Source organism: Mastigoproctus giganteus, chromosome 5 (genome assembly GCF_048544385.1).
Source record: "Mastigoproctus giganteus isolate SK-2022 chromosome 5, ASM4854438v1, whole genome shotgun sequence".
Classification (NCBI taxonomy): domain Eukaryota; kingdom Metazoa; phylum Arthropoda; class Arachnida; order Uropygi; family Thelyphonidae; genus Mastigoproctus; species Mastigoproctus giganteus.
Genome location: NC_143579.1, coordinates 62,404,270 through 62,518,965, shown reverse-complemented (window position 1 = coordinate 62,518,965; position 114,696 = coordinate 62,404,270). Strand labels below are relative to the sequence as shown.

General features: G+C 37.2%; 1 protein-coding gene across 1 annotated transcript; it reads left to right on the top strand.

The window, feature by feature from the left end:
• Positions 1-415: 415 nt before the first annotated feature.
• Positions 416-108,874, top strand: LOC150085451 (guanine nucleotide-exchange factor SEC12). The gene is made up of 9 exons (XM_090373257.1): positions 416-698; positions 15,323-15,545; positions 32,341-32,660; positions 32,947-33,030; positions 42,088-42,212; positions 69,203-69,376; positions 77,395-77,467; positions 105,661-105,820; positions 108,789-108,874. The coding sequence occupies exons 1-9, from the start codon at positions 564-566 to the stop codon at positions 108,872-108,874; spliced, it is 1,380 nt and encodes a 459-aa protein (XP_090229383.1). The 5' UTR covers positions 416-563.
• Positions 108,875-114,696: the final 5,822 nt, after the last annotated feature.

The window sequence follows — 114,696 nt, the reverse complement described above, 5'->3', positions numbered from 1 at the left end:
TGATATTGTAGTTATTCGCTATTAGTGCTTGAATCGTCATGCCAGTATTTTCATATTACAACTTAAATTTGAATTTCATTATATTATATACCTAACCAAACTAGTATATGATAACTATATTTCATGCCTATGTTAATAGTTTTGCATCAATAAAAAGACTTCGAAGGTATATTTATGTAAAAATAAAGTAGCTAAAAATTGTAATTAATGACAGTTACAATTTCAATAGCTAAAAATCGTAATTAATTATGATTTTTAACTAGTTTATTTGCAATTGCAATTTTTAGCTTCAGCTAATGAATTTTGTTTGCGAGAAATTGCGCATAGGAGATACCACGTGAGTGTGACGTTGTTTATTTTAAGATGTAGCGGTTTAGGAGATGTGGGTTTTATTTTATGTTGTTTGTGGGTACCATGAGATAGCATTTATCGCTTTGTCGTATTTTTCATACGTTTATGTCTAAACTGTTAATACTACTAACTGTTGGTAGTGCTTACTTATTTTAACGTATTAAACAAAAAAGTGAGCCGAAATAAGCACTGTATGCGTATTAAATTCTATAATGGCTCCACAGAGAAGCACGCAGCTGTTAGCTAGAGTCAACTTTCCACTCTACACCGTAAATGTAATAACAGAAAGACACGTACTTGTGGCCGGAGGAGGGGGACAAGCAAAGACTGGAATTCGTAATGTTATTGTAAGTGAAATTCTACACTGTCAGATGATGCTCATGTATGCGAATAATAACTGATTTTCAAATGATACCTTAACAAGATGCCAGTAATGTATGCATTAACTTTAGTTTCTTAGAAGTGTAGTTAATTGTACTGCGTTTTTGACAGCGCAGAATTTTCTGGCCTTATATAGAGGCGCATTTTTACCCCCTGGATTTTATCATTTAATTTTTTCTTCCGTTCCCCCAACAAGGATTTTCCATTCTACAGACACACAAATTAACAGTATAATACATTGATCATATTATGTTACTTGGATACCAACTTAAAACAACTTATTCCAGTTTAACGTTTTTGTGTATAATTTATGTTTTGATGAGAGTCAGGCACCTTGGATAATATTTATCATGGCAGGGTGATCATGTGATTTGTGAGTATGGTAGCTTCTTAGCCTAAAAACATGAAAACATGTTCATCACCTAATCATTTTCCACCTGATGGTAACTTGAAATTTGTAAAGCCGTACATGTGCATACTATATGATTTTATAACAGAGAAGCTGTTGATGCATGTTAGATTACAGATAGCTTGCTATGGAGGAAATATTTAAACCCTAATTTCTTTCATCATTATACAACTGGCTATACTCCAGCATGTTATAATGGCTGATCACTATACACAATTTAGTTTCCTTGTCTAACATGTAACTGCAACAAACAATATGTGGTGATCAGCCTTTATAACATATAATTTTAATGATATGTTTAGTTATTTAGTGTTTTTTTTTTTAAATTCAAGTACAAGTTCTTTTAATATATCACTGGTTGCACCCTCTAACAACAAAAATAATTACCCGCCATCTGCTGGCATGATTTAAATTTAGTAGTATAACATTATTTTGTGATTTTTTGATTAATTTGGTGTATTTATTCTTTACTCGGCCTTGTAAAAGTATCGGTAAGGGTTTCCACGTGTTCGTAACTACCGCTACCGTTATTAACTTTCCCGCCATTGTGATACCGTACTAGATATACCGTAGGTTATATACCGTACTAGATAGCGTTAGTTGAACTTCGTTAGCAGTTAAATTGTACGTTTAAATAAATACATATAACGACTTAGATTACAAACGTAATATAATTAATTAATAGAATCATGACTCAGACCAGAGCAGCAAAGCAAAAGGCTCAAGCTAATGGAAGTGCTGTGGCTCAGAGCAGAACTGAGGGGGGCAGTTGTCCTCTGACTCCCAGCCTTATAAAATGCACTGTTTGCTTGATGTTTGCAGAGCAATCGGGTACAGGACATGATACTGCCAAGGGGGATGTCTTTGTGTGTGCGCGATGCAAGGAGTGTATCGATATCAGGCAACAACTCGGCGTTCTTATAGGCCTATATGAGAGCTTGAAGGACAGGGTGGATGCCCTCGAAGAAACTAAATTAAGCTCTCAGCTGCCCACATCAACGCCAGAGCTTGCACTTGAGCATCGCGTGACACAGAGACAACCCCCAAGGCAGAATGCGCTGGTCCCGAAGGAACTAGTAGTTGTTGGTGACTCTATTGTCAGGGAAACGGGGAACATGCTTTGTAAAAAAGATAGGTGGAACAGGACCAGGGTATGTCTGCCAGGGGCAAAGGCTGATGACGTTGTAGAGCGAATATCATCTTTTAAGGGCACAAAAGGTGATATAGTTGTACACGTTGGCACTAATAATATTAAGAATAGGAGACCGGCAGAATTACTTAACAAGTACAGGTCACTGTTGAACAAAAGCCGAGAATTAGGGTTGAATTTGAAAGTGTCTGCAATTCTGCCCAGACACGATAGGAGGGAGTATATGATGAGAGCCTTGTCGATCAATTCGGCCCTGGAAAGGTTGTGCAAGGCTCAAGGGGTAGAATTTTTTTCAGCCTGGACTGTACTTGTTAACAGGAGAGATTGCTTCTACAGGGATGGGATACACTTAAATAGAAAGGGTGCAAGAATATTTGCTGATGCTATCGAGGCAGTGTTAGGTGGGTCGGAAAACTGCTAGCTTGGGGGGGAGACAAAGACCAATAGATTGACAGTAGCCACTGGCAGAGGTGAAAGAGATTCTTGCACTGCTTCTATTAGAATGGGCAGAAGCCTGAAAAACAAGATGCATGGTATTTCAGAGACTGCTGGGAGCCATTGCGGTACAAGTAAACACATGGGTTGTGTTAGGGTAGCTAAGAATAGAAACAGGTGCAGGTATACTTGCGTGTACACCAATGCTAGGAGTTTAGTAAACAAATTTGATGAATTTGAGGTATTGCTCAAAACATCAAAGGCAGATATTGTTGGGATATCAGAGACGTGGTGTCACACAGATATAAGGAATGCAGAACTGCAATTTGGGGAGTACAACGTCTACAGAAAGGATAGACAGGATAGGAAGGGAGGAGGTGTTATGCTATTAGTTAAGAAACACATAAAAACCAAGGAAGTGAAGCCAGTCGACATCGCTAGACAGTGCTGTGTGGAGTCAGTTCGGTGTGACATAAACATTGGGAGATCAAAATTGAGAGTAGGAGTGTGCTATAGGCCTAATGACTCTGATGAGTATAATAAGGAACTGTACAGGGAAATAGAGTGGGCCAGTAAATCAGAGTGTCTTATAATGGGAGATTTTAATTTCCCAGATATTGACTGGATTTTGGGGGCTGGTTACTCACACTAGCGGGGCTTTTGTGGATTTATTGGATGATTGTTTTCTACATCAGCATGTTCGGGAGGCAACTAGAGGGAGTAATACTCTTGATTTGATTATCAGCAGTGATTCTTCATGCATTAAGAATCTGCAGATAAATGAACCACTAGGTGGCAGTGATCACAGTGTGCTGAAGTGGGATTTACTCAAAGAGGTAACTACCATTAGGGGTAAAGGGAAGGGTTATTGCTTCCGTAAAGGCGACTACGATGGACTGAGACAGTATTTAAATTCTATACAGTGGGACCAACTGATGATGTTACCAACAGCAAATTCAAAATGGGAAGCATTCACAGAACTTATCTTGGAAGCTACTAGGCTTTACATACCAACTAAGAAATATTGTTCAAGGTTTAGGCCAAAATGGATGTCAGATGAACTAATGAGGCATATGGCAGAGAAGAAAAATGCATGGGATACATACAAATTAACACATGACACAGAAGCCTATGGTAGATACAAGTTGATATGCAACCAAGTTACAAAGGAGGTTAGGCAGGCGAAGGCAGATTACGAGAAATCCTTGGCAAGGGATGCAAAGAAAAACAGCAAAGAGTTCTTTACTTATGTAAACTCTAGAAGGAAGGGGATGAATCAGATTGGTCCACTTGATATTGATGGGTCAAGTGTTGATGATCCTGCTCAGGTAGCAAACAAACTAAATGAATATTTTGCATCGACATTCACACATGAGGAGGTATTCAGCGAGGGGAATGCCAGAGGTGTATTCAACTCTAGCAGTAAGCTACAGAATCTTGAAATAACTGGGAGTAAAGTGGAGGAGAAACTGTTGAAGATAAACACAAGAAAGGCACCCGGGGTGGATGGGATCTATCCGGTTATATTAAAGGAGGCAGCAAAGGAAGTAAGCAAACCCTTAGCCATAATTATGAGAGCCTCCTTGGACTCAGGGGAGGTACCCATAGACTGGAAATGTGCAAATGTGACCCCAATTCACAAAGGAGGATCAAAGGCTGACACAAGTAATTATAGACCTGCGAGCTTAACTGCTGTTCCAGGAAAATTAATGGAGGCACTGGTTAAAGAAGCACTGCAGGATCATTTAGACAAGACTTCAGTTATAGCTCAGACACAGCATGGTTTTGTTAAGGGGAAGTCTTGCCTGACCAACTTGATTGGATACTATGATGCAGTCACAAAAGAACTGGATGCAGGGAATAACTTTGATATTATATACTTGGATCTTAGAAAGGCTTTTGATACTGTTGCACATGGAAGACTGCTACACAAATTGGAGCAGTGTGACATTGGAGGCAAATTACTGCTATGGATAAAGGGGTGGTTGAGGGGGAGAAGACAGAGAGTGGTAATCAATGGACACTGCTCATCGTGGACTGATGTTATTAGTGGAGTCCCTCAGGGCTCAGTGTTGGGTCCATTATTGTTTTCTGTATTTATAAATGATATTGATGATGGTATATCGGGCTTAATGTCCAAGTTTGCAGACGATACAAAGGTTGGCAGGGTTGTCAAGGACACTACTGACACTATGCTGCTGCAACAGGATCTGGAAAGGTTGAGCAGATGGGCTGAGAGGTGGCAAATGAAGTTTAACATTGACAAATGTAAAGTACTACACATGGGAAACAGCAACCCCAGAGCAACGTATCAACTCTGTGGTACAACACTGACAGTGGTAGAGAATGAAAGGGACTTGGGGGTGGTTGTGCAGGCAGATATGAAGTTCTCTGAGCAGTGCAGACGGGCTGCAAGAGTAGCTCATGGAGTATTGTCAATGATATACAGGAATTTTTCCAGCAGGGATAAGGAGGTGATTATTCCATTGTATAAGGCAATGGTCAGGCCACACCTAGAGTACTGTATACAGGTCTGGAGGCCTCATTTCAAGAAGGATGTAGAGCTGCTGGAACGAGTACAGAGAAGGGCAACAAGATTAGTGAATGGAACAAAGGGGTGCTCTTACAAAGAAAGGCTTAAGTTTTGCAAATTACAGTGTCTGGAGACTAGGCACCAGCGAGGTGATCTGATAGAGGTGTATAAAGCCTTGAATGGTTTAAGCATGCTCAATGCTGATGGGATTCTTCCTCTAGCTCAGAAAAATCACCTGAGAGGGCATAAATTCAAATTGAGGAAAGACAGATGTAGGATAGACGTGCGGAAATTTGCCTTTAGCCAGCGGGTGGTTGGTTGGTGGAACAGACTTCCATCCCTTGTGGTGGAGGTTGATAGCCTAAATAAGTTTAAGGCTCAGCTGGACAGGTATTTTGAACGAACAGAGGGGTGAAGTGGAAGTGTTTTTTTTTTTTTTTTTTTTTTTTGGCTGATGCTGCATAAGCTTGCTTTCTTGCATCAAATGCCTCTACTAATGCTAATGCTAATGTGATTTGTGAGTATGGTAGCTTCTTAGCCTAAAAACATGAAAACATGTTCATCACCTAATCATTTTCCACCTGATGGTAACTTGAAATTTGTAAAGCCGTACATGTGCATACTTCATGATTTTATAACAGAGAAGCTGTTGATGCATGTTAGATTACAGATAGCTTGCTATGGAGGAAATATTTAAACCCTAATTTCTTTCATCATTATACAACTGGCTATACTCCAGCATGTTATAATGGCTGATCACTATACACAATTTAGTTTCCTTGTACTACCATGTAACTGCAACAAACAATATGTGGTGATCAGCCTTTATAACATATAATTTTAATGATATGTTTAGTTATTTAGTGTTTTTTTTTTTTAAATTCAAGTACAAGTTCTTTTAATATATCACTGGTTGCACCCTCTTACAACAACAAAAATAATTACCCGCCATCTGCTGGCACTGAACTTTCATTAGCATTAAGAGAGGCATATGATGCAAGAAAGCAAGCTTATTTAGCATCAGCCAAAAAAAAAAAAAAACCCTTCCCGTTTCTCCCATCTATTCACTCCAAAAGTTTACTAGTTCAGCCTTGAATTTATATAAGCTGTCAACTTCCACAACAACAGACGGAAGCTTGTTCCAGTAATCAACCACCTGCTGGCTAAAGGCAAATTTCCACACATGTATTCTACAACTTTCTTTCCTCAATTTGAATTTATGCCCCCTCAATAGCCTTAGACACTAATGTACCAATAAATCAAATCAAGTCCCCTCAGGTGCAGAATCTGAACAAGAGGAAAAATCCCATCAGCACTAGTTTGCTCGAAACATTCAAGATCTTATACATTCAATCAAATCACCTCACAGCTGCCTAGTCTCCAGATGTTGCAATTTGCAGAACTTAAGCCTATCTTTGTAACAGAAACCCTTTGTTCCACTCACTAATCTCATTGCCCTGTTCTGTACTTGTTCCAGCAGCTCTTCACCCTAAAATGAGGCCTCCCGTCCTGTATGCAGTACTCAAGGTGCGGCCTGACCATTGCCTTATACAGGGAGATAATCATTTCCTTATCCATGCTAGCAAAATTCCTGTATATCATTGACAAGACACCATGTCCTACTCTTGCATCCTGCCTGCACTGCTCAGAAAACTTCATATCCTGCCTGCACTGCTCAGTAACTTCATATCCGACTGCACTGCTCAGAAAACTTCATATCTTACTGCACAATTAACCCCCCAGGTATTTTCATTCTCCAATGCCCTGCGTGTAGTACCACACAGTTGGTGCATTACTTGGGGTTACTGCTACCCATATGCAGTATTTTCATTTATCAATGTTAAACTTCAGTTGCCACCTTTCAGCATATCTGCTCAACTTTTCTAGATCCTGTTGCAGTAGCATTCCATCCTTACTGTCATTAAAAACCCTACCAACCTTTGCTTCATCTGCAAACTTGGACATTGAGCCTGATATACCCACATCAATATCATTGAAAAATACAGAAAACAACAATGGGCCCAACATGGACTCCTGGTGAACTGCACTAATAACATTAGTCCATGAAGAGCAGTGTCCATTGCTTAACACTCTGTCATCTCCCACTCAACCATTCTTTTATTCATTGTGGCAATTTGCCCTTAATGCCATACTGCTCCAACTTGTACAGTTGTCTTCCATGTGCAACAGTATCAAAAGCTTTCCTAAAATACAAGTATATGATATCAAAATTTTTTGCATCCAGTTCCTTTCTGACCACATCATAGAATCCAATCAAATTGGCCAGACAAGACTTCCCCTTTACAAACCCATGCTGTCTGAACTATAACTGCAGTTTTGTCTAGATGATCCAGCATTGCTTCTTTAACCAGTGACTCCATTATTAAGGGCCTGCTTACTTCCTTTACTGCCTCCTTTAATATAATTAGATAGATCCCCTCCACCCCAGGTGCCTTCCTTATGTTTGACTTCAGCAATTTCTGCTCCACTTTGCTCTCAGTTATTACAAAATCATTTAACTTTCTGCCAGAGTGTGATAAACTTCTGGTATTCCCCTCTGAATAACTCCTCAATGTAGATGCAAAATAACTATTCAGTTTGTCAGATATCTGAGCAGAATCATCAACAATCGAACCATCAGTATCAAGTGGACCAAACTGTTTATCTCCTTCCTTCTATAGTTTACATAAGTAAAGAAGTCTTTAGTGTTTTTCTTTGCATCCTTTGCCAAAGATTTCTCATAATCTGCCTTTGTCATTTTATTACAACCTATCTTATATCTACCATAGGCATCTGTGTCTCCTAATAATTTATATGCCTCCAGTGCATTTTTCTTCTCTGCCACGAGTCTCATTAGTTCATCTGAAATCCATTTAGGTCTAAACCTTGAACAATATTTCTTAGTAGCTTCCAAAATTAATTCCTTGAATGCTTCCCATTTAGAATTTGCTGTTGGTAACATCATCAGTAGGCCCCCACTATGTAGAATTTAAAAACTGTCTGAGACAACTGTAGTCGCCTTTACAGAAGCAAAAACCCTTCCCTTTACTCCTGATAGTTATATCTTCAAGTAAATCTCGCATCAGTAGACTTTGATTACTGTCACCTAGTGGTTCCTTTATCTGTAGATTCTTAATTCATGAATAATCACTGCTGATAATCAGATCAAGAGTATTACTCTCTCTGGTTGCCTCTCAAACATGCTGCTATAGAAAACAGTCATCCAATAAATCCACAGTCTTGCTAGTGTGTGTGTGTGACCAACCCACAAGTTTCAGTCTATATCTGGAAAGTTAAAATCCCTCATTATAAGGCATTCTGATTTACTTTCTCATTTTATTTCTCTGTAACGGTGTTCGTTGTACTCGTCAGAGTCAGTAGGCCTATAACACACTCCTACTCTCAACTTTGCTTTCCCAGTGCTTGTGTCACACCAAACTGACTCACCATTGCACTGTCCACCCATGTCAACTGGATGAACTTCTTAGATTTTGTTTCTTAACTAACAGCTTTACTCCTCCTCCTCCCTTTCTGTACGCATTGTACTCCCCAAATTCGAGTTCTGCATTCCTTATCTTTGCATGACACCATGTCTCTGATATCCCAACAATATCCTTTGTGTCTCCATCAGCACCTCAAATTCAAATTTATTTACTATACTCCTAGCATTGGTGTACATGCAAGTATACATGAACCTATTCTTGCTCTTAGTTACTCTAACACAACCCATGTATTCACTTGTTCCATGATGACTCCCAGCAGTCCTTGATATCCCCAGCACCTTGCTTTCCAGGCTGCTGCTCAATTCCAATAGAAGCTGTGCAAGAATCACTTTCACCTCTGCCTGTGGCCACTGGTAATGTATTAGTCTGTGAATCCCTCCAAGCTAGCAGTTTTCTGACCTGCCTAACACTGCATCCATAGCATCAGCAAATATTCTTGCACCCTTTCTGTTTAAGTGTATTCCATCCCTGTAGAAGCAGTCTCTCCTGTTAGCAAGCACAGACCACGCTGAGAAGAATTCTACCCCATGAGCCTTGCACAATCTCTCCAGGGCCGAATTGATTGACAAGGCTCTCGTCTTTTTCTGTCCCGTGTCGTGGTTGGCCATTTATCTTCTGCAAACTCCAACTCGTCACATCTCCTTTTTTGTCGACCTCTGTTTCTGTTCTTCCAGTGTTATCCATTCAATTGCAGCTTTATTCTATCTGCTATCTTTTCTCATAATATGACCTGCCCATTTCCACTTTAGATGTTTTGCTTCCATAATAACATCCTTTATATCAGTTCTTTTACGTAATTCCTCATTTCTGACTCTCGTCTTTGCGTGACAATATGCTTCTTTCCATTGCTCTTTTTCTTACTTGTAATTTTCTTTCTTGCACCTTAGTAAGGGACCAGGTTTGTGCTCCGTAGGTAAGTATAGGATTTATTCATGTATTTAAGAGCTTTATTTTTAGAGAAACCGACAATTATCCCTTCATATAGTCACCAAGCATCCAGTATTTTTTCCAGCTGTTTTTCAACCTCATATTGGTGCTGCCATCCTGCAGTCCATAAAATGGATTTTCTCTCTGATTCCTTCTTGTACAGTAACTGCTCATGCAGGACTGAGTTAAATGCTTTGCTGAAGTGCTTAACATGTTGATTCAAATACTAGTCACCTATATGATTTAAAACTTTGTTCTCCATGGCGAGTTCCCCTACCACTTGCTCCACTCAATTAGAGGCAAATTGAAATCATCCCTAACAAGACATTAAACTGGTTAACTACACTGCCTCTTTTAAAGTCAAGTAGCTTGAGAGAAGCTTTGGGGGCACCACCCCAGATGCAGGAAAAATTTTCTCTTAGGGCAGATTTGAAATTTTGTGCAGCTGTTTAGCTAAATAGTTCTTTATAAGAAAAGTAATGTAACAGTGAAAAAGAAAATCAAGTTTTTTGATGCAGAGGAGGCAATATATGTTACATTTATGGCAAGAGAGATGAAAAGTTAGGGTGGTCTTCAGTAGAGATATGTGATCTTGTCTAGAAATCAGTGTCATTAAAGATGAATATAGGAGTTTTAGACTCTTCTGCAAGAAATAAGACAGGGCTTAGTTATAGAAAGAATGAAGTTAACTAAGTTTCCTTTTTTCCTCATTGGAAAATTACCTGGAGATCAGCATTTATGGAACTGGTGATGGATATTTTAGAAGGTTATGCAGGGCAATATTTCTCAAACTGGAAGGTAGAATATAGTGTTTTTTCCTGTTATTAACAAAACTATAGATAGCATTTACAATAAGTGGAAGAAGGTTGTTAACATACAAGAGAAAAGAGTAGAAAAAAACTGAACCTTGGGGATACCAGCATTAATTGGAAAGGTAGAAGACATGGAACCATCTACAATCATATACAGCAAATGGTCAGAGAAAAAACTGGTTATCCAATTGCAAAAATCGCATGGTGATCCCTAAAGATGGAAGCTTATTTAGAAGACCTTTATGCCAAACATGATCCAAATCCTTGAAAATTTCAAAATCAGTTGTGTCATTTTTGCACTCTTGTTGTCTTCATTTCACTAAACATTTCCATTAAATTTGTCCAAAGATGAGTAACATAAGGCAGTATATCACCAGTGGATTGACACTGATGGAAATAATGTTGGAGATTGTCAAACAGTTCAAGGGTTTTCAGATAGTTTGAGTTGGTAGTTGCTGGATTTCTCTGTTACTTTGGAAAGAAAAGAGCTAACTGCAATGGGACAGTGTTTTGAACATAAGCATTTTTCACCTTTTTTTTTTAGAAATTGGCTAGGCGTGAGTAAATTTCCATGCTGAAGGAAAATCTCCAATGCCTCAAGTCTTCTAAAACTCCTAGAGAAGATACTTCTCCCTATTTTAACTAAACAACTTCTTCCACATCAGCCTCATCAAATCCACTACTCTCTTCCTCATAGATCCACTGTGACTAATCTCTTAGCCACCACCAGCTCTATCCTCTCTGCGTTTGAATCTCATGCAGAGCTTGCAGTCACTTATGTAGACCTCGAAGCAGCATTTGACTCAAATCTTCCTGCAATGCTGAAGCTACTTTCAGACCATTATCAAATCAAGGGAGACACTCTACAGTTCCTCACTTCACTCCTTCAAAATAGAATAATCCGGCTTACTGTCCACGGCCAAACATACGAGCGATGTGTCTCTTCAGGCGTGCCACAGGGTGGTGTCTTATCCGGCCTCTTATTTACAGCGCTCATCTCGCCGCTTGTTGAGTCCAGGCATGATACTCTATGCTATGCTGATGATATGAAACTGATTTCTCCACATGATGATCTTATCGTGATAACAGCATCAATTAACAATCTACTCCTGGAATTTGCAAACTACCTCAACCAGTTTGGACTAAAAATAAATCCAGAAAAGTCTGAATTTATGATATTCTCGTTAAAGAAAACGCCTTCCTATATTCAGCTAACACTATGCAATTCCCCTATTCCCATCGTCAAGAAACATACTGATTTGGGGGTTGTTTTTGATCCTAAGCTCTGCTTTGGTAACCACATGGAAAAGCTGCTCACCCAGGCAGCTCGACTCCGAGGGATGGCCAAACAGCATTTGCATTATATTAATGAAGTAACGACCACCGGAAGATATATAAAAAGCACGGTATACTCTCCGCTTCTATATGTTGCAAAAGTATGGCCATCTGCCGCCTCTAGCACAATTCGACCACTCTTTTCTACTGAGTTTTGGCTCTTAAAATGGGTCATAAACAAACATAAACTTCCTCCACAGTTAAGGACAACTGAAATGGCCAGTTTGATAAAAATTCACAGGCTTCCCACGCTGATTAGGGTGAAATGCCTTACCACAACTGTAAAAATGATCACTGAAAAGATCTCGGCACCATCATTCTGGGACCTGTGCTCTTGGAGAGTCCCTCAGCCTTCCCTCAGAGCGACTCCAACTCTATGCCCACATCTCAGCTGTCTCCACCTATCCGATAGGTTTCTGCCATATCAGTTACTTTCATGTGCCCAGTCTTTGGATGCTGACCTTAATAAGTTTTCTAGTGATAAGGAGTATAGATGCCACATCCTTAAATTGTACTTCCCCGTCCCTGATTCTGCTCCTTGAAGCTCGCCTTAATGCCGCAATCCAGCAATGCAACATGAAGATGGCTTACAACCAACCTTGTAGTTTTCCACCTGTATATTCTTTGTACATTGTGATGTTTATAATTGTGTTATACTTTGAGTGTTGAGCTCTATTTACTCTTGATTCGTTCATATATGTATGTTATATTTAATTTATTAATTTCCTTTCTTACATATTGTAATATCACTGTTAACCCCTGGCCTTGTGGCCATGAAGGGCTTATTGCAATGTATCCATTGTATTATTATTGCAATAAAGATTTCTACAATAAGAGAGTGCAAAAATGACACAAACAGGAACAAGTTTGAGGGTACAAGATTTGATAACAAGTAGAGATATTTCAACAGGACCTGGTGCTTTCTTGTCATCAAGGTCATTCAGTTATTCTAACATCCTTCTGTGGTCTTCCCACAGAAGGATGTTAGAATGATAGTGGATTTAATGGAGTATATTGGGAATGGTTGGAGGTGATTTACAAAGGTTGATATAAGAATTAGAGGAAAACTAGAATGAAAGTAAAAGTTGGCTTTATATTTAGTTGAGGATGCATTAGAACCATCAGGTTGTAACAGAGGTAGGAGTGTAGATGGACAAAAGTTGCAGCCAATAGTTTTGGCAAGAAACAAGAATGCTAGGCTAGCATTTAGATAAGAATCAATCTTTTTGCTCTTAGCCTCTTCAAAACTGAGTTTTGACCGATTAAGAAATTTTTACAATTGTTGCAAGATTTGACATGGGCAGAAAATATAGCTGGACGTTTAGATAAAACCCAATTGTAACATGTTACATTATTATCTTGTATAGCCTGATAAAAGTAATGAGAGTTTAGGGCAAAATTAGTTTAGGGTAAAAAAAAATGCAGGTTAAAGGATTTCACTGTGATGAAAAAATTTTACTGACACAATCTGAGCAAACAGTAGAATGGAAGATATAATCCAGCCAAGGAAATAAGGGTTAGAAATCATCCAGATCATCTCATTACATAATGCCAAATGACAAGGCTGAGAATGATCGTGGAGGGAGGGAGAGAGGTGGGGGGCTTCATTGAAAGACAGTCACCAAAGCATGATTTGAGGATCATTAACTGTACTTTAAAAGATAATTGGTGAAGAAAAGATCAAGAGTGTTGAGTGTGTAGTTAGAATTGTCTTGTATTCCCCTAGGTAAATGCATAAGTTGCATAAGGTCATTAGTAATCACAACAGCCTCAATATCTTAACCAACTGGGTCTATGTAACTAGAAAATCTGAAGCCAAATCAAGTTGTGAACATTAAGATCACCAAGAAAAATTAGGTTAGAGAAAGGAGTTTCAGAGGAACCCAAAAAAATTCTGGCTGATTCATAGAGTTGGGAGGCAACAGATATGTTTGACAGAATGGGGCAGGTAAAGAGAAAGGATACAAAAAAAAAAAAAAAAATAGCAAAGATTTCTTTTCTTATGTAAACCCTAGAAAGAAGGGGATGAGTTCCACTTGATGTTGATTGTTCAACTGGTGTTATCCTGCTCAATAAGCTAAATAAGTACTTTGCATCTACATTCACACATGAGGAATTCTTTAGAGGAGTTTGTGCCAGAAGTCAAACTGTAAGAGGAAGCTAACTGGTTTTGTAATAAGTGGAAGAAAAATTGCTGGACTTAAATGTAAGAAAGACACATGGAGTGGATGGGATCCATCCAGTTATATTAAGGGAGGCAGCAAAGGAGGTAAGCAAAACCTTAGCCATAATTATGTGACAGCATCCTTAGATTCAGAGAAAGTCCCTGTGAACTGGAGATGTGCAAATGTTTTCCCAATTCACAAAGGGGGGGGGGAAATCAAAGTGTTACATGTGTAATTACAGACCTGTTAGCTTCACTTCTGTTCCAGGGAAAATAATGGAGTCACTGGTTAAAGAAGTAATGCAGGGCCATATAGAGAGGAGTGCAGTTATTCTTCAGTCACAGCATGGGTTTGTTAAGGGGTGATCTTGTCTGGCTAATCTGATTGGATACATGATGCAGTAACAAAGGAACTTGATGCAAAAACTAATTTTGATATCATATATTTGGATTTCAATAAAGCTTTTGATACTGCTGCACAAAAAGACTGCTGTGCAAATTGGAGCAGTGTGGCATTAAGGGCAAGTTACTGCTGTGGATAAATCTATTTTTGATTGGTAGAAGATGTAGGTTCGAATCCCGCCTCTGGCTTGGATCAAAGTACTGCAAAAACCTTGGGAGGTGCACTATGGCCCCCAACAACTAAAAAAAAAAAAAAAAAAAAAATGACATAACACCACCTTTTTGTTGATTTTCCGTAACGTTTTGAGTCTATATGGCTTGAAGGATAAAAATTTCCTTAACGTTCGCACACCGTTATCTGTGGTATTCCAAATTCTCATCTAGCATGATTTATAAACTTTAGATAAAAAAGTTTCCCTAAAAGTTCTAGTAATTGTTAATGCTTACTGTGGCACTTTTCCTCATGTGACTGAAACAATAGACATTTTTAACTTAGTTTTTTTTTGGGGGGGGGGATTCTCACGAACAGTACTTAGTGGAAATTGCTGGTTCTTGACTTTCTCATCCCCCCCCCCCCTCCACACACACACACACACACAGACTTTTCTGTTCTTGTGATCTTCACTTTACTACCATCATAGTCAAGAAACTTAATTTATAGTACTTTTATTTTATAACAATCACCTTGACCCTTTTCCCATTAGTAAACTCCCAAGGGGCCAGCAATGCTCACTTTGAGACCCACTGATCCATAGTAAAAGATATAAAAATTGATCATTGCAAAGAATACTTTAGTTCTGTGGTGTAATACTGTTTATGGTTAGATAACTTATTAGTGGTAATATTTTTCTCTTGTATTTTTGAAGATATATAATTTAGTATGTGCTAATCATGCATGTGCTTTTTTATTTTGTATTTAGGAAATATATGAACTCATCAACAATGGATCCACATGTCGAGCTGAATCTGTTACACATTATGAAACAGGTAGACAGGCCATTATGAATTCAACTGTTTTTCATAATGGAAAACATTTTGTCCTTGCAGCTGGTATGGAAGGAATGTGCCAGATTTATCAAATGAAATACAAACTTTTTAATCAAAATAAGTGTGATGAAACAAGCAGGAGTGAAACCAAAAAAGGTGTGTAGCAGTGAAATATTTTTGATCATTATATCCTAAATTATTAAAAAAGTAGATAACTATAGTTTATTCTCAGTTATACATTGTAATGGAGGAAATAGGTATCACCAACCATATAGAATAATGGACAGTCAAATTCCTAAAAATTTAGTTACTGGAGAAAGAGCCACATCTGACATTATTGCTTTCCACAGTACTTATACAAGCGAATGAATATAATCTGGGGCTTCTTTCCATGGGAAATAATTTCTACATAAAAAATATGGCAGCAAAAACAAAATGCAACTAACATTATTAAACACGAAGAAATATGTGGTTGAATTTTAAGCATTGTATTGATCTAGTTCTGGTTTGTCAGTTGAATTCATTCCATCCAAGAGAAGTCTGGCAGAGGAAAGGCATGAGAGAGACTGTACTTTTATGTTATTCAGATCACACAACCTAAGCATGAATAAGTTCGGAGTTTATTTTGACACAGACAGGCTGTTTTAATTAAAAGGCACTCGGGGTCTATCTCACTTAGGTTTAAAGCTGTTTGCCATCTGAACTTATGTTATATCTAGGCACTGATTTCAGATTTCTTTACATTCAATTCAGCAATACACTAATGACATTTTTAGACTGAACCAAGCTAAGAACAGCTTTCCCATTGAGAAAAAACCAGTTGATTGGGCAAAATTTAAATTTATGAATTGTAAAATATAAATAGTAATACTTAATCCATTGAACAGTTCATTCAAAAATTTAGGTCTGAATACAACAACAACAAAAAAAAAAAAAGACTGGACAATGATGAAAAACCTAAAAATAAATATAATAAGTCTAGTGCACTACGCACACTCTGCATACATCGTTCAGTTATTCCAAAATACACTTTTTTTTTAATCTAAATTGAGTTAAATAATTGTTTATATTAAACAGCTGTGTTAAAATCAAACTATAAATCCCTTCTATTTATTTCTTCTATCTCATAATCACCTGCATATTGTACTCAATATGCAGGTGAATCAGCAATGAACAAGGCTATAAACTATTTTTATATGAGATGCTATCCAGGCACCTCCATAGCCACGTGGGCAGGAGCAGCCATGTGTAGCACACGCTTCTTGATTAGACCAGGGTTTAAGCCCGTGCTCACCAAATATGGAGGATGCGGAAAGGTCAGAGAATGACCACTGCATTTTCCGGAGCAATATGGCCTTAGTTGCTAATGCTCCTAAAAAACCAAATAACAACAGATGCTATCCAAAAAAGTTATGAGAAATACTGTTGATTATACTATAATGTTTTACTTTCACATTAGTTTACCTTATCATAACCATTCTATGTTATGTTGTGTTAGATGTAGTAAGCAAACTTATATAGCAGCATCCAAAAAAAAAAATTGCCACATCAGCTGTCCATCCCCTCTACTATGTTTAATTCCTCCATAAATTTATTCAAACTACTAACTTCCACAATGCCAGATGGAAGTTTGTTCCAACAATGAAATACTGTCTGGCTGAAACTAAATTTCTACACATGTCCTGCAAATATCCATCATCAGTACGTAGCTAAGTCAATCCATTCAAAGCCTTAAACACCTCACTCAGATCTCCTAACAGGTGCCTAGTTTTCAGACATTTCAGTTTGCAAAACTGAAGTCTCTCTTCTTAAGAGTATCCTTTCGTTCCCCTCGCTAATTTCCTTTTTCTTCTCTGCACCCATTCCAACAGAACCATGTCATTTTTAAAATGAGGCTTTCAGACCTGTATTCAGTAATCAGGATGTGGACTAACTATTACCATATACAATAGGGTAATCACCTCCTTATCCCTCATAAAAATATGAGGAGAAATCATTGAGAAATCCCCATGAGTTGTTCTAGTAGCCTGTCTGCACACTCTCAGGGAACTTCATACCTGACTGCACAATTACCTTCAGGTCTTTTTCATTCTACGCTACCTTAAGTAAAGTGTATTTAGTGTCTGATGGCACCAGGGGTTCTCCCCATCTGTGCATATGTGTGACAGTTTACTGCAAAGGCTAGAGATTTAAGTGTGTGGATATTGTATATGTGTAGTGGTGTGTATTGTTGTTCTTCTGGCCATTTAGTTGCTAAGTGTGGTACCACACAGTTGGTTCATTAATCTAGGATTACTGCTACCAATATGAAGCACCTTGCATTTGTCACTATTAAACTTAAATTGCCACTGCTCAGCCCATCTGCCAATTTTTCAAGATCTTGTTACAGTAGTCATACCTTGAATACTGTCTCATTAACCACTCTGCCAACCATCATGTTATATGCAAACTTAGACATTAAGCCTGATATGCCTTCATAGTATCATTAACCCGGTCTAAGTCCGCCCTGTTTTTGTCTAATTTTTAACCCTAACTCAAAAGTTGCTCCCCCCGAAGAAAACTAATAATTTTCATAATTTCTACTCAATTTACAAAATTGAAACTCTCAATATACATAAACAGAAGTATATTCTTTGATTTCCTACCTTTATCGCTCAGCAAAAACTATTAATTCACTCTAAAACAGCAAAAATGTACGATCACATTTCAATTTACTAAATTTTGATGTCGGCAAAACAAGATCCAAGCTTTGAAAATAAAACGCGTTACAGCATTAGTTCAAAAATTCGCGCGTCAGCTCGGCGCCTCTGGCTAAAACGAATCAACGCACGCAGAGAGATAATTGACTGGTCAAGCTTACGTCATTAGCGTTACCAAGGTGATCCAAGGAGAAAATGAAACTGTAAACAACTTTCGTGGAAAAGAAACAGTTGAGCATCATTACTTGCGAACACTAATTTGCATGGCTCTCTCACAACAGTAGCTTTATTGCTTTTCGTAATTGTTGTACGAAAGAATTGCAACGAATTGGTTTTGAAAAACTAAAATATTGCATTTCCTTTCTTCAATATGTATTATCTACTAAAAAAAATCAAGGAAATTCATATACTGGAAGCTATACTGGAAACGGAAAGAAAAAAACTGATCACTACAATGCGCATTTCATAAAAAAAAAGTTCGCTTTATTGTAATTGTTTCTAGATGACTAAATCGGAACAGCAGTTTCATGGATGTATATTTGATCTTCTTACGAAATTTCAAGAAAATATTTCTATTCATAGCTGCGTTATAAACTTCGAAAACTGATATCGAAGGAACTTCACATGCATCTCACCTGGTGTACAAACGAAAAAAAAAAAAAAAAATGCGCAGCTAGTAACAGATTGTGAGAACAATCCATTACTCGTAGTGAGGGATTGGGAAATTGTAAGTAATTGTTATTGAATACTTCAATATTTCCTTGATATGCATTTGATATCATCAAAAAATTTCCAGAGAAAAATTGAATTTTCATTATCACACAACACCTGAAAAATTCACCATAAAATGTCATGTGTTTCAATGTTTGAATTCCATTCTGAGCTGCAAATGTAATTTCACTTCTCTTGCGCTGACAGAGTAGCCGTTCACCGAATGAAGAAAAACAGGGTTCATTTTCATGAAATTTCCAATTCCCTTCTTTCACTTGAGGGAAAAAAAATTCCTTAGGGGAGGGAGTCCACCCTTTCTAGTCCGACCCTGGAGGGAGAGAGAGAGAGAGAGAAATAAAAAATACCCTTTTGGTGGGGAGAAGGCCAAGAGATTGTCAAAGGTCCAGAGTGCTAACTTTCATTTATTTTATTTATTATTATTTATTTTATTTTATTATATTATTATTATTTTTTTTTTTTTCTTGTGTTGTTCTAGCAATCCATCCTGGATTGGGGCTTCCCTGGCCCGGGATAGTGCTTCTCCTCTTTTCTCCTTCCCTCTCTTCATCTTATACAAGTTTTTCTTTCCTCCCTGGGAAACTTTTTTTTTTGGCTGATGCTGCATAAGCTGATACACTTGCTTTCTTGCATCACATGCCACTACTACTACTACTAGTAGTTCCCCAGGGAGAAGGGCGTGCAGTTAGTAGGGGAGATCTTGCCCTCCTGCTAGGGACGAGTACCTGGAGGCAGTCGTCCAGGTGATCGCTGCTTCCAGGTAGCCAGAATGCCCAAATACAACATCACAATACAGAACACACACATAAGCTCACAAAGTTTTTCTTTCCTGTCACTTTCTCCCGTGCGGGATGAAAAATTTTTTTCTCTCTCTCTTGCCTTCCTTTTCATCTGTCGTCATCCAACATGGGATATTCCTAAGCGGGATGATTTTTTTTTTTTTTCACGACACACACTGGCCTTACCCTGACAATGCGTAAAAACTGAACAGAGCAACGAGGCCGAGATGAACTTTTGTTCTAGGAGCCGCCCATACAAAAACAAAAAATAAATGAAGAAAATAAATAATAATAATAAAAAAAAAAAAAAAAAAAAAAACAGCATTGCAGCTCTAAGTCAGCTTCATCCTAGGATGCCGAAACTGCAATTGTTTTAGAGAACAATATTTTGCATTTTTACTTTCTAACATTATTTTGCATTATAGCTCTGTTACAATATTTTGCTTCGTTTCTTTATATTATTGCTGTAGGAAATGATATCTGTGTGCACGACGTTTCATCACAGATGCTGGAGTTCTAATTAGTCAGTTCATCCTAGGATGCGGAAGTACTAATTAGTCCGATTTTGATCTGGCGCGCATTTGAAAAATCCACATTGCTTTACTGCAATTGTTTTAGGAAACAATATTTTGCATTTTTACCCTAGAGAGAGAGAAAAATAAAAGTATTTTTTCTTTTTTGTGAGAAGCAGGCCAGGAGGTTGTCAAAGGTCCAAAGCTAACTACTTGGCAATGTTATAATAAATGAAATCCAAATCTTTTTCAATTTTAGAAAAAATAGTGTAATCATTAATTATTAGTAAACAATATTATATTATTACGTGTATGAAATGCAAGTAATTTATAAATAAACAATGTTATCATGAATAATGTTTGTGTTCAGTGTATTCCTGTGCTGTGCTATTGAATTGCAATATGCAATGTTGCAAGTGAAAGTTTTGTTCCACAGAATGGTTGTTTCCTCTTACTGAGTTTTATCTGAAAAGATAATGCTTTCCAAAATCTGATTGCGTTCTCTTTTTTATTTTTGATTAGGGTATACTATTTTTTTTTATTTGTCTCTTGTTTATGACATTCTAATGGCTGTAATTTATTGATATTTTCTACCAAAAAAAAAAGAAAAAAAAGTAAATTTTGGCTTGTCATATTTTTAACACAGCAAAGCAAAATGAAGTTCAAATAAATATCTTTATTTTTATAATAATATGTTAACACTCATATTTACATTCAGCATAAAACATAATAGTAGAACTGAAACTAAGCTGGTATATGGTTCATCAATACATATTTACATTCTGCGTATAACACAAATAGTGCCCAGGTAAAAACAAATCAGATGGCAGCAGTTGGTGTTTGTCCAATAGATCAGCATCTTTCGAAAACAAGAGAAGCAAAGTTCTGAAAGGTGGAATGAATTTCCGTGTTTTCCACAAGATGATGTTCCAATCCAGGATGAAAATCTCTAACACAATTTTTTTTCTCAAGTCCTCATAAATGTCACAGTCAAATAACACATGCTGTCACTCTTCACGTTGTCCGCAAGAGCAGAAGTTAGTATGAAAAAGTCCGAATTTGCACAGTTTATCGTTTAGCGACAGTGTCCAGTGGTGAGATATGACTTCTGCATCGATAGGGAGAACCATTATCTTCTGCCTTTATCCGTTAGGTAGGTAACCTCTGGAGAAAACTTTCTAGTAACCTGCGCGGTCAGCGATATGTCCCATTGTGTCTGTCATAAGGTAGAAAGTTTGTTCCTGTTGTTTTTCTTCTCATCTTAGATGTTATGATTTTTCATGTTGATTCTAATATCAAAGAAGTCGGTTGGAATTGCTTGTTTTCAATCTGTAACACAACCCTCTGTAAACTACGTAAAGATCTAGTGGAATAGATCCTGCCAGCACTTGAAGAGCTGATAAAACTGTACAATAGGCACGCATCAGGGCTAGCAGTATGCTCCTTTTTATAGAAATTAATTTTTTTTTGAAATGTTTTATTCTGTAACCTCTGAAACCAGACTCCAGCGCTGAAGGTTACAATAGGGATGCCTTATTGAAACTTCAGCATCCACTGATGAAGATGACTGCCCAGAAAGTGAACATCACAACAGTACAAACAAAGCGTGACTATATCGGAAAGAATAGTCACCGAATGAAGAAAAACTGCTGGCCTCTAAAATATCCACACAGCCCAGAACATTATATGTCATCTGCCAGGTACAAGGGCTGCAGCAAGAACACCAATCACTATAGGATTGTCCTTTCGATAATGTAATGTTAACCCAGATAGTGATTCACGCCAGATGTTAGAAGAACAGATAACAATGAAATTAGCTTTCTAACAAACATTTTAGGAACGTATCATGCAGCAAGTTAAAACTTGGAAAATATGTGGAATAATAATGGTTGGTCCGAAGTAACAGACTCAAAAGAGAAAGAAACAGACCGATTAGCAGCATTTACAGATTTTTTGGTATTTGTTTTTAGATAGATGCCGAAGAAATTACATAGTGCTGTAATATCCTGAAGATAAACAGCTAGTTTCATTCAACGATAAATGTTCTTTTTTTCCCGAATACGTACCAGTAAAATAGCAAAATGTGAACTGCATACTACATTATGCTATGCAAATATGATTTTATGCACAAAGAATATGGAGATTTATGTTGAAAGACAACAGCCAGACAACTTTTCAAGAACGTCCGGATGTGATGAATCAGCTTGTTTGCCCTATTGAAGAAACTAATCACAATATGCTCCTATAACAACTGGTTCTAGCGTTGTCTTTGACTACTAAAATTTTACGAGGAAACACTGTTTGTTGGCTCGCTGAAAAAAAAAAGAAAAGAGAACTGCCAGCTGAATATCACAAAAAAAACCAGAAATGTGCTCCCACACAACCCACTTTGACAGCTCTATAGATAGCAACGGTGGTGACAGTAGAAAGCCAGAAATTACGCTTCAATATGATCGAATGTGGAATAGACTCATAGGATGAAATGTGATCTACTTCATGTCTCAGGAAAGCAGAAAATGACCAATGGCGTTTTTTTTTTTTTTTTGGATTCCTGACATTTCAGGAATTAATACCATAAACAACCCGCAGAACAAAAATCCAGAAGTGAATAATACACATGAAGAGCTTCTCATAGAGATTGGCATCAGTAGTGAATCACACAACTCTAAAAAAGAGTAGCCATTCGGTCTCTGCCAAAACTACTTCATGTAAAAGCTGCAGAAGTACAGTTGCATCCAGCCAAAAGAAGATTTCTGATCCTTCTGAAGTGTACACACCTAACCAAGAAGCTATGCTAATACTAATATAATCCCTAAATGAATTTAAAAAAAAAAATTAACGTGTCAATCTAATCTCTAGCAATAAAAATAATGAGCTATGTTTAGCTAATCTCTAGCTAAATAAGGAAGATGTGGTAACCTAAACCTAAATGAATAAAAAAAGATGTGTCAACTTAATCTCTACGTTAATAAAAAAAATAAATAAATGTGCTAATGTAATCCTAAACAAATAAAAATTAAATAAATGCTAATGTAATTCTAAACGAATAAAAAAAAACTGTGCTAGTGTAATCCTAAAAAAATGAAAAGTTATAAATATTGTAAATTTAATTTCTAACTGAATAAAAAAGTGTGCAAATTTCCATTAGTAAACCGAACTGAATGAAAAAGTTGTATTAGTCTTATTCCTAAATGAATATATATCTGTAATAGTGTAATCCCTAAATGAATATGAAGAAGCTGTATCGAGCTAATTTCTAAATTAATTAAAATAAAAAAAAAATCTGAACTTATCTGCTTGAATAATGAAAAGCGATGCTGAATTCTAAATATAAACTAAATCTACTTTGTCATAATGTACAAGTGCACCAGGAAGATAGAATAAAACTAAGGCCTTCTGCATTATGTTGCTCAAACTAACTTGCAAGAAACACCCCACTTCTGAAAGAATGTCTCATAAGAAGTGACCTGCTGAAAAAGTTGTAGTAGCGACACACACACACACATTTGTAGACTATTTTATTTAGCTGTACTGTTTTATATTAGCATACATAATTTTTGCTACGTTTGTGTATCTAAATATACATATAAATTATGTATGCTAATATAAAGCAGTTTAGCTAAATAAAAAAAGCCAACTTGATAAGTGTGTATTTTTAGTCATCACTGTCACTACTTTGAACATTTTCTTTAGGTATCTTCCCAAAACATAATTCACAGACAGTCTTCGAGTGCTCCTTACAAACTCGTTCTAAACATGCTTCGCAGAATTTCTTTGTTTTACGATCTTTCTTCCTGGGACACTTGTAACATCTACCTGGCTTAGGTGGACACTGTTGGGAAGGTCCAGGAATTTCTTCTGGCGGAATACAAGCATATTTCGCTGCTTTTGCACGAAGATATTTTGGAAGAGTTACCGTGGCCGCTCTTTTACGGAGCTGTGGATTCACTAAACTTTTTCCAATCTCTGCGAGAAACTCGCTTCGAGGGAGTCTCACTTCTGGATTATTGCTACGGAAAATAGCCAAGGCATTTATTCCAGCAATGTTCAAAATCCTGTGGAAAAGTACCATTGGCCACCTTCTGGTTTTCTGATAAGTAGTATACGTTCCACACATTTCATCCAAGACATCAACTCCACCTTTGGTCATATTATAAAACGTAATAATTTCCGGCTTTCTTTTGTCGCCACTGTCAGGATCTATAGTATCGTCGTGGTGCTTAGTCGATATTAGGATCACATTTCTGGTTTTTTTTGGTACATAGGATACAACTGTGGTCTGATCTTGGAATGCGAACAAACTACTAGTCGGCTCGCGTTCCTTCACATTGACCAATTCAGCTGGTAGCTCACGTTTATTTTTTCTTAGTGTGCCAACAAGAGTAATGTTTTTTTGTAGTAATTTAGAAGCCAGAGGCACACTGGAGAACCAATTGTCTGTGGTCAAATTACGGTTGGTTCCTTCAATTGGGCGAACAAGCCGCATCACCACATCGAGGGGCGAATTTGACAGGGCATATGGCCCAGAAGGTTGTCTCCCCACATAAACTTCCATATTGAACGTGAAACACATCTTAGCATCGGCTAATGTAAATATTTTCAGTCCATATTTTGCCGGTTTACTTGGGATGTATTGAAGGAATGAGCATCTACCCCTGAATGGCACTAATTGTTCATCTACAGTTACATACTCCGAAAGTGAGTAAAATCTCTGGCATCTCTCCAAAAACATGAAAAAAATTTCACGAAACGCTGCAAGTCGGTCCAATTCTTTTCTAATGTGTCTATCACTCTTGCTATCGAATCGCATAACCCGAAGGAGGAATGAAAACCTCTTATGGGTCATAACCGATGAGAGCAATTCCGAACCAAGTCCATCTTTACGCCACATATGTTCTGCGTTTATCCCTGCTAGCCCAGACATTCCTGCCAATATTAAAATACCTATCAAAGCTCTCATTTCATCGTTATCTGTTCTTCTAGCATCCTTGGCCAACGAAAAATTAGAAGATATTTTATCAACATATTCGTTAGTATGTTTCACTATATGGGTTATCATTTCATTATCGAAAAATAATAAAAAAACAATCAATTGGTGATTTGGCGGACTTACCTGCAGCCTTCACACCTGGTAAATGAATAATGTTACCTCGAGCTGCGCGAATATTTAGACGAGGGGCAACTTTCCTCCACACCGTGCTTTTATCCTTCCCGATATATACATCCTCCTCCAGCTGCTCCCAGTCGCTGTCACTGCCATCGCTTGTCTCCGTGCTACTCCGATGGTCCAATTCCTCACAGAAGGAGCTATCATCTTCTGATGATGACTGCTCATCAGCTGCCCTTTCTTCATAATTCCCTTCCAAGTAACTCCTATGCATTTTCTAAGGTAAATCTGAAATCTAAATATGAAAATAAGTCTGAAATCTAAATGTGAAATATCAACGGTTGTCACTACTTAAATTGAAGTTCTCGCGTTGCGCAGAAGCAAGAAATGTGGAAAATCCGTTGAGCCCCCCCCCCCTCAACTCTTTCTTGTAGTGAAAATAATTTGTTTGGGTGGAGTATGTGTTTTCGCCTTCTACATATGTATAATTGTGAAAACTTCTTTGCGGTAAATTCAGCAAATAGTAGTCAATAATCCCTCTGGAAATATTGAAAGTGTTTCATTCTAACCTTACGGTAAGATCAAACTATAGTACAGTAATCCTTTATTGCATGGAAATTAGTTGTCATCTACAAACGATGTCAGGACAGTAACAATAAACCTATGCAGTCAGAACAGGTGTTTTGTTCTGAGAGTCTGTTGAGTAGAATCAAAGAGGAAGTTACCATTCAAGTTACCGCCAGTAATTTGTTACGGTAGGGGAGATCAAAATCTTACCGTAATATCAAACCAAAGTACAGTAATCTTTTTTGCATGGTAGTAGTTGTCATCTATAAATAATGTCAGGAACAGTAATCCCTCTGGAAATATTGAAAGTGTTTCATTCTAACCTTACTGTAAGATCAAACTATAGTACAGTAATCCTTTATTGCATGGAAATTAGTTGTCACCTACAAACGATGTCAGGACAGTAACAATAAACCTATGCAGTTAGAACAGGTGTTTTGTTCTGAGTTTCTTGCAGTAAAATCAAAGAGGAAGTTACTCTTCATGTCACCGCAAGTAATTCGTTACGGTAGGGGAACATAAACTGTCTTCTGTTCGACAGATATCAGTATTTGCAATATTCCCAAAGGGAAATAATTTCAGCTTAGAAGGGACAATGGACGGCATTCAATCCCCTTTTCGTCAATTGGATATACTAGCCATAAATATATTGGAAGCTGGATTATACATTTCAAACATCACTTGAATACAAATGACTACACAGTTACTTTGGACTGATCTGATGTCTTCGGGTAAAATCAGTCTTTTTGTTGTAATTTTCCCAAATGTAATTGTATTCAAACAATTTTCCCAAATTGTTTGAATACAATCACATTTGATTTTACAAAATACAATTACAAAAAAAAAATTCCTGTGTTCAAACAATTTGGGAAAATTGTTTGAACACAGGAATATTTTTTTATTTCCAATGTGTATTTTACTATCGTATTTCCTTTCTTCAATATGTATTTCAATACATATTGTAATAATTTACATATTGTAAATTTCTTCAATACATATCGAAGAAATTACAATACATATTCTGTGTACTGACACAAAATCAAGAAAATTCAACTGAAAGCCACAGTATAAACGAAAAAGAAGAAAAACACTTTGCTGTACTATTGTTTTAGGGAACAGTATTTAGCATTTTTACTTTCTAACAATATTTCACATTATTGCTCTGTTACAATGTTTTGCTTTGTTGCTTTACGTTATTGTTGTAGCGAACAATATCGTGCACGACATTTCATCACAGATGCTGGAATTCTAATTAGTCAGTTCATCCTAGGATGCGGAATTACTAATTAGTCCGATTTTGGTCTGGCGCTCATTTGATAAAAAATCCAGAATAATTCCTCTGGAAATATTAGCTAGTGAACTGCATTATAAATTTCAAACATCGCTGTATTGCTTATCCTTTGAGTGACCGCGTGTTTTCGCCTTTTATTGTAGACACTTTCTTCCAGTCAGTAAAATCATTATTATACCTATAAAGTAATTCATTATGTTGGGGCAAACCGTTTTTGCTCCTAATTGATGTAGCACTTTCGAATTTCGCAAAGTGGATTATTTGAACACAACATACATTAGAAGGTCGGTAAAAGAGTTGATAATTGATGGGCAGCATTCCGACAAACAAATTTTCTGTTTATATTCCGTGATGGTCAGAGATCCCGAAATATAGAGAGAGGGAGGGAGGGAGGGAGAGAGAGAATACAAGAAACCGCACTGACTCATCTGCCAAAAACCACAGTAAAACAGTAAAAGTGTTGGGGAGTAAGTCTATTTGTCAGCGGAGTTTATCTGTTTCTTCTGAACTTCTCCCTTTGCAATGACATCAAAGCGTAACAAGCAAATATCTTCTAACAATACTTTTTGAGCACACGTTAGTCGTAATCTGTTAGCTTTTGTATTGTTAGAAATATTGCAGTTTTGTGAACAATACACATTTCAAAAAAGAACGTTATTCATAGCGGATGATTTTTTTTTCTTTTGATGCACCAGTTTTCAAAGTTTATAACGCAGCTAAAAACAGATATTTTCTCGAAATTTGGTTAGAAGATCAAACCCAGGAAACTGCTGTTCCAATATTGTTTACTAAAAACAATTACAATAAAGCAAAAAATTTTTTTATCAAATGCGCATTGCAGTGTTATCAGTTTTACACCAGTTTTTTCCGTTTCCAACAGATGAATTTCCTTTATCTTCTGTTCGTAGGAGCAATACGCGTTGAAGATAGGAAATACGATCTGTTCACCTTTGATAAACTTATTATTACTGTATCGCTGTATTGCTTCTTAGGTCAAAAACAGTAGCTCCCCGACCGTCTTTTGTTTATTTACACTTCTCCCTTCTGACTCCATGCGAGGGACGAGGTCACGTGATTTATACTTCCCACGCGTCGCTGGTATTCAGGCGGAGCTGTTTATCTGAACTGCTACTCTCTGTGAAAAGAAATTCGCGTGCTTCACACCAAGAAACGAATCAAATGTCGGGTTTCATAAGCTCTAGGCTAATTAGGGTGGGGATAAAAAAATTAATTGAAAAGGCCTAAAAAAATGCATACTTGATGTCACATTTTTGTCATTTGCGTGAAATTCAATAGAAGGTTTTGAAAATTTAAGTGGGAAAATTCAAGAAAACAGTTCTGGCTCCAACTATAGCGAGTTTCAGCTCTGTAATTAGAGTAAAAATTATAGAATTAACTTTCTGAACCCAGTTGGGGTTGGAACGTACCCCAGCGGACGGGAATAAGGTTAACTTAATAAATATATAAAACAACAATGAGCCCAGCAGTGAACCTAGGGGAAGACTCCACTAATAACATTAGTCTAAGAAGAGCAGAGCCCATTGATAACCTCTCTTCTTCCCCTCGACCATTCTTTTAATCATAGCAACTTGCCTTTAATGGTGCCCTGCTCCAATTTGTATAGCAATCTTTTATGTGCAACAGTATCAAAACCTGTTCTGAAATCTAAGTATATGATGTCAAAATTATTTTTTTGCATCCACTTCCTTTGTTACTGCTTTATAGTATCCAATCAGATCGGTCAGACAAGATCACCCCTTAACAAATCCATGCTGTGGCCTATCCAGACAGGAATGCAGTATAACTTCATTTCTGTCTGGATAGGCCATCCTGCATTACTTCTTTAACCACTGACTCCATTATTTTTCCTGGAACAGAAGTCAAACTAACAGGCATCTAATTACTCATGTCACTCTTTGATTCGTCTTTGTGAATAGGTTTGCTTGCCTCTTCTTTTAATGTAACTGGATAGATTTCACCAGTCCCAGTTGTCTTATTTACATTTAGATTCACCAATTTCTGTTCCACTTTGTTTTCAGTTATCACAAAATCATTTAGCTCCTAGTTATAACTTGGTGTACTTCTGGTATTCATACCTTTAGAAACCTTTTCACAAGTGAAAATGCAAAATATTTTAGTTTGTCAGGAACCTTAACAGGATCAACGATAGTTATGCTATTAATATCTAATGGGCTGATGTGGTTCACCCCTTTCCTTCTAGGGTTAAAATTGACAAAGAGTTGTTTGCTACTATTTGTTTCATTTTTTGACATAGACTTCTCATAATCTGCCTTTAACTCATTTTAAGAGGCCTCATTTTAGGAAGGATATAGAGCTGCTGGAATGAGTACAGTGAAGGGCAGCGAGATTGGTGAGGGGAACAAATGGGTGCTCTTACCAAGAAAGGCATGAGTTCTGCAAATTGCAGCATCTGGAGACTAGGCACCTGCAAGGTGATCTGATTAAAGTGTATAAAGCTTTGAATGGTTTGAGCAAGCTTGATGCTGTTGGGATTCTTCCTATTGCTCAGATTACACACTTGAGGGGGCATAAATTCAAATTGAGGAAAGACTGTTGCAGAATAGATGTGCAGAAATTTGTCTTTAGCCAGCAAGTGGTTGAATCCTGCAACAAACTTCCATTTGTCATTGTGGAAGTTGATAGCTTAAATAGATTCAAGAACTGGACAAACTTTTGATGCAAATGGATAGGTGAAATGGGATTTTTTTTTTTTTTTTTTTTTGGCTTTATGCTGTATAAGCTTGCTTTCTGGCATCATATGCCACTACTAATGCTAATGCTAACTGTCATTAGTGATTTTGGACTAGTTTGACGTACCCCTGCCCAATTTATGATCATCCCATGCATTTTTATTGCTTGCCACTCTCTGATCAGTTCATCTGACTACCATTTATATCTAAATCCAGAGGTGCCACCATAGCCAGGTGGGAAGGAGCAGCAGTGTGTAGCACATGCTTCTTGATTAGACCGGGGTTCGAGCCCGTCACCACCAAATACGGAGGATGCAGAAAAGGTCAGGGAATGACCACCGCATATTCCCGGAGAAATATGGCCTTAGTTGCTAATGCTCCTAAAAATCAAAAAAAACAAAAAAAAAACAATAATCTAAATCTAGAACAGTATCTCTCTGTTGGTATAAAAAGTGTAGTAGCTTCTATGATTACCTTTCCGAATGCTTCACATTTAGAATTTACAGTTGGAAACATCACCAATTGGTTCCACTGAAGGGAATTTAAAAACCGTGTACAAACACTGTAGTCACCTTTATAAAAGTAAAATCCCTTGACATATCTATAAGTAGATCCCACGTCAGTATATTATGATCCCTGCCACTTAGTAGTTGCTTTATTGGTATTAGTAATGGCCATAATAAGCCTGTCTCATCAACATTATAAACATTTTCTTTCTCATAATTTGCTTAACTGAAGCAAATTTACTTCATCTGCAGAAAGTTTCTCGGCTTGAATATTTAATTCATGCATACCATGTCTCAGGGGTGCCTCCGTAGCCAGGTGGGAAGGAGCAGTAGTGCGTATCACATGCTTCTTGATTAGACCGGGGTTCGAGCCCATCACCACCAAATACGGAAGATGTGGAAAGGTCAGGGAATGACCACCGCGTATCCCCGGAGCAATATGGCCTTAGTTGCTAATTCTCTTAAAAACCAAAACAACAACAAACCATGTCTCAGTTTAAAGTTTCTCAGCCAACTTGTGCTTGCCTTAATTTTCATTACCTCTTAATTTTCGGTTAAAATCCAATACTTTTTCACACAACATTGAGCCAGACACTTGTTCACCTAAACTTCGCTTGTGAAGAAAACAAAAAAATAAAGTGCACTCTCTAAAGCTGCATTTTCAGGTTTCAACATCTTTTTCTTGCTAGATCCTCCTTCACTATCCATGATTGACACAAATTCTGTTATAGCATTGGAATTTTTATTGATATTTTAAATTGTTGAAGTCCTCACATTAAACTCTTTGGAGAGATTTTCTAAATTTTCACATTTTCTAATTCTATTAATAATTTCTGTTTTTTGTTGCAATGTTAAAACTACATGTTTTCTTTTCGTTCACATTTTACCTTAAAAAATTGAGAAAATTAATAAATTGCAGTTTCGGGTCAATATTATTCTTACTGAATCTGGAGCTAAACTAATCTGAAATTTGCTCGTGGTTTATAAGAAAACCCAGTGGTCTCTGTGATATTTTTCTAAAGCATATTTCTGAAGGTCACATAGAATTCTAGAGGTCACAACCATAAAACAATGAAAACAACTTGCAGTTTTTGGTTTATTGGGCTTTTTGTTTGTACAATCTGTTATAAACAGGTAGTAAACTCAATCTTTCCTTTATTATAATCAAAATTCAATTTGCAAACATGATCACTATAACCGGTGCTTACTGTACTACCGTTAATAAAAAAAAAGGGGGGGGGGGGAGAAGAAAAATAGCCTTTCAAATTATTCCAGATAACTGACAGTTCTACTGTATTCCACTTTCTCTCCAAATGAGAATGTCAAGAATCAATTTCAAGACTGAATCTTGATTCATCTGTAAAGAGCATATTAGCCTATTGCTCTCTGCTTCAGCTACAGTGTTTGCACTGTCAGACTGGCTCTCTCCTGTAAGAGAGCGAGAGGAGGGGAAGTTAAATAGATAATTGACCATATTTTACAGAAATACTTTTCCTGAAGTCTTTAACCACTTCAGCTTGCAACTATCCTACCATCATCCTGCCAGTATCCATTCACTGCTCTATACTAAATTTTATAGACATCTACTTTGCATTCAACAGAAAGAGAAATACTAATGAGGTGTGGGTTTGTACCACTTAGGTTAGAAATGACTGATGCTGTTGAAGTTCCACTTTTATAGCCTGCTTGATTTGCATATTCTTAAATCATATTCTTCCTTTGTATTTGAATTTATAATGTTAAATTGCATTAGGACATCAGTTTTATACAAAAATTTACACAGGTATGTTTAAAACATCAAAGAACTGTTGTAGCTTAACTTCTGCATAAATTTTATTTTTCTTTATGATGTTTAATTCTCACATTATTCAGCTTGAGAGAGAGAGAGATTCTCTTTATTGAGAATGCATCATCATGAACATTTATTTTTAATTTCAGTCATATAAATAATTTGCTAGTTATATGTACATCATAAGTTGTATGTCTGTTTACATACAGTATTACTAGTCCTGAAACTTGGCTATATTTAATTTTATCTTTCATTCATTAGATAGTCCAGAAAGTAATCACCATTTAGAAACACAGCTTCGGAAAAGAAATCATCTGTCATCCAAGAAGACAACAGAATCATCTGAAATAAAAACTCATGCTTCTGAAGAAGATAAAAATACAACCCACAAAAACTTAAAGCAGTCAGATAGTAATGCCAATTCCTTGTCTACACGAGTGGGGTTTGACATTATGCCCATTCAGAGTTTTCAAACAGATTTCAGTGAAAAAGATGATCCATTTCAAAAGCTGGTTCGTTATTCACAAAGTTTAAATATGCTGGTGACAGCAGGTGCTGATGGCTGTATATGCATATGGAATGTAAGTTGCAAAATTTTTACTATCAAAAGTTATTTCCTCTGTTTTTAAAATTTCTTTTTTTTCTCACACGTACATTTTTTTCAGTCATTAAAAATGTTAGTTACTAAAAGTGTTATCAAAATATTGAAGAAAAGAGGTATTTTTTAAGTTATTTTAAACTGTTTATTTATACAAATAAACAGTTACCAAGTGTTTATTTGTATATCACCCAGTTATTTGAATATAATAATTTGTGTATGTATTATTTTAACCAAATAATATCTTTTACTCTTCTTCACCTTTTCAGTATCCAGACTTGAGAATGCTGTCTAAAATAGTTGCCCATCAGGATGAAGTTGATGATCTTGATATCGCCCCTCTTGGTAAAAAGGTATATATCTTCTAATTGAGTTCATTGGCAATATTTATTTGTTTGTATTAATTGCAAACAATATTTAATAAACAAAGTTATTTCTTAGAAAATTATGTAAATAATCTTTATTTATAATACATAATTATTTATAAACTTCATTTTTCTTTTCTTTTTATAAACTCATGTTTTAAATAATTGAGAAATCACTTTACTGAATCAAAGATATTTAATTATTTAAAACATAGCTACCCCCAGCACAACTTACCAATGTCGGTTGTTGCAGCAACTAAGACCCTTTGATATTGACTTGATTGTCAATTAAATTGTACTTTTTAACTAAATATATATAACAATTTAGATTACAAACGTAACATAATTAATTAACACATAACTTGATACGGAAGTTATATAAATGGAACTCGTAGATAATACTCAATACTGAAAAATATATATGTAGCGTTATAACTGTGTTGAGATACAAGTTTAGGGTTATAATTTTGTATTGAAATTGAAATTTTATTGAAATTAAATCGAAATCATGACTCAGACCAGAGCAGCAAAGCAAAAGGCTCAAGCTAATGGGAGTGCTGTGGCTCAGGGGAGAACTGAGGGGGGCAATTGCCCTCTGAATCACAGCCTTTTAAAATGCACTGCTTGCTTGATGTTTGTGAAGCAATCAGGTATGGGACATGATATTGCCATGGGGATGTCTTTGTGTGTGCGCGATGTAAGGAAATCAGGCGACAACTCAGCGTTGTTATGGGCCTATATGAGAGCTTGAAGGACAGGGTGGATGCTCTTGAAGGATCTAAAATTGAGGGGCCCATCAAGCTCTCAGCTGCCCACATCAATGCCAGAGCTTGCACTTGGTCATCACGCAACACAGCAGCAACCTGCAAGGCAGAATGCGCTGGTCCCACAGGAACTAGTAATTGATGGTGACTCTATTGTCAGGGAAACGGGGAACATGCTTTGTAAAAAGGATAGGTGGAACAGGACAAGGATATGTCTGCCAAGGGCAAAGGTTGATGACGTTGTAGAGTGGATATCATCTTTTAAGGGCAAAAAAGGTGATATAGTTGTACACGTTGGCACTAATGATATTAAGAGTAGGAGACCGGCTTAATTACTTAACAAGTACAGGTCACTGTAGAAAAAAAGCCGTGAATTAGGGTTGAATTTGAAAGTGTCTGCAATTCTGCCCAGACAGTTTGGAGGGAGTATATAATGAGAGCCTTGTCGATCAATTCGGCCCAGGAAAGATTGTGCAGGGCTCAAGGGGTAGAATTTTTTTCAGCCTTGTCTGTATTTGTTAACAGGAGAGACTGCTTCTACAGGAATGGAATACACTTAAATAGAAAGGGTGCAAGAATATTTGCTGATGCTATTGAGGCAGTGTTAGTTGGGTCGGAAAACTGCTAGCTTGGTGGGTGGGTACAAGAACTAACACATTAACAGTAGCCGCTGGCAGAGGTGAAAGTGATTCTTGCACTGCTTCTATTGGAATAAGCAGCAGCCTGGAAAACAAGATGCAGGATATTTCAGAGACTGCTGGGAGTCATTGTGGTACAAGTAAACACATGGGTTGTGTTAGGGTAGCTAAGAATAGGAACAGGTGCATGTATACTTGCATGTACACCAGTGCTAGGAATTTGGTAAATAAATTTTATGAATTTGAGGTATTGCTCAAAACATCAAAGGCAGATATTGTTGGGATATCAGAGATGTTGTGTCACACAGATATAAGGAATGCAGAACTGGAATTTGGGGAGTACAATGTGTACAGAAAGGATAGACAGGACAAGAAGGGGGGGAGGGGTTATGCTATTAGTTAAGAAACAAAAAATCCAAGGAAGTGAAGCCAGTTGATATCACTGGACAGTGCAGTGTCGAGTCAGTTTGGTGTGACATAAGCATTGGGAGATCAAAATTGAGAGTAGGAGTGTGCTATAGGCATAATGTGACTGCGATGAGTATAATAAGAAACTGTACAGGGAAATAGAGTGGGCCAGTAAATCAGAGAGTCTTATAATGAAAGATTTTAATTTCCCAGATATTGACTGGAATTTGTGGATTTGTCACTCGCGCACTAGCAAGGCTTTTGTGGATTTATTGGATGATTGTTTTCTACATCAGCATGTTTGGGAAGCAACTAGAGGGAGTAATACTCTTCATCTGATTATCAGTAGTGATTCTTCATCCATTAAGAATCTGCAGATAAAGGAACCACTAGGTGGCAGTGATCACAGTGTGCTGAAGTGGGATTTACTCAAAGAGGTAACTACCATCAGGGGTAAAGGGAAAAGGTTTTTGCTTTCGTAAAGACGACTACGATGGTCTGAGACAGTACTTAAATTCTATACAGAGGGACCAACTGACGATGTTACCAACAGCAAATTCAAAATGGGAAGCAATCAAAGAACTTATCTTGGAAATTAATATGCTTTACATGCCAACTAAGAAATATTGTTCAAGGTTTAGGCCTAAATGGATGTCAGATGAACTAATGAGACATATGGCAGAGAAGAAAAATGCATGGGATACATATAAATTAATGGGTGACATGGAAGCCTATGATAGATATAAGCCGGTCTGTAACCAACTCACAAAGGAGATTAGGCAGGCAAAGGCAGATTATGAGAAATCTTTGGCAAAGGATGCAAAGAAAAACAGAAAAGAGTTCTTTACCTATGTAAACTCTAGAAGGAAAGGGATAAATTAGATTGGTCCACTGGATATTGATGGTTCAACAGTTGAGGATCCTGCTCAGGTGGTTAACAAACTAAACGATTATTTTGCATCTACATTCACACATGAGGAGTTATTCATTCACCAAGGGGAATGCAGATGTGAAGTAAACTCTGGCATTGAGCTAGATGATTTTGTAATAACTGAGAAGAAAGTGGAGGAGAAATTGTTTAGGATAAACATAAAAAAGGCACCCGGGGTGGATGAGATCTATCCAGTTATATTAAAGGAGGCAGCAAAGGAAGTAAGCAAACCCATGGCCATAATTATGAGAGCTTCTGTGGACTCAGGGGAGGTACCCATAGACTGGAGATGTACAAATGTAATCCCAATTCACAAAGGAGGATCAAAGGCTGACACAAGTAATTATAGACCTGTGAGTTTAACTTCTGTTCCATGAAAATTAATGGAGGTGCTGGTTAAAGAAGCACTGCAGGATCATCTAGACAAGACTTCAGTTATAGATCGGATGGCCGACCGGGCTAGCCGGGTTGGTAAAGTGCCTGTCTGGCAACCCAAAGGTTGCGGGTTCGATTCCCGCCTCGGGCTTGGATCAGAGTACTGCAAAAACCTTGGGAGGTGCATTATGGCCACAGAAGCCTATGCGCCAACAACTACCAAAAAAAAAAAAATTGATCGGACACAGCATGGTTCTTTTAAGGGAAAGTCTTGCCTGACCAATTTGATTGGATACTATGATGCTGTCACAAAAGAACTGGATGCAGGGAATAACTTTGATATTATATACTTGGATCTTAGAAAGGCTTTTGATACTGTTGCACATGAAAGACTGCTGCACAAATTGGAGCAGTGTGGCATTGGAGGCAAATTGCTGCTATGGATAAAGGGATGGTTGAGGGGAAAAAGACAGAGTGGTAATCAATGGACACTGCTAATTGTGGGCTAATGTTATTAGTGGAGTTCATCAGGGTTCAGTGCTGGGTCCATTGTTGTTTTCTGTATTTATAAATGATATTGATGATGGTATATCAGGCTTAATGTTCAAGTTTGCAGACTCTACGAAGGTTGGCAGGGTTGTTTAAGACACCAATGACAGTACGCTGCTGCAACAGGATCTAGAAAAGTTGAGCAGATGGGCTGGGAGGTGGCAAATGAAGTTTAATATTGACAAATGTAAAGTACTACATATGGGAAACAGTAACCCCAGAGCGATGTATCAACTCTGTGGTACTACACTGACAGTTTTAGAGAATGAAAAGGACCTGGGGGTTATTGTGCAGGCAGATTTGAAGTTCTCTGAGCAGTGCAGACGCACTGCAAGAGTAGCTCATGTCTTTTCAATGATATACAGGAATTTTTCTAGCAGGGATAAGGAGGTGATTATTCCGTTGTATAAGGCAATGTCAGGCCACACCTTGAGTACTGTATACAGGTCTGGAGGCCTCATTTCAAGAAGGATGTAGAGCTCCTGGAACGAGTACAGAGAAGGGCAACAAGATTAGTGAATGGAACAAAGGATTGCTCTTACGAAGAAAGGCTAAGTTTTGCAAATTACAGTGTCTGGAGACTAGGCACCGGCGAGGTGATCTGATAGAGGTGTATAAAGCCTTGAATGGTTTGGGCATGCTCAGTGCCGATGGGATTCTTCCTCTTTGCTCAGAATAATCACCTGAGAGGGCATAAATTCAAATTGAGGAAAGACAGATGTAGGATAGATGTGTGGAAATTTGCCTTTAGCCAGCGGGTAGTTTGTTGGCGGAACAGACTTTATATAATATACAAGAGATATATCTTATACAAGAGAAAAAAATTTCTCTTGTATAAGATATTTAGCAGGATATAAATTTAGGAATAAAATTGAAATCAACAGGCAGTAGCTCAATCGGTAAAATGCAAGGATTTCAGTATTTTTCACGTGAAGGTGAAGAATGAGAGTTCAATTCTTGCGAAAATCAATAATTTTTTGATAAATTTTTGTTATTCATCCACTCAAGTTCAAATACATTTTTTTAAACTTGTAGTGGATGACACTTGATGTTAATACAGTTTTTTCAAATATTAATTCATTAATTAAATTTAATTAATTAATTTTAGTTTTATATGGGAGAAAAAAATTTCTCTTATAAGATATTTAGCAGGATATAAATTTAGGAATAAATACCATCAGTGGCAAAGCGTGTAGATCGCTGGAAAAAAATTTCTTTTTCAGATTCTTTTTTCATTCTAGGTTCTACTCTGAGTCAAGGAGGGAACAAAATGGAAAATGAAACATGTGAATAAAAATAATAGTCCAACACCATATATAGAAAGGAAAATTGCAAGGAAATTCACTTTCTATTTTGCCACTTAATATTGTGATTCTGTCATATGTATATACATATTTATATTAATTGTAATTATTTAATAAAAAGTAACTAAAATAAAATTTTTCTTTGTTGACCTAAGTAGGAATTGACTTTAAAATTTTTTTTTTTATATTACTTGTTTTTTTTTCTTTTGGCTGATGCTGCATTGGAGTTCCTCAGGGTTCAGGCTTAAGCTTGCTTTCTTGCATCATATGTCTCTACTAATGCTAATATGCATGGAAGTGTTACTTTGATCCTTACACCGTGTTTGTTTCAACATTTTCCATCTGTACAAAAATTGATTCTTTCTGCCTAAAAGTGTGAGCTATTATGATAATTTCTCCCTAAAGCATTGCAAAGACCCTCAAGTTTTGAGTTAATTCACAAGCTTTCAAAGTATCTCCCCTATTTAATTAAAATTTAAAACCTGGTTTCTCTGCTTGTATTATTGTTTCTAATCATAATGCAGGTAAAATCTACTGATGAATATTTATTCATAACACTAATGAACTATACAGCAAACTTAAAACCTTCAGCTTTGCAGTCATGTCATAAGTTGCACCTCTGAGGTGTAACTTGAAAATAATCTTGACAAATGCAAAGTACTGCATATGGGTCGAAGTAACCCCAGAGAAACATACCAACTGTACCAACTGTGTGGTACTACACTTAAGGTGGTAGAAAATGAAAAAGACCTGGGAGTTATTGTGCAGTCAGATATGAAGTTTTCTGAGCAATGCAGACAGGCTGCCAGGGCAGGTCATGGGGTTTTGTCAATGATATATAGGAATTTTGCTAGCAGGGAGAAGGAGGTGATTGTCCCTCTGTATAAGGCAATGGTCAGGCCACGCCTTGAGTACTGCGTACAGGTCTGGAGGCCTCATTTTAGGAAGGATGTAGATTTACTTTAGCGTGTACAGAGAAGGGCAACAAGATTGGTGAGGGGAATGAAGGGATCCTCTTACCAAGAGAGGCTTAAGTTCTGCAAATTGCAGTGGCTGGAGCCTAGGCACTTGCGCGGTGATCTGATTGAAGTGTATAAGGCCTTGAATGGGTTGAGCACGCTGAATTCTGATGGGATCCTTCCACTTGTTCAGATTACGAACCTAAGGGGGCATAAATTCAAATTAAGAAAAGGACAGATGTAGAATAGATGTGCGGAAATTTGCCTTTAGCCAGCGGGTGGTTAATTGCTGGAACAAACTTCCATCTGTCGTTGTGGAAGTTGATAGGTTGAATAAATTTAAGGAGGAACTGGACAGGTATTTGGAGGGAATGGTGTGTTTTTTTTTTTTTTTTTTGTTTTTTTTTTTTGGCTGATGCTGCATAAGCTCATACACTTGCTTTCTTGCATCACATGCCACTATTACTACTATAAGGGGTCTGCATTAATTTCTGGATGAAACAATTGACTTTCTGTAACTTCCTAAATACAGTAAACCCTCAATTTAACGCACCCTGATGTAACGGATTTCGGATTTAACGGATCGGACAAATAATAATACAGTAACGTACATATTAATCTCGACCATATTATTTTTTTTTTTTTTAGGTTATACAAAACTTCAGTGTTGTTATTAATTGAAAATTAATAACAATTAATTGAAATTAATTGTTATTAATTGAAATTAATAATAACACTGAATAAGGCAAGGTAATTATTATTAATTGAAAATTAATAATAATTACCTATTTACATTAGTTTTGATAATTACTTACTTTTATTTTTATAATCAAATTCAAGAAATTGTTTTTTATTCTTTCTGAAAACGTGTTCAAATAGCTGTTTTCCCAGATAACAGCAGGCGTTGACTTGAGCTGAACGTGACTCGGGACACCAAACTGCAGGTCTACTGACTCTTTGTTTTGGTCTCAGTCTGCCTCAAGCTATTGTGCGGTCAGGTTGTATAGGGAGTGATTCTGTGATTTCTGAATTTTGACTTTATTAAATAATTTTGCAATCCTTACAATTTAAAATGGCATCAAGTGATAGAGGAGTTAAAAAAAAAAGTGTAAATTTAAATGTGGCACAGAAATTAGGCTAATTGAGAAATTAGAACAAGGTGTCTCAGTAGCATGTGTTTGAAATTTACAGCGTAAAAAAATAATCTGTTTCTGATATCCATAAATTAAAGGCCAAATTGCAACATTTTTCTTTAAAATACAGTATCGATAGCTCTAAATCGGGTTCTACAGAGGGGAGTAGAAAACACATGAAAGTAATGCAAGATAAACTTATTATTATATTGCATATTCTTTATTATAATTTAATAATTTTATATTGTATGGTACTGTATATTGTATTAAAGCTTTTTTTTACATTAAGAACAATAAAAAATGCCCCCTTCCAGGTTACATTCGATTTAATGGACTTTCGGCATTAACGGACACCCCTTCTCCCCTATTAGTCCGTTAAATCAAGGGTTTATTGTATATACAAATTTTATTTTTTTTTGGTATGGTTTTTGAATTTTTGTTTATTATTTTCCCAGCATTATAGTGATTGCATTCGGCAGGTACAGCTCCACCACTTTTGCTGGCACCTCCGTAGCCAGATGGGCAGGAGCAGCAGTGCGTAGCACATGCTTCTTGATTAGACTGGGGTTCGAGCCTGTGAGCCACCAAATACGGAGGATGCGGAAAGGTCAGGGAATGACAACCGCATATCCCCGGAGCAATATGGCCTTAGTTGCTAATGCTCCTAAAAACCAAATAACAACAACCACTTTTGCTAACTTGTAGTGACACTAGCTTGGGTGAAACTTACTTCTGCTGACACTCTGAAACTTAGAATTACTCTGCATTGTTGATAGTTCAAGTTATTTATAAAACTCTTTCACATGATCCAATGATTATTAACAGTTTTCGATGATTGTAAACTCTTTTTTGAAGATTCATTTGAAATATCCATTAATTTTGAATAAAAACACAAACACTTAATCAATCGAATAAAAAGTCGGTGATGTGTAATTTTTCCAGTTTCATGTACTTCACAGGGTACCAAGTTTAATTTCAAAATTTTTAATAACCAAATATTTTTTAATTTTTTTAATTTTAAAATTAAAATTTAATTTTAAAGTTTAATTTGTAATTACCGAATACATTTTGAAATAATTTGAAAATGAAGAAAAGGAAAATTATAAAGTGCCTCCATTTGTAACAATTAGGTGCAAATGGCAGCATTTGCTTATTTGCACATGGACTTGTAGTGCAATTTCTCTCTGTCTTTGGAAATGATAGTAGACAAAATGCAACAAACTGAGTATCATAATTTCCTTTGACAAGTTAACCACAGACATAAGTCAAATGTGGGTAGTGATAAACTTCATCTTTTTATCACCATAAAAGAGGTGGAGTACATCACTCACTTCCATTTTTTGACTGTTCTTCTAGTGGAGGAATGATCAAACTGTCATATACTATACTTACAGTGAATGTTGGAATGAGGATAAAGTGAAAATAAGATAGCTTTAGATTTAAAATTTTATTGAATTAAAATATTTTAAAGACTTTATTTCCCATAAAGTGGGGAAAGCATTCCAAACTTTGACTGAATTTATTTCCAAATGAGCCAACTTCAAAAAAGAAGTGGGGTCACATACATCCTGTTCCGTTTCTTCTGTAGTCTCAAAAGCAAGGGCTGGAATTTCTGAAAATGGTGTCACCTTACATGTTGGGAAACCAAGATTTTCAGTTTTTTCACATAGCTCGAGAGAGAGAGAGAGAGAGAGAGAGAGAGAGAGAGAGAGAGAGAGAGAGAGAGAGAGAGAGAGGAGGGGGGGGGTACCTCATTTTAAATGTCTTCACATGCCACACTTTTTGTGAGCATTGCTTTTAATGATAATGCTTTTATGTAATTTTATTATGATACTTGAAAGGTAGATCAAATAAGTTTGCTTAAATTGTTGTAATAAGCATATAGCAGTTATTTAGTAAATGTAATCAGTGCTTCCCAGTTATTTTAATTAAATTTCTTAATTAACTTGATCTACTAAAAGTATTTTATTTTTTTAATAAAAAGATTGTAAGTGTTTCCCGAGATGGACATGGCTATGTGTGGAACTCAAAAGATGGAAGCAAATTTTGTGAACTACAATTCAAGCTCCCAAAAAAAACTTCAGATAAATACATCTTTAGAAGCTGTAGGTGAGACTGACTTTACTACACCTGTATTTTTTGTATGTTAAACTTTGCATTTCAGATTAACGAAAATAATTCAGTGAACTCTTGATTTGCTCATAAATAAATTATTTACTTTGTGATTACAAAAAATAATAATAAATAATAATAATGATGAACACTATATTGACCAGAAACTAAGATAAACACTTTGCTGCTAACTGGTTCCTTTACTTGAAGATTTTTATACATGAAGAACCAACTTGATAATTAGATCAGGAATATTACTTTCTCTTATTACCTCTCCAACATGTTAACATAAATTGTCATCTAGCAAATCTAGAAATATTCCACTACTCAGTCAATTGCCAACCCATAAATTCCAGTCACTATCTGAAAAGTTAAAATTCTATATGAAGGACATTCCTATTTATTGGCCTACTCTGTTTGTCTGCATTTTTGTTCATGATACGAGTTGTGAGAGAATTCTTGGAATGCCTTTGCAGTCCATTGTGAAATTTCCCAGGCATTTTGATGTAATGTGGATGTGTTTCAACACATCTGTACTTATGCTCCAGTTGTGAAATGGTTATGCCATTCCATGCAAAGTAGCCATGTTAGTAAGAGAACATTTTTGGTTCTATAATGAAAATTATTGATCTCTGGTTAGAGCAACAAATCTAGTTTTGTGCAAATTTAATCAGAGGTGCAGATGAAACTGTAGTTGTTACAGTTGTTTCAAAATGTGCCGCATTTTGAAGAAAAATTGTGATCTACCATCTCAAGAATTTCTTTGCACATGGTTAAAAAAGTTAATCAACACATACTGAAACACATTTATAAATTTAAAAAATAAATACAATTCAGAATTCTTATTTTAAATTAAAATGTATTTAAATTTTTAATTTATGCGAAGTTGGTATCTTCATGTCATCTGCCAAGTTTTCAAAATTGAAGATATACTGTGATAAGAATCTTCTGTATGCAAGTCCATAAGAGTAGAGAGATTTTTGTTTGTTTCAAATATGAAAAGGCCGATTCACATAGAGATGTGGAACCAAAACAGGAATTTAAAAGTTCAATTAATTTTTTTACATTTGCCTACTTTTCTCAACAAACATATTTCCAAAAGTCTTTTTCCAGTGATCTGGCGTTTAACAAGTTATTGTTTTTCAATGTAATAATTTCATTTTCAAGTAATATTTTCTGCATGTGAAAAATCTGATTTTTTTTCTGCAATTTGTTTCGTATCTAAGTCGATCTTAAATGGATAAGAAATATATTGAACAATGTCTTCAATTGTTTTAACTCCTTCGTGGATTATCCCGAGATATCTCGTTTTTAGTTTTAAATGTTATTTGGAACTACACGAAATATCTCGGGATACAATAATACCTCCAAATTTAGGACTGAAACATATTTTCTCTGGTATTTATCTGGCTAATTTTGCATTAGGCAGGTAAATCCCGATTTTTCTCAGGATTTTCTTGCACCTGGCAGAAAATGATTGGCTTTTGTTTTACTTATATTGTACAGCAATGTCAGAACAGTAGCACGCGTTCCTGTGCCGCCAGCAAGTAAAATATAATTTGCTGTCCTAAATGCAGAATACTGAACCCACGAAAATAATTCATAATTCACAAAAACAATATCAAAAAATATTTCAGCACCCTCTTGAACTGCCGCCCATAAGTGACGCTTACCTCGCCTGTCCACTTATGGCAGCTGTGTGTCAGAATGTAGTTAGTTCGCGATTACTGCTTGTGCGTTCCACTTGATTTTTTAAATTTATTTATATAATGAGTAATGAAGACTTTCTGTGCCTTTCTTTTAACTCAAGTGCTAATTTATTTAAAAAATCTGTATAATTTGCACACTTTTTGGCATACATGAGATAACTCAGGATAGCCCAAATGGGTTAATCACGCCCATATATTTTCTATGAAAAAAATTAATAAATAACACAAAAAACTATACAGTAAGTATTCGCACGATGCATATTTTTAATCTGTAAAATTAAAAAAGTCGATCTGTTATGGTACATTTTCTGGAAAAAAATGTTCCCGGAAGGTGTTAAAATCATCAACAATTTTTTCAATTTCAGTAACTTATTTCTCACTATTAAATTCAAAAACAGGATATTTTTGCAAATGATCTTAATATTTGCAAAATGATCGTTTTTTTTTTTTTTTTTTTTTGAGAACTTTAGCCATTGCGAAAATTGATATTTATATGCAGAAATACTACTAATCACGTCACCCACATTTTTATTTTTTTCCTTGTAATTCCAAATTCAATCACTAAATTTACTGGTGAAATCTGCCAAAAAAGCCAGATCACACAACCGCTCCGTGTCTTGTAGCTGCTGATAATCATCTCCCGTTTGATCAACAATTTTTTAATTTCATTCAGCAAATTTCGAAATCTCTGTAGAAACTAGCTACAACTCAGCCACCTCACATCTGTATGTAATATCAGATCTGGTTCATTTTCATTGAGTTGCATTTTGAAAAGTCTCCTTTGAAGAGATTGTCCTCTGATGGAATTCATGATATTTAAAGCTATGTCCATAACACTTTTAGTATTTAATCTTTTGCTGGCTAACATTTGATGGTGGATGATACAGTGGTAACTCAAAAAATCTGGGAATTCATTTGGCACAATGCGATGAATCCGTTAAGATTCCCGTCATTGCTTTAGCTTCATCTGTTGTTATTGATACGAGCTTAAATAGTAATTTAAGTTTTTCAATAAAATTTTTGAATGCGTTAAATATATCAAGACCTCCAGTTCTTTCTTTTAACGAAACCATACCCAGCAGTTCTTCTCTAGTGGCAGAATCATCAAACACCATATGAATAAAAACAAGCAGTTGAGCTGTATCACTGATGTCTGTAGATTCATCCAGTTGTAAAGAAAAGGTCACACAATTAGCAATATGGGCATGCAATTGTTCCCTCACATTTTTACTCATTTTTTCGATAATTGCAGATCTTGAAGAGCACTTTTAATTTCATTTTTGTTCTTGAAATTTTCAAAAAGAGAATCTGTTATTTCTAAAAATGCATCTTTGATGAATTGACCATCAGAAAATGGTTTGCATTTTTTTTGCAAGACTGCTCACGTCAAATGATGCTGCAGTTACTGCTTTAGATTGTAAATGAAGAAATTTTGTTGTGCAAATAAGCTGGATTTAAATTCTTTTAATTTATTTTTTCTAAGGTCACTATTAGGCAGAAAATCCAATTGGTGTTTACCATGGAGTGCATTGAAGTTCCTTTCTAAATTTTCTTTTTTGAGTACAACCACGGAAGCATTGCAGATCAAACAACAATTATTACAAAAAAGTATTCTAGTTCCCACTTGATGAAAATGGTACATTTACTCTTTTTCGTAGTATTCGTTTTAAATCAAAAGGTATTAAATTAACGTATAAGTACTGTCCAATTATTAATATTAAGTAAGCTAAATAAGAATTCAACACATACACGATGCTCTCCACAATGTAACTGCATGAATTTTCACTAGACAAGCCTAGCGGCTGCATACCGACAAGAGTAGTCACATGGTTCGGCAGATTTGTGATAAGCTTATGCAGTAGGGATAACAATAATAACATTTAGATCTTGACTAATCAATTTTTTATATTTAAAATTCGTCGTGATCGACCAAAATTAAAGCCACAATCAACTTGTTGGCTGCCCCTGATATAGACAATGAAAAGAGCTCAATACATAATTTCCTTTCTTATGTTTGTTTTTGAATTTTCAATTTGGTCACTAGACCCCAAGTGAGGAATATTGACTTTATATTTCCCCTTTAGAAAACTTAATCGGTTGGGTTCCTGTCCCTTCTACAAGGAGGCAGGAACTGTGAACACAACCCAGAGTTGCTCTTTCTCTAAAATACCATCTGATCTTTCCAATTTATATCTGACATCCAAATAATGATGACAATCCATCATAACATGTTCAGATGTTTCCGATTCACCACAGACACATGACCCCTGCTCACGCAATCTTAACAATGATAATTTATATGCCAATCCATGAGGCTTGTGGCATGAAAACCAAATTAAAGCCATGATTTTAACTTTGGATTGATAATTTTATTATTGGGGAAAAACATAAAGGTCTGACGGCCTTTTTCTGCATTTCCCCAATCATTTTGCCACATGTCCATTATTTGCAAGACAATTCTTTTTTTCTCAGATTACAAATCAACTTGAGAATAGTTCCTATTTTCCTCTTGGCAAGATGTTATGCTCAGAATAGTCCTAATATTATGTTTTGTGTAATATAATAATCCAGCCAGCAAAACTCCGTACTGAACAGGAAGCCATCCAGAAATAATCTGTAAAGCTTCATTGGAGACAGTCTGGCATGCACCCATCAACTGAAGAAGAGCGAATCTCTGAGCTTGAATCAAATATTTATGTATAATAACATTATTAATTCTGTGAACCCAAGCTCCAGAGGCATAGGTCATGATTGGGAGGAACAAATAGTCATATAATAAATTTAATGATCGTCCTTTGATTCCCCAGTCAGTCTTAACGATCCTCCGAAGCTTGGCATATAATGTTCGAATTTTGGTTTTCAAAAACTTGATGTGCTCGGTAAAAAAGAAATGCTCCTCAAGATATAAATCTAAATACCTCATGACTCTACATACTGAACCGCATCCCCATAGAGGCGCCTCCGTAGCCAGGTGGGAAGGAGCAGCAGTACATAGCACACGCTTCTTGATTAGACCAGGGTTCGAGCCCGTCACCACCAAATACGGAGAATGTGGAAAGGTCAGCGAATGACCACCGCATATCCTGGAGCAATATGACCTTAGTTGCTAATGCTCCAAATAACAAAAAAACAAACAGCATCCCCATAAAGCCTAACAGTAGGGGCACGATTTATACTAAGGTGCCCCTTCTTCAATCGAGAACTTTTGCTCCACATTCATTGATTGATACTGAGCATTTTCAATAATCATTTGTTGTTGTTCCAGATTTTTATTTCCATTTCCAATATCAGGAAAGAGGTCTTACAGAATTCTGCCCACGGAATCATGCCAGGTTAAAGTTTGATTTCGCCGACTACAATGGTATTAACAACTTCAGATAGATTTTTCTTATTTGTTAGTACTTTAAAAACTGTACTCCATGGATCTCGGGATCCTTGCTCTTCAACATGTTTTCTCCACACGTAATCTTAGCCCTGTTGACAGCTTTAACATATTGTTTCCTTTGCTCTCTATATAACTAAATAAATACTACATATATCTAAATTTCTATACCTTCATTGCCTCTGATATTGCCTTCTCAGTTTCATAGTTTGAGCAAGTTCTTGACTCCACCAAAAACTGGCTTTGGAACCATTTTTTTTTTTTTTTTTTTCATACACAAATTACAAATTTTCACTAAAATTTCAGTCAATTTTCCAGCATACTGTTCAGATGTTAACACTTGCCAATCTACTTCATTAACATACCTTATATACAAACTTTGGAACTTGTGCCACACTGTGTTTTTAATCAAATATCTCCCAGTATCACAACATTCTGTTATTTCATCTATTAACAATACTGAAGGATATGTTATTATGATCACTTAATAGCATAAGTTGCCATGGTAAAGTCAATATATGACTGCCCATGGCCAGTTGAATATGTTGGAGGAGCATGTTCTTGTGTATTTAATATTTCCATCCCAGAGTCAGCTACAAACTCTTCAAGAACTAATCCTCTTTCATTAGTGTCTTTGCTGCCCCAGAGTGGAGAATTTGCATTGGAGTCAATAGCAACTATAACTCCACAGCAGCCAATCATCTCATAAACACGTTCCAGATATTCCACATAAGGCTCAATATCATCAGAATACTGACAATATATTGACACAAAGTAGACCCTGCTGATGCCGCAGATCACTTCACAACATACAGTATTTTCGCTACATAAGGCCAAAACCTTAGTAACAGCAAAATTGTTGCCTCTAATAATGATTGTGGCACCCGGTGAGTCACCATCAGATATAATCTTATACCTCAGTGCATATTACCTCTTTACATGCTACATATGGCTCCTGCAGGAGACCCGGTATATCATCCTTTTCCATCAAATAACTAATTTGAGTGGCAACACTTTTAGATCTCTGGGCATTCAATTGTAAAACACTTACTTCTCTACCCATAATTAAACTTCTTTTTAAATATCTCTAAAGTCTTAATATACTCTGGACATTTTTTATCAACAGCCACATGTGCAGTATTAACTTTTTTCCTCTTACAGTTACAACACTCAGGTTGTTTTTCTTTATTAGGGCAGTTCCAGTAAGAGTGTCCTTCAGTAGAACAGTGATCACACAGCACCTCCTTTCTACGGTATTTAGCCACATGTCCATACATTAAGCAATAAAAGCATTGAACTATTGTAAAAATTTCTTTAAATTTGCAAGCTGTCCAACAGACATACAATCTTATTCTTTCCTTAATAATTTGCCATAACACAGGAGACACTTGAACTACCCAATTATTTATGTTAGAACTTTTATTTTTATTTACAATCTGAACCTCAATTCCTTCTAAAAACTTCTCACTTGTGTTATTACCTGTAAAATTTTTCAACCAAAATAGTTTAAGCAATTCTTCCTTCTCAACATCAAATATTGCTATCTTAGGATAAATAGGTTTAGGAATCATGTGTTTCAAACCAATATCTTGTATTTTTGAACACCCTCTAAGTTTATTGATATCATCATCACTCTCAGCTTCTACAGTGACAGCTCTATCACGTATAGGTCTAATATTTCTGACCTTAACTATGGATAACGTTGTTTTCACTTCACGCAAAATTTCAGTTTTCACTTCATCACTGGTTTTCAGTCTATCATTCACTGCTTTAATGATCATAACTTTTGGAGCTTTGTTCTCAGTATCAGACTTCATCTTTACTTTTGAAGAATAACTTACTATCTTTATCCACTTTCCTTTTAAGTCTGTCTTTTAGAACTGTGTTCTCCACAAAAACATGTCTTTGTTTCCAAGTCATCCCATAAGTCCATTACTATTTAGATTGCTGCCATAGGGACTTTACTATTCTCATCCCATAAGAAACTTTTTAATCTTTTATGGAATTCTTGGACTTGCTCAAATCCTTCATTTTCAGGTTTCTCAGTTATACTGTCTTCCTCTTTCTTTTTTGATTTTTATCCTTTTCTTGAACGTTAGTCTGAGAGTGCTTCTTGACTTACATCAGCACGTTTTCCTTTTGACTTTTTCCTTTTTGAGCTTTTCCCTTCAGTCCCTAGCACAAGACCAGGGAGTGATGATGATCTTGTTTTGACAGGTGTTCTGGGAAATTTTCCCATAGAATACCTCAATTTCAGTCATATTTTCTACTTCAGAGAGTATTTCCTCTCTCATCCTCATTATTTGCTGTTAACAGGTCTTCATCCTAATATCTGAATCACTTGTAGGTGGACATAAGTTAGTGTTGTATAACATAAAATAACTTATATACAATTTAAAAATCAAAATCAAACACGATTAATGACAAACTATATACAATATTTACAACTGTTAAGTCAAAGAGCAAGGAGCCCTTGATCAAAAAAAAAAAATTATAATAATATTAATATTGCAATATGATAAAATAATATAATGATTAAAACTAATAAATAATAAAATCCTAAAATATAAAGCAAAACCACCAAACAATCCAGGCAAAACTACATTAATAATATAAAACTTTAAGCAAAATTAAAACTATTAAAATAAGTCACTAACCTCACAAGTACAATACTACACTAAAGCACAGTGAAAGAAACAAAATAGTGTCAACTTGTGCAACTCCAATTACAAGTTCCCGAGTTAACTCACTTTGAACATAAACCAGTTGTAGTTACTTTTGTCAAAGGGGTTGTTAACTCTTGCAAAAAAAGCAGTGATAGATCTGCTATATCCAATGTGGAAACAAGGTGCACGTCAAGTCTGGAGGGAGACTTGGTAGTGGGGAAAGAAAAACATGTGAATACACTTCACACAGGGTACCTGTTCCACCTTCGAAGAAGCATTTCAGTTATCAGATTAAACACCTCGTTAAACTTTCTTTACTGTAGAATACAACCAATCAATTTTATTTTATAAGAATAAGTGTAAATCTGAACTGAAATCAATGGTTCTTGAAAAACTGTATTATCTTAGTGTTATAACCTCCTGCATGACAATATTCACAAATATAATTTAACATTCTAAAATTAACTTACAGGAGACAAAACCACAAATTACACCAGTGTTTCGACAATCAATTTGGCCAAATTCCGTCAGGCAAGAGGGCAGGTCTGAATGGGAGAGTTAAAATAGTGGGCTGCAGAGAAGATGGCCTTGCACTGTCCATCATTCTTTATAATAGTGAAAATTCTGCCTTCATTTTACTAACTCCTCTTAGAGTCTTATAAACCTCAGTTGGGTTCCCTGTAAGGTGCCCGGTTTCAAAGCTCTGTAGCCCGCATAATCAGCCTTTCCTCCTATGCTCGTCCTTTTGCTGATCTTCCCATGAGAGTTGCCCATCTTTGGACCCTTTCAAGAAACTCGTGTCTGTTTTTTTTTTTTAAGATGAGGTGTCCATGTTTGGATGCAGTCTTACAATTGCCTTATACAGGGGGACTATGACTTCCCTATTTCTACACAATATTGTTTAATAAATCATCGATGGGACATCATCAGGTTTCCTGGCCGCCTGTTTACATTTCTCAGAAAACTTCATATCTGCCCATATTGGAACTCCCAGATCCCTTTCTTCCTCTACTGTTTTTAATTCAACCCCACCATTTCGCTGCATTAAAACATATCTGCCACTTTTGAGGCCATTCCGGAAGCCTGTTCAAGTCATCCTGAAGGAGCACTGCTTAACACTGATCATAAACAAATCTCTCAATCTTTACACTGTCTGCAAATTTTGAAATCGCACCCTTTATCCCTTCATCAATGTCATTTAGGAAAATCAAAAACAATATTGGTCCAAGAACCAATCCTTGGGGAACCACACTTCTGACTTTGCACCAATCTGAAAAATTTCCATTAATGATAACCTTCTGCCCTGCAGCCACCCAGCATTCCATTTTAGAATCTTTCCAGTAATCTCAATATGTTCCAGTTTATACAATAACCTCTCATGAGGGACAGTCAAATGCCTTACTAAAATCCAAATGAACTATGTCAAAATAGCTTACCAGGTTAGTTAAACATGATTTTCTCCTTAAAGGACCATGTTGTATATCTTTAAATGTCATATCTATCTAAATGTCCCTGGATTGCACTCTTAATCATTGTCTCTAAGATTGTCCCTATCACGGAAGCCATAATAACAGGTCTTCCCGATTTCGCTCTTACAACCACATTTCTTTTTGGCGATACATTGGAACTTTTCGAATCCAAAGGAATTTCTCTACAGTCATGATGGCCTCATAATTAACTGAAATGGTGCAATGCATTCTCTAGCTGCCTCCCTAAAAATTAGAGTATGTGTCATCAACTCTGTAATTTCAGAGTTCATATCAAATCACCTGCAGGTGCCTAGTCCACAAACGCTGAAATTTGCAGAACTTATGCCTATCTTCGTAACAGCAACCCTTTGTTCCACTCACTAATAACGTTGCCCTTCTGTGTACTCATTCTAGTAGCTCAATGTCTTTCCTAAAATAAGGCCTCCAGACCTGTATGCAGTACTCAAGGTGTGGCCTGACAATTGCCTTATACAAGGGCACAATCACCATCGTATCCTTGCTAGCAAAATTCCTGTATGTTATTGACAAGACACTTGTGCAGCTTGTCTAGACTGCTCAGAAAACTTCATATGTGATGCACAATTACCCCCAGGCCTTTTTCATTCTCCAGTACCACCCAATTGGTACGTTACTCTGGGGTTACTGCTACCCACATGCAGTACTTTACATTTGTCAATGTTAAACTTCAGTTGCCACCTCTCAGCCCATCTGCTTAACTTTTCTAGATACTCTTGCAGTAGTGTACTGTCATTAACAACCCTGCTAATCTTTGTATCATCTACAAATTTAGACATTAACCCTGAAATACCTTCATCAGTATCATTGGTAAATACAGAAAACAACAATGTGCCCATCACCGAACCCTGGGGACTCCACTAATAAAGTTAGTCTATAAAGAGCAGTTTGATTACCACTCTTTTCCCATTCAACCATCCTTTCTCATTGTAGCAACTTGTCCTTAAAGCCCTACTGCTCAATTTGTACAGTAGTCTTCCATGGGCAACAATATCAAAAGCTTTCCTAAAATCCAAGTATATGATATCAAAATTATTTTTTCCATCCAGTTCCTTTGTGACCACATCATGGTATCCAATCAAATCTGTCAGACAAGACTTCCCCTTAACAAACCCATGCTGGGTTTGAACTATGACCAATTTGATTGGAAGTTATGATGTGGTCACAAAGGAACTGAATACCAAAAATAATTTTGATATCATACACTTGGATTTCAGGAAAACTTTTGATACTGTTGTACCTGGAAGACTGCTGTACAAATTGGAGAGGTATGGCATTAAGGGTAAGTTGCTACAATGGATAAAGGGATGGTTGAGTAGGAGATGACAGAGAGTGGTAATCAACGGACACTGATCTTCGTGGACAAATGTTATTAGTGGAGTTCCCCAGGGTTCGGTGTTTGGCCCATTGATGAAGGTATATCGGGTTTAATGTCCAAGTTTGCAGATGATATAAATGTTGGCAGGGTTGTTAATGATAGTAAAGGCAGTATGCTACTCCAACTTGATCTAAATAAGTTGGGCAAATGGGCTGAAAAGTTAAATGAACAACTTTAATGAACAACTGAACAAATGCAAAGTACTGCTGCATATGAGTAGCAATAACCAATGAGAAATGTACCAACTGTGTGGTACTACACTCAGGGAAGTGAAAAGTGAAAAAGACCTGGAGGTAATTGTGCAGTCAAATATGAAGTTCACTGAGCAGTGCAGAGGGGCTGCCAGGGCAGGTCAGGAAGGTGATAATCCTGTTACACAAGGCAATGGTCAGGCCACACCTAAAGTACTGTGTACAGGTCTGGAAGCCTCATTTTAGGAAGGATATAGAGTGCTAGAACGAGTACAAAGAAGGGCAACAAGATTGATGAGGGGAACAAAGGCTCTTACCAAGGAAGGCTTAAGTTGTGAAAATTGCAGTGCCTGGAGAGTAGGCACCTGCAAGGTGATCTGATTGAGGTGTATAGGGCCTTGAATGGGTTGAGCAAGCTGAATGCTGATGGGATTCTTCCTCCTGCTCAGATTAAGAACCTGAGGGGGAGACAGATTCAAATTGATGAAAAACAGTTGTAGAATAGATGTGCAGAAATTTACCTTTAACCAGCGGGTAGTTGATTGGTGGAATAGACTTCCATCGTTTGTTGTGGAAGTTGATAGCCTAAATAAATTTAAGGCTGAGCTGGGCAGGCATTTGGAATGAATGAATGGTGAAATGGGAGGGTGTTTTTTTTTTTTTGGCTGATGCTGCATAAGCATGCTTTCTTGCATCGTATGTCTATGCTAATGTTATAACTGCAGTCTTGTCTCGATGATCCTGCATTGCTTCTTTAACCAGTGACTCCATTATTTTCCCTGGAACAGAACTGAAATTAACAGGTCTGTAATTACTTGTCACCCTTTGATCCCCCTTTCTGAATTGAGGACACATTTGCACATATCCAGTCCATGGGGAACTTCCCCTGAGTCCAAGGAAACTTTGATATATAAGACATTCTAAGTTATCTAAGACTTTCCCAAACCCAGTATACAAGGTATACTGCTCAGAATAATCACCTGAGAGGTGATTATTCTGCATAATAATCACCTGAGATGTGATTATTGAGAGGTGAATAATCACCTCAGAATAATCACCTGAGAGGGCATAAATTCAAATTGAGGAAAGGTAGTTGGTTGGTGGAACAGACTTCCATCCCTTGTTGTGGAAGTTGATAGCCTAAATAAATTTAAGGCTCAACTGGACAGGTATTTCGAACGAACAGAGAGGTGAAGTGAAAGGGTTTTTTTTTTTTTTTTTTTTTTGGCTGATGCTGCATAAGCTTGCTTTCTTGCATCATATGCCTCTGCTAATGCTAAGGGTCTGATCTGATTCATTTTATTCTTCTCTTCTTTATATTCACATACATGAAAAACTCCTTGTCCCTTTGCTTTGTTCTCTTAGCCAGTGCTTTTTTTCATACTCAGCTTTGGTGTCCCTAACCTTATCTATTTTACTGTTTCAGATAACTTATGCCTGTTGTGGGCTTCAATACTTTTTGTTGCTCCATAACTTTCCCATTCTGTCTTTTTCTGTTCTATTTGACTGGCCAGCCCCCTATCCATGCATCCTGGCATCCTATTTGTGTGTATTTTCTTAATGGTATTTATGCATTCACAGCTTCCGTGACTATTGCTTTAAAGGTATTCCATAATTCAAATGTATTTGTCCTCCCTCTGCAATTCACCCAATTGATAGATGCCACTTAGCACCTTTAAACTATCATAGTCCCCTTTTCTGAAATTAAAACCTGCCTTTACCTTTAACTATTGCATCATCTTTCTTAATCTTCCAACTAACCACTGCATGTTCACTACTTGCCAGTGGTTCTTGTACTTTAAGCCCTGCGATGCCATCTGATTTATGAGTAATGATGAGGTCATGAATATTCTTACCCCTAGTATTTTCTCTAACATACTGGTACAAATAATAATCATCTAGTAACATTTAAAAATTTTGATCCCCATGGTGAGTTTCCCTCCCACTTGTTCTAGTCAATTAGGGGTAGATTGAAGTCACCCATAATAAGACGTTCACGCTTTCTTTCTCATTCCTTATGCATATAGAGACTCTCATTATACTTGTCACAGTTTTCTGGTCTGTAGATTACTCCTACTCACATTAGTTACTTCTAACTCAGCAAGAGCTCTTTTCACACTCAAGGCCACTTTTGATAAGAAGTACAACCCCCACTTCTATCTTCCCTATCTTTCCCAAACACATTATACATACCATAATGGAACTTGTCATCTCTGATTTAAGGTGGTGCAAACGTTTTTGCCAGTATTATTGACGATACCTTTAAAGGTTCAGGGGAACTGCTGGTTGGGGGGGTGTGGGTAATACTGACATGCGTTTATCTGCTAATATTGGTCAAAGTAACTCTTGCACATACCTTAAGAGTTCTTATCTGTTACCCCAACTGGACGTATTATCTAGATGTTCTGGGGGCAGAAACGTTTCACGTGAGCGGGTAGCTAATATCAGGGAAGAGAGCCTAAAAAGCTTCAAGGGTTGTGTTAGGGTTGTTAAATATACAAAAACAGTAAATCTTAATTGTTTATACAGTAACAGAAGTGTCGTCAATAAAATGAGTGAATTCGAACTGCTGGTTAAAACAAGTAATGCGGACATAATAGGGCTTACAGAGACGTGGTGCCACCCGGAAATTGGGGATGATGAGTTTAAATACGGCTTGTATAATGTATTTAGGAAGGATAGGGTAGATAGAAGGGGTGGTGAGGTAATGCTTCTTATCAGAAGCAGCCTGAGTGCGACGATAGCTTTCCCGGATTCAGACATTTCACATGCTAGTATAAAGTCTGTATGGTGTGAGATAGTTGGAAACAAAAGTATAATGCGAGTAGGAGTAATCTACAGACCAGGTGATTGTGAAGATTATGACAAAAGCTTCTACATGCAAATGGAATTGGCAAGTAAGCGTCAATGCCTTATTATGGGTGATTTCAATTTGCCTCTAATTGATTGGAGTAAATGGGAAGGAAACTCGACATGGGGAACAAAATTTTTAAATCAACTAGATGACAGTTATTTGTATCAACATGTCAGGGAAAGTACTAGAGAAAAGAATATCCTAGACCTCATCATCACACATGAATCAGATGACATAACAGGGCTAACAATAGAGGAACCAGTAGCAGGAAGTGATCATGGAGTTCTACAGTGGATGATGACGAGAGAGGTAGCAGAAGTAAAAGGCAAAGGAATGGGTTTTAACTTCAGAAAAGGAAATTACGATGCCTTAAGGTACTACGGGGCCTCTATTAACTGGGTAGATATCGTGCAGAAAATGAATACATTTGTGCAGCAAAAGTACTGAAGCCTATAACAGCTACAAGGTGATGTGTAATAGAGCCACAGAAAAGGTTCAACAGGCAAAGGCAGTTTATGAGAAATCACTAGCAAACAGAGCAAGGGGGGGGATAAAGAATTCTTCACATATATAAATGCCAAGAAGAGCAGGACAAACCAGATCAGATCTTTACGTAAGGAAAAGGGGATAGTATTAAATACACCAGCTGCTGTTGCAGATGAACTCAACAGTTATTTTGCATCGATATCTACAAATGAAAAACCTTTTGTGGCAATGGGAAATTGTGGGAGCGAAGTTGAAAAATATGTAATTAATGATATTGAAATTTCGCAAGATTATTTAATGAAAAAACTTTCGAGCCTACAGACCAGTAAGGCTCCTGGAGTTGATGGAATATACCCTATAATCTTAAGGGAGGCGGCAGGCGAGTGCAATGAACCATTGAGGCTAATTATGCGAGCATCACTAGACTCTGGGGAGATTCCCTTGGATTGGAAAAGGGCAAATGTATTTCCCATACATAAGGGTGGCTCTAAAAGTGAAGTTGGAAATTATCGACCCATCAGTCTGACTTCAGTAGTAGGGAAAATCATGGAGGCAATGATCAAGGGTGGAATTCAGGATCATTTGGATCGAATTGAAATTCTCAAGGATACTCAGCATGGTTTTGTAAAGGGAAAATCATGTTTAACAAATCTGGTTCGCTATTTCGAAAGGGTTACTCACGAGATGGATTTAGGGAATAATTTCGACATTGTTTATTTAGATTTCAGCAAAGCTTGACTCAGTCCCACATGAGCGGTTGCTTTATAAGCTGGAACAGGTTGGAATCACTGGGAAAATCCTTAGATGGATAGAAGGATGGCTTCAGGGCAGGAGGCAGAGGGTTGTGATAAATGGCTATTCCTCAGATTGGGTTGATGTAAGAAGTGGGGTTCCCCAAGGATCAGTATTAGGACCACTGTTGTTTTTAATTTTCATAAACGACATTGATGAAGGGATAGAGGGCATGATGTCTAAATTTGCAGATGATGTTAAAATTGGTAGAGTAGTTAATGATCACTGTCAAGCTGAGCTTCTTCAGAGAGACCTAGATAAACTTCAGGAATGGTCAGAAAAATGGCAGCTATGCTTTAATCCAACAAAGTGTAAGGTATTACACCTGGGAAACAGTAATCCCAAAATAACTTATTCACTTGGTGGAGTTCAACTAAACCCAGTACTGGAGGAAAGGGACTTGGGTGTTACGATACTGCCAGACATGAAATTCTCTGAGCATTGTAAACAGGTTGCAAGGAAGGCCCATGGTGTCCTATCGATGATCTATCGAACTTTTGCAAGTAGAGATAGGGACGTGATAATCTCATTATATAAGGCCTATGTTAGACCACACTTGGAATACTGTGTTCAAGTATGGAAACAGCACCTAAAGAAAGACATCGAGCTTCTTGAAAGGGTGCAAAGACGGGTAACTCGCCTGGTGAGATCTGCAAAAGGGCGTCCTTATGAAGAAAGGCTTCGAATATGTGGGTTGCAGAGTTTGGAAACTAGACACCTTAGAGGAGATTTGATTGAGGTGTTTAAGGCTCTGAGAGGCATCAGTAAAATGAATGAGGACGAAATTTTCAAGATTATAAATGATGCTAGAATTAGGGGACATAAATTCAAGTTATGGGGGGAGATGTTTAGATTGGACTGCAGGAAGTTTTATTTTGGCCAGCGAGTTATAAATTACTGGAATAAGTTGCCTTCATGGGTGGTGGAGGCCGACAGTTTGGGGAGATTCCAAGGTCATCTGGATAGTACTTTCGGGAAAGGGAAGTGCATAGGATGATAGGTTTAATTTCCTTTTTTTTTATTAATTATTATTATTTATTTTTTGTTTTTATCATTGTTTTGTTTGGATTTTTTTTTGGATGGTGCAGCATAAGCCATGGGCTTTCTTGCACCATGTGGCCATTACTAATACTAATACTAATTTCCAGGTGGCACCACATTTATGTTTGTCCTATTGTGTCAGCATTAATTGTCCTAACCAGGAGTTCGAATTCATCCATTTTGTTGACAACACTCCTGACATTACTATAAACACCTAAAACTAGTATTCTTTACAGTTTGCAACCCTGAAACACCCTTTAAGTTATTTAGGCTTATTTCTCTAGCTTTATCTTCTCACTCATTTGGATCGTTGCCACTCTCAGAACATTCTTCCAGTGTCGTCTGGTGCCTCCGTAGCCAGGTGGGCAGGAGCAGCAGTGTGTAGCACATGCTTCTTGATTAGACCGGGGTTCGAGCTTGACAGTGAGCCACCGAATGCGGAGGATGTGGAAAGGTCAGGGAATGACCACCGCATATCCCCAGAGCAATAATAATAACAACAACAACCAGTGTCATCTCTTGTGGCAACAAACAAGAATTCTTAAGATATGTGCAAGCATTACTTTGATCTGTATCATCAGGTAAATGTGTATCTATTTTAACCCCCTCCTAACTAGCAGTTTCCCCTGAACCCTTATTACATTCTCAGTGATACTAGCAAAAACTTTTGCATCACCTTTGTTTAAATGAATACTGTCTACAAAATAAATTCCTTCTACCTGCAAGTGAACCACTGATAAAAATCTTCCTACTAGAGCCTTGCAGAGTCCTCAAGCCTTGAGTTAATCCATAAGGCTCCCAGCACTCAAATTCAGATACATAAATTCAGCCCTAATATGTTGCTTTTTCTTGGCATTACCTGATAACTATGAAGTAAACCCCTACATTGCTTATTCTCCACAAATCACCTTTTGTGTCCTTAAAAGAAGATTAGTGTTCTAACAGTGTCACTAACTTTTACCCCTGGCAGATGTAGCCTAGTCCATTTCCACCTATACTTATTACATGAAACATTTCCCAATTCCCTGACAGCAGAGTTGCCAAGAATAACTACTTCCTGTGGAGCACTAATTTCTACTCTCAGTGATCCCACCATGCTTGCATGATGGCAGTCTCCAGCATTGATAATCCTCTAATTTAATTCTTTTGAGGATAATCTCTTTCTTCAAGCATTGAAATCCATCTATCAGAGTACTAAATTTTTACTTATTTTCCTTACTTCCAATTGCCACTAGCACTCAAAAGCATCTCCTCTGGGACAGTTGTGTTCAGCTACAAAATTAAAATTCAAATTATTTTAAAAATCATCAGAACATGTCTCCCGTATCTGTATTTGTCTACAGAAGTGTGCTCACAGGCTAATATGCAAGTTGTGCATGCTGAAAAACCCAAAATAACTCAACAAAAGCTATTCCTTTCTTAGATTAGTGTTAATCACAGCCTCAGTTGAAGAGGACTTCAAAAATTCCTCCAGTATGGGAATTGTTGTCAGATTTTAAGAGCATCAGTGACTTAGACCATATCGGTGGCTGAAAAACCCAGAATACCTTACCAGGGGAAACCTCATTCTACCTGCAATTGACTAACTTCAGTACCAATTAAAGAGTGCGAAAAATTCCTCCGGTCATTGATGGGATTTGAACTCAGACCTTTTCAAATGAGTGACAAGTTGCAAAAACCATTATGCTGTCACAGAGAACCAGTGTTGTATCATGTCAAGGAGAACTACACTGATGAGCCAAAACATTATGACCAGTGAGTCGTTATGCAAATCGAAGCAGCTGCAGGTGAACTACGACACAGGTTGGGACATGGTATAAAAAACACCTGATACTGAGCACTGTTAATCAGTCTTACTCTTGTTCTTCAGATGGGAACGGCAGTGGACTTAAGTGAGTTTGACAAAGGCCAAATCGTAATGGCCAGACGACTGGGTCAGAGCATATCCAAAACAGCATGGCTGGTGGGGTGCTCATGGTCAGCCATGGTTAGTACCTACCGAAAGTGGTCCAAGGAGGGGAAACCCGCAAACCGCTGGCGTTGAGGTGAGCGAAGGCTCTCTCCCGGATGGTATGTGGCAACAGAAGGGCGACTGAGGCGCAACTTGCCAGTAATTGGAATGCTGGTGATGGGAGTAATGTGTCACAACACACAGTACATCGAACCCTGCTGAAAATGGGGCTGCATAGCCACAGACTGCTCCGAGTGCCCATACTTACTGCGATCCACTGGTAACAGAGCCTACAATGGGCACACGAGCATCGAAACTGGACCTTGAGTGATTGGAAGAAGGTCATCTGGTCTGATGAATCACGTTTCCTGTTGCACTATGTGGACTGTTAAGAATGTGTGCATCGTTTACCTGGGGAAGTTATGCTGCCTGTATGCACCATGGGACAAAAAACAAGCCGGTGGCTGCTGTGTCATGCTTTGGACGATGTTCTGCTGGGATACCCTGGGTCCATTCATCCATGTGCCGGGCACTCTGACATCTACCATCAACCTAAACATCATTATGACCAGGTATACCCTTTTGTGGCAACGGGGAGGCACCTCCGTAGCCAGGTGGGCAGGAGCAGCAGTGCATAGCACATACTTCTTGATTAGACCGGGATTCGAACCTGTGACCACCAAATACGGAGGATGCGGAAAAGTCAGGGAATGACCACTGCATATTCCCGGAGCAATATGGCCTTAGTTGCTAATGCTCCTAAAAACCAAAGACAACAACATGGCAACGGTCTTCCCCTCTGCCAGTGCCATCTTTCAGCAGGATAATGTGCCATGCCACACCGCCCGGATTGTTTGAGACTGATTCACGGAACATGAAGAAGACTTCCAGGTATTTCCCTGGCCTCCAAATTCCCCAGACATCAATCCCATTGAGCATCTGTGGTTTTTGTTGGAACAGCAACTCCGATCTGCGGCGTCTCAGCCACAGACCTTACAGGAGTTAAAGGATTTGCTAGTTTTGTGTTGGTACCAGATACCACAAGACACATTTAGAAATTTTGTAGCATCCATACCTCACCGGGTACAAGCTGTTTTGGCTGCACATGGAGGACCAACATCATTAGTTAGGTGGTCATAATGTTTTGGCTCATCGGTGTATATATCCAGCTAGTCAGCTCTGCATGTGTGCCCCACACATGGAGCAAGCAAAATAAGGCATAATTTTAGTTAAAAAAATTAACTATGGCACTATACTCCAATATTATAGCAATATGTCAGTACTATAGTAATACATACATTACTATTCTCAGTTACTATGGCATTGTATATGTATTACATTAAGTATATAAAACTTGTAATATTAATTACTCACCTACAGAATTGCATAAAATAAAAGATTAAAGAATTTTACTTATCTCTGGTACTGATGGATCCTTAGAAATTTCTTACCAAAACTTCTGTTTGATTTTTAGCATGGAGAGACCTTTGTTCCCTGACCTTTGATTATTAGGTGGCTTTCCCTTTTTTTAGGAGGTTGAAGTTAGGAGACTTCCCCCTAACTTTATTATTATTAGGTTTATCTCTGGTAGATATAATTGTCATTTCCTATCCTGATATAATCTCCAACCAAATATGTTTGTTTATTATTTTTTTTTAATTAATTTATTTTTTTGATGTTTATAAACTTTTAAAGAATTATTCTGTTTCTCCTTTTCTTAAGCCTTCAGCTGGAGTGTATACACAGACAGATTCCATCACCCAACTTTCCAAAATTTCTTACTTCCAGAATAAATTAATTTATAATTATTGTTTTGCTGTAACTGACCACTTTTCACTCTCTTGGCTTCTGTGGCAATAAAACTTGACGCTCTGATGTTTTGCGAATTTTGCTTCATTGCCATATTACGAGGTGCTACCCAAAAGTACCTGAAATGTATTTATAAAATAAATTAGTTAGGTGGTCATAATGTTTTGGCTCATCGGTGTATATATCCAGCTAGTCAGCTCTGCATGTGTGCCCCACACACGGAGCACTCCATGCTCCGTGTGTGGGGCACTGGTCACCTTCGAAGTAGTCTCCTTGAGAGCATAAAATCCGATCCTAGTGCTTCTCCTGTGATTTGAATGTGTCCGGAAAGTCCTTCGCCATAGTGTTCAGCACCGCTTGTGATTTGTTTTGGATATCCTCTACTCTGTGAAATCTTCGACCCTTAACTTGATTTCTTGGGAAGAGGAATAAGTCCCAGGAGGCTAAGTCTGACAAATAAGGGGAGTGGGGCACGATTGTCATGTTGTTGGATGCCAAAAACTGCACCACAGCAAAAGATGTGTGGGCCAGTGCATTGTCGTGATGAAGGAACCACTTCTTTGTGCAACACTTCTCTAGACCTTTCCTCCTGACGGCTTCCCTTAACCATCTCAGGACGTTGCAGTAGAACTTTGTGTTGATAATCTGGCCAGGAGGGATGAATTCCTTATGGATAATGCCATCAATGTTCAAAAAACAGATCAGCATGGACTTCACATTGCTCCTCACTTGTCGGGCTTTATTTGGTTGGGGCGAAAATGGGCTCTTCCACTGGGATGACCCCTCGACGTGGGCACCTGTACGTGGTGAGGGGACCTCCCAGTGACGCTGCTGGACTTCCAGACTAGCATCACTGGGATCCAACGCCCACAGCCCAGGTTCCAGGCTTACATCAATGGAATCCGGCGTGTTTGCCGTGCGCTGCGACCCGTGGAAATTCGGAAAGGGGGATCCTGGTGGTTGAGGGGCCCAGCTTCAATACACCACTTTGGCCCCTGCTTCGACAAGACGGGTGGTCCTGGAAGGCCCGGCTAGGATCAATCGGCTAGTAGGCTCGCCTGCGAGGGTCAACCGTGACAATGCCACGCCCTTACCCTCATGGTCCGAGGGACAGGATTCAGGCTGGCGGCGGTGCGGGTATAGTGTCTGGGTAGCCCTGGCGTCCCACTCCCGAGCGCATTTATTGCATGCCGGGTAGTGGGCGTCCCTTTGGGCTCCGTGGTGGGTGGGGAGCCCGGGCACTGAACAATTTAAAAAACTATATGAATCCTGAGAAACTTACTCCTTCAGGGGCCCCAACCCGGTCCCTATCTGAAAATTTAGACAGTGAAGCAGATAGCATTATTGCTACAAAGAGGCAGCGAACAGAAATATGATCAGGGCCTGTTCCAAGATTTTTAATAATTCATTCTACCACAGAAAAACCGATTGGCAAAATGTCGCCCTTCTTCATACAGAAAGGGTTAGATGGGTTAGCAGGTTCACCCAAGTCAGTTAAGAGGCTCCGTTCTGGAGACCTCTTAATCGAAACCAAAACTGACAGGCAATCTGAGCAGCTACTCCGTGCAACATCAATCGGAGGAATACCCATAACAGTAACACCACATAGAACACTAAACTCATCGAGAGGTGTCATTTCGGAATGGGACCTTCTCGACGTAACCGAGGAGGAAATCTGCTTGGAACTGAAACCTCAGGGAGTTATAGCCGTCAAGAGAATTAGTGCGCGTAGGGATGGGAAACTTGTTAAAACCAGGAGTGTTATCCTGACTTTTAACTCTCCCAAACCTCCTGATGAGATTAAAGCTGGCTACATCAACTGTCCAGTGCGTCCATATGTTCCAAACCCTTTACGGTGTTTTAAATGCCAGAAATATGGACATTCTCAAATGGCCTGCCGCGGAGTCCTTGCATGCGCTCGATGTGGCGCAAAGGACCACGAAACAACAGCATGTTCAGCCGCAAAACCCACCTGTATTAATTGTGAAGGCGAACATCCAGCCTATTCACGAGCATGCCAGAGGTGGAAAGAAGAAAAAGAAATTCAACGGCTGAAGGCAGAGCTAAACATATCGTATCAGGAGGCAAGGAAAGCAGTGAAACCTCTCAACATCAAAAAACCTACCTACGCCCAGAAGGTAGCAGGGAGGTGTTCCATTGGAACTCAGACGGACATGTCCATCCCTCCAAAAGAATCATTTACCCCTATTGCACGTTATCTCTTAAGCTCCCAAAAACCTGCACAGAAGGACCAATCAGCTGCCACTCCTATATCAGTACCTCCTAATGCTCCACAAATAACAAAAGCAATCACGAAAGAAAAGAATAAGAAAGGTGAAATACCACCTACAACCCAAGAAAACATGGATGTAGAGCAGAAGGAGGTACAAGAAGACTCAGTCTTGGAGCTCTTTGCTGAGGAGGAAATGGACACTGGACAGCGTCCGTACTTCCCCAGGAAGGATAAATCCAGGACTGAAAAAGGTAAGCCCTCAGCACCTCGGAAGCCGCCTGATGGACCCACCAAGCCAAAATAATGGCTAAATTCCTACAGTGGAACTGTCGTGGATTCCGGCGAAACAATGATGACATCAAGGCCCTTCTGCAAAAACATGAGCCAGTCTGCTTTTGCTTACAAGAGACATACCTGAAGGCAATTGAAAACGCTTCGCTTCATAACACCACTATCATTCGAAAAGACAGAACTCAGGATGGACCTGCTCATGGGGGTGTTGCTATAATTCTGGGCAACCATACCCCATATCAAACTATTGCGCTTACCACCAACATAGAAGCGGTAGCGGTTCGCCTTACGGTAGGTTTTTTAATAACAGTCTGCTCAGTTTATTTACCACCTGGGGCTGATATCTCCCAGACGGACCTTGATGATCTCATTGTGCAGCTGCCTACTCCTGTATTACTCCTGGGCGATTTTAATGGACATAACACCCTATGGGGGTAGTGCAAATCTTAACAGAAGGGGACGTGTCATAGAGCATATGCTCAATGACAATGACCTATCCCCCCTAAATGTGGGAAGTAACACCTTTTTCCACATGCCTACCCGTACGTTCTCTGCTATCGACCTGTCTATATGCTCCCCCTCTCTCCTTCCTTCAATCAACTGGGAGGTAGAGGAGAATCTTTATGGAAGTGATCACTTCCCCGTGATAACCAGCCTACTTAAAGATGTAGCCTAAAAGGATGCCATGCTCACCTTTTAGGTTACCGCGATGGAAGATTGATCAGGCTGACTGGAACACCTTTCAACACCTGGTAGACTTTAACATCAGTACAGTCAGTCGGGAGCCTATCAATGATGCAGTGGCGTACATCACAGAAAGAATTGTCCATGCAGCTGCAGCTACAATTCCGAAAACATCTAACCGGTTTCCACCATTTCCAAAACCTTGGTGGAATACTGAATGCACAGCAGCAAAAAAGGCACAAAATAAAGCTTGGGGGATATTCCGACGATATCCTACCACAGCCAATCTCTTAGCCTTCAAACGTGCACGCGCGAAAGCGCGATATATTCGTCGTCAGAGCCAAAAGGAATCGTGGGTCCGCTTTACATCCACCATTACCCAGTCAACCAGCAGTAAAGCTATATGGGACAAAATCCGGAAAATGAAGGGTAAATATACATCGCACCCTTCATCGGTCCTGGAGTATAATGGATGCGTTATTGCAGATCCAACTGCAATAGCCAATGCACTTGGGGAGACCTTTTCTGCCATCTCGTCAACATCTGCTTACTCCTCAGAATTTCTGGTCTGGAAAGATAAATGTGAAAAACAGCCAATAAACTTTACATCAAGAAGGTCTCATCCCTATAACGGGCCCTTTACCACGGAAGAGTTAGAAACAGCTCTAACTCTTACCAAGGCAAGTGCTGCCGGACCAGATCTTATCCATTATGATATGATCAAACATCTGTCTGCAAAATCCATGGACCAACTGCTTTTTCTATATAACAGAATATTTCAAGAAGAGCAGTTTCCGGATTCCTGGCATAAGGCAATCGTGCTTGCCTTTCCTAAACCAGGAAAGGATCCCAAAATCCCAACGAACTACCGTCCTATTGCTCTGACTAGCTGTCTGTGCAAAATTCTGGAGAGAATGGTCAATGCCCACCTTATCTGGTATTTGGAGGCTAATGGGTTTCTCTCCAGATTTCAGTGCGGCTTCCGTAGGAATAGGTCAACTTTGGACCACTTAATCAGGCTCGAAACTTCCATTCGAGATGCCTTTTTAAAACGAGAACACCTGGTGTCAGTGTTCTTCGATATGGAAAAAGCTTATGACACAACTTGGAGATTTGGAATTTTAAAAGACCTCTACAGCATTGGCCTTAGAGGTAATCTCCCCAATTTTATTAAAAACTTTTTATGTCACCGATCTTTCCAAGTCCGTGTAGGATCTACTCTCTCTCGCTCTTTTATCCAAGAGGAGGGAGTACCTCAAGGATCCGTTTTAAGTGTTACGCTTTTTGCCATTAAAGTGAATTCCGTCACAGAACAACTTCCTCCAACTGTAAACTGTGCCCTCTATGTTGATGATTTTAGCATATTCTGTCATTCCTGCAACATGAGGGTAATTGAGAGGCAACTGCAACGTACCATTGACCATTTGAACTAATGGGCAACGAATAATGGGTTCAGGTTCTCTGCACAAAAGACTGTCTGCATGCATTTTTGCAGAAAGCGCAATCTTCACCCTGAACCTGAACTGAGGCTTGGACAAAATGCAATCCCAGTAGTACCTGAGACTAGATTTTTGGGGCTTATATTCGATAAAAAGCTGACCTTTCTGGAACACATCCGTCAACTACGTGCGAAGTGCACGAGAGGTTTGAACATCCTACGTGCAATCTCCTCACATTCCTGGGGCGCTGACCGATGTACCCTTTTGCGCCTCTATCGTGCACTCGTACGATCTAAGTTAGATTACGGGTGCCAGGTATACGCATCCTCTAGACTCAGCGTACTCCGATGGCTGGATCCCATCCACCATCAGGCTATCCGTATTGCCACAGGAGCATTTCGAACTTCTCCTGTCCATAGCCTCTATGTCGAAGCGAATGAGCCCTCGTTATCGCTTCGCAGGAAACAGTTGTCTCTACAGTATGCTTTGAAACTGAAATCCCTGCCAGACCATCCAACGTGGACAACCGTTTTTGAGCCACGTTGGGAAAATCTGTATAACATTCGCCAGACTGCCAATCAACCATTCGGTATTCGTATCCAAAGGCTTCTCAACGATTTGAACATCACATTAGACAATGTTGCCCCATCACCAGGGCAACCTTTTCCACCCTGGCATGCTCGTGTCCCAAACTGCAACTTCTCCCTTAACAACTGGAGAAAGGACAATACTTCGTCCACCGTCTACCTGCAGCTCTTTTTAGCTGATCGCTCTGAACATGCTGACTTCTTGCCCATCTACACAGATGGCTCGAGGTCAGAAATGTCTGTTGGATCTGCAGCTGTTTTCCCAGATACCACGGTATCTGAGCAGATCTCCAACGAATGCAGTGTGTTCACTGCAGAGCTGCATGCGGTTGAGCTAGCCTTAGATCGCATATGAACCACCCACCACAAAAAATATATTATATATACCGATTCTCTGAGTTCATTGCAGGCTTTATCATCGATGAGGTTCAACCCTCATCCTGTCCTCACTCGGATACAGCAGAAGCTGCACTTCCTTGTACAATCTTGATTTGATGTTCGTTTCTGCTGGATCCCAGGCCACATTGGGATCTCAGGAAATGATTTGGCAGACACTGCAGCCAAATCAGCAAACCTATTTAACTCTTGCCTGTTAGTCCCCTATACAGACTACAGGTCGGTAATTCGAAAGAAACTGGTATCCCAATGGCAACACTCATGGCATGGACAGATTACAAACAAGTTATATGAGATTAAGCCTGTAATTGAACATTGGCAGTCTAGTCTGCGCAGGAACCGAAAAGAGGAAGTTGTTCTATCTCGACTCCGCATAGGACATTGTCACTTGACACACTGCTATTTGCTGAGGGCAGACGATCGTCCTATGTGCAGAAATTGTGACACCATTTTAACAGTCCGTCATATTTTAATTGAATGTCCGTCCTTTTATAATGACCGCCGTTTGTTTTAGCCATCTGTCTGAACCTTATACACTCAGACAGGTTTTATCGGACAATGACAACATGTCAGCTATTTTTAAGTTTTTACAACTTATCAATCTAAATAATTCTATTTAAAATATTTTTATCGTTTTATGCTATATGAACGATTTATATCGTATATTATTTTACAATAATATACAAATAATTTTAATATTATAGTTTTATATTCTACATCCTTTTGACTTGGCGCATTATAGCCTTAGATGCTAATGCGCCATAAAACCCTAAAACAAACAAACAAACCACTGGGATGATTGTTGCTTGGTTTCTGGGTCATACCCATATACCCAACTCTCATCACCAGTGACAACTGTAGAAAGGAAGTTTTGATCACTCCTGGCCTGTTCTTGAAGATCTCTGCTAACTTCCATGCAATGCTGCTTTTGGTGTTCACTCAGTAACCATGGCACGAACTTCATCCCAGTCCTTCTCATGTTCAACTCGTCTGACAAAATCTGCTGACACGTGCCGTACGATAGTCCTACAATGCCACAGATTTCGTGGATGATCCACCTGCAGTCTTCACAGATTGCCACCCAAACCTTTGCGACATTTTCCAGGGCAGTGCTGGATGACGGACACCCAGAGCGATCATCAACCGACATTCAACCATTTTTAAAACAGTTAAACCAGTAGTAAGTCTGTGTCTGGCCTAAAGCATTGTCACCAAAAGCTTGTTTCAACTTCTTATGCTGTATCGTTAAGAAGGAAACAAAACTTGATGCAAGCATGTTGCTCTCTCACATCAGCCATCGCGACAATCGCACACTATGCAAAACACTGCCAAAGAATTGCTCATAAATATTCAGTGACCCTATCCAGCCACATGGCACACTGATTTACAAAGGATGCATGCAGTGTTTCCTAGTGCTACAAGTCCATACTAGATGTAATTCCCGTGCAACATTCAAATTTTGGGAACATTTGGGTAGAACCTCGTAAGCTTCTAAACGGTAATTCAAGTAACTGGTAATACATTTCATTATAAACATAATTCATTCAGAATTTATGTATTACTTGTTAAGCTATGGTACTTTTTTCTATGTAGGTTTGGAATTGTTGAAGAAAATCCTGAGAATGCAAAACTTTTCACAACTTTAAATCCGGCAGTAAGAAGAAAGTCATCACTACCATGTTATTTGTGCAAGTGGGATACAAAAAATTTCATTGTTGAGAAAATGGTTGAAACAGGGGTAGATATGTTATCAGTTATGACCATAAGGTAAGTTGCAGTGTTGTGTGTTTTTTATTTATGCATAAATAGGATTTAATTTATAGGATGTCCCAAAAAGGCCTAGTCAACTTCATAAATTAATTACAAAAAGGAAAACAAGTTTTTTAAAATTAATTTACAGCCATTGGTAGAACAAATCAAACAGTTTGTTTACCATATTATAGGTGGTACTTGTGTCACGTGAAAGTAGTATAAGTGCAAATGGCATCTTCTCAACAGAAGCTCAATGTATGGCATGGTTCATTGAGACAAAATCTGCCATTTAAACCCAAAAAAATTATCAAACCAAGTATGGACCACAGCCACTATCTCATACCAGCATTCGTGAGTGGTATCAAAAGTTCATGGAAACTGGAAATCTTTATCACAAGAAGAAGGGTATGGTCATCTTAGCACAAATGCCAGAGATGGGAATGAGTACACAGAACATTTGCTAGGAGTCCTTCCAAATCTATCAGAACTGCCTCCAGGACAGCAAAAGGAGAATGTCTTTTTTTGTTGACTTCTTTGTGATCACATAATTGTTCCTTTCTTTTTTCATGAATGTAAACACTTACATGGATATTCTTCAAATTTATGCCTTCCCAAAGCTGGAAGAACTTAACCTAATGTCTTTTTCCAGCAAGATGGTGCACCTCCATGTTGGGCTTTGACAGTGTGCAATTTGCTTGACAGACATTTTCCAGGCCATTGGATTTGCAGTGATGGTCCCATACTGTGACTAGCCTATTCACGTAGACATTACCTTACTAGACTGTTTTTTGTGAGACTACATGAAAGATATGGTGTACAGAATAGAGGTACACAATGTTGTGAAACTGCAAATGAGAATCAAAGCCACTATAGCGACTATTGATCCCAGCATGCGGGTGTGTATTTGCATAGAGATAGTGTTGACTGAACTTTGTTCATGCTACAAAGGGATCTCTTGTGGAAATTTATTAATATGGTAAAAAAAATCATTTTGAGTTATTCTATTGATGGCTGTAAATTGTTGTTTTTTTAATAAATTTGTTTTTCTTTTTGTAATGAATTTATGAAGTTGTCCAGGTCTTTTTGGGGAACTCTGTATTACATAAATTAGGCTGATTAAACCCATTTATTTTTATAAATTGCAAGTTACAGTAAATTGTTCATCTTAATTTTCTCACAAGAGCACTTTTTAAAAATTGGTTTAACTCGAAATGAATGATAGTATTGGCTGTGGCAAACTAAATTTTTTCATAGCCAGTACTAGAATAATGATCCTTTTCTCTCAGACAAAAGCAACAACAAAAAATAAATAAATAAATAAAATAAATTTCTATTGAATCCTAAAGGGAGGTCTGCTGTGACATTAGATTAATATGCCTGGTTACTATATTTTCTTTGAAGATTGCAATCCAGTTGGAATCAGAATGATATTTCCACTTAGAACAGAACACTTATGATTAATCTCTGTTCGTGAGCATCCACAGCAATATCATGATGCCAGCTGAGAGCTATCTTAGTAACATGATTTTACTTTTTGGTTAATAAACAGTCCTTTTAATTAGACCTTTTGGATTAATCACCACAAGTAGTATTCTCTTTCTCAGTTTCTTTTATCTGAGAAGTGCCACCCTTTCATCAGCTACTGTTAGCATTAGTAGAGGCATTTGATGCAAGAAAGCAAGCTTATGCAGCATCAGCCAAAAAAAAACCCCACTTCCACTTCACCCCTCTGTTCGTTCCAAATACCTGTCCAGCTGAGCCTTAAACTTATTTAGGCTATCAACCTCCACCACAAGGGATGGAAGTCTGTTCCACCAACCAACCAACCACCCGCTGGCTAAAGGCAAATTTCCACACGTCTATCCTACATCTGTCTTTCCTCAATTTGAATTTATGCCCTCTCAGGTGATTATTCTGAGCTAGAGGAAGAATCCCATCAGCATTGAGCACGCTTAAACCATTCAAGGCTTTATACACCTCTATCAGATCACCTCGCTGGTGCCTAGTCTCCAGACACTGTAATTTGCAAAACTTAAGCCTTTCTTCGTAAGAACACCCTTTTGTTCCATTCACTAATCTTGTTGCCCTTCTCTGTACTTGTTCCAGCAGCTCTACATCCTTCTTGAAATGAGGCCTCCAGACCTGTATACAGTACTCTAGGTGTGGCCTGACCATTGCCTTATACAATGGAATAATCACCTCCTTATCCCTGCTGGAAAAATTCCTGTATATCATTGACAATACTCCATGAGTACTCTTGCAGCCCGTCTGCACTGCTCAGAGAACTTCATATCTGCCTGCACAACCACCCCCAAGTCCCTTTCATTCTCTACCACTGTCAGTGTAGTACCACAGAGTTGATACGTTGCTCTGGGGTTGCTGTTTCCCGTGTGTAGTACTTTACATTTGTCAATGTTAAACTTCATTTGCCACTTCTCAGCCCATCTGCTCAACCTTTCCAGATCCTGTTGCAGCAGCATAGTGTCAGTAGTGTCCTTGACAACCCTGCCAACCTTTGTATCATCTGCAAACTTGGACATTATGCTTGATATACCATCATCAATATCATTTATAAATACAGAAAACAATAATGGACCCAACACTGAGCCCTGAGGGACTCCACTAATAACATTAGTCCACGATGAGCAGTGTCCATTGATTACCACTCTCTGTCTTCTCCCCCTCAACCACCCCTTTATCCATAGCAGCAATTTGCCTCCAATGTCACACTGCTCCAATTTGTGTAGCAGTCTTCCATGTGCAACAGTATCAAAAGCCTTTCTAAGATCCAAGTATATAATATCAAAGTTATTCCCTGCATCCAGTTCTTTTGTGACTGCATCATAGTATCCAATCAAGTTGGTCAGGCAAGACTTCCCCTTAACAAAACCATGCTGTGTCTGAGCTATAACTGAAGTCTTGTCTAAATGATCCTGCAGTGCTTCTTTAACCAGTGCCTCCAGTAATTTTCCTGGAACAGAAGTTAAACTCACAGGTCTATAATTACTTGTGTCAGCCTTTGATCCTCCTTTGTGAATTGGGGTCACATTTGCACATTTCCAGTCTATGGGTACCTCCCCTGAGTCCAAGGAAGCTCTCATAATTATGGCTAAGGGTTTGCTTACTTCCTTTGCTGCCTCCTTTAATATAACTGGATAGATCCCATCCACCCCGGGTGCCTTTCTTGTGTTTATCTTCAACAGTTTCTCCTCCACTTTACTCCCAGTTATTTCAAGATTCTGTAGCTTACTGCTAGAGTTGAATACACCTCTGGCATTCCCCTTGCTGAATAACTCCTCATTTGTGAATGTCGATGCAAAATATTCATTTAGTTTGTTAGCTACCTGAGCAGGATCATCAACAGTTGACCCATCAATATCAAGTGGACCAATCTGATTCATCCCCTTCCTTCTAGAGTTTACATAAGTAAAAAACTCTTTGCTGTTTTTCTTTGCATCCCTTGCCAAGGATTTCTCATAATCTGCCTTTGCCTGCCTAACCTCCTTTGTAACTTGGTTGCATATCAACTTGTATCTATCATAGGCTTCTGTGTCATGTGTTAATTTGTAAGTATCCCATGCATTTTTCTTCTCTGCCATATGCCTCATTAGTTCATCTGATATCCATTTTGGCCTAAACCTTGAACAATATTTCTTAGTTGGTATGTAAAGCCTAGTAGCTTCCAAGATAAATTCTTTGAATGCTTCCCATTTTGAATTTGCTGTTGGTTAACATCATCAGTTGGTCCCACTATATAGAATTTAAATACTGTCTCAGTCCATCGTAGTCGCCTTTACGGAAGCAATAACCCTTCCCTTTACCCCTAATGGTAGTTACCTCTTTGAGTAAATCCCACTTCAGCACACTGTGATCACTGCCACCTAGTGGTTCGTTTATCTGCAGATTCTTAATGCATGAAGAATCACTGCTGATAATCAAATCAAGAGTATTACTCCCTCTAGTTGCCTCCCGAACATGCTGATGTAGAAAACAATCATCCAATAAATCCACAAAAGCCCTGCTAGTGTGTGAGTAACCAGCCCCCAAATTCCAGTCAATATCTGGGAAATTAAAATCTCCCATTATAAGACTCTCTGATTTACTGGCCCACTCTATTTCCCTGTACAGTTCCTTATTATACTCATCAGAGTCATTAGGCCTATAGCACACTCCTACTCAATTTTGATCTCCCAATGCTTATGTCACACCAAACTGACTCAACAGTGCACTGTCCGGCGATGTCAACTGGCTTCACTTCCTTGGTTTTTATGTGTTTCTTAACTAATAGCATAACCCCTCCCCCTCCCCTTCCTATCCTGTCTATCCTTTCTGTAGACGTTGTACTCCCCAAATTGCAGTTCTGCATCCCTTATATCTGTGTGACACCACGTCTCTGATATCCCAACAATATCTGCCTTTGATGTTTTGAGCAATACCTCAAATTCATCAAATTTATTTACTAAACTCCTAGCATTGGTGTACACGCAAGTATACCTGCACCTGTTTCTATTCTTAGCTACCCTAACACAACCCATGTGTTTACTTGTACCGCAATGGCTCCCAGCAGTCTCTGAAATACCATGCATCTTGTTTTCCAGGCTTCTGCTCATTCTAATAGAAGCAGTGCAAGAATCTCTTTCACCTCTGCCAGTGGCTACTGTCAATCTATTGGTCTTTGTCTCCCCCCAAGCTAGCAGTTTTCCGACCCACCTAACACTGCCTCGATAGCATCAGCAAATATTCTTGCACCCTTTCTATTTAAGTGTATCCCATCCCTGTAGAAGCAATCTCTCCTGTTAACAAGTACAGTCCAGGCTGAAAAAAATTCTACCCCTTGAGCCTTGCACAATCTTTCCAGGGCCGAATTGATCGACAAGGCTCTCATCATATACTCCCTCCTATTGTGTCTGGGCAGAATTGCAGACACTTTCAAATTCAACCCTAATTCTCGGCTTTTGTTCAACAGTGACCTGTACGTGTTAAGTAATTCTGCCGGTCTCCTACTCTTAATATTATTAGTGTCAACGTGTACAACTATATCACCTTTTGTGCCCTTAAAAGATGATATTCGCTCTACAACGTCATCAACCTTTGCCCCTGGCAGACATACCCTGGTCCTGTTCCACCTATCTTTTTTACAAAGCATGTTCCCTGTTTCCCTGACAATAGAGTCACCAACAATTTCCCTGACAATAGTCACCTGTTGAGAAGGACTGTACTGTTACAGATAACATATTTGATTTCCTAATAATTTTATTTGATTTCCTAAAGTAATTTTTTCCCATTTAATATTGTTATGTAGGCAGGCTAAAAGATTTTGCCTACTTATTGCATAACTTTTGACAGACTAGAGATAAATCAATATGAACACACAATACTTGCAGATTGTTAAAAAAAAAAATTTTTTTTTAATTTTTTTTTTTTTTTCAACTTGATGTATCATTTTTGTATATATCTTTTGCCTAACTCAGTATTAAAATAAATATTAACTTAATATTAAAAAAAAAAAAAATCAAATAAGGCCTGGAAAATGATGAAATTCTTGTCAGTGTGTCACTATTTCAGTGAGAGCATGTCATGTTGAAGCTTCATTGTTGTGTTTCACGAGGGGGGGGGGCAGTAGCCCTCTGAATCACAGCCTTTTAAAATGCACTGCTTGTTTGATGTTAGTGGAGCAATCAGGTACAAGATATGATATTACCAAGAGTGCCAAGGAGTGTGAGGAAATCAGGTGACAACTCAGTGTTGTTATGGGCCTATATAGAGCTTGAAGGACAAGGTGGATGCCCTCGAAGGATCTAAATTGAGGGGCCCATCGAGCTCTCACCTGCCCACAGCAATGCCAGAGCTTCCACTTGATCATCATGCAACACAGTAGCAACCCCCAAGGCAGAATACGCTGGTCCGGGAAATGGGGAACATAGTGTGGAAAAAAGGATAGGTGGAACAGCACCAGGGTATGTCTGCCAAGGGCAGAGGTTGATGACGTAGAGCAGATATCATCTTTTAAGGGCACAAAAGGTGATATAGTTGTACATGTTGGCACTAATGATATTAACAGTAGGAGACCAGCGGAATTACTTAACAAGTACAGGTCACTGTTGAAAAAAGCCGTGAATTAGGCTTGAATTTGAAAGTGTCTGCAATTCTGCCCAGGCATGATAGGAAGGAGTACACGATGAGAGCCGTGTCAATCAATTCTGCCCTGGAGGGAATGTGAAAGGCAACAGGATCCACTCCAGAATGCTTGAATCCATCTCGAATTAGTAGTGTATCTTAACCTAACCTTTTTTTTTTTTTCACTGTAGTGCTAATCATTAATTAGTTGAATCTGTCCCGAATTGGTGGCATAACTAACCTAATCTTTTTTTTTTCACTGGAGTGGCACATTGTTCTTAATTTAGCCAAAAAATTTATAAATCCAAGTTTTATAATAAATAAAATATTATAATAAAAATTAATTGTATTTTTGCTTGTTTTTATATAATTATGTTAATTTTTACATATTTCCTTCAAATTTTAGCTTCTTTAAAAGGTGTGCCACAGCAACAAAAAGGTTGAGAAACACTGGATTAATCAAATGCAAGGAAGGCATTCTGCTATTCTCTTTCCTTTTGTTGTTTACTTTGCTTAAATTCTCAGTTTGGTCTTCCTCCCCTCTCCCCTACACATCCCTTTTGTACATAATCATTTGTGCTGCTACTTGTTTATCTTTTATTATTATGGAACTGGCTTCCATTTTTGTATTAAAGCAAGATAATTTCACTTACTTTTCTTTTAGATTTCTTTAATTTTCGTTAGATCCATATTATAACCACCTTCCCATCAATAAAGTTCTTAAAAAGCAAGGAAACAACCATTTGGGAACCTTTTAATAAATTTATGGACTCATTAGTAATGTTTCAATTTCCAGTCTGTCATATAAAATGGAGGATTCGAGCTTTGATAATGTTAACAGTTATTTTTTTTTATTATGCTTTGTGCTTTTTTTCATTGAAGTTTTATAGACATAGCACTTATTGCACATTTATATTTGGCTTATCTCTTGATTAATGATCTGATTGGTTTCTGTGCACTCTAATGCCTATCTTATAGATGATCTCCTTGCACTTTATGGGAGAAACACTAGTTGACCTCCCAGAAAATATCAGTGATTATACTATGCAATTATGAATGAACCATAAGTGTTTCATTCATAATTGGACAACTTGCATGACTCAGCCAGCACTACTGCAGTCATGGGAAAAAAATGGTTGGACATTCACAAGACTGGAGCCTTGTACACTTTCTCTATGGAGCTCCTGGAAGGGCATTAAATTCTATTAGCTGTGGGCCTTCTTTTTTGATAAACTGAAACATGTGCATAACAATCATATTCACATTTAGAATCCCACTGTAACTCTTTATACAGGTCAGAGACATGAAAAAAACACAAGATTAGACAACTGAAATAATTTTTTTCACACCTCACCATGTTTTCCCACATGGTTACATTTGCAGCTTCATAGCACAGTGTAAATTGTATTTTATATCATTAGTTTAAGATTCTATTCAAAATCCCTGTGGAAGTCTATTTATGAGATTATGCTTACTGTGTGTCTCTCTTTAATTAATAAAGATTATTATTTTAATATGATTCCAACAAGAAAGGGTTAATAACATGTTTAACATGTTTAGAACTTTGTTTTAAGCTAAAGTTACGTTGATTAGATATTTTTACTTGGATTTTGCCTTCTGAGATCATCCTCCCAAAGGTGATCTTACTGGGCACTTTCCGAAAGAGTATGATTAGTAAAATTATGAGAAGGTCACCTCACACAAACTAATGATACTTCCATCTCTTAACAGAAGATGAAAATAATTTTCTAATGAAGCATTTGCCTTATTACTTTATAGTTTTACTCTTATCTGCTGTATTTTGGAACTATTTATATTCCTATTGCACACTAAATTATTTATGATACTAATAAAATATTTTTTTTTTTTTTAGCATTAAAATATTGTATTAATTCTTCCTATATTTTGTTAAACAGCGATGATGGTCGATTTCTTGGCCTTGGTACTCAGACAGGAAATGTATACATTTACATTTCTTTTAGTTTGCAGGTAATGTTTTTCTTTTATATGATTTAATTTTTTTTTAATATTAATACACACACAGGTAGAACATTCAAAATCTGGAAATTAAGGACTCTCTCTCTCTCTCTCTCTCTCTCTCTCTCAGGAAAACTGATGCAAAAGTTATTCTTTCAATTGTGCTGATGAATTGGTTCTCTGAATTTGATTATATTAAAATAAAGTTAAGCAATATTTAACTTAACTATTGAAAATTCCATTGGTAGCTTCATATCTATGCTTTTATTTTTGGCAACCAGCACTTTCATATAGCAGCATTTTTCATGTTTTTCATATGGCAGCATTTTTCAACTGCCATAAGTAAACATGGCATGGTCTTACTCATTATAGAATGTCTGCTGGCTACCAAATTAAATCCACAGTTTACCAAATTTATTTTATTTATTTTATTTTTTTTTGAATAATTGCATATCAACCATATTTTCACCATGCATTAAAACACCTGATTAAAATTTGCCATGAAATGTTCTACAATCAGTCTGTCAGCCTGTGTGATGTTTGTGCATATCTCTGTACTTGTCTGTGTGGGTCTTTAATAAATGTTGTTAACAAAAAAGGTGGCCATTACTAAATTATTAGAGAGGGTGGTGTTTTGGTTCATATTATTGAGCCTCCAGCTCTCTTAGCAATACAAGTTAGAATTGCTATCCCCTGCATTTATTTACTTTGAAAACTAATCTTTACTGATATTAATCTTTTATTAGCTAACTCTTTACTGCTTTCTGAAGTGAGACAGTGTATCATATGTGGGCATATTGTTTGCATTGCCCTAGAAGAAATAAAAAAATCCATTGAACCAGTTTGCTTGATGGCTTATGGCAAGCTTTTCCCATGTATTTATTATGGCCATATTCATTACTCTTGCCCTTCTATATATGTACTGTTCAAAGGTGTAATATTTTATAAAGTAAAACAGGCAAGTATGTACTTTATTTAAGATATCTGAATAAAGCTACAGAGAACTTGCTTCACAATTTCTGCTTTCATCCAATGTTCAAGAATTCAATCAACTAATAACATACCAAAAAAAACCTGAAAACAAGCTTTTCTCCTGTCTCCAGTTTGCCAAATAAATTGGCACTTGCAGTACATGCCAAGATCTAAAAAAAATACTGTTTCTCCTTTGAGATGACTTTTTTTTTTTTTTTTTTTTTTTTGCATTGATTTCAAGGCAATTGAAGGTATTTCAATAAATGTGGAAAACTTTTCCACTGCTGCCAAAACACTGAAGTATTCAGTGGCATTCATTCAGGGAGATTAAAACTCTTTACTTTTATTCTTAAAAAGAGTCTAAAAAATCATCTCGTGAAAAATATTTAATGTGTTATTTTGTAACGATTTACTTTTTTCCTTTTCCTCATTATTTTATTATTTTTTTAAATTTAATATTATGTATAAATATAGTGCAAATGCATCAGAAATACATAGCTATATCTGAATAAATCAGAATATTGGTAAAACGGCATCGTTTTAAGTTATATCTCATATTGTGAATACCTTCACAACGAGTTGCCATGATATTGCACTACTTCGAATAAGTAACGCTTCACCTAAGGAGAAGACTAATGTTACTTATTCTCAGATGGATACCACCACCCAGACGGCACCGTTTCAGAGCTATTTGGCCCTTCTTCGGTGGGTGGGTAGGTACCCGAGTGATGCAACGATGGCAAAACAGTTATGAAGTATAACTCCACAATATGAGAGATGCCTGATGGTGTATCATGTATTTAGACTCAAGCGTTTAGGGCATAAGCCTCAAGCTATGAAGGAGTCTAGACTATGTATAAATATAGTGCAAATGCATCAGAAATACATAGCTATATCTGAATAAATCAGAATATTGGTAAAACGGCATCGTTTTAAGTTATATCTCATATTGTGAATACCTTCACAACGAGTTGCCATGATATTGCACTACTTCGAATAAGTAACGCTTCACCTAAGGAGAAGACTAATGTTACTTATTCTCAGATGGATACCACCACCCAGACGGCACTGTTTCAGAGCTATTTGGCCCTTCTTCGGTGGGTGGGTAGGTACCCGAGTGATGCAACGATGGCAAAACAGTTATGAAGTATAACTCCACAATATGAGAGATGCCTGATGGTGTATCATGTATTTAGACTCAAGCGTTTAGGGCATAAGCCTCAAGCTATGAAGGAGTCTAGACTATGTATAAATATAGTGCAAATGCATCAGAAATACATAGCTATATCTGAATAAATCAGAATATTGGTAAAACGGCATCGTTTTAAGTTATATCTCATATTGTGAATACCTTCACAACGAGTTGCCATGATATTGCACTACTTCGAATAAGTAACGCTTCACCTAAGGAGAAGACTAATGTTACTTATTCTCAGATGGATACCACCACCCAGACGGCACCGTTTCAGAGCTATTTGGCCCTTCTTCGGTGGGTGGGTAGGTACCCGAGTGATGCAACGATGGCAAAACAGTTATGAAGTATAACTCCACAATATGAGAGATGCCTGATGGTGTATCATGTATTTAGTATTATAACTCCACATATTGTGGAGTTATACTTCATAACTGTTTTGCCATCGTTGCATCACTCGGGTACCTACCCACCCACCGAAGAAGGGCCAAATAGCTCTGAAACGGTGCCGTCTGGGTGGTGGTATCCATCTGAGAATAAGTAACATTAGTCTTCTCCTTAGGTGAAGCGTTACTTATTCGAAGTAGTGCAATATCATGGCAACTCGTTGTGAAGGTATTCACAATATGAGATATAACTTAAAACGATGCCGTTTTACCAATATTCTGATTTATTCAGATATAGCTATGTATTTCTGATGCATTTGCACTATATTTATACATAGTCTAGACTCCTTCATAGCTTGAGGCTTATGCCCTAAACGCTTGAGTCTAAATACATGATACACCATCAGGCATCTCTCATATTGTGGAGTTATACTTCATAACTGTTTTGCCATCGCTGCATCACTCGGGTACCTACCCACCCACCGAAGAAGGGCCAAATAGCTCTGAAACGGTGCCGTCTGGGTGGTGGTATCCATCTGAGAATAAGTAACATTAGTCTTCTCCTTAGGTGAAGCGTTACTTATTCGAAGTAGTGCAATATCATGGCAACTCGTTGTGAAGGTATTCACAATATGAGATATAACTTAAAACGATGCCGTTTTACCAATATTCTGATTTATTCAGATATAGCTATGTATTTCTGATGCATTTGCACTATATTTATACATAGTCTAGACTCCTTCATAGCTTGAGGCTTATGCCCTAAACGCTTGAGTCTAAATACATGATACACCATCAGGCATCTCTCATATTGTGGAGTTATACTTCATAACTGTTTTGCCATCGTTGCATCACTCGGGTACCTACCCACCCACCGAAGAAGGGCCAAATAGCTCTGAAACGGTGCCGTCTGGGTGGTGGTATCCATCTGAGAATAAGTAACATTAGTCTTCTCCTTAGGTGAAGCGTTACTTATTCGAAGTAGTGCAATATCATGGCAACTCGTTGTGAAGGTATTCACAATATGAGATATAACTTAAAACGATGCCGTTTTACCAATATTCTGATTTATTCAGATATAGCTATGTATTTCTGATGCATTTGCACTATATTTATACATAGTCTAGACTCCTTCATAGCTTGAGGCTTATGCCCTAAACGCTTGAATTTAATATTATCAAAATAAGTTTGTAGGCGATCACTTCAGTAACTTCATGTTACCAAGTTTCTTAATTTCATATTTTGATTAGTGGCCTAAGAAATAAAGAATAAATAAGAATAAAATAATATAGTTAGTTGCATAGAAAATTTATCAAAATGTAGACAGTCATGTTGCTAATACATTCTCCCTTTATCCATTCTTGAATTTTGGCATTTAATGTTTGGCTAGATTTGTCAAAAACTGAAAAAATCCAAAAAAACAACCATCTCCAACTACCAAGATTGTCAGATTTTGAAGTTACACCTCTATGTACAGTAAAGCTTGTTTGATGAAGGTAAAGAAAGCCAACACGAGAACCACGGCAAACTTACCAGACAAAGTCATTTCTCGCTACCGCAGTTTCTCCCTGCATTCTCGGTAAGCAGATGGTATGTGTTATTGGTAGTGGCAGTTGGCCAGGTTACGGCGCCCGATGCGAGACGCTCATGAGACCCCATGAAAGGTGTTGGTTGCTATAGACAGCAGGACGGTGGCCATGGAAGTCGGAATCCGCTAAGAAGTTGATAACGATGTACTGATTAGTTTTTTCTCATTATTAAAAGCAGATTATTGGAGTTCATGAGTGTAATGCCTTCATGACTGAAATTTACTTATGGGTAGACCCTCCAGATTGCCTCAGTTTTAGGGTGTTACCCCCCCCCCCACACACACACACACTATTTTAAAATAGTGCATGTTATTGGTAGTAACAGTAGAAGTCGTTTTCCTATTTTAAAACAGTGGGAGGGAAACACCCTAAGACTGAGGCAGTCTGGAGGAGTGTACCCATAAGTAAATCTCAGCCCACTTGTGAACTCCAATAATCTGTTTTTAATAATGAGAAAAAACTAATCAATACATTGTTATTGACTTCTACTGCCACTACCGATAACCTGCATCATCTTTTTATCAAGAATGCAAGGAGAAACTGCGGTAGCGAGAAACGTTTGTTTAATAAGTTTCCCGAAGTTTTTTGCCATGGTTCTCGTGTTGGCTTTCTTTACCTTAGTCTCTTGTTTAATTTGAACTTGGATAATTCATATTTTTTTTTATATCATTTGGCTGGATTTTTATCATTTATATGGTAACATATCTTTAATAATGTGAAGGAAAATCAGGACCTTCAATAATTCAAACTTTAAAATGGAATTACACACAGTCATTTTGGTGTATGTGCACAAAACAGTAAAACACTTTCAGTAAATGACTGGTGATTGCTACTCTAATATGTGAAACATAGCCAGCCTTTTTGTTTTTTACTGACTTTTATATTATTTATTTTTGAACTCTTATAGTACTAATGCAATCCTAAAGTTGTTATAAAAATTTCAAAATTCTGTAACTGACTATCCTTCATTTTCTTATAGTTTCTGCATATACTTTTTTTCATGTTAAAGTGTCAACTATTGCATAAACTGGTGTTTGTTAAATGAAATAACTAGTGACTTTCTCATGATCTTATATATGTGCTTGTTTATTTTTATCATCTTAAATACATGCACTCCAAATGTAATAATAGTTAGTCAATTTGTGTGAAAGTTTAGCCTGCTGTTTTTGTGTTGCTATACTTTTATTGCTTTGTGAAGTTGAAATTTACCCCAGATTTAATACAGATTTTCAAAATTATAAAATAGCTAATGCAATTTGGCCTTATTTGATATTATATGAAATTAGGGAGGCTGACTTGTCCTTCCATGTGTTTCCAGTTAGTATAAGTTAAATGCATAGTTAATGCAATGGTCTTACTATTCAGAGCACAAACTCTGTCTTCACAACAAGTTGTCCTAGTATTGCACTACTTTCTAACAAATCTTTTAAATAAATTTGGGTTACTGGAAATTCTGTTCCTGGAATAGTCTCAATTGTGAGAATGTGTTCCTTGAAAGAGGATTCATAAAAACTGAAAATCATCATTTACTTGAAATTTCCAGGTCAATATTCTGCGCATCATTACAAATTCTCCCCAAATAGTCAATAATGACATATTCTCCTACCACTATTAGTGTTGTATTAGTGTGAACATGGGTGATAAAGTAGGGTATGGCAGATGTGGCCTGGAACTGCAGAACGAAATTTGCTTTCATAAAGAGTTGCCCTGATAATGCACTGTTTTCAGGTGCATTTGTTTTTAAACTAGTGGACAAAATAACCTTTTTTTGGAGGTGTCATTGCATTGCCAAAAGGAAAATCTGCTATTTATCCATCTCATGTTTTAAATAGATGACAGTTTAACCTTAATGTGAATTTGTTTGAAAGTAGTATGATAATGCAACTCATGAAGTAGGAGACCGGTAGAATTACTTAACAAGTACAGGTCACTGTTGAACAAAAGCCGAGAATTAGGGTTGAATTTGAAAGTGTCTGCAATTCTGCCCAGACACGATAGGAGGGAGTATATGATGAGAGCCTTGTCGATCAATTCGGCCCTGGAAAGATTGTGCAAGGCTCAAGGGGTAGAATTTTTTTCAGCCTGGACTGTACTTGTTAACAGGAGAGATTGCTTCTACAGGGATGGGATACACTTAAATAGAAAGGGTGCAAGAATATTTGCTGATGCTATCGAGGCAGTGTTAGGTGGGTCGGAAAACTGCTAGCTTGGGGGGAGACAAAGACCAATAGATTGACAGTAGCCACTGGCAGAGGTGAAAGAGATTCTTACACTGCTTCTATTAGAATGAGCAGAAGCCTGAAAATCAAGATGCATGATATTTCAGAGACTGCTGGGAGCCATTGCGGTACAAGTAAACACATGGGTTGTGTTAGGGTAGCTAAGAATAGAAACAGGTGCAGGTATACTTGCGTGTACACCAATGCTAGGAGTTTAGTAAATAAATTTGATGAATTTGAGGTATTGCTCAAAACATCAAAGGCAGATACTGTTGGGATATCAGAGACGTGGTGTCACACATAAGGGATGCAGAACTGGAATTTGGGGAGTACAACGTCTACAGAAAGGATAGACAGGATAGGAAGGGGGGAGGGGTTATGCTATTAGTTAAGAAACACATAAAAACCAAGGAAGTGAAGCCAGTCGACATCGCCGGACAGTGCAGTATTGAGTCAGTTTGGTGTGACATAAGCATTGGGAGATCAAAATTGAGAGTAGGAGTGTGCTATAGGCCTAATGACTCTGATGAGTATAATAAGAAACTGTACAGGGAAATAGAGTGGGCCAGTAAATCAGAGAGTCTTATAATGGGAGATTTTAATTTCCCAGATATTGACTGGAATTTGGGGGCTGGTCACTCACACACTAGCAGGGCTTTTGTGGATTTATTGGATGATTGTTTTCTACATCAGCATGTTCGGGAGGCAACTAGAGGGAGTAATACTCTTGATTTGATTATCAGCAGTGATTCTTCATGCATTAAGAATCTGCAGATAAATGAACCACTAGGCGGCAGTGATCACAGTGTGCTGAAGTGGGATTTACTCAAAGAGGTAACTACCATTAGGGGTAAAGGGAAGGATTATTGCTTCCGTAAAGGCGACTACGATGGACTGAGACAGTATTTAAATTCTATACAGTGGGACCAACTGATGATGTTACCAACAGCAAATTCAAAATGGGAAGCATTCAAAGAACTTATCTTGGAAGCTACTAGGCTTTACATACCAACTAAGAAATATTGTTCAAGGTTTAGGCCAAAATGGATGTCAGATGAACTAATGAGGCATATGGCAGAGAAGAAAAATGCATGGGATACTTACAAATTAACACATGACACAGAAGCCTATGATAGATACAAGTTGATATGCAACCAAGTTACAAAGGAGGTTAGGCAGGCGAAGGCAGATTACGAGAAATCCTTGGCAAGGGATGCAAAGAAAAACAGCAAAGAGTTCTTTACTTATGTAAACTCTAGAAGGAAGGGGACGAATCAGATTGGTCCACTTGATATTGATGGGTCAACTGTTGATGATCCTGCTCAGGTAGCTAACAAACTAAATGAATATTTTGCATCGACATTCACACATGAGGAGTTATTCAGCGAGGGGAATGCCAGAGGTGTATTCAACTCTAGCAGTAAGCTACAGAATCTTGAAATAACTGGGAGTAAAGTGGAGGAGAAACTGTTGAAGATAAACACAAGAAAGGCACCCGGGGTGGATGGGATCTATCCAGTTATATTAAAGGAGGCAGCAAAGGAAGTAAGCAAACCCTTAGCTATAATTATGAGAGCTTCCTTGGACTCAGGGGATGTACCCATAGACTGGAAATGTTCAAATGTGACCCCAATTCACAAAGGAGGATCAAAGGCTGACACAAGTAATTATAGACCTGTGAGCTTAACTTCTGTTCCAGGAAAATTAATGGAGGCACTGGTTAAAGAAGCACTGCAGGATCATTTAGACAAGACTTCAGTTATAGCTCAGACACAGCATGGTTTTGTTAAGGGGAAGTCTTGCCTGACCAATTTGATTGTATACTATGATGCAGTCACAAAAGAACTGGATGCAGGGAATAGCTTTGATATTATATACTTGGATCTTAGAAAGGCTTTTGATACTGTTGCACATGGAAGACTGCTACACAAATTGGAGCAGTGTGACATTGGAGGCAAATTGCTGCTATGGATAAAGGGGTGGTTGAGGGGAAGAAGACAGAGTGGTAATCAATGGACACTGCTCATTGTGGACTAATGTTATTAGTGGAGTCCCTCAGGGCTCAGTGTTGGGTCCATTATTGTTTTCTGTATTTATAAATGATATTGATGATGGTATATCAAGCTTAATGTCCAAGTTTGCAGACGATACAAAGGTTGGCAGGGTTGTCAAGGACACTGCTGACACTATGCTGCTGCAACAGGATCTGGAAAGGTTGAGCAGATGGGCTGAGAGGTGGCAAATGAAGTTTAACCTTGACAAATGTAAAGTACTACACATGGGAAACAGCAACCCCAGAGCAACGTATCAACTCTGTGGTGCTACACTGGCAGTGGTAGAGAATGAAAGGGACTTGGGGGTAGTTGTGCAGGCAGATATGAAATTCCCTGAGCAGTGCAGACGGGCTGCAAGAGTAGCTCATGGAGTATTGTCATTGATATACAGGAATTTTTCCAGCAGGGATAAGGAGGTGATTATTCCCTTGTATATGGCAATGGTCAGGCCACACCTAGAGTACTGTATACAGGTCTGGAGGCCTCATTTCAAGAAGGATGTAGAGCTGCTGGAACGAGTACAGAGAAGTGCAACAAGATTAGTGAATGGAACAAAAGGGTGCTCTTACGAAGAAAGGCTTAAGTTTTGCAAATTACAGTGTCTGGAGACTAGGCACCAGCGAGGTGATCTGATAGAGGTGTATAAAGCCTTGAATGGTTTGAGCATGCTCAATGCTGATGGGATTCTTCCTCTAGCTCAGAATAATCACCTGAGAGGGCATAAATTCAAATTGAGGAAAGACAGATGTAGGATAGAGATGCGGAAATTTGCCTTTAGCCAACGGGTGGTTGGTTGGTGGAACAGACTTCCATCCCTTGTGGTGGAGGTTGATAGCCTAAATAAGTTTAAGGCTCAGCTGGACAGGTATTTTGAACGAACAGAGGGGTGAAGTGGAGGTGGGTTTTTTTTTTTTTTTTTTTTTGCTGATGCTGCATAAGCTTGCTTTCTTGCATCAAATGTCTCTACTAATGCTAATGCTAATGAAAGCAAAGTTTGTTCTGCAAACAATAAAACCACTGCATTAACTAAGCAGTGTAAATCATGCTGGTCAAAAAAACTCAAGATTTAAGGATAGGCCTTCTTTCTCCATATAATTTAATAATCATTTTATTTTAATTTTATAATTTATTTATTTTATTTGTGTTTTATTTTTTATAATCTAATTAATATCAAAATGATTAATATTATAAGTAGTTATAATTATTAAATAAAATTATAATTGTTAATTTACTAGTAATAGTAACAGTACTCATCATATAATGCAAGGAAGCCACAGGCTTTTGCTACAGTTAGAAAAAAAAAAGTTGACCTTTGAATTTGTTCAAACTGTCAGCCTCAATGACTTGCTGACTAAAAGAAAACTTCCTGCAATCTAATCTGAACTTCAACCCCTGTAATTTGAATTTATGGCCCCTAATTCTGAAATTCTTTATAACAGTGAAAATTCCACCTTCATTCATTTTACTAATCCCTCTCAGTGCTTTATAAACCTCAATCAGGTCACCTCTGAGGTGCCTGGTTGCAAAGCTCTGTAGCCCATGTAATTGGAGGCTTTCCTCATACTCTTATCCTTTTGCCTATTTCACCATTTGAGTTGCTCATCTTTAGACCCTTTCAAGAAGCTCAATGTCTTTTTTCAGACGAGGACTTGAACTATACTTTCATACTATACTCTCAGAAGACTATACTTGAACACAGTATTCCAAATGTGTTCTTACAATTGCTTTAAACAGTGGGATTATAACCTCCCTATAGTGTTCGATAAATCATCGATAGGACACCATGGGCTTTCCTAGCTGCCTGTTTACACTGTTCAGAAAACTTTATATCTGCCAGTATCATAACTCCCACATCCCTTTCTGCCTCTACAGTTTTTAATTCAAATCCACCAAGTGTATAATTTATTTTGGGATTGCTCTTCCCCAAATGCATTTTACTGCATTAAAACTTAGCTGCCACTTTTCTGACCATTCCTGAAGCTTGTTCAAGTCATCCTGAAGGCATACTGCTTGGCACTGATCATTAACAACTCCACCAATCTTTGTTACCATTAATGGTGCATGTTTATTTTCCATATTCTTTATTTTATTATTTAATATTACACTACTTTCAAACAAATGACATTGCCAAAAGCTAATCTGCCATTTACTTAAAAAATTTGTTTGAAAATAGTGCAATGCCAGAGCAATATGTTCTGTTTCACTTAGTTGTCTCGTGTTATCTCTATTTCTCTTTCTTGTTTGCAGACTTTCTGCTGCTCTGTACTCTCTATCAGTGGCCTTTTTGATATTCTGAGCTTCCCCACCCATAAATTAAATCAGTATATCATAGCAGTATCTCTCATCTTAAATAAATGGCAGTTTAACTGATGGTAATGCCATTATGTTAGTAGAAAAACAGACAAGTTAGTCATCCTAACTTCGCATAATTAATTTTACATTTTTTTTCACATATTTTAATTACAGTTTGCATATAGTTTAGTATACTGTATTTTACTTTATAATCTGAAATTAAATGGTATGTATTGTAAATGTAAATAAATGAGTTAACTCTTTTTTAATGTTTTTTTTTTTTTAAATCGTGATTATTTTCATTGTATTACAGGAATTAAAGTAATAACTTAACTTTGTTTTTATTTTCCAGAATTCCACTTTGCCATAATTTGTGCCTTTTTCACTAGTCTTCAGAAAAACTCAGTTTAGGGTTTTTATTGTATATACCGGGTTTTTTTTTTTTTTATTATTATTATTATTTCTCTATTCTCTTCATATGAGCTTTCTCTGTTTTAATTGTTCTTTTGTGGTATAGAGAGAAGCATTTTTGAATAGCATTAGTTTTTACTTTACTATTAAAAAAGTTAATGAAAGGAATATACAACATGTTTGCATGATTTAAACCATTTGATGATTTGCACCCTGTAGAGAAAAGGATGCAAATCATAAGAATACATTATCATGGTATTAAACTCTTGCAAAATCTTGCTTTATAGCAAGATTGTGCAAAGCTGCAAAGGAAGTGTAACTCAGAAGAGACTGAATGTCGTTGAAAACAAGGATATCGAAATTGTGTCTTAATGTTTAGAACTTAGAGGGGAACAGGCATTCTGTTCACTCAGTCTAAAACACTGATGGATCCAATATCTTTCTATTTCAGAAGATTTAGGAGAAGTCGGGTTGGCTTGCCTCCCTAAAATTCACTCATGCACATCTTCTCGATGGTAAGCCCTGTCACGTCACTTAGATGGCAACAAACTTGTAGAGGGGTTCTCTTCAAGACGCCCAGTCACCTTGACGAGGAAAAGACCAAACCCTCCAGCACGTGGTAGCACAACGAAACAAATGGCCCTCGGTCCCCAGCGGCTCTCACTCCCCCTCTTACGGCAGCAAGAGGAGCAGAGGGTGCTAAGAATCTCTGGGTACGACCAGGCATGCCATGCATGGAAACTGAACCTGGCCTGTTACAACGTAATATCATTCGTCGGTGAAGACAGGATATTAGAGCTGGAAAAGGAATTAGAAAATGTGAATTGGAATATCATCGGTTTGGCTGAAACAAGAAGAAGAAATGAATCACTTATAAGTTTATCAAGTAGAAATCTGCTGTACACCAATGGAAACAGTGAAAGGAGAGAAGGTGGAGTTGGCTTTCTGGTCCATAAAGATATAAAAAACAACATTTTGGAATTCAAAAGTACATCACCAAGGGTGTCAAGACTACTATTCAGGATTTCTAAGAGGTGCAAGCTAAAGGTTACAACGATTTATGCACCAACATTGAGCCATGATGATGAAGAAATGTACACTGAAATTGAGTCTTCCAGATGAGCAGAAAACCCACTACACTATTATTATGGGAGACTTCAATGCTAAGGTTGGAAACAGAAAAAACAGTGCAGAAAGGGGAACTTAAGGAAATTTTGGAATTGGTGAAAGAAATGAAAGAGGTAAAAGACTTGTGGAATTTGAAGAATCTTGAGGAATGTCAGTAATGAATACTTTTTTCAAGAAAAGGGTGAACACAAAGTGGACATGGAAAAGCCCAAATGGATTAACAACTAATGAAATCAACTTCATCCTCACTAACAGAAGATATATCATGAATGATGTTACTGTCCTGAACAAGGTATCACAGATAGATGTAAGGAAAGAAAGGAAAAAACTGACGCAAGTAAATAATATGAAGGTCTTTGAGATAACAGAAGAGGAGAAAAAACAGTATGGACTGGAACTTAAGAACAAGTTTGAGCTTCTGCAGACTGCTGAGGACCAAGATATTGATGAGGAATATTATAACTTTCTGAAAGTGATAAAGCCCAAGAAATCTATAGGTAAAAAAAATCCAAAGAAGAAAAAAATTGGTCAAGAAACACTTGATGAACCGAAGACAACAAATGAAGATAAAGATAAACACTGACAAGGAGAAAATTGAGTATACTGAGTTATGCAAAGCCATTAGAAAGACTCAGAGAGGACATAAGAAAATTTAACACAAGAAAAGTAGAACAAGCATTAAAGAAAAACAAAGGACTTAAGGTGCCTCCGTAGCCAGGTGGGAAGGAGCAACAGTGCATACCATACGCTTCTTGATTAGACTGGGGGTTGAGCCCATCACCACCAAATGCGGAGGATGCGGAAATGTCAGGTAATGACCACCTCATATTCCCGGAGCAATATGGCCTTAATTGCTAATGCTCCTAAAAACCAAAAAAACAACAAACAACAACAAAGGACTTAAATCAACAGTAATACAGAAAGGCAAATGATACTGAAACTGAAGAATAGCGATGGTGTATAAATAGCAGAGAAAGCATAATTCAAATAGCAGAAGACTACTATAGAGAATTATACAAGGAGCGAGGGAATGATTCCAGCAGTGGAGAAGAAGGATCACAAATTTGTAACACGACATACCCTTTATCCTTCCTGATGAGGTAGAACATGCATTGAAGAAAAGGAACAATCAGAAACCCCCGGTGTAAGATGAAGTTACTGTAGAGTCGTTAAAATTGGGAGGAAAAAAACAGAATACTTGATGAGAATCAACTGAAAGAGCAAGCTGGCTTTAGAATAGGATTCTCAACTATGGATCACCTTCATGTAATATCACAGCTAATGGAGAAAGCAAATGAATGTAAAACACCATATGCCTGGCATTTGTGGATTATGAAAAGGCATTTGACTCCATACAGCATAAGGCAATGTTTTGGACACTGGAAAGACAAGGCATAGATACCCCATATATTATGATTTTGAAGAAAATATATGAGAACGCTACCTCCTTTATTAGACTAGACAAAGACAGTAGTAAATTTAAAATTGAGAAAGGAGTTCAACAAGGAGACAATATCTCCAAAGTTGTTTACTCTGCCCTTGAGGAAGCTTTCAGAAGATTAGACTGGTCGCAGAAAGGAGTCAATGTGAATGGAAATTACCTAAACTATTTATGATTTGCAGATGATATTGTGGTCATAAACCACAATCCCAAAGAATTATAGAAAAATCTTAATCAGTTACGTAGAGTTAGTAAGGATTTTGGATTAAAGATGAATATGGTTAAAACAAAAGTAATGATGAACAAGTACGCCACAGAAAGGGATATAATGATTGAATGAGCAGTAATTAAAAAGGTGGAGTCATATACTTACCTGGGACAAGTCATTAGTTGTAATAATGATAAATGGCTGGAAGTCAAGAAGAATAAATTTTGGATGGATAGCATTCAAGAAATATAGTCACACAGTAAATCAGAGAGTCTTATAATGGGGGATTTTAATTTCCCAGATATTGACTGGAATTTGTGGGTTGGTCACTCGCACACTAGCAAGGCTTTTGTGGATTTATTGGATGATTGTTTTCTACATCAGCATGTTCGTGAGGCAACAAGAGGGAGCAATACTCTTGATGTGATTATCAGTAGTGATTCTTCATGCATTAAGAACCTGCAGATAAATGAACCACTAGGTGGCAGTGATCACAGTGTGTTGAAGTGGGATTTACTCAAGGAGGTAACTACCATCAGAGGTAAAGGGAAGGGTTTTTGTTTTCGTAAAGGCGACTACGATGGTCTGAGACAGTATTTAAATTCTATACAGTGGGACCAACTGATGATGTTACCAACAGCAAACTCAAAATGGGAAGCATTCAAGGAACTAATCTTGGAGGCTACCAGGCTTTACATACCAACTAAGAAATATTGTTCAAGGTTTAGGCCTAAGTGGTTGTCAGATGAACTAATGAGACATGTGGCAGAGAAGAAAAATGCATGGGATACATACAAATTAATGGGTGACATGGAAGCCTATGATAGATATAAGTTGGTCTGTAACCAAGTCACAAAGGAGATTAGGCAGGCAAAGGCAGACTACGAAAAATCCTTGGCAAAGGATGCAAAGAAAAACAGAAAAGAGTTCTTTACATACTTGAACTCGAGAAGGAAAGGGATGAATCAGATTGGTCCACTGGATATTGATGGTTCAACAGTTGAGGATCCTGCTCAGGTGGCTAACAATCTAAACGAGTATTTTGCATCTACATTCACGCATGAGGAGTTATTCAGGAAGGAGAATGATGTAGGTAAAGTAAACATTGGCAGTGAGCTGGATGATTTTGTAATAACTGAGAGGAAAGTGGAGGAGAGATTGTTGAGGATAAACATAAAAAAGGCACCTGGGGTGGATGGGATCTATCCAGTTATATTAAAGGAGGCAGCAAAGGAAGTATGCAAACCCCTAGCCATAATTATGAGAGCTTCTTTGGACTCAGGGGAGGTACCCATAGACTGGAGATGTGCAAATGTAACTCCAATTCACAAAGGAGGATCAAAGGCTGACACAAGTAATTATAGACCTGTTAGTTTAACTTCTGTTCCAGGTAAATTAATGGAGGCACTGGTTAAAGAAGCACTGCAGGATCATCTAGACAAGAATTCAGTTATAGCTCAGACGCAGCATGGTTTTGTTAAGGGCAGGTCTTGCCTGACCAATTTGATTGGATACTATGATGTAGTCACAAAAGAACTGGATGCAGGGAATAACTTTGATATTATATATTTGGATCTTAGAAAGGCTTTTGATACTGTTGCACATGGAAGACTGCTGCACAAATTGGAGCAGTGTGGCATTGGAGGCAAATTGCTGCTATGGATAAGGGGATGGTTGAGTGGCAGAAGACAGAGAGTGGTAATCAATGGACACTGCTCAACGTGGACTAATGTTATTAGTGGAGTTCCTCAAGGTTCAGTGTTGGGTCCATTGTTGTTTTCGGTGTTTATGAATGATATTGATGATGGGATATCAAGTTTAATGTCTAAGTTTGCAGATGATACAAAGGTTGGCAGGGTCGTTAAGGACACTACTGACGCTATGCTGCTGCAACAGGATCTGGAAAGGTTGAACAGATGGGCTGAGAGGTGGCAAATGAAGTTTAACCTTGACAAATGTAAAGTACTACATATGGGAAACAGTAACCCCAGAGCAATGTATCAACTCTGCGGTACTACACTGACAGTGGTGGAGAATGAAAAGGACCTGGGGGTAATTGTGCAGGCAGATATGAAGTTCTCTGAGCAGTGCAGACGAGCTGCAAGAGTAGCTCATGGTGTCTTGTCAATGATATACAGGAATTTTTCTAGCAGGGATAAGGAGGTGATTATTCCCTTGTATAAGGCAATGGTTAGGCCACATCTTGAGTACTGTATACAGGTCTGGAGGCCTCATTTCAAGAAGGATGCAGAGCTGCTGGAACGGGTACAGAGAAGGGCAACAAGATTAGTAAATGGAACAAAGGGTTGCTCTTACGAAGAAAGGCTTAAATTTTGCAAATTACAGAGTCTGGAGACTAGGCACCGGCGAGGTGATCTGATAGAGGTGTATAAGGCTTTGAATGGTTTGAGCATGCTCAATGCCAATGGGATTCTTCATCTTTCTCAGAATAATCACCTCAGAGGGCATAAATTCAAATTGAGGAAGGACGGATGTCGGATAGATGTGCGGAAATTTGCCTTTGGCCAGCGGGTGGTTGGTTGGTGGAACCGACTTCCATCACTTGTTGTTGAAGTTGATAGCCTAAACAAATTTAAAGCTCAACTGGACAGGTATTTCGAACGAACGGAGGGGTGAAATGGGAGAGGGGTTTTTTTTTTTTTTTTTTTTTTGCTGATGCTGAATAAGCTTGCTTTCTTGCATCATATGCCTCTGCTAATGCTAATGCTAATACTGAGGAGCAATATTCCAATTTGTCTGAAACGTAAAATAATGAACCAATGTATACTCCCCACAATGACTTATGGAAGTGAAACTTGGGCACTCACCAAAAGAATATAAGAGAAGCTGAGAATTATACAGTGAAGAATGGAACAAATTATATTGGAAATCAGACTGCTAGATAAGAAGAGAAACATGTGGATTAGGCAGAAAACTCAAATAAAGGACATACTTATCAAAACTAAAGAACTAAAATGGTCTTGGGCAGGACACATAGCCCAAAGACATGATGACAGAGGGACTAAGAAAATAACAGTGAATGGTACCCAAGAGGAGCTAGAAGAAAACCTGGAAGACAAACGACGGAGATGGACGTATGAAATTCATGTGTTTGTCAGTAGTAAATGGATGGCCGTTGCACAAAACAGAAGGAACTGGAAAGTTGCTGGAGAGGCCTTCATTCTGCAGTGGATTGAAAATGGCTGATGATGATGAATGTTTAGAACTTTGCTTCAAACTAAGGTTGAATCATGTGGAAAACATCTTGTACTTCAAAACTTCAGTACAGGTACAGGGTGGTCTGCTGGCTTCCAGAAAATGTGACATCACTTTTAAGGCCTATGGAGAATGAGCTTTAGTAGACAGCAGCCATGTAATAGGAAGATCTCCATACTGCCAGATTAAATCCAGAGCTACAATCCCATGATGGTCTTAATGATGAAACAGGGATTTTTTTAAAATGTTTACCAGACAGAACATCTTCATTCAAAAGTGAGCAGTATACCAGAGGAAAGAAGGGTAATAAAAAAAGTTGTAGTGCTGTTGAGAGATAACTTGGATGACTCAGAAAAACTTCCACTATTTATTATTGATAAATAAGCAAGGTAAAAAAGTGCACAACAATGTGTGGTTTTATTTGGAGACAACTGCCCAGTGCACGTGTTCACGCAGACACTGTTAAAATCAGTTTAACATAACAGGTATGTTTTTTCCTCTGAACGTAACATCAAAAGTTCAACCCATAGATCAGGAAGTATTTAAAATTGCACACTACACTGTGAAGGAGATAAACAAAATTACTAATTTTATCTTAGTTTAAATTTTTTTTATTAATTTCTCATTAATTAATAACTAACTTATTAATTTATTTATTAATTTCTTATTTTTACTTTCTTATAACTTGATATATATTTCAAATTAGTACTGCAGTTAATTCAATGAAGAGTTGGGTTATAGCAAAAACTGCTGGTGATATTCTAACACACGGAATATCACCAGCAATTACATCTGTGATGGCTTTTATAGCAATTAGTATTAGTACTGGCAGATGATAGAAGAAAGCAAGCTTATACAGTATCACCAAAAATAAAAAAGCAACACTTTCCATATCACCCATCCTCCCCTCTAACGTTTTGTCTAGTTCTCTCTTGAAAATTTTATCTACTTTCCCTATTCAGACTACCTAATTCTACACCAGATGAGAGTTTGTTCCAACAATCAACTACCCACTAACTGAAGATAAATTTCTGAACATCTACCCTTCAACCTCTATTCTTTCACAATTTGATTTTATGCCCCCTTATGTGTAGTCTAAGCATTACTTCTAAATATACAATGGTGACACTCTTTTTACAGTATCAAGAATTGTCATTTGGACCAGCAATTCTTGTAGTTTATACTATTATGTAACAAAATTGGACAGTTTAATCCAGGTGTATTACTTTTTCGGTGATTTGATGAATTTCCAGTATTTAGCAAAAAATATCTAACCTCCAGATTTAGAAAATAGTGTATTAACCCGCATAGTGATCTGTCTCAGTTAGTACACTACTTCTAACGTTGGCATTCTAATATTTCTAAAAAAGGTAATAGAGTAATTATTAGGTAAATGCATAATTATTAGGTAAAAGTATAATTATTAGTTCTCTCTGCTTTAGAATGATTTATACTTGCAATCATGCTAGTTATGTAATTTTAACATTGAAAAAATTCAAGTAAAACTTGGAAAAGAATAAATTTCCTATTATCTTCATTAAATTCCTGACAAACAGTATTAGCATTGCTATCAATAATTAGTCCAACAACTAATAATATCATTTTACATTATGCTTTAATTTTTTTTTAGAATATTGAAAAAAATAAAAGGTTTATATTAATTTCTTATTTGGTTATCAGTAAGATTTAAGGGGAGATAATGTAATGATTGGGGAGACATGCAAAATTTAATACTTCATGGGTTGCACCAGACTTTTCTTTGATGCTACTATACTATTTCTCTATCTATATATATATATTCAAAATAATTAGGCACTTAACTATCCACATGGACGGAGAGTTAAGTGTTTAATTGTTTAATATATACAGAGTGTGAAATAGAAACTGGCATGATTCCATTCCTTAGAAAACCCAGTCTGTAACACAGGCAATTTGTTTGTATTTAAATCGTTCACAGACTCTCATTAAACTACTTTTTCAACAATAGCTCATTAGCCACTTTGACATGATTTGCCAGTCTCATTTTTAGAGAAATAATACAGTGGCACATGACCTAAGATACCAATGCAAAATAAACATGCACCAATAACAATGTCATATATTAGGAAGTCAAACAGGTATGAAAATTTTTAAAGTAGGTTTTAAATTTTGCATGTCAAAACTACATTCTTACCTTGGAAAAGTTTGCCCAGATTTAATTTAAATTAGCTTATTATTTTTAATGTATTTTTTATTTTAATTTTTAAAAAAAAAAGAATTTACCGTTCACTTTTTTTTAACTTCACTAATTAGAGAGTGCTCCACTCTTGCTGTAAGATACTTGGCCATTTGGATTTATCATGTTGTTAAAAAGGTATATAAGATTAATCGCTTAATTTAGTCTCATATCTTTGTTTATGTAATTCCATAAACTGCATATACTAGTCAGACATCCATGAAAATTTAAGGTTGGTAATAAATTTTGTATGTAGAACCGACATTTTTATTCACTAAATCTGTTTATATCCCAGAAAGGTTTTTTACACATTGGATGTGAATCCATCTGTTTGTAGTTTTATTTAAAACTTAGCTTGTTTTAAATATAAGTTTTAATATATAAGTAATTTTTAAATATAAGTTTTAATGCTATAAGTAATTTTTAAATATAAGTTTTAATAAAATATTTATTTTTAAAAAGAAAAATCACTACTAAAATATGCAAATTAGTGTTAAGTAGATTTTGTTCATAAAAATTAAATTACAGACAAGGAATCAATACAAAACCCTACTTAATGGCTTGGTGACATTTATAGTTTCTTGTGGACTCTTGTCATCAGGTTGAACAAAATAAGGGTTGTAAAAAATTATGAACTCCTTAATTATATAAGTTACAAGCAAAATATTCCAGTTTTTATAAAGTGCTAGTCTATGTGAAAAAGCAGTGTCACCACCATGGGATCATTGATAAATCTCACACGTGCACACACACACAGCATTATAAAAACAAACAGCATTAAAGACTGCGTGAACACTGTTAACTTGATCCCATAACACATTCAGTAAATGGAAATACCCTCTCAAATCAAAGTTGCCAGTTAAGAGATTAGTCACCAAGTATCCCATCAAACTGAACCCATTACAACAACAACAACAAAAAAAAAAAAAATCTTATCACATTTAACTTTAAATAAGGAATTGGATTCAGAGTTAACCATCATAATCATAGTTAATGTGTTGAATAACATGCTAATTTAAGATTTTCTCAAGATGAAATTTAACTATAATTAGAAATAAGATTATAGTTATCTAAAAATAATGCCATAAACAAATGAATAAATACATAAGTAAATTTAATTTACCAAATTAATAAAATTTATTTTATCATTTTATTTTATGATATCAACATACCGTTAATTTAAAAAATAAGAAACTCCTGAATGATGTAAAAACAAATATATGAATGCAATTGATAAGAAAATGGAGTAACCAGTGGGAATAGACCTTGCTATAGACTTGCAGGGAGATTTCAATCGTGGAAAGATTTTCTATTCGCACTGAAGACCAAGTACTTAGTGTTCGGTTTGGGGTTTATGTTCAATGGCGAGAAAAATGCCATTATGCATGGTTCTGCCTAAGATGCTAATACCTTTCTAAATGTATTTAAAAAGATAAAGTGCACCTGCATAGGTGACATTATGCAATTTAAAAAGGCAATGGCAGCTTAAGCAGAGCCATGGATAACAATATTTATCTCTAAGTCAAATGTAAGTCCGAGGCCTTAGTGCAAATGCTCAGCACTCAGCCTTCACTTCACTAAGGGCGTACAATGGCAGTCATGCACAGTTAACTGCATGATGCAACAACCAACTGTTGGAAGTTGAAGTCTGTGGTTGTGATGTATGGTAACGTTGCCACCGTTTGTCGGTCATGAGAATGGTTGCTTCAATAATATGATAAACATGGCATTGTCTGTTTCTGTTGACAGAAGTATTAGAGCACATGATGATGTGCAGTGACTCCAACCAGGTGCGGTGCTAATAATGGCGGGACCGATCAACAACCATGACATCGTGGCATGGATCAATGTCGTGTTGGGTTGACCAGAAGTGCTCAGCAATGGCCGAGTGTTCTATGTCGCTAAGCTAATGGCTCTTTCGTGTTCTGAAATATGTTTGCCGAGTCTTCTGCTAGTTTCCCTGATGTACAGCTAGTGCAGTCACGGCAAGAAATGCGGTAGATTAGTCCACTCTGTAGTAAGGTGGGAACTGGTGTTTTCACTCTGGAGATGAGGGATCATAGTTTCCTGCCTGGGAGTTGTATGCACTTTATCCCATGAGATTTCAGGACCCCAGAAACCTGATGTGAAAGGTTTGGGTAGTATGGAATAAAGATGCTCACAGTGGAGTCATTACCTTGAACGGTCCTGTCGGTTGCTGCATGGTCACGAGCCTGTAGGTCGCACCTATCTAGGGTACTGGTGGGATAGTCACATCTCGTAAGATCTGTCTTGACCCTATCAATCTCGGTGCGTCTGTCATCTGCAGAACTAGAGTGGGTCCAGGCGCGAGTCAACAAGGTCAGCACAGTGCTGAGAAGGTGTGTGTGTGTGTGTGTGTGTGTGCTGACTGGTAGTTGGTAAATTGGTCAGCACACATTGGCTTGCGATAGACAGTTGTTCTCAGGCATGTGCCCTCACGTCGGACTAGGGTGTCCAAGTATGGTAGGGCATTGCCCGACTCTAGTTCGATTGTGATTTTTATGAAAGGTGATTAGAGGGTTAAGGCAGTCTAAGAATCAGTAGCCCGAATCTCTGGGAATAACTGCAAACACATTATCCACATAGCAACACCAAAAGGTAATGGGATCTGGTATACTCATAAACGCACGACCCTCTAATTCTTCCATTGTGATGTTTGCCGTGACTGAACTAACTGGGCAATCCATGGCTGTGCCACATACCTGATGGTAAATGGAGGCATCGAACATGATTGTGCCACCAGTTAAGCACAGTCTGAGAGCGGTCGAAATATCATCTGAAGTTAGTTGGGTTCTGTTGCTAAGGGTCTGGTCACTATCCAAGAGTTCCTTGGCAACTCATACTCACCGAGCTATGAGTTGGCAAAATTTGTCTCGGGGGCGCCTCTCTCCCCTTGTAGGGAAGGCCGCCAACATCGTTTCCAACAGTGGTGAATTTACAAAACAGATCCAGGCGCCTCCGTAGCCAGGTGGGAAGGAGCAGCAGTGCGTAGCACACATACAGCTAGTGCATTGATTAGACTGGGGGTTCGAGCCCGTCACTATCAAATACAGAGGATGCGGAAAGGTCAGGGAATGACCACCGCATATCCCAGAGCAATATGGCCTTAGTTGCTAATGCTCCTAAAAAAATCAAAACAAAACAGATCCAAGCCCTATCCATCTCAGATGATCAAGTCATGGCCTCATTCAACATAGTGTCCCTATTTACTTCCATCCCTGTTGAACTTGCCATCATGTGCCAAGGAACTCTTGGATAGTGAGCAGACCCTTAGCAACGGAACCCAACTAACTTCAGATGATATTTCCACTGCTGTCAGACTGTGCTTAACTGGTGGCACAATCATGTTCGATGACTCCATTTACCAACAGGTGCACGGCATGGCCATGAGTTCCCCAGTTAGTTCAGTCATGGAAAACATTGCAATGGAAGAATTAGAGGGTCATGCGTTTACGAATATACCAGATCCCATTACTTTTTAGTGTCGTTACGTGGATGATGTTTGTAGTTATTTTCAGAGATTCGGGCGACTGACTCTTAGACCACCTTAACTCTCTATCACCTTTCATAAAATTCACGATCGAACTAGAGTCGGGCAATATCCTACCATACATGGACATCCTAGTCCGACGTGAGGGCACATGCCTGAGAACAATAGTCTATCGCAAGCCAACGTGTGCTGGCCAATTTACCAACTACCGGTCAGCGCGCATGTGCAGTCATCTTCTCGGCACTGCGTGGGACCTTGTTGACTCGCGCCTTGGACCCACTCTAGTTCTGCAGATGACAGACGCACCGAGATTGATAGGGTCAAGACAGATCTTATGAGATGTGGCCATCCCACCAGTACCCTAGATATGTGTGACTTACAGGCTCGTAACCACGTAGCAACCGACAGGACCGTTCAGGTAATGACTCCGCCGTGAGCGCTTTATTCCATACTACCCAAACCTTTCACATCAGGATTCTACGGTCCTGAAATCTCATGGGATAAAGTGCATACAACTCCCAGGCAGGAAACTATGATCCCTCATCTCCAGAGTGAAAACACCAGTTCCACCTTACTACAGAGTAGACTAATATATCGCATTTCTTGCCATGACTGCACTGCTGCTATGTCGGGAAACTGGCAGAAGGCTTGGCAAACGTATTTCAGAACATGAAAGAGCCATTCGCTTAGCAGACATAGAACACTTGACCATTGCTGAGCACTTTTGGTTAACCCCACACAATATTGACCCACGCCGCGATGTCATGGTTGTCGATCGGTCCCGCCATTACCGGCGGTGCGCCTGGTTGGAGTCACTGCACATCATGTGCTCTAATACTTCCATCAACAGAAACAGAGGATGTTGTGTTCATCCTATTATTGAAGCAGCTATTCTCGTGACTGACAAACAGTGGCAATGTTACCATACATCACAACCACAGACTTCAACTTCCAACGGTTAACTGATGAAGGGCAACATAAAGCCCAAAAGCTTTTGTATTACTATATGTATGTATCTATATATTCTATTTTTACTGTTTAACCTAGTTTAACTACAACTCGTTATTTTACTTTCCGTTCCACTGTGCTACATAATGAAAATAGTATATAGGCATATGTCTCCTTTGGCTGGAATCATGCATTCACACTGCCAGAGGTGGGTAGTGCAGGAATTTTCTGTATTTGCAACGTGTTTTTTTTGCTCATAACTATTAGTAATATTACTATGTCTGTCTCTATAGTAAAGAATAATGATTTCCTAAATGGCTCTTTGCATTTATAACAGTATAAAAACTGCCCAGTGTTGCTGTAATGCATTGATCATTTCTGTCTAGGTAGCATACTTAACTTTCATCATCAGCATTTTGCTGATATTGAGAATATCATTTTTCATGGCAATGTGAGATATTATTTGTATTGCATTTGCTCAAAATGCAATATCAACTTTAGTTGTGCATCATACATTATGGCACTTATTTTTTCTCTTTATCCAATGAGGTCAAATTCTTGAGATGTGTGGTTCTTTTCATGATTCTGTTTTTCTTGATGCTTTTCACAACCGGTGCCACCCAAAACCCCGACATCCAGATTCCCAACACCCAAAAGCTGAAAATCCCGACATACCAATCGTATTTAAAAAAAAAAAACGAAGTTAGAGTGTATATCTCAAAAACTGTCTTTGCAATAAAAAATGGTTTTCGTGTAATCAAAACGGCCACTAAACACATTAAAATTTTATTTGAACACATGGAACATGTATATTGCGGTTATGCAAACAGTATATGATAATGTTAATATTTTATATCATTAACGAATAAACACACACTAATGGTATACCATCAGTTCACAAAAACCACGTTACTGACAATAATCACAGTTTAATGTTTCAAAATCACAGATTAAAATTTTCAAAAAATCATACAAATTATAATCAAATGTTTAAGTATTGTAATAATAAGAAGAAAATGGAATATGTTTTTCAGGGATATTTTTTCGTTACCCCTTTCAAAATATCCTGCTGGTGCCCATGGTCATGCCTAATGTACTTGTCAAACAAATTCATGTTTGACAAGTGCAAATTGAAAATATTTCTTCAAATTGAAAGAGGTATTTGTCGTTAAAATTTATTTTTTTTATTCTTTCTATACAAAATTGATCTAATAAGGTAAATTTTTACTTACAAAAAACTAAAAAATATATAGAATTATATTCATATATTTTTACAATACAGTAGATACTGTCTGGATTTTGGGCCAGACTCATTCACAACAACTAGTGAACTTGCATGAAAAGATGGAGTTTATTTCCACTAACCTTGGTTTCCCAAAAGTGGCATTTCCCTAACAATTATATACATATATTTTATGACAAATATATCTATATATTTCTCATACCTGGAAATAAATGTTTTGTGATAGTGTAAAATTTTCTAACAAGCCAACATTGTCATAATTATAATTTTTTAATACTACCTTCAGTAGTTTCTGCAAGTCTGGTTTAGTTAAATCTGATATTCTGAACAGCTATATTGGTATATGGGTTGTGCTGCAGTTCCCAAGGATTTGGAGCATTATGTCCACATTTTGTTACTACTTATTAGTTAGATCTCTTTCATATAGAATGCATTGTGTTTTATATATTTTCAAGTATTTGTTTCAGAAATGTTAATGGTTTTGTGGATTCTCTGCCTAACTGTACCATTGTATTATTCTGCATTATTTTTTATAATCAGTAATGTAGGATATTTATATACTTTTGCTATTATTTGAGAGGACTTAAGGAGAATACCATTTCTATAATAGTACAACTCAGGAATGCATTTCTATACTAATATAACTCAGACCTACAGAATGATCATTGAATATTAAAATAACCCACTATTCTTATTTGAAGGGAAATACAGTGGATTCCGGTTATTTGGGCCACCGTTTATTTGGGACAAATCTTAAAAAACAGAAACCAATTGAGAAAATAGCCAGGGTTTACTTTGCGTAATTGGGACAGCATGCTGTTTAATCGGGGCAGGAGACCGCAGCACTGGAGATTACCCTATGATTGTCTCTGACGGTACCACGTGGTTCAGTCGAAATTCTGGAGGTCACAACCATAAAACAAAACAATTAGCAGTCACCTGTTTATTGGACTTTTCTGTTAGTGAAATCTATCATAAACGGACAGTAAACTCGATCTTACTGAATTTGCAATAATACTGACAGCTGGAATTCTGTGGGTTATTATGGTGATATGTGTTTACACTTCCATGAAATCTTCAATCATATAAAAAAAATTAATTTTCAGATCTTCTCTTCATTCCTATTTTTAAAGCTTGGTAACTCGTTACTCTGTTCTCACTTGTGCATATCGTCTTACTTGCAGTTTGTGTGTGCCGTGTTCTTTGTTATTGATTGGATTGCTTATCTTTTTACTGTTTTAAATTTTAACCTCTACCCACAAATGTCAATGAACAGAAATGTCAACTAGTTCGTATGTACATATTACAGTACGTATTAATTATTCCGATTATCATGTATATTCTTCTGATTTTCACGTATCATTTAATTTTTTAATTGGTAAGGTAATAAAGGGGAAATTTGTGCTTAATATACCTTTACTTTTATAGTCTGTGGATAATATTCCTCCTATTTTCTCTAATTAGAAGCACTGTTTAATAGAATTAAAATTCAGTTCACAAACGTGATCACAATGACCGGCGCTTACTACACATCGTATGGTGAATAGTACTTTACTATGGTGAGTTTGTCATAACGAGATTTGATTGTACAGTGAACTAATTGTAAAGGGAGGGTTACATTGTATTTTTAACTATTTATGTGAAACTTCGGATAATTGGGGCAGCCGCTTAATCGGGCCAAAATGCACTAGGCCCGATGTGTCCCAAATAAACGGAATGGACTGTATACCTAGATTTAAATGGAAGACTGGATAAATAGAAGTAGGTAAATGAAGTGAGTGGGGATACAGTCAGTCCTCGTATAGCACGATAGTTGTGTTCCTAGAAACCCTCGTGCAATGCAAAATCGTGCAATATAAACAGGCCCTATGGGAAAATAGGGTTGGGTGCCGGCCACCCAAGATTGAACACACATTTGTAACCAAAACATTACCAAACACAATAAATAATCGTAATAAAATACTTACGTATTTTATTACGACTATTACGTAATAAAATATTGCTAATTCTTTTGCTTTTATCGTAAGCAGACTTGTTCCTTGTTTAAATTTCTATCCAAACAGATGACAGCCGTTCCATCTCTTCCAGTTCTTTGTGTCTTAATCTAATGAATTTAAATTACACTTTGAGTTGTTCTTGCTATAAAAGTTGTTTTTATTTTCTCTGCTTTCTTTGTAATTCTCGGGGTTGCCTCATTTAGGTCTGTAGCAAATGCAATATCACATGGTCTTTCATTTCGCTCAAAGCGTTTCACAATTTCATATTTTTTCTCTATCGACAGAGGCGGACTGGCCATAAGCCTTACCGGGGAAACCCCGGAGGCCGGTGTGATTTTGGCCATAAACGCTAGTATGAGGCCACTACAAAATTTTCCAGGGTAAGAATTTTTGACCCAGTCCGCCTCTGTTTATCGATAATGCTTTTCTTTTTCTCTCTGAATCTGCAGTGTCTTCACCAGTACGCTTCCTTTTCACACATTTTAAGTATTTTACTCTTTTTTTTATGGAATAAAGCACAATTACAAAACGAGGAGGCACGATTGATACACATAAACAAAGCTGCGCGCGTGTAGCAACTGAATAAACAACACTGTAAAGGCAGAGATACACTATTAACACTTCACATTTTACTAAAGCACATTTCTAGGGGTTACTACCATAAAACAGTTTCCAGTTGCGTTTCTGCTAGTAACGCAACTGGAAATTGTTGCTAGTTTCTGCTGGAATCTGTTATAAACTGGTAGGAAACTCAATCTAATTGCATTTGCGATTATAGCGATAGCTGGAATTGTTGGTTTTTACGTTATTATGGTGAAATGTGTTTCCCCTTCACTGATATAAAACACATAAATACATTTTCAGAATCTTCTCTTTATTCCTATCATGTTGCGTTCGGTTGGGGCGATTCCACGTTCGACTGCCATTTCTTGTAAACACAAAGGCGAAACATGCATAAGCGAATTCGGTTCGTGTTATATAAGATATCGTTCCCCTATTTATAAATCGTGTATGATCGAATTCGTGTAGTGCAAACACGTGTTATACGAGGACTGACTGTACTACATTAACCTGCTTCCTTGCATCATTTTGTCAGTGATAATACCTTAATACTAAAATTTAAGTACAATGTGTGTTAGATAAAAATTTATTCATTGACTCTTTTCTTTTTTTTTAATCCTAGCAACTTTATTGTGCTGAAAGTGCACATAGTATATTTGTAACTGGATTAGAATTTCTGAAGACTAAAGAAGAGACGCAGCGTATTACGGGTGATAAAGATGCTTCCTTGATTAGCATATCTGTAGATAATCATATTAATATTCATCACATTCCAAAACAAGGTAATTTTAATTTGTATTATAAATTAAGACGTAGCTCTTTTTAATATTCATTGTGATTAAAGAGTTAAACTACCTTCTTCATTATAACTATTTTTAACTTCCTATGTTGATGTCAACATATAGTGGTATGTTCAATTTTTTTGCTAGGGAAAGGGATATTCCTATTAAATTATCTACTGAATATATAATCAGTATACTATTTAGGTTAGATATTTTACTGGGCACTGTAGTTGTCATATTTGCTCCATTATAAGACAACCTCCAAATCTTGACACCTACAGGGGGCAAAAGGAACCTTCAGTCTAACAGCTGTGTGAGCAACTAACGACAATGAAAAGCTTACCATAAATGAAACTTTCATAAGAGAACAGATGTTTTATGATTACGTAATATAACAATATCTAAAAGACATAAGCTTCCTTGTATTTCTAAAGGTACTGCTTATATCATAAAACAAATGCACAGTTTAAAAACTTATGAATTTTGATGCTCACAATAAAATACTACATGTACCTTTTTCATAACTTAAAACACAAATGGGCTGAATTTCGCTTCGAATACCAGAATGAAAGGCATGACATATAAGAATTTGTTTCTTATTTGAGATTCCAAAAAGGCAAGTATAATTAAATGAAAACTTAGCCCTTCCTAATAAACAGTTTTAGAGATGAAAGGGTTTAAATGAATTCTTTTCAATTTTGGGAAAGGTATAATTCTGATAGAAGGCTATTAATACCGAGGCCATAGTTAACCCATACATTTGTTTATAAATTTGATTTCCAAAGGCAATGTAATTTGCTCTCCCCCATGGACTGGAGATGTGCAAATGTATCCCCAGTTCACAAAGGGGGATCGAAGGGCGACAGGAGTAATTACAGACCAGTGAGTTTAACTTCTGTTCCAGGTAAAATAATGGAGTCACTGGTTAAAGATGCATTGCAGGACCATCTAGACACGACTGCAGCAATAATTCAGACACAGCATGGGTTTGTTAAGGGAAAGTCTTGTCTGACAAATTTGATAGGATATTATGATGTGGTTACAAAGGAACTGGATGTAAAAAATAATTTTCATATCATATATTTGGATTTCAGGAAAGCTTTTGACACTGTTGTGCATGGAAGACTATTGTCAAATTGGAGCAGAATGGTATTAAGGGTAAGTTGCTACAATCGATAAAAAGATGGTTGAGTGGGAGAAGACAGAGGGTGGTAATCAATGGGTGCTGCTCTTCGTGGACTAATGTTATTAGTAGAGTCCCACAGGGTTTGACGTTGGGTCCACTGTTGTTTTGTATATTTATCAATGATATTGATGAAGGTATATCAGGCTTAGTGTTGAAGTTTGCAGATTATACAAAGATTGGCAGGGTTGTTAATGACAGTAATGGCAGTGTGCTACTGCAACAAGATCTAGAAAATTTGGGCAGATGTGCTAAGAAGTGGCAACTGAAGTTTAACCTTGACAAATGCAAAGTACTGCATATGGATAGAAGTAACCCCAGAGAAACGTACCAACTGTGTGGTACTACACTTAAGGTGGTAGAAAATGAAAAAGACCTGGGAGTAATTGTGCAGCCAGATATGAAGTTTTCAGAGAAATGCAGACAGACTGCCAGGGCAGGTCATGGGGTTTTGTCAATGATATATAGGAATTTTGCTATCAGGGAAAAGGAGGTGATTGTCCCTCTGTATAAGGCAATGGTCAGGCCATGCCTTGAGTACTGTACAGGTCTGGAGGCCTCATTTTAGGAAGGATGTAGATTTGCTTGAGCGTGTATATAAAAGGGCAACAAGATTGGTGATGGGGATCCTCTTACCAAGAGAGGCTTAAGTTCTGCAAATTGCAGTGGCTGGAGACTAGCCACCTGCGCGGTGATCTGATTGAGGTGTATAAGGCCTTGAATGGGTTGAGCACGCTGAATTCTGATGGGATCCTTGTTCAGATTACGAACCTAAGGGGGCATAAATTCAAATTAAAAAAAGATAGATGTGTGGAAATTTGCCTTTAGCCAGCGGGTGGTTAATTGCTGGAACAAACTTCCGTCTGTTGTTGTGGAAGTTGATAGGTTAAATAAATTAAGGAGGAACTGGACAGGCATTTGGAGGGAATGGTGTGTTTTTTTTTTTTTTTTTGGCTGATGCTGCATAAGCTCATACACTTGTTTTCTTGCATCACATGCTACTACTACTACATAGTGAGTTCACTAGTCAGATTGGCAGAGATCTAGGTTCAAATCCCATTGAAGACTGGTGAAATTTAAGGCTTCTTCATTCAAAGCTGTAGTCAGCCAATCTCAGTCCAAAGACGTAACATTCCTTTCTGCAAACTTTTTTTTTTTTTCAGACCACACTGCAGATTGGACCTGTAAACACACGAGAGAGAGAGAGAGAGAGACCACATAATTAGGACCAAAAGTAGTCAGTGCACTCAAAAGATTCAAACTACCATTCATGTTACACTCTCCTATACAGTTTTTCATGAAAATGTCATCACGATTGCTGTTGCAGTGATAGTGGCATTTATCTTTTGATCATTCTATATTTAGAACTAGTTAGATTATTACCTATTTTGACAACACAATTGTCAAAAAAAGTAATGTTAATATATAATGGTTTTTTCTTTCTTTTTTTTTTTTCCCCCTAGGGAAGTGATATTTTTGGTAAATTGTTCACTGAATGTACAATTTTGTGTACCATTTGGGTTAGATATTTTTTTGGGCACTGTAGTTGTCAGTAGATATTATGTACTGCCATATATAAAAATTTATAGTAAGGGAACCTAGCATTTCTTAAATGCAAGCAACTTTCAATATGTATTTACATTATAGGACTGTTTTTACATTTATTTGGAAACTGCTCATTAAATGATTAAATTCAAGACTTTGCTGTAATTAAGTTTTGCCATTAAGCAGCATTAAATGCTAAATAATATTAAGAAATATTAATTACTTTTTTTTTTTTTCCAGCTACAGTGGGAATTGTAGGAATTATTTTGATGTTCGTTTTTTCTCTCTTCCTGGCATATTGTCTCTTGGACTATCTCAACCTCTGAAGATATATTAATATTTTAATTTTCTTTAAATGAATACAGTGGAGGGTTTTATATTATGGGTTGTTGTGGATTTTTATACATTATAAAGAGTTTTAATTGATAATTAGTAATATTTCTAATATCAACTAATAAGGTTGAAATTAGAGTGTTAAATTTTTGAGGTTAATTTCTTGTTTCATATGAATTAAAACTATTTTATTTATTGTAAGTAATTTTTTATATTTTGAAATCAAAATACAAAATGTTTTTATACACTTATTGGCATCCTTTTGTATATACTGTTGGCATTTACATGCCTTTAATATATGAAATAGATAACTAAACAAAGCAACTTTTACCTGTTCAGTCTTAAATTTCTTTTATTACTGTATTAATATAACTTTATTAGTCATTTGTATTGTTTTAAATATATTCATCTTAATATTGATACTTTTTAAAAATTATTAGTATTTTACTTATACAGTTAATAAGTCATAACATGTAACACTTGATGTACAGACATTAAAGTCAACCATATTGTGCATTTCTGTTGCCATCTACCCCCCCCCCCCCACAATCTGAAGTTTGAAATTTGCCAAGTTAGTCATACCAAGTAAATTTTATTTAATTTTCATTGTTTTCTTGTTTAGAAAAGAAGTAACTTTATATATTTATTTCTCAGAGCTAAGCTGTCATTTTTCTCATTTTGTAAAATAAATGTTTTTGAAAGTATTATTATTCTTAAAACTTCATATTGATTATGTATTTTAATATTTCCAAGAAGCAGAAGGGTTAGTTAGCTTCTGCATTATAAACAGCTAAAGTTAGTCTGTAAAACAGCCTGCTTCTTGTAGATTATGAAAGTTTAAAAAAAAGAAAATAGTAATTATTGTCATTAGAAACGTAATACAGGTAGTTCCTGACTTTACGAATTAATTCGTTCTTAGTGCTTGCTCGTACAGCGGGAATTTATTTCCCGTTGACATAATGTTAAAAACAGGGGCTATTTGTTTAAAATATGTGTTTAAAAACAGAGTCAACAATGAAATTTGGCCATAGTAACATTAAATAAACGTCAACGAAACAATAGTTTAATCTTAAACAATGATTTATTTAACCCAATAAATGAAAACAGCCTTTAAAATCAAGCAAATTATAATAATAAAGAAATTATTTATGTCATGCAAATGTTAAAGAATGTTTATTCTTCATCATCAACATTGACTAAATGCACGCTCGTTGATGGTTCAACGTTCATTGTTGGCTGGGCACTTGTTGGTTTGTTGGAAGCACAAGGAGTTGTTTTTTATTTGGTAGTTGTTGGCGCATCGGCTTCTGTGGCCATAATGCACCTCCCAAGGTTTTTGCAGTACTTTGATCCAAGCCCGAGGCGGGATTCGAACCATTTCTGTAGAAGACAACTCCTTGTCAACCTTAGGGTTGACAAGGAGTTGTCTTCTACAGAAATGCTTCAAGAGTTTTGTTTCCAAGACAGTCTACTCTTTTCTTTATAAATTTCACTTAGTATGCATAACCATTTTTTAAACCTGTAGCAGCTTTTGTAGTCCGATTGAAATTTGAATCTTGTGACTCAAATCTCAGTTGGTGTTTCTGTGTTGAAAAGCTTTGTCAAGCCCCTTGATAGTGAAGGAACGAACAGGAGTTTCAGCTGTTTAAATCTTCACATTTTGCCATTTCAAGGCGGTCTTCATTTGTGAGCTCTCCACTGTGTGCTTGAATCATATCAGTGATGTGAGTTATAGGAACCTCAAGTTGCAATTGGTTAGCAAAATTAATGACCGTTTCTGTTTCATTTTGTACTATCTCTGCTGGTTCTTGAAGTCATTCAAAATATCATTCAGTAAACTGAGGACAGTTTATTCCAAACAACTTCATGTTCTTCTCTGTAATTTTGTCCCAGGCTTGATTTATTATTTTGATTGCATCTAAAATATGGAATTTTTTCCAAAATTCTTTAAGAGTTTGACCTTCCTCCTTAACTCTGCCTGAACAAACAAACAAACACACATACACACAGTAATATTGTATTGCTTGTTTGAAATGCTGTATTTATGAATGTTTAGCAGCATTTATTTATTGCAATTAATGTTCATATTTTCGAATTTGTTGATAATTGATACTTGAAAAATAAAACTCATAAACCCAGGAACTTGTAAAGTTGGAGCTGCCTGTATTTTAGTTTTGCAGTGCTTACAGTATTAGATATTGTCCTGAGGACATTAACTTTTGCTCGTTTGAAAGGGTACTGAAGGTTGCAGCTTTATTGGCCACTCCATTTTTGTGCCAGAAATGTTTTTGTAATACTTAGCCATCTCAATTAGCCCACGCATTTTTTTTTTTTTTTTTTTTTTTTTATCTCTAATGGTAACCAAACATAAAACATTAGAACCTATATTACTCCAGTACTGTGCATCAAAAGAGAAAACTCAGGTTTTTTTGGTTTTTTAATGCAGAAATATCAGTAATATTTCTGATATGCTCCAAAAAAGATTAGAAATCATAGTTAACCTTAGTAAAGATATGTGATCTTGTCTAAAAATTTAAGCATTATTGACACTTAACATTTGAGAAACAGATTCTTCCTTGCAAAAAATAAGGTGCTGGCATTAGAAAGATTAAAATTAAAAATCTATATATTAATAACCTCAGGGAGAGTTGAATGATTTGTAGAATTTCTTAAGATACCGATTTAGATTGACTCAAGTTAATAGCGTAGCTTAATTTTACAGTACTCACCTTTTGTATAATCTGCAGTTGATACTTAGGATAGGATGGATACTAATTTGAGTTTAAATTGGGATTAGTATGGATAAATTTAGTTTTAAAACAGAGTTTAAATATGCCCAAGGAAATAGAAGTACATATCTTCGTCCTTGGTTGTTATAGAATTTAAGGTAGTAAATGATTGAAACTATATCTATAAACCGAGGAGGCCAATAGTTTTAAAACAGAGTTAAAATATGCCCAAGGAAATACAAAAGTAGAAGTGCACATCTTTGTCCTTGATTGTCGTAGAATTTAAGGTAGTAAATGATTGAAACTATATCTGTAAACAGAGGAGGCCATTCTTTACCTCAGAGAGAGAGGTAAAGAATGAATAAAAGAATAAAACCTTGGATCTTTAAAAGGTTTCCCTGAAGAGACTGAAGAAAGCCTCTTTAATCTGGATAGTTGGCTGTCTTGGGCAGAGTAAGTAGAGTTCTTCCCATGTGAGTAATTCTACATTTATCAGCCTAAAATCAGCCCATAAACACACTTGAACACAGTAATAGACAGTGCAATATGGTCTTAGATGTTGATGCACTGTAATGTCTTTGTTAGAAATAATCAAAAAAGTCTTAGAAATGTCAAGAACAACCACATAACTTTTTCTGAACTTTCCATAGAATTTGTTCAAAGATAAGTAACATAAGCCAAGATAATATTGGTTTACAGCAATAACAGAATCACATTGGCAATTGTTAGTTAGATGGAAAGTTTCAGGTTGATGGATTTCCCATTGTTGTGGAAAGAAATGAGTAATTGCAGTAATCATGTTAATAATGGTGATGATGATAATAATGACGATAAGTAAAACATGATACAAAACAAGAGTTAACTCTGTTCCACAGGTTTTAAGAACGAGCAGACAAATGGCATCAGAACTTGGAAACTTCTTGTTATCAATATTGTTCAAATCCTTCTATTGTCTTGCTGTTGGAAGATCAAGGAAAGCATTAAATGGAATGTATTTGGTATGGTACAAGGCACTCTATCAGATCATTGATGCAAGAGTTAAGAGGATATATATAGATGCTTTTAAGTCAGCTTTACTTTTAGGTGAGGACAAAAATAACCATCAGGATATAACAGAGGAGCTCGTATGGATGGGCAGAAGATACAGTAAATAGCTGTGGCAAGAGAGTAGAAGACTACCATATGGTCAAAAAGCAAGTTTCTATACTTAATCTTTTTATATTTGAGTTTGGGTTTATAAATAACTTTTTTAATAAACCTGTAGTGTAAGCAGAAAATGAAAATGAAGATTTGGATATCCAAATCTCCAAATTGGCTGGATGGAGATATGATACAATCCAATTGGAATAGATAGATATTAGTCAGTTGTAATATGCTATGTCAGTGCTTTCCAAACTTTTAAGATGCTGACACAATATGAACCAAAATAATTAGACACGCCAACCACAATTTTCTATTTAACTGACAAGCCCTTCATTTTGGTTCCTTATTTTTAACTTGATAGTGAATGCAATGGTATGCAGCTGCTTTGTTTCAACCAAAAACATGTAAAAAAAGGAATGAAAGAGAGGAAAGATGTATGGTACTAAGCACAAATTTAACAGAGTACATTTGAAGTCAACTGCTTCAGTCCTTCTCTTTCAAAGAGAAAGAATGTCTATAGCCCACTGGCTGTCAAGAATGAAACATGTGAAGAAAGAAATGTAAATTGTAAATTGTTCCTGTATTACTCAATAATTATATTTTAATTAGTCAGTTATATTAATATATGCATTGGAAGGAAATCAGAATGAAAATATTGCTGATATAATTCATACAAAATTTGGCAACATACTTTGGGACACAGTGCAACACCCCATGTTTTTCCACTCACTTTGAAAAGCTCTATGATATGTTCTTATCTTGAACAGCCTTTGCACACACACTTATTAAAATACCGTTGCTTAGATTAAGGATGAGTGTTTAGGGTGGAATGAGAAATAAAGGATTTTATTCCTACAAGAATTTGATTTGGCACATTATGGTTTAGCTGCCAATGCACCAGTAAACACCAGATAACCAACCAAACAACCAACCAACCAACTAATCCTACAATAATAATTTCACTGACACAGTCTGAACAAATATTGGGATTAGAAGATTTATAACAAAGTTCCAGTCAAGGAATAGAAATCATACAGATCATCTCATTTTGCACTCGTGTAATTCCAAGTGATATACAGCAGAGAATGGCCTTGCAGTGGCAGCTGCATTAAAAACACCACCATCACTAAGTTGTGATCTAAGGTATCCAGAAAAGAAACTAACATTAACTGTGCATTTTGAAACTAACATTAACTATGTGTGAAGGAAAAATCAAGTGTAGTTAGGGTCATCTGGTATTCTAGTAGATAAATGGACATGTTATGTGAAATCATTAGTAATATCAAAAGTAATATGAGCATCTCTGCCTGCTGGGCCTGTAAAACTAGGAAACTGGGTCTAGCTGAAGTTATGAACATTAAAATCACTGGAGATAATTACATCACCATTAGGAAAGTTAGATTGATAACAGTATCCATATAGTTAGTAAATGAAAGAGCAACAAGGCTCAGTATGTCCTACGTTATTGATCAATTTTCAAAATAATGAGAATTACCTCAATATATGCATGTAGGACGTTTCTTCACTAACTCTCTCCTTGAATTTAAACAAATATTAAAATAATTCATTTTGTTATTTTAATATTTGTTTAAATTCAAGGAGAGAGTTAGTGAAGAAATGTCCTACATGTATATATTGAGGTAATTCCTCTCATTATTTTGAAAACAGTATCCATATAGTACAGAAGGTATCCATAGAAATAAATATGGATACTGTTAGTATTAAGAAAGAAGTCAAAAAGTGATTTTTAGAGTTGGTACAATAATGGAGGCAATAAGCCCAGCACAGTTGATTGGTCAAGTGTGAGAGTGCAGTATCACATTCATTTGAATGGACTGTGGTTCAAGCTTGAATGAATGGTTAATAATTGTATTCATTGTCAAAATGATTAATTGTGATTCTACTCCTATAACATATAAACAAAACTGGAGTATAAACAGAAC

What these genes read in the sequence shown, in the direction of transcription:
- LOC150085451 (XM_090373257.1), top strand. Translation starts at nt 564, where the DNA reads ATGGCTCCACAGAGAAGCACGCAGCTGTTAGCTAGAGTCAACTTTCCA. An exon ending in TTATCAGTTATGACCATAAG is followed by an intron (nt 69,377 to 77,394) that starts GTAAGTTGCAGT and finishes TTTGTTAAACAG; the next exon opens with CGATGATGGTCGATTTCTTG. An exon ending in ACATTTCTTTTAGTTTGCAG is followed by an intron (nt 77,468 to 105,660) that starts GTAATGTTTTTC and finishes TTTTAATCCTAG; the next exon opens with CAACTTTATTGTGCTGAAAG.